Source organism: Amphiprion ocellaris, chromosome 12, assembly GCF_022539595.1.
Source record: "Amphiprion ocellaris isolate individual 3 ecotype Okinawa chromosome 12, ASM2253959v1, whole genome shotgun sequence".
NCBI lineage: Eukaryota > Metazoa > Chordata > Actinopteri > Pomacentridae > Amphiprion > Amphiprion ocellaris.
In genome coordinates, this window is record NC_072777.1 from 21,055,114 (window position 1) to 21,199,292 (window position 144,179).

The 144,179-nt window shown below is 38.5% G+C and overlaps 7 protein-coding genes and 2 long non-coding RNA genes across 15 annotated transcripts in view; 4 read left to right on the plus strand and 5 right to left on the minus strand.

Moving 5' to 3' along the window:
* The first annotated feature begins 5,385 nt into the window (after window positions 1–5,385).
* LOC129350223 (uncharacterized) lies at window positions 5,386–6,826 on the plus strand. Its single transcript, XR_008603572.1, has 2 exons — window positions 5,386–5,779; window positions 6,432–6,826. It is a non-coding gene; the product is annotated as an uncharacterized LOC129350223 (long non-coding RNA).
* A 2,049-nt stretch (window positions 6,827–8,875) lies between these two features.
* On the plus strand, window positions 8,876–22,841 carry LOC111589014 (poly(A) polymerase beta-like). The gene is made up of 19 exons (XM_055015751.1): window positions 8,876–9,367; window positions 11,198–11,380; window positions 11,519–11,585; window positions 11,679–11,760; window positions 12,430–12,539; window positions 12,628–12,681; window positions 12,779–12,890; window positions 13,000–13,089; window positions 14,716–14,854; window positions 15,611–15,680; window positions 15,795–15,915; window positions 16,161–16,245; window positions 18,532–18,585; window positions 18,711–18,830; window positions 18,948–19,054; window positions 20,384–20,604; window positions 21,761–21,985; window positions 22,096–22,187; window positions 22,735–22,841. Exons 1-19 carry the CDS (start codon window positions 9,174–9,176, stop codon window positions 22,745–22,747), a joined length of 2,139 nt encoding a protein of 712 aa, XP_054871726.1. The 5' UTR covers window positions 8,876–9,173; the 3' UTR covers window positions 22,748–22,841.
* A 2,065-nt stretch (window positions 22,842–24,906) lies between these two features.
* On the plus strand, window positions 24,907–45,881 carry LOC111574111 (synaptotagmin-like 3). The gene is made up of 16 exons (XM_055015929.1): window positions 24,907–25,030; window positions 25,111–25,189; window positions 25,275–27,550; window positions 28,158–28,316; window positions 29,235–30,139; window positions 34,465–38,685; window positions 39,231–39,440; window positions 41,846–41,913; window positions 42,321–42,372; window positions 42,461–42,527; window positions 42,622–42,694; window positions 43,180–43,307; window positions 43,659–43,781; window positions 44,371–44,540; window positions 44,647–44,743; window positions 44,828–45,881. The coding sequence occupies exons 6-16, from the start codon at window positions 38,588–38,590 to the stop codon at window positions 45,128–45,130; spliced, it is 1,389 nt and encodes a 462-aa protein (XP_054871904.1). The 5' UTR covers window positions 24,907–25,030; window positions 25,111–25,189; window positions 25,275–27,550; window positions 28,158–28,316; window positions 29,235–30,139; window positions 34,465–38,587; the 3' UTR covers window positions 45,131–45,881.
* A 1,533-nt stretch (window positions 45,882–47,414) lies between these two features.
* ezrb (ezrin b) lies at window positions 47,415–89,676 on the minus strand. Of its 2 annotated transcripts, XM_023278535.3 has the most exons (14): window positions 89,546–89,676; window positions 85,384–85,448; window positions 79,869–79,952; window positions 74,562–74,657; window positions 72,344–72,618; window positions 70,996–71,079; window positions 70,738–70,884; window positions 65,420–65,516; window positions 64,841–65,004; window positions 62,302–62,432; window positions 58,211–58,371; window positions 57,072–57,164; window positions 56,558–56,797; window positions 47,415–48,926 (listed from the first exon to the last, which is right to left on the minus strand). In XM_023278535.3, the coding sequence occupies exons 2-14, from the start codon at window positions 85,393–85,395 to the stop codon at window positions 48,762–48,764; spliced, it is 1,749 nt and encodes a 582-aa protein (XP_023134303.2). In that variant the 5' UTR covers window positions 85,396–85,448; window positions 89,546–89,676; the 3' UTR covers window positions 47,415–48,761. The 2 variants fall into 2 exon arrangements, with proteins under 2 accessions (XP_023134303.2, XP_035807945.2); XM_035952052.2 differs by lacking the exon at window positions 89,546–89,676 and having other exon boundaries at window positions 85,384–85,541.
* Window positions 89,677–91,779: 2,103 nt separating this feature from the next.
* On the minus strand, window positions 91,780–96,720 carry rsph3 (radial spoke head 3). 2 transcript variants are annotated; one of them, XM_023278559.3, is made up of 8 exons: window positions 96,556–96,720; window positions 96,301–96,382; window positions 96,068–96,206; window positions 95,835–95,980; window positions 94,883–95,086; window positions 92,727–92,889; window positions 92,471–92,557; window positions 91,780–91,910 (listed from the first exon to the last, which is right to left on the minus strand). In XM_023278559.3, exons 1-8 carry the CDS (start codon window positions 96,663–96,665, stop codon window positions 91,828–91,830), a joined length of 1,014 nt encoding a protein of 337 aa, XP_023134327.2. In that variant the 5' UTR covers window positions 96,666–96,720; the 3' UTR covers window positions 91,780–91,827. The 2 variants fall into 2 exon arrangements, with proteins under 2 accessions (XP_023134327.2, XP_023134328.2); XM_023278560.3 differs by lacking the exon at window positions 91,780–91,910 and adding an exon at window positions 91,918–92,047.
* A 4,679-nt stretch (window positions 96,721–101,399) lies between these two features.
* On the minus strand, window positions 101,400–102,945 carry LOC129350219 (radial spoke head protein 3 homolog B-like). Its single transcript, XM_055016092.1, has 5 exons — window positions 102,756–102,945; window positions 102,510–102,591; window positions 102,277–102,415; window positions 102,044–102,189; window positions 101,400–101,687 (listed from the first exon to the last, which is right to left on the minus strand). Exons 1-5 carry the CDS (start codon window positions 102,863–102,865, stop codon window positions 101,415–101,417), a joined length of 750 nt encoding a protein of 249 aa, XP_054872067.1. The 5' UTR covers window positions 102,866–102,945; the 3' UTR covers window positions 101,400–101,414.
* A 1,318-nt stretch (window positions 102,946–104,263) lies between these two features.
* On the minus strand, window positions 104,264–124,583 carry tagapb (T cell activation RhoGTPase activating protein b). 2 transcript variants are annotated; one of them, XM_035952064.2, is made up of 14 exons: window positions 124,328–124,583; window positions 123,598–123,683; window positions 112,912–113,082; window positions 111,115–111,279; window positions 109,720–109,761; window positions 109,338–109,422; window positions 109,167–109,220; window positions 108,675–108,744; window positions 108,386–108,537; window positions 107,984–108,145; window positions 107,525–107,634; window positions 107,015–107,201; window positions 106,637–106,718; window positions 104,264–106,236 (listed from the first exon to the last, which is right to left on the minus strand). In XM_035952064.2, the coding sequence occupies exons 1-14, from the start codon at window positions 124,436–124,438 to the stop codon at window positions 105,059–105,061; spliced, it is 2,655 nt and encodes an 884-aa protein (XP_035807957.2). In that variant the 5' UTR covers window positions 124,439–124,583; the 3' UTR covers window positions 104,264–105,058. The 2 variants fall into 2 exon arrangements, with proteins under 2 accessions (XP_035807957.2, XP_035807959.2); XM_035952066.2 differs by lacking the exon at window positions 123,598–123,683 and having other exon boundaries at window positions 124,328–124,582.
* A 3,704-nt stretch (window positions 124,584–128,287) lies between these two features.
* On the minus strand, window positions 128,288–133,627 carry LOC111574130 (uncharacterized). 3 transcript variants are annotated; one of them, XR_008603443.1, is made up of 8 exons: window positions 133,503–133,627; window positions 131,842–132,117; window positions 131,432–131,583; window positions 129,263–129,385; window positions 128,975–129,143; window positions 128,742–128,859; window positions 128,547–128,622; window positions 128,288–128,468 (listed from the first exon to the last, which is right to left on the minus strand). It is a non-coding gene; the product is annotated as an uncharacterized LOC111574130 (long non-coding RNA). The 3 variants fall into 3 exon arrangements; XR_008603442.1 differs by lacking the exon at window positions 128,975–129,143; XR_008603444.1 differs by lacking the exon at window positions 128,975–129,143 and having other exon boundaries at window positions 129,235–129,385.
* Window positions 133,628–137,863: 4,236 nt separating this feature from the next.
* The window catches only part of si:ch211-278j3.3 (E3 ubiquitin-protein ligase RNF19B), a 20,441-nt gene continuing 14,125 nt past the window's right edge, over window positions 137,864–144,179 (plus strand). For both annotated transcript variants that reach the window (XM_023278552.3, XM_055015924.1), the window contains exon 1: window positions 137,864–138,093. The gene's annotated coding sequence lies outside the window, so the exon portion shown is untranslated. The remainder of the gene's footprint in view (window positions 138,094–144,179) is intronic.

The window sequence follows — 144,179 nt, forward strand, 5'->3', positions numbered from 1 at the left end:
CCACCTTTATTTTTGATGGCAGACTTAACCCTTCAGAACACAAGGTATACCAATGTCATCAAATTTCTGGAGAGATTCTGTGCTCTCAGATGTGTTCTATTGGCTTCAAGTCAGGTGACAACCTTTGCCAGGTTATAGTTTTCACTTTTTCTTGTATATTTTGGAGCATTATATCAATCAATCAGTCAAAGTTTATTTATATAGCCCGTTACAACAAAGGGTTGACCAAAGTGTTTCACAGTGAAAGACAAGAGAATAACTTAAAAACACAGTAACAAAACAACAGCACAGTAACTTAAAACAGAGACAGCAATAAAATATATAATAAAACAATAAAAATAAACTGCAAAAAACAGCACTAAAATATACATCTAAAAAGAAATACAAGTAATAAATGTCACCATACCGCTAGGTATGTGAAGTCATTTTAAACAGGAAGGTTTTGAGCTTTGATTTTAAAAGACCTAGGGAGAGCTTGTTCCCGAGCCTGGGTTCAGCTACAGAGAACGCCCAGTCACCCCAGTGTAGATTTAGATACATCAAGCAGTCGCTGATCAGCTGTTTTTTGGTCCTGTAAAATTAAAAGCTCAGATAAATAAGGTGGAGCAAGACGGTTTAGACCTTTAAAAACAAGCAATAAAAATTTAAAAATTCTCGACTGGTCTGGAACAGAGGTGCATGGGTTAACAACAGAGTTAATTGTGTTGAACAGAATTTTAGGGCAGTGACTTGTTGGAGATGATGTTGGATAAATATTGACATTTTGCCTCTCTCATAGCCCTGTGATAGTCAGCAAGACTGTCTTTTAGTATTTCCCAAGATACATGAAGTTTGTCCTTCTATTTTCGTTCAGCCAGACTTGCCTAAGGTAGAATCATTTACCCAGGGATCTAGACATCTAGGCAGTTTGCAGGAAAAAGGGGCAATAGAGTCCAGAATTCCGGTGCAAGAGGACAAAAAATGAGAAATGACAGAATGTTATCTGGGCATAAAGAATGCAAATGACCACGAGGATTAAAAAATTGTGTGTTCAAAAAGCTCCAGCTGTTGAGGAGGTGAAGATATGGGGTCGGCGAGATAAGGCCAGAGGCTTACAGGACACTGGAGGGCTGCAAATTCAAAAATAATGGCAAGGTGATCTGAAATGACAGTTTCAGATATTTCCCTGGTAAAGACAGTCTGTAGGAGATAAGGTCCAGGGTATGACCAAGATGGTGTGTAGGTCCATCAACTAATTGGATTAAATCAAAGTAATACAAAAGTCTTTTAAATTCAGTAGCAAACTCATTAGACGGACAGCAAACGTGAATATTATAATCTCCACAAATCAAACACTGATCATATGAGTAAATTTAGATAAAAACTCAGAAAACTCTTGGATAAAATCCATATGCAGTGGGTGGGACACAACAGCACATAAGACTAATCATGTATGCTCAATCACAAATAACTGGATCAAAGGAGGAGTTGTTATTTGTAAAAAGAAGTCTGCATCTAAATGTGTCCCTGAACACAGATGCAAGACCTCCTCCTCTACCAGATGCTCAAGGAGAGCTCAGGAAAGAGCAGCTGGGGGAAGAGCTCCCAAAACGTGCTATTGTCACCTGATTTACTCCACGTTTCCATCAACAGTAGAAAATCCAGGAAGTGGGAGGTGAAGGAAATCATTCAGGATAGAAGTTTTACTTGTGAGCAATCTGACATTGATCAGGGTCAAGCAGATTAAGTAGCGGTCAGACTGCTGAGAGACACGACTGACCGAATGAAGATGCTCCTGTACGCAGCCCCGAGTGAAGATCCTCATGGGTCGGCAGCATGGAAGTGGGTACTTGGCTTCAGGGATATGTTGAAGGAAACACCCGTTGACACTGTTGCTTTTACATAATATAATTTATTATATAATGAAGACAGCGTCTGTTCATTCGGCATGGAGACTTGAGAGCCTATGTGAAAATCCCATTTGAACAAAGGGCAGGTGGTCATTTTATACCCTCTGGTAAAGGATAGAATTACAACATCTGGTCTCTGTTAGAAGTCAAAGTACAGGGTACCTCCTCCAATCAAGGCCCTAGGCTGTGTGGGTCTCAAAGACCCCCACTAGTCGAGCTCCTAGGCTCTGTTCCATACCATATAAAGAAGCAGGGAGCATCTTCAACCAACCCCCCTTAACTCTACGGCTCCTAAAGAGCTGCATCTATCAAGCTCCTGGAGTGGGAGCCCCTATCTAAACACTGCATTGGGTTTCTGGAACAGAATAACACATTCCATTGTGATGACCCGCACATCCCAAGTTTCATATGATAAGCAACTCATATCAGATGAGATACTTCACTAGGCAATGAGTTTTGCCATTGGAGCTCTCAGTGCAGTGTCAGAGGTCTGCCAGCAGACGTCTGATGTTGGGATGCAGATGGCGTGTTAGTAGGCAGCCGGTGTTCAGTGCACGGTCTTCAGGCTTGATGAAAAATAAATTGTTTAAAGGTGGCTCTTGTCATGTTTTCTAATGATGTTAGCCAGGTAATACAAAAGGACTGTGAAAACTGAGAGCGGAGGCGTGGTGGAATTTAGAAAAAGGAAAAAAATTTATATTATTTCTATGAGCTCAGGTTTATAATGAAAGTGTGTGTAAAAAATCCCCCAAATCTGGCAAGAAAATTCTTGTAAAATTTTTTTAAAAATTAGCAAAAATCTTCCCAAAAAATCCTAAAAATATCTGAATTGATTATATACTCAGTAAAATTTCTAATATTTTCTGAACATTCAGAAAAAAATTTACCAAATTCCAGCAAAATTCACTGGACAACGGTGCAATTTTCACCCGGATGACACGAGGGTTACGTATGAGGCTTGGCTTAGCAGAAAAACACAAAACAGGAGGAACATTTAACATGTGAAAAATGTTATTTCTGGGTATTGCAGACTTGATGTGCCAAACTATTTCTTGGCTGGCCACAGTTATGTTCTGGAATCCTGCAATAAACACAACATGTAATTTCTACACTTTGTTTTTGTAGGAATTACATACACCAGGTGATTCTATACTGTAGAATAAGTGATGCTAAGTGGCTACTGTCAGATTTACCAAACAGCTGTGAGAATTGTATCAGTCTTCTCTTCTGAATCTAAACAAAATAAGAATATAAAGCAAAGACATTTTCACACGCTGTAATCATTGGTTTACAAACCTTGTCAGCTTTCAGCTTCTTGGCTGGCGTCTGAGGTTGAGGCTCTGCTTGTCTTTTTGTGCCCTGTTTGCCTGCGGTGACAGTCGGCGTGTAAAAAGGTGGCGCCGTTGCTGGGTCTGAACCACACTTCGGATTGTAAAGAAGTTCTTCACTTGTGAAATATGTGGCTGTTACGGACACCCCCTCCACCTGGATCCTAGCCTTCTCTGCCATGTTGTGGACTGGAACAGGACAAAACAAAAAACACCATTTAGAGGGTCAATATATAACTGTGGGACTTTATGTAACATAGTTGATATTTTTGCTGTTTTCAGGCCTGAAATCAACACTGTGACCTATAACCAAACATCACATGGCATTTTTACAGAAAGATTCTTCTAAATATTATACATACAATTGAGCAAAATTTTAATTGCAAGTTATTTCTAAAGATATTGTAGTAAACCTGTTGACACTTGACTCACACACTACTTTATATTAACCCTCGTGTCGTCCTGCAGGTCAAAATTGACCCGTTTTAAAGTTTGAAAATGTGGGGAAAAAAATATTTTCACAGTGAAACTTCTGACGTACACATTTTCAACATTTTTGGGAAATCTTTGAACATTTTTTGGTGAAAAAAAGAAATGTTATGTTTCTTAAGAACATTCACAAAAAAATCAACCAAAATCCAACCAATTTTGCTGGATTTTGGTTGATTTTTTGTCAAGAAAATATTAGAAGTTTTACTGATATATATGTAACCGCTTTAGATATTTTTAGGATTTTTTGGAAGATTTTTACTCATTTTTAAAAAATATTTACAAACATTTTCTTGGCAATTTTGGGGGATTTTTTTTAAATAAAACTTTAAAGGCAAACTTTTAAGGAATTATTGGAATTTTCGTCCTGAAAGTTTTGCAAATTTTCAGAAATTTGGGGAATTTTTTTTGCTGAATTTTGGGATTTTTTTCAGACAAGGAAACTATAGTTTTTGGTGCCTGTAAATGAGGACAACAGGAGGGTTAAAATCAAACACTGGAAATATTGTACCTGATTCCATAAATGCTGTCTTTTTTTTTAAACATTTCATAACATGTTTAATGCAAACAAAATTGCATATTGCATATTTATTGTTAACAATTATTCAAATCAAATTACAAACACAGTACTGACACTAACTACAGGCATACTTTGTGTATTCTACAACATGTAGGACACTGTTTCTATGTTGGAGGCTATTTTGGAAGAACGTTTTGCTGCTGCTTGAACCTTGTATCCTGATCTTACAATGTCTCTTTTACTGTTGTAATTTAGTGACAGACCACGTCATTGCGATACAGAAAGGAAAACAGTGTTGCATAGTTTTTGTTTTTTTTCTGTTTTACTGATGGGCAGTTAGTAGTTGGGAATAACACACCACCTCACAATCTTTAATTGCAATAGCACCACCTGTTATTTCCTATCCCTGTTCATCCTGTTCGTCCTGTTCGTCCTGTCCAGTCTTTGTTTCCCCCACACATCACTGAGGTGTAGCACTGCCCTCTCTGGCTCATAATAGGGAATTCTAATAAAGAATGTCTGCTTAGCTTTCAGGGAGGGCCGGTGATGGTCACACACATGCACTAAATATTAAAATATTTGGCTGCAAGACTAAAATATGCATCAGTCTCATATAATGTTGACACCTCTTTTGTGGAGTTAAACAATGAGAATAAATGCAGACAAAAAAAAAAACAAACAAAAAAAAAAACAAACCAAAAGTAGAAATGTGAACATAGGACAGTCTCCTTAGGGAAAACTGTACATGCAGTGCTGTAGAAATTACAGTGCAGACTTCCTACACCTCCTGATGTTCCTGTCTGTTGGGCCACAAATTCTCATCCACATCATGAATATCTTCTCTTGTGTCATCTAGTGATTTCAGAAAACTCTAAGCCGTCACACATTTCCCTTCGTTAGAGAAAGTCAAGATTCACCTGGGAGCAATTTACCAATTCAGGACAGATTTAGAAAAAAACTTTAATGGAAATGTATAGAAATATCCATGACATATTATGACAACTTGTTCAACCATTTTGCATGCAAAGACTTATGCAATGAACTAATGCCTAAATGTTGTGGAGGGTGAGACTATTCAACACAGACCCATGATAATACATTTTGATCAGCATAACATAAGCAATTGATAATGTAGGAAACAGCAGAGAATTGTACATAATCATTTGCATGGATGTACCAAATCATTTGCAACTTGTTCAAAGAAATGAGAAACTGCTTTTTTGATGTGCACAAGTGACACAATGATGTGAAAACTGAACAAGTACTTTTGAGAATTTCAATTCTGATCTGAGACGTACCAAAGCGACTGAGACAAACTTTAGTGGTGTGTTTTTACCAGGCTTACCACAAAGTGACACTAGGGGGAGCCAGTTGGCTGGACTACGCTAATCAGATACTCCCAGCATCCCTTGCTGTCTGGTTCGAGATCGTCTTGCTGCTCGTGCTTCGGACACGTTTCCTGCTATGCCAGCTTCTGTTCAAACTGAATATTTAAGAGTAGTTAACTTCGACCTTACTGTCCATGACTGAGGGTACAGTTGTCGGATTCATCAGTGAGTAAAGAAAAGTCCGCTGTCTGTTGTTAGTGTTTAGGAAATTTCCGAGTGAAAAATTGTCTCGCGCTAGCCGCGATGCTAACGGATAGAATGGGAAATCCCCTAGGCCTATGCTAATAGCATTAGCATTTAGACCGCGGAAAATGTGCTTTGCAATCCATGTGTTTAGCATGTGGAAGTGTGAATATTAGTACCACGAAGTTGAAAGTGATTCTGTTAAGGTCATAATGTGTGACTGAGCTTCTGTAAATAAGTTAGGTTTGTTTGATAGATGTTAACTGTATTTAGTCAGTTATACTGTCTTGCAATAGAATTTAACTTTCTCACACTGAGCTTCAGCAGTTTACAGTGTAAGTGCAATAAAATGCCATAATGTGCCTTATAGAAGGAAATGAATTATCTCTAACCTTAAACCAGGGTAATTCATGTTGTTACTATTGTTAAAACTGTTACAATGATGATTTATGATGCAATTGAGTTTGAAAAATTGATATTTGTTGTACAACAGATCTAATTGAAACTTGCAAATTCAAGCAATGGTTATACTGCTACTTGGTAGTGTTTCATGCCAAGTGTTGAAGTAAGGTGTAGCCTAGTTTGATGATGATATGTGGGTAACACGTTATATGGATGTATGACCTGTCTGTAGGTCAGGTTTTGGTAAAGGGTGGATTTCTGGACCTGTCCAGCATCCAGCAGAGCATCCGTTAAAGGATTCATCCGTCAGAGAACCGAGATTCCAGTTAACTGGATGGCGAGCCAACCTACAAGAACTTGAGAGACGGAGAGAAGGAAGATTGTTCCTTCAAAGGATTTACTGTCTTCACGGTGCGGTATGACAGATAAAAGATACACACACATCTGGACTGGGCCCCAACCATCGGTCCAACGACTTAACACTAAAAGACTGGACTCAGACACATTTGTTTGTTTATGTCATTGTGCGCACTTTATTATTTTGTCCTTAATTGTACTGTCATATTTTTGTTGTTGTGCAGTTAACCTGCAGTAAATGTGTTTATTATACACCTTTTGGCAAATTTATTTCTGTTTTGTGTCTCTTTATTAATGGTCAGACCTCAGGCTCCGAGCGTCCTATCCTTCTGATACTGGTCTGTCTTTAATATATTTATAGTTTTAACGTAAAAAGTGTTACATTAGCCAAAGCGCCGTTGCCCCAGGAATTTCCTTACGTGTTTGTGTGTGTTGTTATTGCCAACCAGGAAAGCAATATTCAAATAAACACGCTGTTAGTCTAATTCTATATTTTGTGTCATTTACAATAATAATATATAGTTATATTCCTAAACATTCTATACTAGCCCAACGTGTTTGTCAATGCCAACTGAGCAAAAAATGTTATCATGTAACACGCTGTCAAATAAATTCTATGTTTTGTGTGAATTTTTCAAACTTAAAAGGCAAAAATAATTTTAAAATGTATAGTTACATTTATAAACATTCCATATAAGCCAAAACAACGTTCTCCGGAAACCTCCGCAGTGCGTGCTGCTCCTGTACCTGCCTACTTGTGCACCATGAAGTGCATGTAGTGCTACCCTCCACTTACAAAACAAACAAAATTAAAAAAACAACTAATCAGACAAATCAGTGAAACAAACATAAATGAAACAAAATAAACAACAAATAAAAATATCCTAGTCAAATAAACATCTAAAGTAACCAAACAAACGGAGCATAATTATTCAACAAAAACTAATACTGATCTCCTACAGTTAGATTATTTTGTATGAGATCGTTAGTGAAGCACTGGTGTGAAATTAAATGTGGGGTAAACTGGAGTAAGACAGGTAGAAGGTTATTCAGTCATAGCAGACTACATCTTTGATTTCATGAAACAAAATGTGAAAACTTGCAAAGTGCCCAAGAACCCAAAGAAAATGCCCCCTCTGCTTGGGGGAATCCGACTCCATGCTTTACTTTTAGCAAAAGTAACTTCTTAGTTATGCATATGCCTAACTTTATTATTAAAATCAGATTCTTCACCTCCAGCATAAATGTTACATAACACAAGACAAACACATCTATTTCATGAGACAGGTACGTAGATGAGGCACAAGTGTAACGTTCCAAACAGCCTCCTGCACACTGTCTAACTTGCCAGAATATATTTATTAATGACATTTTAGTGCTAAACCTTCATCAGGCAAATGGTTTGAGAGGAAGAGAAGAGAAGCCAGCCATGGGTAAAATCCTCAAATATGAACACTTAAGTCCTGACGAGGGCCAAAACCACATTCTCAATAACCGGGTTACATAGCAGTGAAGCGCTGCAGACATTCCCAAACAAACACAATTTAAGCAGATGTTCATTTATGGCAGAGTCACAGCCACTCCCAGTTTGTACCATTTACCTGATGAAGGTCTAGCACTGAAACGTTGCTAATGAATATATTCTTGTAAGTTAGACCGTGTGTGGAAGTCTGTTTGAAACTCTTGGATATATTTGTCTCTTTCCTACATATGTGTCTCATGAAATAAATGTGTCAAGAGTTCCTGTGTCTCGTGTTATCTGACATAACTTAGTAAAGCTCAAAGTCAGTTGTGAAGTGAGATTCCCCCAGTAGAGGGGGCATCTTCCCTATGTCATTGTTATTATATTGAGAACCAACATCTATCCATCCATCCATCAGAAAAGAAATAGTCATTGTTCTTAAAGGGGTGTCTTACTCCTGTTTACTCCACATTTGTTATATACAAAGATATTGTTTTATGTTTATTGTTTATGTGTATATATATGCAATATATTGCAAAAGTTATTATACAGACTGTATATATTAGTAAGGACTATGTTTATAGACTATATAATTATTATTTGCATATATTGTATTGATTGGATATAATTTATAAATTTATCTTATGAAAGTTAACTGTATACAAAATAATATACCCATATTTACCATAGACTGTATATAAATTTATATCCAGTTTATATTTACAGTGTAGTAGTGTGCAGAATGGTTTTTAAACTTTTACAGAAATTACTATATTTTTTCTTTAAATGATTTGATTATGGCCGAAGTTATACTCTTTGTCACACCTTAATCCACAGTGATAAATAATTTCCTGACATTAAAATAGTGTTTGGTGAATTGACTTTATACGGCTAGCTAGCTAGCTTGCTAGCTTTAGCGCCGCAAGCTAGCTGGCGAGCTAATATAGCATAGAGCTATTAGCTTAAGATAACTGAAGGATCGATTACAATAAATCTGGCTAATGGACAGTTAATAATATATCTGGCTGGTGGACAGGTAATCATGCGTTTTTACTGCTGGTTAGCTCATATTCCACTGTATTAAGACCCTTATTAATCACAAGGCTAGCATTAGCAAGGTTAGCCTATTACGAGTCAGCATTTGTTTTGATTTAAATGTTTTCGTTAAAAGTCTGGCCTCATTGCTTTCTGCCTGTAGCTCCGTTCTATCTGGATTCACTCTTTAGTTCGACGGCTGCTCTCAGTCTGTGTGGACACTTTATGGATTTCGCTGTTTTATTCAGAGAAAAATACACTTTTACCTCTCCACATCGACGAACAAGTGCTTTTTATATCACTGCAATGTCTCGGTAAGTACTTGACTTATTTTCTTTGTTTGTTTTTCAAAAAAATGTTTTCAATTTTTTTTTAAGTGATTGTTTTTGGTGATTTGGTGCAAGGTAGCTTGTACTTTTTAAAATTTTGGATTAATATTCATGTCTGTTTTGAGATTTAAATAATAAGTAGCTTGACTCCGGTACAAAACTTTCATGCTATTTGGTTTTTTGCTAATACTGACTACACTGTAGAGGGAAATGCTCTAGTTTTTTCTTTACTACTTGTATCTGAGAAATGTAATTTCTATTTGCCACAGTCTTTTGAACAGAAAACGTACCTAAAACTTGAAAAATGTAACTTCTTACCTTCTGCTTTTGGTTGTACCTAATTCTATCCTTTTCTTAGACAAGTGTCCATTTTGAAAATAAACAACAATGTCAGGTCAGGATAGCAGGGTCAAGTAGCAGCAAAATAACCTTTTTACAGCAGCTAAAAAACACCTACACCAGCATTGTAGTCTGTAGTTTGTGCCAGTGCTGTTTGTAAGGATAATTTAATTTATTAGTTGTAAATGAGGAATATGCAAAATACCATTTGTTTGCACTGAAAATAGTTTGAGATGTTTGGGGGGAAAAAAACATTTTGGAAAAAGGTGCAATATCTTCAGTGTTTGACTTTAAAAGAATCCAAAAGTAATCACAATATATTTCAGACTGTAATTCAATAAATTATGTTACTAATTATGTTATTTATTAACTAACTACATATCAAAATCTTCTAACTGATTTTCACACATCAATACAAATATTGCTGCTTTTTCTTGGTCTTCATTCAAAGCAGGATTACATGTTCTTGACTACATCCCCCATGATTTCATATTTGTCAAATTTTCGTGTATTTTTTGCTTTCTGAAAGTTGTAGAATATACATGTAGGATGCTTGTAGTTTGTTTGAGTACTGTGTTTGTGAGGGTAATTTCATTTGATAAGCTGTGAAGGATGAAAATGCATTTTGTTTGCATTGAAAATGTGAGATATTTGAAAAAAACATTTTGGAATAAGGTGTAATATCTTCAGTGTTTGACTTTAAACGAATCCACATGTAATCCAAAAGTAATCAAAATAGATTGCATACTGTAATTCAATAAATTATGCTACTAATCACAGAATGTGTTATTGATTAACTGACTACATGTCAAAATCGTCTGACACTGATTATCACACATTAGTACAAACATTGCTGCTCCTTGTTGGTCTTCATTCAAAGCAGGATTACATGTTCTTGACTGCATCCCAAATGACTTCATATTTGTCTTATTTTTGTGCTTTTTTGACTTGTAATAAGGTGTAATATCTTCAGTGTTTGGATTTAAAATAATCCACATGTAATCCAAAAGTAATATAGAAAATAGATTGAAGTCTGTGATTCAGTGAATTATGTTACTAATTACAGAAATTGTTATTTATTGACTGTGTTTGTGGCATTACTGTGTTTGTAATTTGATTTGATGAATTATAAATGATGAATATAAAATACAAGATGCATTTTTGTTTGCACTGAAAATATTTTGAGATGTTTTCAAAAACAAGAGTGACATATTTTTACTTATGTAACATTTGACTTTTACATATACTTCTGTAGCACTTTATTAGTGCTTTGTCTTGACTTAATAAAAATACCTGTGATTAGTTTTCAAAAGTAAACAAGTATTTAATACGTGTGAATAGTTCCTTTACTGATGCATACAGTTTATTTCAGATGTGTTAACGCAATGGGAGTATTACGTTTTTTACATCTAACCATGCTCTCCCTGCTATCAAGGTTTCTAAATAGTGTGTTGACATGTAAATATCTCGTTTCAGCAAAAAACAGAACGTATCTACAACCTCCCCAGTACCAGTTGAGCCCCCACCCAAGTGGTTCGGGCCCACCGGTCCTATCAGCGAGGATTTCCCTGAAGAGGAGGACTTGATCCTGACCAGAAAACTGACTGAAACATTGCAATCGTATGACGTATATGAGAGCAAACAGGAGCTTCAGCACAGGTTTGATACAGATTTTTCCCGGGTCACTGTTTTCATGTTGTAACATCTTTAGTAATGAAAGAATACAAGTGAAAGTGATTGTTCTTCACTTTACTTCACTTCACATTAATTGAAAAATGTCTTCTTTTTCATTTGCAGAGAAACGGTTTTGAAAAAACTGGAGACACTCTATAAGGAATGGCTCCAAGAAATGTGCGATCAGATGGTAAGAAGTTGTTGGTGAAGAGTTTTTTTATGTGTTATTTTTTTTTTTTTAAAGAAGACAGTACATTTAGATGATTGTGCTTTTTGATTTTAGAATGTACCTGAAGTGGTTAAAGCCAAAGTTGGAGGCAAGGTCTTACCATTTGGCTCTTATCATCTGGGAGTCCACTCCAAAGGTAATTATCTTAATCCTCGTGTCATCCTGTGGGTCAAAACTGACCCATTTTAAAGTTTGAAAATGTGGGGAAAAAAATACATTTTCACAGTGAAACTTCTGATGTCCACATTTTCAACATTTTTGGGAAATTTTTGAACATGTTTTTGCGGATAAAATGAAATGTTAAAAATGTTTCTTAAGAACATTCACCCAAAAAATCAACCAAAATCCAGCGAAATCTGCTGGATTTTGGCTGTTTTTTTGTGAATGTTTTTAAAGAAAATATTAGAAGTTTTACTGATATATATGTAATCACTTTAGATATTTTTAGGATTTTTTTTGGCAAAATTTTTACTCATTTGTTTGAAAATATTTACAAGAATTTTCTTCCCAAATTTTGGGGATTTTATTAAAAAAAATCAAACTTTAAGGAAAATTTTTAAGGAATTATTGGAATTTTCTTCCTGAAGGTTTTGTAAATTTTCGGAATTTTGGGGAATTTTTTTCAGACAAGGAAACAATATTTTTGGTGCGCATAAATGAAGACAACAAGAGGGTTAACTACTAAGATTTTTTTTTTCTGAATGTGTTTTCTCTGGATCTGAAATGATTTAAGCAGTGCAGTGCAACAGTTTCTTTGCCCATTTTCCTGACTTTCCTCTCATATGAGTTTGTTTTGTGTTGCCAGGTGCTGATATTGATGCTCTCTGTGTTGGACCCGGATTTCTTGATAGAAAAGACTTTTTCACTTCCTTCTTTGAGAAGCTTAAAGCCCAGAAGGAGGTCAAGGACATACGGGTTAGTTATACAATTAGATTCCTTGTATACGAGTTAAATGACGTTTTTTTTCAGTAGTGTAAGAGACTGACAATGTTGTCGTCCACAGGCCATTGAAGAGACGTATGTTCCTGTCATCAAACTCACCTATGAAGGCATTGAGGTGACTGGATTTGAGAAAAGCTTTAAAACTTCAGTCTCTAGCAGGTTCTGTTTGCATTCCTCTCACTTGTTGTTTTTGTGTTTCATTTACTTTTTAGATCGACTTAGTCTTCGGCCGGCTGGCACAGAAGAGCGTTCCTGAAAAACTCAACCTTCTCGATGACAAATATGTGTTGGGCCTTGACAAGCGCTGCATCAGGAGTCTCAACGGTAAGCCTCAGATTAAAGGTCACTCATTGAAAATCCTAGATCTACCCAGTGTGCCCTGTTTACTGCCATTATTTGAATAGTAATCTTTATTTATTCTATTTATTTGTAGGTTACAGAGTTACAGAAGAGATCCTGCAGCATGTGCCCAATGTACATAACTTCAGAATCGCTTTGAGAGTCATCAAGCTTTGGGCCAAACGTGAGTTCAATGCTTTTTTTCATTACAGTCAATATAATTTGCTCAGGAAAACTGCACTCCACATACAAGGTTTCTTAGACAAGCATTTAGAATAAAAATAACATTGTAAGGTCAGGATACAAGGTTCAAGCAGCAGCAAAACGTTCTTCCAAAATAGCCTCCAACATAGAAACAGTGTCCTACATGTTGTAGAATACACAAAGTATGCCTGTAGTTAGTGTCAGTACTGTGTTTGTAATTTGATTTGAATAATTGTTAACAATAAATATGCAATATGCAATTTTGTTTGCATTAAACATGTTTTGAAATGTTTAAAAAGAAGACAGCATTTATGGAATCAGGTAGAATATTTTGAGTGTGTGATTTTAACCTTTCTGTTGTCCTCATTTATGGGCCACCAAATAATATTGTTTCCTTGTCTGAAAAATATCCAAAAATGCAGCAACAAAATTCCCCAAATTTCTGAAACTTTGCAAAACCTTTAGGAAGAAAATTCAAAGAATTCCTTAAAAGTTTGCCTTAGAAGTTTCATTGAAAAAAAAAATCCCCCAAATTTGGCAAGAAAATTTTTGTAAATATTTTCAAAAAATGAGTAAAAATCTACCAAAAAAAAGCCTAAAAATATCTAAAGTGATTACATATGTATCAGTAAAACTTCTAATCTTTTCTTTAAGAACATTCACACACAAAAAATCAATCAAAATCCAGCGAATTGCTCTCATTGTATGTCTAGTATTAAATTGAAATTTGTTATCATGCGAGCACTTTCCATAAACATAAGCAGAAATAAACACAGTGTAGGTTCACTTGTCTGTATACTGAGTGCCGGTCTCACAAAAATGTCTTTGCGGAGTCATCTCATCCAGTCACAAAGCAAAACTGAATTTAACCCAACCGCTCAATCAGAGAGAACAATGTTTCTTGGATGTTTTTTAGATCTCCTGTATGAAAGATAATTATTTTTGTGAATATTTGTAATATATAATAATCACTTTTCTCACTTTTTGTGGTGAAAAATGACAGAAACACTTCAAACCACTATTTTCTTAGCTTTTATTTGTCATTTTCCAATCAATAACAATGTGAATAATAAAAATTACAAGCAGGACAGAGGGTTAGGTTTAGTCTTCTGTTTTGTTTCACAGTGGCTGGCATCAAGGAAGTTTGTTTTTTTTATCGATTTTTGAGTTAAAATGAGCGAACACTTTGATGGCGATGACAAGAACAGCATGCGGAATTAATCACCCTCATCCATCAATAACAGCCTAATTGATCCATGAAGATACAAATACTGATATAGAGAAATGCAGGACAAAAAGAGCACAATGTCAATATTTTAGACACCACAAAACTTGACAAATCATGTTTTCAGAGAAGTTTGTGTCATATTAAGAGAAGCTGGCTGGCTCCTTTGTAGTTTGAGCGCTAACTGACTTCCCTCAATTTAACATCAATTTTGTGCAAAAGTTACAACTGTTGTAATTGTATTTGGAAGAAGTAGCAACGTGAAATAAAACATGTGCACCCAATAGTTTACACTACTTTGAAATCTCTTGATTGTCAGTGGGTTATAGCAAGAGCTAGAGCCGTTTTAATCTTTTTTTGTCTTCTTTTTCTCACCTTCAGAGCGCAACATTTACTCCAACTCGCTGGGCTTCTTGGGTGGTGTCTCATGGGCTATTATGGTGGCCAGAATTTGCCAGGTGTACCCGAACGCCACACCGGCCACTCTGGTGATCAAGTTCTTCAAGGTCTACTCCACGTGGTGAGTTGTCGAAGCATTTCTGGTTTCCTGAGTAAATGAAATTTAAAAAAAAAAAAAAAAAAAAAAAACATGTCAGGCACGACACAAAATGCATGTATATGTGAAGTATATGTGAAGCTCCTTGTGCCTTTTAGAATTGATTTTAAAATTATTTCATTGGTTTATAAAGCTCTTAATGGTCTTGCTCCTCTGTATTTATATAACTTGCTTTTACCGTATAAACCCAGTAGAGCCCTCAGGTCCTCCAGAAGTGGCCTTTTAACAGAACCCAAAGTCAGAATCAAAACATACGGTGAAGCATCTTTTTATTACTGTGCCCCTCGATTATGGAATAGCCTGCCTGAAAATCTGAGGGTGACTTGTAATGTTAATACTTTTAAAAGCAAACTTAAGACCTACCGTTTTAGTCTGGCTTTTAACTAAATTTTAATTTCATTTTAGTTATTTTTGTTTCATTTTATTCATCTTATTGTTTTTAGTTTGTTCAATTTAATTTGTTTTTGTTTTAAATGTAAGTAATGATTGTGAGTTTGGGTGGTGTGTTTTTATCTTTGAGTGTAAAGCACTTTGTGCTACATTTTCTTGTATGAAAAGTGCTATAGAAATAAAGCTATTATTATTATTATTATTATTATTGTTATTATTATTATTATTATTATTATTATTATTATTATTATTATTATTATTATAAGTTAGGTTGCTTCTACTATGAAAGTGTAGCTGCATGTCAAATTGAAAAATCTCGTTCTTTTCCAGGATTTGGCCTGTCCCAATTCAATTGCATCGAGTCAAGAACTGCTTGGACCGCAATATTTGGAATCCCAATGTAAGGCCTCAGCAGGATTTTTCATTTTCAGCAGAATCAGACCAGTTAGTTAACTGTCAAGTTTGTTCAGAAGCACGAGTGGGCTAAAAATGCCGTGTTCTTGCACATTTCCAGGTGAATCCAAGCGACCGCTGCCACCAAATGGCCATCATCACCCCTGCTTACCCTCAGCAGAACACCTCGGTCAACGTGTCTCGCTCCAGCTTAGCTGTTCTAACCGAGGAGATAGAAAGAGGTACGCTGTGTCTTAGCCGATAACCAGCAGATGTTCTCAGTTCACTACCGGCACAGTTACCTGTTACTGTAATGCTCTGATGCTAAATCAGCTGCACAGTTGAAGGTGTTCAACCGTTACTTACTGCACTCTTACCCCAGATTAAGTTCACATCATTTAATATCATTTTATTCTGTGAACAAAATGCTGGAATGTTGTTTTACTTTGATTTTTAACAAGCTTTCCCTTTCCTTTTTCCTTTCCAGGCCATATTGTTGCTCAAGAAATACAGCAGAAGGAAGCGAACTGGTCCAAATTCTTTGAAAAACAGGACTTTTTTGACAAGTACCAGTATGTATAAGCTAGATAAACATAAAAATCAAGTTTGCCACGTACAGAATTCACAGGAACACTCGTTAATTTCTAAGATTTTAATTGTATACATCTGTTGCATTGGTAACACTGTATGATTTTCTTATTGTGCCTTAGCATCAGTGCCTTAAACCTCAACTGTGCCTCCAAATAAGAATATATTTGATGTTGCTTTTTACTTTTTTAACCCTCCTGTTGTCTTCATTTACCGGTGCCAAAAAATATTGTTTCCTTGTCTGAAAGAAATTCAGAAATTCAGCAAAAACATTCCCCAAATTTTTGAAAATTTGCAAAACCTTCAGGAAGACAATTCCAATAATTCCCTAAAAGTTTTTTTTTTAAATCCCCCAAATTTTGCAAGAAAATTCTTGTAAATGTTTTTTAAAAATTAGCATAAATCTTCCAAAAAAATCCTAAAAATATCTGGTGATTACATACTCAGTAAAACTTGTAATATATTTTTTAAGAACATTCACAAAAAATGGTTGATTTTTCTGTGAATGTTCCTAAAGAATCATTTTTTTTAACATTTCTTTTTTTCCCACCAAAAAATGTTCAAAATTTCCCAAAAATGTTGAAAATGTGGACATAAAAATATATTTTTTTCCACATTTTCAAACTTTAAAACGGGTCAGTTTGACCTGCAGGACGACACGAGGGTTAATGAAGATATATATGTACTTGGTTGCACAAATGGCTTTTATTGTGTATCTAGGTCAAAATCAGATTATTTGTTCCACGTTTTACACTTTTTACCGTGCGTGCTGGTTTGGATGTTTGTTCTATTCTGGCTTCATTCCTTTCCCTTTACTGTTTTCATGCATTGTTCTGTATGATGACAATTTCTTGAATGACACTCAAATAATGAATGTGGGAAACATTTTCGGCTGTGATTAATTTAACGTACACAAAGCCTGATGGAGTAAATTAAATCTGCTGTTTGAAGTATTTACATTTGCACCTAACTTTGCTGAGCTCCACTTGTGTAATGAACGGTAGAGAAGCTGTTTGCTGTCGTTAATTGAAAATATTCTGTGATGTCTGAGTAGTGAAAGTTGGGTTTTGTGTGGATTTATGGCTCCTTTATGTAATTTCTAAACTGTTAATATGCTGTTTGAGACTAAAATTTGCATCTACCTTTATTGTTTTATACTGGATGTTTCTATGGTGAACATGTTCTTGTATTCAAAGATTATTAATATTAATATTCTCTGTCTTATTTATTTATTGTATTTGCTGACCTCTTGTTAAGTTTCTGTCATTTCTGCTGCACTTACTACTGTATTTTGTAGGTTTTGAATAAATGTGCCACGTGTTCTGATCTAAGTCTTTTACTGCATTATATGATTTTTTTTTTTTTTTGGTTTACAGTTAAATAACAAGTCAGAGGTCAGACCAGGTAGCATGTTAGATACAGCTAATGGTGTAGCTTTGTTGCAACACTGCTGGGTTAAAACTGACTTTAAAAGTCCTTCAGTTTATTAATTTTGAGTGTTCTAACCAATGCAATGAAGGAATGAGATATTAATGGAGAGTAATAATGTGTTTTTTAACCCTCGTGTCGTCCTGCAGGTCAAAACTGACCGGTTTAAAAGTCTGAAAATGTGGAAAAAATATATATTTTCACAGTGAAACTTCTGATGTCCACATTTTCAACATTTTTGGGAAATCTTTGAACATTTTTTGGTGGAAAAAATGAAATGTTAAAAATGTTTCTTAAGAACATTCAGAAAAAAATCAAACAATATCCAGCAAATTTCGCTGGATTTTGGTTGATTTTTTGTGAATGTTCTTAAAGAAAATATTAGAAGTTTTACTGATATATATGTAATCACTTTAGATATATTTTAGGATTTTTTTGGAAGATTTTTACTCATTTTTTGAAATTATTTACAAGAATTTTCTTGCCAAATTTGGGGGATTTTTTAAAAAACAAAACTTTTAAGGAATTATTGGAATTTTCTTCCTGAAGGTTTTGCAAATTTTCAGAAATTTGGGGAATTTTTTTTTGCTGAATTTTTTGATTTTTTTCAGACAAGGAAACAATATTTTTTGGTGCCCGTAAATGAGGACAACAGGAGGGTTAAATTGTATGTCTGACTTAAACTAGCTGTGCCATTCCTGTACTGTAGCTGTTTTAAATATTGATCAGAAAGTCACTCAACTATAACTAACTAAATGTGATTAACGTTGTAAGATTCCCCCATATGTACAAAGTCTCAATGCAGGGACACAAATGACCATGATTCTATCTCACATTTTAAGGCATTACATTGTGCTGGAAGCATCTTATATGACAGAGAAGCAGCGTCTTGAATGGTGAGTACGAAGCAAACCTGGAACAGATGTAGATCATGCTTCTTTTGAAGTTGTTTGAATATTTTACGTCCAGCTACCGCGATGCTTTCCTCTTTCTGAAAATCCCGTTTGCTTCTCTCTGGCAGGGTCGGCCTGGTGGAGTCGAAAGTCCGGATCCTGGTGGGACTTCTGGAGAGAAACAGGCAGATCTCCAAGGCACATGTTTATGTAAAGTCCTTGGCTGGACCCAGGAAGGCCAACAAAAAGTAAGAACTAGTGATGTTTTTGTCACCTTTTGACTTTGGATGCTTGAATGTTGTTTTTGTACTTGTCTTTGCTGTGCTGTATTGTCTCCTCACTGGCATGTTTTTATTCTGATTCAGAGACGGAAAGAGCAGAATGTGGCTGGTGGGACTGGACTTGAAAGAGGAGGTTTCTGCATACCTTAAAGACCAGTTGTTCTGCGTCCTCTGCACCTTCACTGCTATTAGTAAGTTTATTTTAATTTCATTTAAAAATCTGTAGAAGCACAGCAACATTGCTATGAGGAACTTTTGAAGTCCATGGGTTATATCTTGCATACATTTTTATTAAAAGTTAAAAAAAAAAAAAAAAAATGTTTTTTATGTTCATTGTGCTTTACAAATTCCATAATTATTTGTTATGGAAACAATCATTTATTAATAAAAAATGACTGGATATCACTAGAATGTCAACTAAATAACCATCCCAATTTAAGAACAACCACCTTCTAATTAGCTAAACAATAATAAAATGAGCTTATTTAGAAATAGTTTTGATTGTGAGTCTTTTCATTAAGTTGAGATAATCATGGCAGATATTTCTTTTTTGGCAATATATCAAATTTTATATGGAAATCTATGTCCGAGAAATCACTTCCAACTAAGTTACCCATTACAAAAACACCTCTCAAGGAAGTGTTAATTCCAGATCACATGACCTGCTCCACATGATGTCATTTCCTCCTGAAGAAAGGACTGGCCAGACTCCAAGGCTTTCTGAGTTGTTTAACCCTCCTGTTGTCCTCATTTACAGGCACCAAAAACTATAGTTTCCTTATCTGAAAACAATCCCAAAATTCAGCAAAAAAATTCCCCAAATTTCTGAAAATTTGCAAAACCTTCAGGATGAAAATTCCAATAATTCCTTAAAAGTTTCCAATAAAAGTTTTATTTAAAAAAAAAAATCCCCCAAAATTGGCAAGAAAATGTTTGTAAATATTTTAAAAAAAATGAGTAAAAATCTTCCAAAAAAATCCTAAAAATATCTAAAGTGGTTACATATATATCAGTAAAACTTCTAATATTTTCTTGACAAAAAATCAACCAAAATCCAGCAAAATTGGTTGGATTTTGGTTGATTTTTTTGTGAATGTTCTTAAGAAACATAACATTTCTTTTTTTCACCAAAAAATGTTCAAAGATTTCCCAAAAATGTTGAAAATGTGTACGTCAGACATTTCACTGTGAAAATATTTCTTTCCCCACATTTTCAAACTTTAAAACGGGTCAATTTTGACCTGCAAGATGACACGAGGGTTAATATAAAGTAGTGTGTGAGTCAAGTGTCAACAGGTTTACTACAATATCTTTAGAAATAACTTGCAATTAAAATTTTGCTCAATTGTATGTATAATATTTAGAAGAATCTTTCTGTAAAAATGCCATGTGATGTTTGGTTATAGGTCACAGTGTTGATTTCAGGCCTGAAAACAGCAAAAATATCACCTATGTTACATAAAGTCCCACAGTTATATATTGACCCTCTAAATGGTGTTTTTTGTTTTGTCCTGTTCCAGTCCACAACATGGCAGAGAAGGCTAGGATCCAGGTGGAGGGGGTGTCCATAACAGCCACATACTTCACAAGTGAAGAACTTCTTTACAATCCAAAGTGTGGTTCAGACCCAGCAACGGCGCCACCTTTTTACACGCCGACTGTCACCGCAGGCAAACAGGGCACAAAAAGACAAGCAGAGCCTCAACCTCAGACGCCAGCCAAGAAGCTGAAAGCTGACAAGGTTTGTAAACCAATGATTACAGCGTGTGAAAATGTCTTTGCTTTATATTCTTATTTTGTTTAGATTCAGAAGAGAAGACTGATACAATTCTCACAGCTGTTTGGTAAATCTGACAGTAGCCACTTAGCATCACTTATTCTACAGTATAGAATCACCTGGTGTATGTAATTCCTACAAAAACAAAGTGTAGAAATTACATGTTGTGTTTATTGCAGGATTCCAGAACATAACTGTGGCCAGCCAAGAAATAGTTTGGCACATCAAGTCTGCAATACCCAGAAATAACATTTTTCACATGTTAAATGTTCCTCCTGTTTTGTGTTTTTCTGCTAAGCCAAGCCTCATACGTAACCCTCGTGTCATCCGGGTGAAAATTGTACCGTTGTCCAGTGAATTTTGCTGGATTTTGGTGGATTTTTTTCCTGAATGTTCAGAAAATATTAGAAATTTTACTGAGTATATAATCAATTCAGATATTTTTAGGATTTTTTGGGAAGATTTTTGCTAATTTTTAAAAACATTTTACAAGAATTTTCTTGCCAGATTTGGGGGATTTTTTTTTTTTTTAAATAAAACTTTTAGGGAATTATTGGAATTTTCTTCCTAAAGGTTTTGCAAATTTTTAGAAATTTGGGGATTTTTTCAGAAAAGGAAACAATATTTTTTGGTGCCGGTAAATGTAGACAACAGGAGGGTTAAAAAAGTAAAAAGCAACATCAAATATATTCTTTGGTTGATTTTTTTGTGAATGTTCTTAAAGAAAATATGAGATGTTTTACTGATATATATGCAATCACTTTAGATATTTTTAGGACTTTTTTGGAAGATTTTTACTTGTTTTTTGAAATTATTTACACGAATTTTCTTGCCAATTTTTTTTTTTTTTTTTAATAAAACTTTTAAGGGAAACTTTTAAAGAATTACTTGAATTTTCTTCCTGAAGGTTTTGCAAATTTTCAGAAATTTGGGGAATTTTTTTTGCTGAATTTTGGGATTTTGTTTCAGACAAGGAAACAGTATTTTTTGGTGCCCGTAAATGAAGACAGCAGGAGGGTTAACATACAGGCATCTCATCTAACTCTCAGCATGATAAAGAATGGCTATTTCACCCAAATTTCTAACTAACATACAGAATATTTTTTCCTCTTTCCTACAGCCACCGGTGTCTAGGCCCTCAATTTTCCACCCGTCCACTCCCACCACGTCTGCGTCACAAGTCCTGACGCCAAAGGCCAGAAAGAGACCTGCTTCTCCCCATCTAACACCCACCGCAAGTGTCTCGCCCAGTATGAGTCCGTCTCCAAGCGTCGACCCAAAAGTCCCGCGGAGACCCGGCACTCCTGCGCTTGAGACACAGACAAAAAAACCCAAATATGACTCGGTATGTTCAACTATATGTTCCACTCTCCTCATATACCTTCCCAGCGTATAGACTGCAGAACAACACGAATAGTTCTTGACTTACTTCACTGTCTGTCCTTTGCTTTTCAGAATTTACCAGCCAAAGAGTTGCTCGACCTGCCTCACTGCCTCACTGCCTCTGTTCCAAATGTGAGGCGTGTCGTCAAACTGCAACTCCTCAGGTAAGAAACTGACTCCTGCAGCTCCACAAACTTCGGCTTCCACCTTCCTCACATACAGCTTCATGCCAGGCCTGCTGCCAAGAGCCTCCAGAGCTGTTGTTAACCCTCCTGTTGTCCTCATTTACGGCCACCAAAAAAATTGTTTCCTTGTCTGAAAAAAATCCCAAAATTCAGCAAGAAAATTCCCCAAATTTCTGAAAATTTGCAAAACCTTCACAAAAAAAATCCAATAATTCCTTAAAAGTTTCCCTTAAAAGTTTTATTTAAAAGAAAATACCCCAAATTTGGCAAGAAAAGTCCTGTAAATATTTTCAAAAAATGAGTAAAAATCTTTCCAAAAAATCATATAAAGTGATTACATATATATCAGTAAAACTTCTGATATATATATCTTATATAAGAGCCTAAAATACAGTGAATTATTTGTTTGTTAATCCAGTATATCGTAATGACAGTGTGGTGTCTGATGGCTTCTATAAACTGTATTTTTTAGCTCCTGTGTAGACGTTTTGAACTCACCATTGACTGAACCTTGTTTCTCTTCCAGCAGGCGCAGCTGATTGACTGCCGCTGACTGAATGGCTGAAGACAAAACTTCAAATTCAATCACCTTTTCATTACTAAGAGGGAATAAAAAGTCATATTTCATCTTTTTAAGGCTTTGTAATTGTAATTGTATTTGTAATATGTATTGCCTTTGTTGTAATTCAGATAGATAGATAGATAGATAGATAGATAGATAGATAGATAGATAGATAGATAGATAGATAGATAGATAGATAGATAGATAGATAGATAGATAGATAGATAGATACTTCATTAATCACAAAGGAAATTAGAAATAGATAGCAAAAAGACAAGACAATCAGGATAGTAACATTAACATTAAAGGTTAGTATATAGCAGGGCTGTCAAACTCATTTTAGTTCAGGTTCCACATTCAGCCCAATTTGATCTGAAGTGGGCCAAACCAGTAAAATCACAGAACTCATTACTCATTTTTTTGGAAAATATTTACAAAAATTTCTTGCCAAATTTGGGGATTTTTTTTTCTTACATAAAATTTTTAAGGGAAAGTGTTAAGGGAAACTTTTAAGGAATTATGGGATTGTTCTTCCTGAAGGTTTTGCAAATTTTCAGAAATCTGGGGAATTTTTTTGCTGAATTTTTGGATTTTTCTCAGACACGGAAATGATATTTTTTGGTGCCCATAAATGAAGACAACAGGAGGGTTGAAATCTATACAAATATTAAACGTATAAATGGTCAATATACAGTATTTACACATTTCGAGGCACCGTAATTTAAAGTGACTTTGACAGGTAGTAAGACAACAGTTGTGTAAAACTACATGAGGTGCATGACATTTTACACTGGTCCTAATGTGATGGATGTTTCTGGAGGAAATAATAAAAAGCATAGTTGAAAAAACAGCATGTTGTTAGTAATAATGAAAACACAAATTTAATATTAATATAATACACATTATATTCAGATAGATAGATAGATAGATGGATAGATCTGTCCCAAACGGTGACAGAAATCCTTCTTTGACAGGCTCCAACAATAAAAATACAACACAAAAACACACTGAAAACACAAAGTCGATGTCTAAATGAAATGTTGAAGAGAAACAGCAGTCAATAAAAACAAACAAATAAATATATATATGTAGTGCTCAGTGTCTTTTTTTATTTTGTTCAGGGTGGTTATTGCAATGGGAATAAAGGATTTGTTGTCAATGTTTGAATCTGATAGCATCTAATCTAACTTTTCTACCATGGTAAAACCAAATCTCACCAACTTAGCCGCAGCGCAAGTGAACCATAACCTGGAGTCAAAGTCAAGCACTCGAATGTGTAAGCAGAAAAAAGTTAAGCTCAGAGCAGAGCACCCAAGCGCCTGAAATGCTCCCAATTTCAAAGCAACCTAAAGGATGTAACTGAGGCCTACAGACAGCATAAGCACAACATGGAGGAGCACCTGATGGTGGATGGCACCTTGCCACTGCTCTCTGTCTGCCTGCTGTGGAGGCTAGCTACCCACTGATGATGAATTACAAAGTCATTAAGGAACACAAATAGCAGGATGACAGTCGCAACCAACTCCACACTAAATTTGTGTCTTCATTTATAGGCTCACGGGTAGGGAAAAAAAATGGTTTTTTTTGGTCCGCTATTGATTATATTTACATTTCAAATTCAGATTTTCTCAAATAGCAAAATACCATGGATTGCCTGCAGAAGCCAGTCTCTTGCTCAACATCCTTAGTTCATCTCTCAAAAGTAAATATCTGTGTCAGTGAACATGTCAGTGGCATCAGAATGACAAGTCCTGGTGTCATTGTGTGTGAATAAGACAGTCAAATTGCTTAGTCATGTTGTCATTATAACAGTGTACTCTGGAGGAATGTTCTGATGTAAACTATGGCTAAAGTTTTGATGAAAGTTATTGTAAATTGTGTAGCAGGATAGTCCTGCCCAAGGTCTGTGTCTGTGTTCTTCTAGGCTGCACGGGCCGTAAGCCAATCGGGGCACGCCCACCAGCTATAAAAGCTGGGGAGCGGCCCCCTATACGTTCTCTCTCTCTCCCTCTCTCTCTCTCTCTCTCTCTCTCTCTCTCTCTCTCTCTCTCTCTCTCTCTCTCTCTCTCTCTCTCTCTCTCTCTCTCTCTCTCTCTCTCTCTCTCTCTCTCTCTCTCTCTCTCTCTCTCTCTCTCTCGCTGAGGCTGAAGCTGAAGCCACACCCCCTTCCGGTTGCTCGCCCTGGGTTGTTGCCGGTGTTTAGAACCTTCGGCATGTTATCTTGATTGGCGTCGGGTAGCTACGTTTAGTGTTACCAACGGTAGGTTGTATTGCTCCTTTTGTCTGGTTTATTCCAGCTAGCAACCTGCCTGTTTGGTAAAATGTTCACTGTAATTGTAGGAAGCTACAGCGGCTGGAGCGGCTCCTGACGTGCTCTCCCTTGTGTGTATGTGTGTGCGCGCCACGCAGCTGCTCAGAGGTATGCTCGTTTTCTTGATGTTGAACATAATGAATTGCCACATTCTTCTAACACAGCCTTTCTGTTGTGTCCCCATGCTGTTTAGTGGCAGCGCCAAGGACCCGCTGCTGTTTTGCCTTGCTGTTGTTTTGCTTCACTTTGGCCATGTATCTGTGATGGGCTTGCTATACGGCTAACTGCAGCTAGCCTCCGCTACTTCTCTGCCTCATCGGCCTGGTCCGCTTCCCCTCGGCGTCAGCCGGGTTAGACCAGGCAGCTTGGGAGTTGGGTTTCTTTTACAATTGAATATTTATCTTCTTGTTTTTAACATTCGTACTCTTTGTGCTTTTATTTGTGTCCACGTGGGGACACAGCTTTATGGGTGGATATTGTTTGGGGTTTAGTTTCTTTTTGTTTGGCCTTATGGCCCATATTGTTTTGATTAATTAAGATCAATTTTCTATTTATTTGTTATTTGGTGAGCTGCGTCTAAAGGATTGGTTTAGTTTCTTTTTTTTACTTTTGAACTTTAAATGTCCGTGATTCTTGTTTTTTTTGGTATTTTGTATTCTGGGTTTAAATGTTTCTTTCGTGATGTTTAGTTTATAGGATTTTTCTTCTTGTTTATAGTTTAATTTCTTATTTTGTTTATTGTTTATTTTGTGTTCCCACTAATCCCCCTTTTGTTTGGTTTCAGAGGCTGAGCACCTGTGGCAGGGAACGTGGTGTCGTCGGTGGTGGTATCCCTCCCCGTGTGATGTGTGAACCCTGGGTATTTTTCATTTAATCCATCACGTGTGTGTGTGTGTGTGAGATTTTATTCACCTGGTGACCTCTCCCTGGGCCCTGTTCCTCCCCTCCGGTGATACATCCTGCCACATGGTAAGCAACAGCCTCTGCCCCTTTGCACCTCCCTCCCCTTGTTTTATCTAGTTGTTTTAATTGATTTTAACTTGATTGTCAAATAAAATTTGATTATTTAATTGAACAACCACGTCTCTCGCCTGGTGGTATATGGACCTGTGTGCCTCAGACAAATTATTAAGTGGCAGAACTGTCCTTGGGGGTGTCCCGCCCCCCGGGGTGGCGTTGTCGAGCTTAGCTTAAGAGCTACTGGGCAATTTGACCCTGGCCCTAGCTCTAAGCTCTCCCCGTATTCTGCAGCCCTCCTAGCTTGCTGCTACTACACTCGCCACAATCTTAAGTTAGACCTTAGTGTATGTGGGAGATTGATTGCAAGAGACTGGACAAGATTCACATTTAGTCTTTTACTGTTTGTATTGTAATTTATTGACAGATCACGTCATTATGATACAGAAAGGAATACAGCGCTGCATAGCACAAAGAAAAAAAACAAAAACAAAAGTAGAAATGTGAACATAGGACAGTCTCCTTAGGGAAAACTGTACATGTAGTGCTATAGGAATTACAGTGCAGTCTTCCAACACCTCCTGACGTTCCTGTCTGTTGGGCCACAAATTCTCATCCACATCATGAATATCTTCTCTTGTGTCTTTTAGCGATTTCAGAAAACTCTAACCCAGGGATGTCAAACTCAAATTCACAGTGGGCCAAAATTAAGCAGTGAAGTAAAGTCACGGGCCAAACTCAATATTTATTGAAAAATTAACTGCAACTGATACGTAATGTTTAACCTTTTCATATGGAAACAAACTTTAGTTTTGCTTAAACACAGAATCTGGAACAACCAAAGCTTGATATTACAAACACATGAGAAATTAAATTTGAGATAAAAGACACATCAGTGGTATTCATTTCTTATTTAAATAAATAAAGTATGTCTCTCCCCGTATCCTTTCAAGTTCCTTTTTAAAGTAAATCTTTTTCAAAACCAACAACAAAAGAACCAAAAATAATGTCATTCAATAAAAATCCAACATTTCAACTATTAACAAACCATGCCTTGCAGTAGAAAAAGTGCATAAGAAACGGATATATTCAAGCTCGGTTTGCTACACTCTGATTTACTCTGCACATTGGTCTAAGCCAGATACCTGGCATCTTTTCTTAGATGCAAGTTCATCAATGTCTGGGGTCAGGCTCTGAGCTGAGGAAAACCTCAGGACAGAGTGAAGGTGTTCATCAGTGAGTCGACTTCTGTGAGGTGTTTTGTTCACCTTCATCATAGAGAACAGTTGTTGCTTGGGTGCGTAATTGAGGCATTGTGTCGGGGAGGAAACATGGAAACCGCGCAGCACCAACAGAGTCATATTTTGATTTGAGCATGTCATTACATTGGAGTTCAATTAGCTCCATTTGGAGGCTGGTTGGTGCGCTTTCCACGTCGATCGCAAACGGGTTACTGAGCAGTTCAAATCTCCCTTTCTGAGCCTCAAAGTCGGCTGGAATGACTTTTCATAGGTAAGAATAGTTTTTGGCTCTTTTTTCATTATGAAATCTTGTTGAGAGCTTCCAGTCTATGAGAGCTAACTAGTTAGCCACTAGCAAAACGCTAAGGCGAGCCAGCAGCTTGACAACCAAATACCAGACGATTAATAGTAGCTGTAGTATAGTTGTACAAGCAGTAGTAGTAATACTAAAAGTACAAGCAGCAGTAGTAGTATAAACAGCTGTTAGTGTCATAGAAGTAGTATCAGCATTTGTAATAGTATGACAAGTTGTAGTAGCAGTGCCAGTATCTGCAACAGTAGTTGGTAGTCACGTTGCTATTACTACCACCAATACTACCAATAGTAGTTATAAAGCCTAACTCATGTATATCCAGATTACCATCTATGTTCTTCCTCCAAACCCATTTTATGATTGGGATTACAGGCAGTTCTTTAGGACTGCTCTCAAATAATTGAAATGTTACTAAACAAGGTTATACTTATCAAATTAAATAGCTCTGTGCTCCAGTATATTGGCGAATTCGGTTCTTTGTACTTAATTTATTAGCATGATTTCTTTTTAATATGTTGTGTACAGACTTAATTACTTCTCTGTCTACTTTTCTTACTCCATGTAGGTTTCCCAGAGACTATGGGTTGAGGAGGAATTGGAAGTTTGTCGGCTTAGACCTGGTGTCATTCCATCAGTGTTTAACTTCTCGGCTCATCTTGAAAGAGTACGTGCCAGAAAGACCACGACCAAGCAGCCTTGAGATCTTAGGCAGCATCTCCCTGAGGTGGGTGTCGACTGTGTTCACGGTCAGGTCTGTGGTAATCCCATCAAAAAACAAAACAGAAAAAAATCTAGATTATAAATCAACATGTAACCAAAGCACTCTGTGTATAACGCCATAGTATAGGATGTAGTTCAGAAAATGTCAAAGTATAGTATGCTTTATTCAAGAATAACATAGTATGGCCTGTAGTTCATAGTACAGCATGTTGGCAAGAAAAAAAAACAAAACAGATTATTATGTGGTTCAAAAAGTGCAAAATGATAGGATGTTGCCTAAAATTGTCATGTATGGTATGTGGTTCAAAAAATGTCAGTGCAGTATATTGTCAAAATAGTATGTAATTCAAGAAAACATCAGAGTATAATATGTCATCTAAAAAATGCCATAGAATAATAATTTCATTGCACAAGTAAAAGTATAGTAACTTTTAAAACTGTTCAAATTCTTATATGTTGCTAAAAAAAAACAAAAAAAACATCACAGTAATATGTCAATTAAAAAAGCCTATAGTATAGCGTGTTGCCCAACAAATATCATAGTATAGCATGTGGCTCTAAAAACGTCACAGTATAGCCTTTAGTCCACAGCTGTCTGAAGTAGGTGAGGAGCAACACAAAAACAGTCCAAACGCTGGTTTCCAGAGGGTTAGACAAGAATTTATTTGAAAGCGTAAGTTTACAACAACACAACATGTGAAGGGGTTAAAAACAAATGGGTGTTAGTAAAATAAAAATAAATCAACAGAACTAAAAGTGAACTTCATGTTGACATTGATGGGCATTCCAACCAGGAACAAAGTAAAAGATAATCAATACGACTCTTCCTGTTCACCTCTTAAAACCCAAAAACACACCGCAGTAGCACCCTAAACTAAAACTACCCATGGGTTTCCTGTTTTCCTTTGTGAACAAATCAAAGGTCCCTCTCTATCTCCCCACACATCCACCAACCACTGGAACACATCTCCAAAGTTCTGCCGGGCCAGCTCAGCTTCCCCTCAGAAGTGCCGCCACCTGACAGATGAAGGAGCCTTTTGAGAAGCAGCTGGCATCGCGATTGGACTGTACTTTGGTCTGTTCCAATCCAGCTTCAGCTCCAGAGACGGCAGGCGGGACGAGTCAACAGAGGCCGGGTGGACGAAGGCATGCAGCTGAGTACAATCCAGAAAACAACAGAGGAGGAGTGCAGCGGCTCAGGGCCAGAACAACCAGAGTAGCATCGTATGTCTCTTATTAAACATCATAGTATAGCCTCCGGTATGAAAAAACGCCATCATATACATCGTATATTGTACAAATAACAAGTTAAAGGAAAGAGACATACATTGTAGAATTGTAGTAATTGTGGGCTGACTGATTTACTGATTATCAGCATTTTGTTTTTTAGAAGAATAGAATAGAATATTCTTTATTGTCATTATACAATGTATAACGAGATTGCAGAGCTTCTCCTTCACAGTGCAAGGAAATCTTAAAGTAGTGCAAAAACAGTCTATTTACATATATACAGTATAAATAACGGAGTGAATATAAATAGCAGTGAATGAGACAGTGGTGTATATTGCACAGATGCACTATGTTGTTGGCTTTGTGTGAGACCTGTGAGAGTTCAGGGTGGTGATGGCTCTCGGAAAGAAAGTGTTTTTAAGTCTGTTTGTCCTCGCTTTAATGCTTCTGTAGTGCCTTCCAGAGGGCAACAGATCAAAAAGCTGAGAACCGGGATGTGAACTGTCCTTGATGATGTTCTGAGCTCTGCTGAGGCACCAGGTGGAGTAGATGTCCATGAGGGAGGGGAGAGGACAGACAACAATTTACTGATTTACGGTAATAAATACATTTAAAAATGGTGCTGCTTTGGCTCTGAACCTTTATCTACCTGTGGTCACTCTGTCTTCTGGAGTGATTTGATTGGTTATACGTAACGAATAAAACTCCTTTAACGTAACATCTGTAAACAAAACAAAAACGTATCAACAAAGTTTTCTATTAGAGTTTGTGTTCTTCTAAGTTTAACTCAAGATTTTAAATACTTTCATTTACTGCAAATGAATATCTACTCCAAATGTCTCACTAATAATCATTATCAGCCTTAAAAACCCACAAAACACCCCTCTATACTTGACCACACTTAGTACAGTCTGGTTCCCCCTTCTATAAATCTGCTTGGAATCTTCCACTTCCTGTTTGTCAAAGTGGCCTTCTACCTGGACAGGTTTTGTTGGAGCTCATGCAACAAACATTTTGGGTAACTGCACTTTAATATGGATGGATGACGCTGAATTAGAGTCTGTTTTAATGAGACTGAGTTCAGATATGTAGCTCTGTCATTAAATAGGAAATTATTTCTCAGAATTCACAGAGAAAAGTCTGAAATGTTTGCTAGGTTAGCGTCCCACATGTTCTTTGGCTCAGCTAAAGCTAACTCTCTCCAACTTCTGGATCTCTTGAGTTGCTTGTTGTTAAAATATCATGCTAGAGGTGCTGAAGCTCAGAAAGTCTGAGATGTTTGTTCAAAATAAGCTCATTCTCAAGTCTTCTCTGAACTGTCCTCTTTTGTTTGAACTTTCCCTAAACTTAGGAGTTAATGACAGAGCAGCACATCCAGACTCAGTCTCATTTATGTAGAGATTAAACTTCAGTGTCATTCATTGATGTTAAAGTGCAGTTTTTCAAATGTTTGTTGCACATGCTCCCGACCAAACCAGTCCAGGTGGAAGACGATGTGAAGAGAAAGCTCCAGAGGATGAATATCACACATTTATGTTGGAAATAAATGTCCTTTAATTAGACATTGTCATGCAAAAGTTGGATTTCCCTTTGCTGAGTGTTTTGTTTGACATTGGTTTCTAAATGTTTTTTGACACTTGGCCCCAAAGATTAAAACCTTCTACGGCTCACAAGCTGCAACAATTCACACATTATCAACTATCTTTCTGACTAAACTAAGATAAAAAGTGAAAAACTGCCTGATTCCTGCATCATGAATGTAAATCTTTTTGGTTTTTATTACCGTAAACTGAATATATTTGGGCTTGACATTTTATAAACCAAAACAAGAAATGAATTACTGGAGAAAACGACAGATTAATGGACAAAGAAAATGTGTTTTCTAACATATATGGCTGAATTACTCCATTACAAGATACATACAATTTTAATTCAATTTTATTTCTATAACACCAATTACAGGTCAAATTGTCTCAAGATGCTTTATTTTTATATATTTTTGTCATATTTAAAATATGACAAAGTAAGAAATTTAAACCTCTTGACTAATCCAATTTATTATTTAGATTTTAAGAGACTAATTGACAATTCAAAGTTTCCCCACTAAAACTAATAAACATGAGGTCAAATAGAAGGAAGAGTTTTAAATACTGCAGTCCCACGACGACAAGAATAAAGTTTCTCAACAAAAACTAAATCTGCTGGTGGATTCCATTAAAGTCCTAATAAAGGATCATAAAGTGTGATACTAAAGGTTTGTGGTGCTAAAAATCTCCAAGTAAAGATATCAAGTTGAACATCTGGATGGAGGTTGATAAAAGTTGACCTTTCATTTCTCTGGAGTCAACTCCATGGATTTTATGGATGGTGGTTAAAGACCTGCTCTTCTAGTTGTCTTCCTTCTCGTCGTTGTAAAAAGTCAGTCCATCCTGGCCGACTTCAACGCCTCTTCATGACAACTTGTTCTGCCTCTGACCTCGTGGAAACTCAAGAAACTCGGGAAAACCTGTCGAGACTCGAGGAACTCGTCGAGACTCGAAGAACTCGTCGGGCGGGGGAAGGTGTGGTGGGCAGTGGGGGGAGGTGGGGGAGTAGAGGGGGGAGGCCGCCACCCACCTCCCCGCCTACTCTCCGCCCTGACTCCACCCAGACTCCACCCAGACTCCGCCTTGGCCCTGCCCGTGTGGTCACTTGGAAACTACGATGACAAAGGGACGACGAAATTATGTTTTTTTATCTGATCTGTAGCTCAGTGAGTTAAGGATTTGCCTATGGAGCTGCAGGTCGCTGGTTCAAGACCAGACACTTCTTAAATTTTCTCAAAATTCTGACAAAGACAAAGAAAGAAAAAGGCCGGTGGCGGGTCTTGAACCTGCGACCTTCCAGTTGGTAGTCTGTCTTCTTATCCCCTGAGCTACCCGCTCAGATACCAATTCTTCTTTTTTTTGCGCATTTATCATCTATTTTTTGTCGTTTTCGAGTTTTTTTTTAACTCGAGTCTCGTCTCGACCGTTTTTCTCAGGAGGTTGGGCTTCAGCCTTTGTGCTGGAGGGTTGAACCCTCAGTTCCAAGACTTTTCAAAGCCTCCGGACCTCCCGAGTCCTCAGGACCTGAGCTTTCACACAGTCTGAGGGCTGAAATTTTCTAAGTCCCACAGTAGTTCTCTGTTAGATTTAACTTTCAGACAGCCCAAGGACTGATATCTTCTAAGTTCCTGAGTAGTTCTCTGTTAGTTTGAGCTTTTCGACAGTCTGAGGACTGAAATCTTGAAAGTTCTTGAGTAGTTCTATGTTAGTTTGAACCTTTCGACAGTCTGAGGACTGGAATCCTAAAAGTTCTTGAGTAGTTCTCTGTTAGTTTGAACCTTTAGACAGTCTGAGGACTGAAGTTTTAAAAGTTTCTCAGTACTTCTCTGTTAGTTTGAACTTTCTGGTTAACAGAAGCCTTAAAACTTGTGACCATGAGTCTTGATTTCACATTTAGATCATCCGTCTGAGTTCTTCTCAGACCTTCACCTGTGGGTTTTTAGAAATCCTCAACAAACTTTGATTCTCTTCACTGAACAGTAAAGTTTGTGGAGATCAGAAGGTAACATTAGTTTGATCAATGCCTTCAACTACTAGTAGACTTTATCTGGAAAGCAGTTTTCTGAAATGAGTTCTTAGTAAATCTGTCCACATTCAAACCAAGAACATAGAAACAGGAAATGTCTGAAGAAACAACTTGATGTTTTCATTTCAGAGTAGAAAACACTTTAATACCTTTATCTGTTTTTGCTCTTTTGAACATTTTATTGTTTCTTCTGTTTAATTTGATCTTCTAAAGTTTAACTGGTGTCTTTTCAAAGGTTTTATCTTTAGTTAGATTCTTCTTAAATGTTTAGTTTTGCTCTTTTCTCACCTTTTATTCTGTTCTAATGTCTGATCTGATTTCGAAATGTTTTGTATTTTTAATGTTTAATTGTTCTTTTTTCAAATGTTTTATCGGCTTGTTTGAAAAATTTCCTTTTCTTTCCCAATGTTTAATTTTTCGATTAAATCTTTGTTAAGGTTTTTCTTTTTAAATGTTTTACCACCTTTTAATGTTTAATTTTGTTTTTTAATGCTTCATTGTATTTTCTGTTTAATTCCTATTTAGTTTTATTGTTTTTAAGATTTAATTTTCTAATTAAACATTTAATTTTTTAATTAAATATTTCGACTTTTAAAGGTTTAATAATCTAATTAGATGTTTTATTTTTTCTAAATGTGTAATGTTCTTGTTTAATTGTATTTTTTAAATGTTTAATTATCTAAAATATTTCATCTTTAATGTTTAATATTTTTGTTTAAAAATTTTTGTTTAATTTCATAATTACATGCTTTGTATCTTCCGTTTAATTATCTAATTAAATATTTTATCTAATATTTAATTGTATTTAATGTTTAATTTTCTTTTTAAAAGTTTTATTATATTAAATGTTTTTTCCTTTGATTTAATTGCTTTTTTACTGTAGTTTATTTCTTTAATCTTTATTTTCTGTCAAGATTTTAACCCGAACCTTAAAAATGAAACAAACCCTTAAATCACAATGAAAATACTTCTGTTGTCACAATCACGAGTTAGTCAATTATTCAGTTTATCAATTCAGCTTTATTTGTTTAGCACCTTTCACACAGATTACAAAACTAAACAAGCAAAGAGAAAAAAACTATGCTGAAACTATGATTAAAACTCAAAAACAAACAAAAGAATTAACATGGTAATAAAATATGTTGTGTCCAGGGGATGGAGGGAGTTTATTGAAGTGTTCTTGGGCTCACATGGGAAATCATTTAAAATATAAACTTGATATTCAATCTAAGGAAACTGCAGAGCGACAGAAGAACCAACAATATCTCCTGTTTTCTCCTTTAATGAGTCGACTCTTCTTGTGCTTTCAGACCAAAGAACTACAGACTCTTCACAACCTGCTCAAACTCTTGGTACAGGACCTCACCACACGGGTCAAGAAGGTTTCTGTCTCATTTCTACTCTGAAGCTCACCTTCTCCTGCTCAAACTGCTGACAAATGTTTCTGCTGCTCTAAAGTCTGGTCTCCAGAACTTCCTAAAAACTCTCAAAGTCTCTTCTGCTGCAGGTTGCTTAGAACTGTTCCAGAAAACCTCACTAAACCACATGGAGGGGCCTCAAGATAGTTGTCCAAATGAATCTGTACAAAAACCAAACTAGTACAACCCAAACGCTAAAGTCTCCTGCAGCCTACCAGAGAACCTCTGAGAACAGAGAATCAGGACAGGAACTCTTACCTTCTGGAGAAGAAGAATATAGAATGTATCTGACCAAAAACCTCTAAAGACTCACTACAGCCAAGATAAAGACACAACTCAGCTGCACCAAATCCACTAATCACTGCACACATTAGCACCATGTGCCAACTGTGGCTAAAGAACCACATTTACCAAGACAACTATCCAGCACAAAGCCCTAAAACACACCAAGAAACACATTAAAGACAATTTTACTGCTGGAAGCTGCAAGCCAACGCCTAAAGAACAAACTAAAGCAAAGAAGCCAAACCTCAGTTGTGAAGAGAAGCAGACGAAATGTTTGTCTGCAACTAAAAAAAGCAGGAAGACACTGAGCTGCTCAGGTGTTCCTGATAACACCAAGCTGCTCAGGTGTTCCTGATAACACCAAGCAGCCACCTGGACAGCCAATGGGAACACAGCTTACTGGAAGTCCAGAGGGCTGGGTTAGTGAAGGAAATTTAATTTAAAGTTGAAGCAGAAAGTTAACAAAGAAAGTTGAAAACCACCTTCTGATACCTGAAATCTCTGAGTTTTCACACAAAGAACGCCTGAACATGTCAAACTGGCTTCATAGTAGAACCATCATTGTAAAAACATCATAGTATGGTGTGTTGCTCAAAAAACATTAGGACCCGGCTGTCAGGGGACAAACATGTAAGAAACATGAGAACAGAGAGAACCCAACCAGTAGGTCACAGTTTATCATCCCCCAGTCATCTCCTGAAGTCCATATGATGAGAGACATCAGTATCTGGTTGTTAATTTACCAGAGGATGCTTATAATCATGCTGATGTGGTCTGTACTCTACAGTATTTTAGTGACTCAATAAATGCCTGTTGTTTTTTTTTAAATGTTTTTTAGTTTTCAATAAACATTTAACAGCCTATATGTAATCAATAAATGGCCTTTGCCTATCTTAAGAAAAATTCACTCAGAACTCTGATATGTTAACAGTACTAAATAAATCAATAAATGCATTCATACACACAAAAATAAGTTAATACATTAACTGTGTTAAGATAAGATTTAGATTTTTTAAAAAGTTGTTTATGTTTTTGCAGAATCCAGTATTGCTCACTGGTTGGTCATTACATTTTATTAGTTTGATTTCACTGTTTAAAATGATGCCACCTCTTTTCAGACAGAACCTGTGATAATAAAACAATACAAAATGTTTAGTTCCGTGTTAATAAAGCACTTAAAGCTTTAAGTATGGCTAAATGCTTTTTTCAAAATTAAATATATCACTCCTTAGGTGGTAGTGGCCCCAAGTTCAGTAAAGTTGGAAAGATATTCACAGATTCGGACTTCCAGCATCAATAACTCATTAGATATAGGTTGTCAAAACATAAACGATGCCTCTTTCCCATTGTTGCAAGGCAGACAATGTGCTACAAGCCCAGTTTTATCAAAAGTAGCTGTCTTTCAAGCTACAGGAATAACATTGGTGTCTATGGAGTGAACAGGGTCCGTCTGCAATTTGCAAAACCGCTGCAACAGTAAAGAGAGACAAATATTCAATAACTTCACTCTTATACATTGTAGTGTCACTAAAATCACTGCAGCCTTCAACTGGCTCCTGTTGACAAAGTGTTTTAACAGAAATGTAAATGCTGTAATTTGATTCTTTTAATGAACCATGTAACTTGAATGGATGTGATGCTGGTGTGACCACAGTGCACACGTCTGATGTTGCTCACAGTGGTCCAAGGGACGCTCAGGGAGTTTGTGTGTTTGCTCAGACTCATGAAAAATTACAGGGAACATTGGTTACAGCTTCTTTATAATATTTTCATAAATAGCAATTTCAGGATAAATACACAATTTAATGTAAAAACTCTTCTACGCTAAATTTGTGACTTCTTGTATTTGTTCACAACCTACCAATAGCACAAATTACCGCTGCAAAAACATTTTATGTGCACAGGATTTCACCAACCAAACGGAATCTTTTAAATGAGATCAAAATATGACATAAAGCTCAGTGGCAATCGCTCTGTACACTTCCTGCAGATAGCAACAACACGTATGAACTGAAAAAGGAAGGAAGCCGAGCTTTGTAAAACTCACTGTGTGCATATAATCTGCCACATCCTCAGGCTGACCCCTCCAGCAATGCAGTAAGCCAGGAGGTAAGGTCTTGCAACTTTCTGCACCTCTTAACTCTGCGGTGACCTAGTTCTTGAGTCATAAACCTAAAGTTGCCTTCCTTTGGATGCTGTGGTAAGATTGGGGACATTTGTCACTGTAGTGCTCTGATTTGTCAGTTTAAACTTAGCAATACAACAGGGTTGCATAAATATTTTGCAATCACATCTCGTTCTGCAATTGTCAAGAGAAAAATTTCAAGTGATTTTTGTTGCTGAGTGCACTGTATAAGAGGGCATTTCCTGTTCTCTGTGCAGTTTACTATTGTGTACTCCTGTCTCATGGTGATGAATGCATCTTGAAAGAGTTAGTTTTAATGAAGCGTTTTATTCCTTCTGTTTTGATCCATGTGTTTTGTAGTGTAATATGCTTGAATCACTATTTTCCCCGTTTTACTGTTAAATTAATCTTAGCAAAATAGGTGTAAATGGAGTGCTGCATGTGTCTCTCACATATTTTCAACAGTACAGTGACAATAAAAAGCAGATGGTTTTCAATTTTTGCCTTCTTGTGAGTCCTGCTTTGTTGAGCTCTTTCTAGCTCACATGTAATTGACATGTAAAGATGAGCTGTTAAACTACTTGGAAAATCTCGGCATGGTTTCAAAAAGCCAGTAGGTTTTAATTTGGAATTTACTCGTGATCAGCCTGTCTATAGAGGTACAGACATACCCCTAGGGCTGACTTTAGGTATGTGGCTGCTAACTTGGGTCTTCCAGGAAACTCAGCTCTGAGTGTGAAATGTGTCAGAGATCTTGTGACTGGTTTGATCTTTCTCACAGCAGTTAGATGACATATTTGGATTCAAATTTAATCAGTCAGGTGTCTTTTACCATCACTGCTGTGGTGGCCCGATGTCATCCTCCACCCTCTCTTCTCGGATATCGGCTCATTCACCACTAAACCACAGACGAACTGAATCATTTCGGACCCTTTACATTGATGAGGCATGTGTGAAATGAGTATACTTTAAAACTGATATGAACATGAATAAACTGAGGGTGAAAAGTCTTTATAGGAGGATATTTTGCATCTTGCATCAATGATATTTTCACCCTATGAGACATGGTACATATCAAAGGAGAACAGACAACAACTTTGTCTCTCCAAGCCATGACTAACAACTCATGCTGTGTGTTTTCTCCTGGCAGCTCTGGCCAGTAACACAGACAGGCTCTTATCTACTAGCACACCTTGGCATACGGCTATTCAAAAAGCAACTTCCTTCTTGCTCTCCATGCTTCCTTTTGCTACTGAAGAGAAAAATGTTTTTAATTTAAATTCAAAGAACTTTAATTGTCCCTGGGGCAATTTATATGTCATCACATCCTGCCCTGCATAGGTTCTGGGGCTACTGACTATCTGTGCCATCTGTTAACAAACTTCATTCTTCACACCTTCAGAGGCACAACTATAAGAAGAAGACATTGCCACAATTGCTGGGAACCTTTACCCTCAGCCCCCAAAGACTAAAGCCTAGGTCTGGGGGTGGGTCTAGTAAGAGGGAGGGTTAAAGAGAAGAAGGGAGGAGATAGGAATAAAAAGACAGTGAAACAAATTGAAGGGCAGAGAAAAGAGGAGCAGTGACAGAGCCTGTTGTTTAAAGATGGACTTAAGCTTGCTGAAAGTCCTGGAGAAAGAGAGAGTCATGGAGGTTCTACGGAGAGACAAGCAGTTGCGTACAGTTGAAGAGGACAGGATCAGGTGAGTTTTTCCAGACAACTGTTGTGTGTTCTGTGACAAAACTGTTTCTTTATGGTTCTGGAAAAAGACAGAATGAACAGCTTTTATGGTGATCATCAGGATGACCGCTATAAGATGGTGACAAAATGATGAGGAAAGCAATCGTAGAAACAAAAATATGATGTGTTCCTGAGCTTAAACCTATTTCATTATAAGATTAAATAATTGTGTTCAAGAGCTTTAAATGTGTCAGAGGTAGATTTTGTTTTTGACAGAGCCAAGCTGCTTTCCTCCAATTCCACTCTGTTTTCAAATCTGTCTGTAGTTTTTTTATTTAACACAGCCATCAGAGTCATATCAGTATTTTCCTATAAGCCTCAGCAAAAAGCAGATGCATGTATACATGATCTTTGTTCCTTTATTTGTTCCAGAATGATGCTTTTTAAAATTGATATTCAGATGTTTGAAGGATGCAGGACACGTTTAAAATGTACTGAAAACAGATTTAACTCTGTAGTTGTTACAGAAGAAAAACTGTCTGAGAAGTTTGGTGTTGATCACTTCAGAAGGATGAAACACGACCTGCAGGAGCTTCGGATGAAAGGTCCCAAAACTTTTGGCCGGCAGTATGGGGAGCGGAAGTGTGCTTGCTGTCAGAGTCCGCTGGGGAAGTTGTGGAACTCGGGCGCAGTGTGCTGTGGCTGCAGCCACCGCATCTGCAGCATGTGCCGCGTGGGAGCAATGAAGTGGAAGTGCAAGGTCTGCCACGCCTACAGGTAGAGAGACGAGCACTGGCCTGGTGCACTAAGAAATAACGTCTGTGACTGAGTGGCACTCAAATGGCACCACTAAATGACCATACATTTGTCAGCCTCAACATTAAAACGCCAACATTAAAGGTGACGTGAATGACACGGATTATCAGTGTTCTGCTGGGAAACCTTGTGCGCTGGTATTCATACAGATGTTATAATTGGAAGAATTAGAATTAGAATGGCTTTGTCATCATCATACATGGCATGACGAAAATATAAATAGCTTCCGCTGGACGATGCACAACAACAAGCAATAAGAAATAAAATATCAACATTAAATAATAGAATCAAATGCACATATATAACAAAACAATATTAAAAATGACTACATGTGCAAAGGAGGCCAGATATATACAATATGGGAGGTAAATGAAATGTAATGAGAACCAGTAGAATATGAATATGTTAGGAAAAAGTGACATTGTGCATTCAGGTAAACAGGTATTTGGAGTTCAGGAGTCTGATGGACCTGCATTTGTCCTGCATTTTAGGAACAGGTTCTATCCTTGTACCTTGACACGTAATAGTCTCCTCAGCATGGTGGCAGACCAAGCATACTTTCTGCATGGCAATGGTGCTCCTGGACTAAAAGGCTGCCTAGAGTTGCCACACCACCATAGACTAAAGTGTGGCTTATTAAACTGTTTGAATCCTCATGTGCTTCTGCTCCTACATGGCAGTCTTACCTATATATGCAAATAATAGTGACCATAAAAATGACTATTTTGCCTACAGCAATAAGTCAACCACAGTCCTCAACACGAGCGTCTACCCTTAGCAGGATATTGCACCCTGCCACAATGCAAAAACCACTCAAGAACAGTTCAAGGAACATGACCAAGAGCTCAAAGCAGTGATTTACTTTCCAAACTCCTCAGATTCCAAACTGAATGAGTATTCACAGGATTCACTGTAACAAGCCCAATCCATGGAGGATCCAACTCTGTGGGTGACCCAAAACAGGAGAAAAATGATCCACTGTCAGTGTCCCGGCCCCAGATACCACAGAAATACCCTAGAGGTTTCAGTGGCAGAGGGGAAACCTACACAATATTAGGCAATTTATTATTATTAGGTGGTTTAATGCTGAAGTTGATCATTGTATGCGTAAAGAGCAGTTAATCACTGTCCATAGATTACTGTAATTGACAGTTAAAACTCATTTTTACTCTGTTTAAATGTGCTTTAAGACATGACTTAATTTAAAGTTGCTGGAAATTGCCTGTTTTTTAAACAATGTATCAAGTCAAGGGAAATAGGAGTAGTACCATAAAGGCTCTTCCCTCTCCAGTATCCAAAACACAGTCTGAACACTGATTTGTAGTTACGGTAAAATAATGAATTATGACATAAATAAGTAAATAAAGTAAACAATAAATTGAAACTATATCACTCAGAGTAAACCGAGGCGACAACATGAATGGTGACTGATGCAAACAAAAACATTTACTAAAGATAACTTTCTAGAGTACGGAAAAACAAGAGAACACAACATTTAATCACAACAAATGTGGATTAAATGTTGATGTGGTTTCTCATACTGATCATCACCTGAATCGCAGCTCTATGTTGTTCGGGTCATTCTCACCCAGAGCTGCAGCAAACAGCTTATTAGTCACTTAATCATACTTGTTTTGACATATTTTTAAAATTAGAAAAAAGAACTTTAATGGTACTGAATAGGAATTTGAAGATGTCACTTTGGTCACATGTAAGTTGATGTCTTTGCATCTGCCAAGTGAACTGAGAACTGCACGTTTCATAAATTGATCACGTCTCTTCAAGGTAAAAGCGGATGTGTCTCACATTAAAATATACTCAAGCTATAGCAAAAAGATGCATGAAGAATGATAGTGTGACCACAGAATCATTACACGGTTAGAGCTGGGTAAAGTAGCTATAATAGCTAAAACCGTTTGCTACTTCTTCATTTTCAGCATGGGTACAGGTTGCTAATGATATTCAGTTTGTCTGTGAAGAACAACAAGATTGTTAATACTAGTGACTTTTTGTATAGTAGATGATATTTGGGAAGTTGCTGAACTTCAGATTTTTTTCACTCCTTCTGTGTTTTGCTTTGTCTGGAAAAAGGAAGATAATTTTCATCAATTGGGTTGGTCAAGAAAGACAAAAAATACTTCTTTTTGTCTTTAACAATACATAATTGGTAAATAATAATGGTAATAAATATGTAATACTCAAGCTTAAGTCAAGAGGCATCAAAAAGGCACGGCCTAAAATAATGACGTTAGTTCAAAAGGAAATTTGTATTTCCTGCCTTCTTTTTAGCATTAGTATAGCTTTTTATATTATAATTGTGTAATAATTTCAACCTACTTATTGCAGTCTTTATTTCCTATTTACAGGGAGGTGAAGATCAGATCAGGAGACTGGTTTTTAGAGGAAAAGGCAAAGAAATTTCCCATCACCACAGGTTTGTTTATAAAAATCTGACTGCATACAAGATAGTTTCCTTTTTTGTTTTAATTCATTATTCCTTTTTTATAAATGCTCTTTTGCTAATATTCAGTTTAACTGCAGTGAATACTAAATATGGGTAATCCCAGTTGTTTGTTTAAACATTTTATGTTATTTGGTTTTAAGTCTTGAATTCTAATTATTATTAGTTTACAGTGTGGTGAGGCATTGTGGTAAGAGACTGAGCAGTAATATTAGAATTTATAATTTTAAGGTCTTGGACCAGTAAGGGTATTTAATGCATTTTGTGTGTTTTTGTGTTTGTTACAAATTTTCCAAATGTGTTAGTATTGTGAGCATAAAGTTACTCCATCCACCTCTTCACAGTAGTGCAATCTTTCATATTATTTATATTCTTTACAGACAAATATGAGACGGTTGGGGAGGAATTATTAAAGACCTACAATGTGCTAAGGTACAATTATACTTCACATTTTGATTCTGCGTGTTCCAGCTTTGTTTCATTAAATTCATCGTATGTTTGTTGTCTGTGACTTTCACAGTCATATATCAGTCGTTCCTCCCACTCCTCCACCCCACTTGGATTATCAGATTCTGGGCAGATCTGGGGTAAAATACAGATAAAATATTCAGCATTATGTTATACTAAATTTTTGAAACGTATGAACCAAGTACCAATGATTTTTTGTGTTTCGATTTGCAGGATTTAAAAAACCTGAAGCCTTTTACCAAATCTATGGAAGATCTAATGGTTTCTTTTGCGAGTCAAATTAAAAGTAAGCTGCTACAAAACACCTTCTCGCCCCACCTAAACATTTACAGAATAAGGAATTTTCTATTTTGTAACTACACAAAGTGTAAGACATGATGTACTGTCTGTGCATTTTGTTGAGAAACTGACTCTTTAGAATGAGAAACGACATTTCCTGTGGATCTTATTGCAACATACCCTGATCTCTGCCTTGATTAGCAGAATGTACACAGTAACCACAAAGGGAAATTTGCCTGAAATAATAAGATGCAAAAAAACCCTCTGATTACATCATTGAACCTACTGCATCGACAGAAGTTGCACAAGATAATGATAGCAACAACCTGCTTGTGATCACTGAAATAGAAAAAAAACCCATCTTTCTCAGCAGTCTGAAAAAAATTCCGTGGTGAACAAATATTCTTATTTTTCGCTGTATGTGTTTTGTTTTCTCGAAGCAAACATTTACATGCTTTTGGTTTTCTGAGTGCCTGACTTTTGCCATTGCAGAGATTTCCACTTCTCACAGTGATGTGCATGGACACCTGCTGAGAGTTGACAAGAGTCAGAGAAGACCTCATTTCCACTACAGCACCCAGAAGAGCCTTTCTGACACTGACATCAGCAAATCTAGCAACGTAAGTTAGTCTCACTCAGTCTTACAGCAAAAGTACAAGTGATACTTGTTGGTTATTGTGTTATCACAAATGCCATTGTTTGACTAAGTGATGATGCAATTGGTATTCTATCCCAAACCTATCAAAAGTTTTCTGGTAAGGTTAATGATATCAGTGAGTACATACACACATGCCATGTATTTATAATGTATTCTTAATAGTATGTGTTCTGTTTTACTGTGTTGCAGTGCAGCTCGATTTCTTGCCTTGTCTAAGACAAATTTCTCCCAAGTGAGACAATAAAGTAAACTTGAACCTGAACTTGAGTAAATGTGCAGGAAAGAAACACTTGTTTTTGGGTTTTTTTTGCAGCTTTTTAAAGTCCCAAGTCTTCCAAATATGTTCAAGAAAAGCAAAGACAGCGACCAAGATAGCTCCGCTACTGGTACAGAAGAAGAAACTTCCTTCAGCTCTGAGTACTCTGGAGAAAGGAGAGTGAGTCAAAGCTAAAGATAAAAAAGAAAATCAAAGCAACATCTTGTGGTTGAAATATCATATTATTCATTAGGATCATGGGTAGCACAGTGATACAGTGGTTAGCACTGTCACCTCACAACTCAAAGGTCCTGGGTTCACTTTCTGGCTTGGGGTCTTTCTGCATGGAGTGTGCATGTTCTCCCTGTGCATGTGTGGACTTTCTCCCGCAGTTCAAAGTCATGCTGAGGTTAATTGGTGATTCTAAATTGTCCGTAGGTGTGAATGTGAGTGTGCCTGGTTGTTTGTTTCTATGTAGTGCTGTGATAGACCTGTCCAGGGTGTCCTCTGTCTAAGTCAGCAGGAATAGACTCCACACGCCCCACAACCCTACAGAGGATAAATCGGTGTATAGATAAGGGATGGATGGATGGATGATAAGGATCATTTCAGTCTCATAACTCACTGAATCCTCCGGGATGAATAAAGTAGATCTTATCTTATCTTATCCCTTTTATGTGTTTACTTCCTTAAATTACCTTAAAATGTGTCTGTCTGTCCTTTAAAAAAATGGAAATGGAAGGATGCAGTCTGTATTTTGCTCCCTCAGGCCAGTAACGGAAGCATCAGCACAGACTGTGGCCTCATCGAGAACACCGCTGTAGCAGGAGAACTGGAGCTGGCTCTGGCCTACAATACCAACACGTCCAATCTGGAGATCACAGTTGGAACCTGCAGAAATCTCATTCATGGAGACAGCAAGAGGAGGAAGTGTCATCCGTGAGGACATCTTACTATTACATTGCGCATCACATATACTGTGACCCCATTTTCTCGTGTGTTGCTCAATTGAAACTTCAGCATCCTCCATTTATTTTGTATGTAGATATGTCAAACTCTGTGTGCTGCCAGACAAGAGTTACAAGCTGAAGACAACAGTTAAGAGAAACACAACTGATCCAGTTTACAATGAAGTTTTAAAGGTAAAAAGACAGAATATCATCAACCTCAGCTTCTGTATCATAACAGAGTTGGTTACCTGAAGTTCCTTATCTAATTTTTGACAGTATGACATAGAACACGATCTGCTGTTTGGAAAGAGACTGCAGGCTTCTGTGTGGCATTCAGGAACTCTGAGAAGAAAAGTGTTTCTGGGCGAGGTACTCATCCCACTGGATGGCTTGATGTTGGAGGACAAGACCTCGCAGTGCTTCAACTGGTATCCGCTTTGTCCGAAGCTAAAACAGGTAAACAGCTGTGGGTTTTACAGATCAGAAGAGAAACGTGCTACCTTAAATGTTCAATCTTTAAGCGGTAATTCTCAAATGGGGGTCTGTGAAAAAAAATCACATTTATTAAAATTTTCATGACACATAAAAAACATACCTTTTAAAAAATACTTATCAGGGTGTCTCTGTATGTAACCAACCAGGGTGAGCTCCTGCACTTCAACGTCCTTCATTGTCTGCAAGAAAAACATAATTTCTGTCAGATACTTTAATGATAATGTCTGTGTTTTCATTCAGTGAAGCTTCCTTAAATTTGAACCAAATCTTGTAAATGTTGGCATGCACAAGTGCAAACTGTCACCATGGACAGTCTGCATTGTGTCGTTGTGTGTAGCTTACACACTAGGGTTTTGATCCTCATTGTGTCAAATGTATTTTTTTTGCTACAGAATACTTTGCATCATCTTGGGTTGGTTTGTGGCTGACTTTTTTAACACTGACTTGAGTTTAATCTTACAATATATTTTTTTAATAATAATTCTACAACAGTTAATATTGCATTATTGAGATAAAACACAATGAAAGCTCACATCTTAAATCCTACAAGACACTAACTGAAAATGTTTTGTCTAAAATGTAATGAACATTTTTGGCTGACTCGTGGTTCTTTAAGCACTAGAGGTCAGCACAGCTTCTATTTTGTTCCCTCCATGACAATCATTTTGACTTGACTTTCTTACAGAGACATGAACACCAGGCCACATTGTAATTATCAACTAACTGTCCTTATCAAAGGTGCCAAATACCTTCCCATTAATGCAAACACTATTCAGATCACCTGTGTCAAAGTGTAAATAAACCTCCCTCCTCTGCATGTCTCTTTGTGTGTCCACTTTTGTGTCTGCGGGTGTGTTATGTATGTTTTGGTGTGTGTTTATGAATGCATTAAAGAATGTAGGTGTTTAATAGACATGAAGATGTGTTTATATAGCTATTTCTCTCTCTGTGTGTGTTTAGGCGTCTGACTCAGGGAGCAGGCAGATAGATTGTCCAGACAACGACCATTTCGCAGTGTGAGTCCATGCTCTTTAGCTGCTGTTTGACCAGGGCATCTCTCTGAACCTGGACAAGGGGGACAACTCCTTTTCCTTCTCTAAGAGACCCCGAGGGGCTGAAATGGACCCTGATAACAACACAGATTAGCTTTTAACATCCTTAGTGACAAATTATATGGCAGCATTATATTTTTTTACCTCATCTATGACACATTTACAAGCACTATATAAACAATAAATTATCAATTTATAATATAATGTATACAGCTCATTCTGTAAATTATTCTAATAGTTAATACATTATTGACACTGATTACACATACATATGTGTACATATTTTATATACATATGAGATGCCATATGTTTGTTTGTTCGTTATCACTACTGCCATAATCCTAATCAAAACAATGGCTACAGCCATGCGGACGTGTTTCAGGTGGTAGAGTAGGTTGTTCACTGTTCACAGGGTTAATGGTTCGACCCCTATCACATGCCAAACCGGCCTTGGGGTGACAGCTGTCATGGTGTCTATAGCCACTTTTACGTTTGTTGTTGTGACACATTTGTTTTTAATGTTTCAAACACTTACAACATATCGTGCGTATAGTGATCATTTTGCTGGCTGAGTGTTGTATTCAGACTGCTGTATTCCTGAACTCCTAAATGAACAAACACATCTGTCGTAGAAGCACTGCAGGCACAAACAGTAACAGCTGGACATATCCATAGCAGACCTGTGGGGGCCTCCATTTTTTCCAGCATTGATAAGGAGAAAAAAGACGGTTGCAATGAAAGGAGTGGTGATATCACTGACCTGGAATTCTGTCAACCTTGCATTCTCCTGGATCACCATGGCAACTGGAAATGAGCTCTGTGGTCTCACCTATGTCAGGAGGAGATCATGGCAGCGCTCACTGTCACTGCCCTCTGACATGCTCAGTTTATTTATATTTTTGGTTATTTACATTCTGAAAAATGTAGAACATTGTGTTAGAACAGTATATTGCAGTAGGTATGAGCTACTATGAATAATGCATAGCTTCTACATGCTTTGTTTTTATGAAGTATAACATGTATATGTCAGACTGAATAACTTCAGGATTAATAGACTGAAGCATAAACATGGCTCCTCTCAAATTCCGTCCACAGTAAATACATTTGTGGGATTATAGCCATGCTAGCTCTATGCAGCTGGATCAGTGGTTTGGGATGGTTTCACTTGATGGTTACATTTGAATAAAGCTGTACTTGTCCTTTAACTAAAAATGAGAGACCTAATGCAAACCCATAAAAAAACTTCCAGAGATCTCAAAAAGTATGATGACAGAAGTCCATACTGTTCATCTGATATTATACAAAGTAAACGGTAATCAGTTTTGTTTTTTTTTATTGCTGATATGTTGAACACCTCAATATAAAATCTTTTTTATGTATAATGGCCAGCATAGATGTGTGCTTCCATGACAGTGTTAGTAAAAGCCCCTCTAATCCCTGTCCAGAGAGAGAATGTGAGGTTGGTTTTATACTGTCTGGGTCAGTCCATTGTGTCCAAGCCACAAAACAAAAACTCAGCCCTCATTTTAACCTTAGTGGAGGTCAAACACAAATAAACTATATATTTTCAAAGTTATATAAATATTTTTGTAACAATGCACCTTGGCTGAGAAGTGTAGAACCATACATCTGAGACTAACCCCGTAGAGAAGCAGACAGAAACAAATGCCACTTAGGACGATAAAACCACATGCTCATCTCTCACTCCACAGTAACATGACACAGAACAAACAGAAATATAATATATTAAACTAGCGTCCCAGTCAACATAGTGCTCTGAAGAGAAAAAACAAAACAAATCAAAAGTACCCACATTTTTATCAGTCTCCTCAGTTGATTTTAATCGCAAACCCCTGAATATTTCCTACAGTACAAAATAATAATTTATGATTAAATCTCTAATTTGACGATCTAAAGAAAAACATAAAGAACATACAACTGTCATTATGTTGGTCAATTTATAAAAGTTGGAACATGTTTTTGTTATCATTAGAAAATAGCAAAAATATACAAACCAAGATAAAATACCCTTTTAAATGTCCCATATACAATATAAATATTAAACTTGGCATGATTTTAACCTACTCTATAGCATTAATAAACATAAGTGGAAGTGTCCAAATACAATGGGAAAGAAAAACACACATTTTCCCTCTTTTACAGCATTTCCGTTTCTGACTGGTTGCTATAAAAGACAAACCATCCTTCTTCCTACATAACAAATAACAAAAAGAAGCGAGTCCTGGATTACATATTCTAAGTGTGCATCATGAATTACGTATAAAATTTGGCTAATCCCACTACTTCATCACACCTGTGGTTGAAAACAAAAATGATTTTGGTCTGAATTGATCAAATTACATACAATCAAATACACAAATCAGATTTAAAAGACAAAGAACTGAAAAAAAGAGAGAAGGTTTTGGCACTAAGTTTTCTTCAGAGGTTTTGCAAAGCCCTGCATCATGCCAACCAAACTCCAGACAGGAGTTGATGTTTCTGTAGGTGATGCCTCTGCTGTGCGTATACTGGTCCAGTTTAGTCTGCAACTGATGTGTGTTGAGTTTGACTGTTTGTGTTATGTTTGTGTGATGATGCGTCAGCGAAGGAGACAGATGTAGTGAACATTCAGAAAGGGCATGAGGCCCAAGCACCAGAGCTTCTTATAAGGCTTCAAACTCGTCAATCCTCTGCTTGGTGTTGCCCTGCCTGATCTGTCTCAAGGTCTTGTATTTGTCTCGGCCGGCCAGGACATTCTCACTGTGAAGGATATCATTTCGGGTATTCTTGGATTCATCACGGGCCTGAGCCAGCTCTGATGTCAGCGCCTGAGGAGAAAGAAGAAGCCACATGAGATCAAAAGACAAACAACAATGCTGACACCAGTGCAAGTCTAACATAACGGCAGACCTTTTTAATGTCACCATGAAACTGTAACCTCCTCTTGGTGTCTACAGGGCTGTCCCAACCTCTGTCCAAAATCAGTACCTTGCACTCCTAGTCATTATACTGTACACTCTAAACTGAGCAACTCTTCTATAATTTTCCCACCTAGAAAATTACATTTTTGACTGGACATTAAATTTTTCAATCCAATGTGGGAATTTCTGAAGGCACTAAAATCATAGATTTCACACTCGGGTAGTGAATATTGTACACTATATAGTACATCAGGAGTGATTCTGAACACAGCTTTGGTTGACAGCACAGTCATCAGAAGTTGTACAACCTGGCCCCTGAACTTACTCTCTCTTCCAGCAATTGGCATCTGCCCATATTATTATTATTATTATTATTATTATTATTATTATTATTATTATTATTATTATTATTATTATTATTATTATTATTATTATTATTATTATTATTATTATTATTATATAATAATAATACATTTTATTTGTAATGCACTTTTCATTTAGGCAAAAGCTCAAAAGTGCTACATTGAAGATATAAAAAGGATAAAAACAAAACAATTGTGATAAAAACAAAATGATCAGTTAAAATAACGATTAAAAACTTTGTTAAAAAGAAAGGTCTTTAGGCCTTTTTAAATAACGTCCACTGTCTGTGGAGCTGTCAGGTGGTCAGGGAGGGAGTTCCATATGTGAGGGGTGGCTGAGGTGAAGGCTCTGTGTCCCATAGCCCGGAGCTTTGTTCTGGGCAGGCGGAGGAGGTGACAATTATTGGTGCGGAGGTTCCTTTTCGATGACTGGTGATTGGTGACATATGAGTTCTTTGAGGTATTCCCCAGCATTGCCATGAGTGCACTGATGAGTCAGAAGAGCGATTTTGTAATGAATTTTGAAGGCTATGGGGAGCCAGTGGAGTGAACGGAGGATGGGTGTGATATGGTGTTGCTTCCGCACTCTCATCAGGATCCTAGCAGCGCTGCTCTGAATATATTAGAGCTTTTGCAGGCTCTTGCTAGGGATCCCAATGAGGAGTACGTTGCAACAGTCCAGCCTGGAGGAGACAAAGGCGTGGATGAGTTTCTCTGCATCAGAAAGGGTGAGGGTGGGACGGAGTTTGGTGATAGTTTTGTGGTGGAAAAATGAAGACTCGCACAGATGTTTGATGTGGTTGTTGAATGTCAAGCGAGGGTACAGTCTCACACCAAGGTTGGTAACTGCTGATGAGATGGGAATGTCTTGTCCGGAAAAGGTGATAGTGGTTATGGAAGATGACTGGACCTGATTAAGGGTGGAGGAGGGACAGATTGGAGACTGACCCCCACATGAAGCGCCACATGAGAGGCATGACTACTGGAGAGTAGCTTGAACTTTTGTTCATAAAAACATTGAGGCGAGGTTATGAGAGGGAATGAGGATGGATTTTTACTTGACCATTTGTGGCTCTATAAGAGGGCAGAGATAACGATGGGGTAGACTTTGAATACTGCTGAAGAAAGCTGGAGAGGTTTTTGAACAAATGTGAGAACTCAGGGGGCAAAGGCGTGGAGACCACTGTTGACCAAGAAATCCCCAAAACTGGAAGAAGGAGCATGTCTGTGAAGAACTGACTGCTGCTTGGGATTTTGTTCATGAGTAACGGAAGAATGGAGCATGAGATGGACAGGTGGCTTGGTACAGCATTTGCAAGACTGGTGGTATTGTACTGGACCACTGTGATAAAGAGTGAGCTGAGCTGAAAAGGTAGCTTTCGGTTTACTTTCAGTTTACTTTCAGTTTTACATTCCAACACTAACCTATGATCATGAGCTCTAGAAGGTGACGGAAGAATGAGGCTGCGGGTACAAGCGGTTGAAATGAACTTCCTCCGTAGGTTGGTCGGGTAGGGCCTTTGAGATAGGGTGAGGAGCTCACCATCCAGAGGCAGCTTGCAGTAGAGTTGTTGCTCTTTTGCCTCAGAAGGAGTGAGTTGACCTGGTTTTGATGCCTGATTTGGATGCCTCTTCAGCAACTTGTTGGCATGGCCAATGGAGGTACACTACCAGTCAAACGTTTAGACACAACTTCTCATTCAATGGTTTTTATCAAATTATTTTATACATTGTGGATTAATACTGAAGACATCAAAACTGTACAAGAATACATATGGAATTATGTTGTAAACAGAAAACTGTTAATCTTCAGTATTAATCTACAATGTAGAAAAATAATACAAATAAATAAAAAGCATTAAATGTGAAGGTGTGTCCAAACTTTTGACTGGTAGTATATGTGCTACTGGCATCTTTTGCAGGAAATTTGAACAGACAGTTGACAGAGGATATAATGGTGGAAGAAAGCTAGTGTCCCAGTGCCAGAAGTGTAACAAGCAGACTGTTGTTGACGTATGAGAGGCTCATGAAACTGGCATCTCGGTGATAGAATGAGAGCCAAATTTGTTGAATGGGAGGGTAGGGATGAGCCAAACTGGCATCCCGGCGCGAGACTGAACTGAAATTGTTTACGCTGGGGATAGAGATAAGTAAAAGTGGTATTTTTTGTGCCAGAATCAGAGCTGAATTTGTTGAATGGGAGCAGAGAGATGAGTAAAACTCATTCAGTACCAGAAGGAGCAGAAATTGTTCAGCTTTTGAGATGAGTCAAACAAGCTTCTGGATGTAACATTGCAGACTAAAAATCTAGCACTTGCTCTGCGAAGTGACATGACTTGTGGGTGGAAACTGTTAGAAGGTGCTTGATGTGGTTAACAGGTCTGAGGCTGGATCTGGTTGTAAATGCATGTTATGGCACCTGGATGTTGATGGGAGTTGTAGCAGACATGATGCAGCGTTAGTGACTTGGTTGTGTTTTGTGAGGCTGTGAGGACAAACAGCTCGACAGTGGCCGTCGTAGCAGAAGGAGCAAACCTGCTGGTATCTGCACTGAAACTGACTGAGAATCTAGCATCCTGGTGTGTAAAAGTGGAGGGCTGTTGCCATGGGGGTAGTAGTTGGTGCTGGTGGGATCCCGGTGCTAAGAGTCTAGGCTTGATGTCGTACAAAATGGTTGTGAGAGCAGGTCGGTCAAGATTGACCGCTGTCGCAGAAGAAGCAAGTGTGCGGATATCTGCACTGAGGTCTGTCGCAGCCACCTAGGTTAAAACTGTTGTGGTTTTCCTTTAGGTCAGCGCCTTGTGGCCTTGGAAATAGAAGCTAGCGTTGATGCTGTAAAGTGAAGATGACTGAGGGAGAAAGAGCTGCTTCAAATTGTAAACAACACATGTGGTGGCTGGGTAACTCGATTATCTTTGTTTGTGACATGTTAAAGATGAACATGCTGAAAAGGTGCAACAGTACAGCTCCCAGTAGCAGCGTCCCCAGTAGGTGTCTTCAGAAAAAAGTAACACACTGCATGGCATCTGATAGCTACAATGAACGCTCCCAATGTGATGTATAGGATACATTTTCTAACAGTTACTGTGCTGCTACTTGCAGTAATTCTCTAATGGCTCACTTTCTTTGATTCACCCGAAATCCATTTATTACCGTACTTGCATCTTGCAAGTGACTGACTGTGTGAGGTGTTAATTTTCCCTGGTCCAGGTTACATTGTCCTCACCTTCAGCTGTTTCTGGACACGTTCGTTCTTCTCAGCCTCGGTCAGGCGATCCTCCTCATTGCGGTGGTCATTGATGCCCTCAGTCTGTAGGTCGGCACTATGTGTACTGGTGTTCTCCTCACTGTCACTGTTGTCATCCAGCTGGTCATACATGGGAGGAGGTGGAGGTAGTGGTGGTGCTGTCATCACCATATGCAGCTCCTCCTTGGTCTTAACCAGATCGTTCTGGGCCTCCCGGGCCTGATGACAAAAGAGAAGGTCAGTCAGTTTACTCTTTTGCCTCCAAACTGAGGTAGAAAATAAGATTTGTTACACAACTCTATATTTCCTATCCATCCTAGCCACATTTATTTCCTTTTTGGTACATTTAATTTGTCTTAGGGTTTAAAATTGTAATTGCCCAGAATTCTTTAAAGAAAACAAATGTAATACTTTGTTTATAGGGCATCTCTGGCATGTTATAGAATTTCTTTCAGCAAATAAAGACACTAAACCAATGTAATTCCATCCCTGTAATGAACTGTACTTGTCTGCAGTAAATTTCCCAACCACACAGAGAGTCTTCTGTAATTTTCCCACCTATAAAATTACATTTTTGACTGGACACTAAATTTTTCAATCCAATGTGGGAATTTCTGAAGGCACTAAAATCATAGATTTCACACTCAGGTAGTGAATATTGTGCACTATATAGTACATCAGGAGTGATTCTGAACACAGCTTTGGTCGACAGCACAGTCATCAGAAGTTGTACAACCTGGCCCCTGAACTTACTCTCTCTTCCAGCAATTGTCATCTGCCCATATTAATAATATTAATAATAACAATGATAATAAATTTTATTTGTAATGCACTTTTCATTTAGGCAAAAGCTCAAAAGTGCTACATTGAAGATATAAAAAGGATAAAAACAAAACAATTGTGATAAAAACAAAATGATCAGGTAAAATAACGATTAAAAACTTTGTTAAAAAGAAAGGTCTTTAGGCCTTTTTAAATAACGTCCACTGTCTGTGGAGCTGTCAGGTGGTCAGGGAGGGAGTTCCATATGTGAGGGGTGGCTGAGGTGAAGGCTCTGTGTCCCATAGCCCAGAGTTTGGTTCTGGGCAGGCGGAGGAGGTGACAATTATTGGTGCGGAGGTTCCTTTTCGATGACTGGTGATTGGTGACATATGAGTTCTTTGAGGTATTCCCCAGCATTGCCATGAGTGCATTGATGAGTCAGAAGAGCGATTTTGTAATGAATTTTGAAGGATATGAGGAGCAAGTGGAGTGAACGGAGGATGGGTGTGATATGGTATTGTTTCCGCACTCTCATCAGGATCCTAGCAGCGCTGCTCTGAATATATTAGAGCTTTTGCAGGTTCTTGCTAGGGATCCCAATGAGGAGTACGTTGCAACAGTCCAGCCTGGAGGAGACAAAGGCGTGGATGAGTTTCTCTGCATCAGAAAGGGTGAGGGTGGGACGGAGTTTGGTGATAGTTTTGTGGTGGAAAAATGAAGACTCGCAAAGATGTTTGATGTGGTTGTTGAATGTCAAGCGAGGGTACAGTCTCACACCAAGGTTGGTAACTGCTGATGAGATGGGAATGTCTTGTCCAGAAAAGGTGATAGTGGTTATGGAAGATGACTGGACCTGATTAAGGGTGGAGGAGGGACAGACTGGAGACTGACCCCCACATGAAGCGCCACATGAGAGGCATGACTGCTGGAGAGTAGCTTGAACTTTTGTTCATAAAAACATTGAGGCAAGGTTATGAGAGGGAATGAGGATGGATTTTTACTTGACCATTTGTGGCTCTATAAGAGGGCAGAGATAACGATGGGGTAGACTTTGAATACTGCTGAAGAAAGCTGGAGAGGTTTTTGAACAAATGTGAGAACTCAGGGGGCAAAAACGTGGAGACCACTGTTGACCAAGAAATCCCCAAAACTGGAAGAAGGAGCATGTCTGTGAAGAACTGACTGCTGCTTGGGATTTTGTTCATGAGTAACGGAAGAACGGAGCATGAGATGGACAGGTGGCTTGGTACAGCATTTGCAAGACTGGTGGTATTGTACTGGACCATTGTGATAAAGAGTGAGCTGAGCTGAAAAGGTAGCTTTCGGTTTACTTTCAGTTTACTTTCAGTTTTACATTCCAACAATAACCTATGATCATGAGCTCTAGATGGTGACGGAAGAATGAGGCTGCGGGTACGAGCGGTTGAAATGAACTTCCTCCGTAGGTTGGTCGGGCAGGGCCTTTGAGATAGGGTGAGGAGCTCACCATCCAGAGGCAGCTTGCAGTAGAGTTGTTGCTCTTTTGCCTCAGAAGGAGTGAGTTGACCTGGTTTTGATGCCTGATTTGGATGTCTCTTCAGCAACTTGTTGACATGGCCAATGGAGGTACACTACCAGTCAAACGTTTAGACACAACTTCTCATTCAATGGTTTTTATCAAATTATTTTATACATTGTGGATTAATACTGAAGACATCAAAACTGTACAAGAATACATATGGAATTATGTTGTAAACAGAAAACTGTTAATCTTCAGTATTAATCTACAATGTAGAAAAATAATACAAATAAATAAAAAGCATTAAATGTGAAGGTGTGTCCAAACTTTTGACTGGTAGTATATGTGCTACTGGCATCTTTTGCAGGAAATTTGAACAGACAGTTGACAGAGGGTATAATGGTGGAAGAAAGCTAGTGTCCCAGTGCCAGAAGTGTAACAAGCAGACTGTTGTTGACGTATGAGAGGCTCATGAAACTGGCATCTCGGTGCTAGAATGAGAGCCAAATTTGTTGAATGGGAGGGTAGGGATGAGCCAAACTGGCATCCCGGCGCGAGACTGAACTGAAATTGTTTACGCTGGGGATAGAGATAAGTAAAAGTGGTATTTTTTGTGCCAGAATCAGAGCTGAATTTGTTGAATGGGAGCAGAGAGATGAGTAAAACTCATTCAGTACCAGAAGGAGCAGAAATTGTTCAGCTTTTGAGATGAGTCAAACAAGCTTCTGGATGTAACATTGCAGACTAAAAATCTAGCACTTGCTCTGCGAAGTGACATGACTTGTGGGTGGAAACTGTTAGAAGGTGCTTGATGTGGTTAACAGGTCTGAGGTTGGATCTGGTTGTAAATGCATGTTATGGCACCTGGATGTTGATGGGAGTTGTAGCAGACATGATGCAGCGTTAGTGATTTGGTTGTGTTTTGTGAGGCCGTGAGGACAAACAGCTCGACAGTGGCCGTCGTAGCAGAAGGAGCAAACCTGCTGGTATCTGCACTGAAACTGACTGAGAATCTAGCATCCTGGTGTGTAAAAGTGGAGGGCTGTTGCCATGGGGGTAGTAGTTGGTGCTGGTGGGATCCCGGTGCTAAGAGTCTAGGCTTGATGTCGTACAAAATGGTTGAGAGCAGGCCGGTCAAGATTGACCGCTGTCGCAGAAGAAGCAAGTGTGCGGATATCTGCACTGAGGTCTGTCGCAGCCACCTAGGTTAAAACTGTTGTGGTTTTCCTTTAGGTCAGCGCCTTGTGGCCTTGGAAATAGAAGCTAGCGTTGATGCTGTAAAGTGAAGATGACTGAGGGAGAAAGAGCTGCTTCAAATTGTAAACAACACATGTGGTGGCTGGGTAACTTGATTATCTTTGTTTGTGACACGTTAAAGATGAACATGCTGAAAAGGTGCAACAGCACAGCTCCCAGTAGCAGCGTCCCCAGTAGGTGGCTTCAGAAAAAAGTAACACACTGCATGGCATCTGATAGCTACAATGAACGCTCCCAATGTGATGTATAGGATACATTTTCTAACAATTACTGTGCTGCTACTTGCAGTAATTCTCTAATGGCTCACTTTCTTTGATTCACCCGAAATCCATTTATTACCGTACTTGCATCTTGCAAGTGACTGACTGTGTGAGGTGTTAATTTTCCCTGGTCCAGGTTACATTGTCCTCACCTTCAGCTGTTTCTGGACACGCTCGTTCTTCTCAGCCTCGGTCAGGCGATCCTCCTCATTGCGGTGGTCATTGATGCCCTCAGTCTGTAGGTCGGCACTATGTGTACTGGTGTTCTCCTCACTGTCACTGTTGTCATCCAGCTGGTCATACATGGGAGGAGGTGGAGGTAGTGGTGGTGCTGTCATCACCATATGCAGCTCCTCCTTGGTCTTAACCAGATCGTTCTGGGCCTCCCGGGCCTGATGACAAAAGAGAAGGTCAGTCAGTTTACTCTTTTGCCTCCAAACTGAGGTAGAAAATAAGATTTGTTACACAACTCTATATTTCCTATCCATCCTATCCACATTTATTTCCTTTTTGGTACATTTAATTTGTCTTAGGGTTTAAAATTGTAATTGCCCAGAATTCTTCAAAGAAAACAAATGTACTACTTTTTTTTATAGGGCATCTCTGGCAGATAAATGAGACGCAGTAAAATGTACACATCAGTCAGTCATCAATTAAAGCTCTTACTCTGAGTTGCCATGAGTCGGCCTCCTCCTCCTTCAGTCTCCTGGCCTCCTCCAGCTTGAGGATCTTGTCTGTGTGCTCTGCCAGCTCTGCAGCCTGACACATAACAACGGGACAAACTCGTCACATAATATTCATGGCAAATAAAGATGATAAAAGAAGACAAAAATGTGATTCATGACCTTGCTCTCATAAATTACAAATAAAATATTGTTACAAATAAAACACTATTTTACTGCAGCAGACAAGAACAAAATATACAAATGCCATGACATGAGCTTGATTTATTTTTGCCTCTATGTTACTACCACCATGTTTAATTCAGGCAACGTCAAAGTACCAGTTTCAACATATCAGTGTAGAGCCCTACAATCGGTAATCAATGCTGTGGAAAGACAGATGTGTCTAAGTTGATTTTCGCCCACAGTGGAGCACCAAGCTGTGAAACTTATGTGAAAGGTGTTGAGCTGGAAAATTCTGTCACTAAGAGAAAACCAAGGGACATAAGGCACTATCATTCATAGGTTACATGATTTCAAACAGTAAAAAGAAGTTGATATGATAACACAACTCCAGCATGTTTTCTGTTACAATGAGAGAAAATGCACAAAAACCTGATCCATTGCACAAGGTTTTCAATACCGTTTAAGTAACATTGCAGCAGGCGTAAATGGTAAAGTGTGCCTTTCTACCTTAGTGGTACTCTAAGCTATACTGGGTGCCTGCCCAGTAAAACTGTGCTCATGTTCAACTGTCACTGGCTGCATATGGAGTAGGAACATCAGCTTTACTGTCAGGACTGTTAAAGTGAAGTCTAGTAGGTGGTCAACATCCCAGCAGCTCTGGTTGAGGGAGCAGTTAGTCCGAAGTAAAGGGGTGTAGTCAAGCTGGATGCTACAAACTGTATTTGTCTGGAGTTACAGACCACCACTGAATACACCACCCTGCATGTGCCTGGTACAGACCTCGACAAAATAACAGCTGAGAACTTATCTTTTTTGCAAACAAGCTCTGCACTTATCAGATTTTGTTGGCAGATCTGCCAGGATTTTCTTTACCTTTATATCTTGCCATTTCAGTTAATAAGTATTGTTCTAATAGTTGGTTAATTTGAGAAAAGATGGTGCGAGAAAATTACTAACCAGCTGCTCCTGACTCTTCTTCTGGAGTTCAGCTTGACGGGCCAGCTCCTCTTTAGCCGCTAAGGCATTCTGACGCTCTGTCTCCAGACGAGCTGCTTCCTCTTCAGCTCTCCTCCGCTCCGTCTCCAGGATCATGGCTCTTTGGAGCTGGTCCTGCAAATCTTAAATATACAAAAGAGGAGAGAAAGAGGCATGAGACCAATGCTAAGCTTCAGATATTCATGTTCACAGCAAGTAAAGGACAGAGATTTTCCCATGTTTCAGTTACAGCTGCCCACATTTTAAACCAAAATGATTTACTCCTGTGGCTTTTTACATTTTTTACGATAAGTCAATGTCACAGTTATTTGTAAAGCACATTTAAAAACGACAGGAGCAAAACAAAAGTGCTATACAATTAAGAAAAAAATAGGAAAACACAGGGGCTAAAAGACAAAGCTAAATAAAATTAAGAAAATGAAAGAAGAAAAAAAATTCAGCATAGTAATGGATGTGGTCAGGGTGTCGGGCTCTACTTGAATCTAACACCAAAGAAAAGAGGTGGGTCTAATCTAAAGTGTCAGCAGTTCTTACATGAAACGTTAACCTGTTCCAGAGAACAAGACATGGAGCCTGGGGAGGGAGGTCAGTGCTAGAGCTACGCGAGCAGCTGCATTTTGTACCAACTGCAAATGCTGAAGAGACGACTGCTCTACAACCACATATTAACCATTGAGAGGAAGACAGAGCTTCACCTATGCTAGAAGTCTCAGCTAAAAAAAACTGGTTTTGACCACTGAGCGTCCAAGAAGTTTGGTCAATCAAACATAATCTCAGTCTTGTTTCCGTTAAAGTTAAGGAAGTTGCAAGCCATCTATGTTTTAATGTCTTCTAAGCAGTCTATCAAAGGCTTCCATTTTCATAGGCAGATACATCTGTATATCATCTGCAAAACAATTGAAAGTGTTTCTTAAAAATAAACTCCAAGGGGAGCATGTACAATGAGAAAAGGACAGATCTAAAAAGGAGCTCTGAGGGGCTGCAGTAGACCAATATTCACCTTAGGGAACCGAGAAACGCTAATCTGTAAGATAGTAGCTTCACAAGCAAAAAATCTAATCTGTGGGAGGTGAAGGAGTGGTTTAGCAGAAAACTATTATTCGCCAGTGATCTAGGATGTACCCGGGCTATACGAAGAATGAGCTTTTTTCCTGGTTGCCTGGTAAAAAGACACTCTTCAAAATGGTGGAGGGCACAAATAAAATGTGTTGTAATTCCTACACCATTCACCTGAATTGGATGGAAATATCCTCATATTAAGGTGAAAGTCTGCACTTAAAGCACATCTATACTGTTTCATTTCAAATCCATTGTGGTGGTGCACAGAGCTGAAATGCTCAAAATTGTGTCAACGTCCAAATATTCATGGACCTGACTGTATGCTGGCACACTCAACAAAAACAGAGGAAGGCTGTTAGTCTTACCTCCCATGTCTGAACTGCATCTGGTTAAAATTTCAGCAAAGGCTCTGATGCTACAAAGTGTTTGGCAATTCCAAACAAGCAGAACAGAGACAAAATACAGTACACCAAGCTCATGTGATTGACAATTCGCTCTGCACACTGGAACGATCTTGCCCCAATCACAGCATTTACCAGAATTAATAGATCAACTAAATGTTCCACAGTGTACTGACTAAATCCACCTGCAGTCTTACTAGCCTAAACAAATTAAAAATGAACACTGAAAGCTAGTATTTGCGATATATGGATGCAGAAAGGAGGTCGAGTGGCTGGCTGGCTGGTGCAGTCTGGCTGCTGTGGAGTCCTTCAGGTTGCCATGACGATCTCTGAGGGCCTGAAGTGGAGACCCACATAGACTCTGTGGTGAAGAAGGCCCAACAGAGACTGCCACAGGAGCTGCTGATCTGGTTCTACTCAGCAGTCATTGAGTCGGTCGTGCGCTCCTCCATCACTGTCTGGTTCGGTTCTGCGACCAAGTTGGACATGAGGAAACTGCGACGGACAGACTGCACTGCCGAGAGGATTATCGGTGAGAGGCCATCTCCCTCACGAACACTACACCAGTCACCACAAATAGACTCTTTAAAATACCGGATTTGCTTGCAATATTTAAACCCAGCCAATTCACGTGCAATACGTTCATCAATGTGCAATTATTTAATACCCATGTGCAATATTGTAATTTATTTATTATGTAAATATAATGCCACTGTTTTTGTAGTACATCATATATTCACTTAAAGTGTAAATTCCACTTTTATTTATTCACCTGATCTACTCACCTGTAACGTTTCATCCTGTTCATAGATCACCTGTAATAGGTGCAATATGGCCGAAGCTATATTTGTCTTCATATAGTACTTCTTTTTTAGCATTTCTAGATTTTTTGTTTTAGATTGTTGCATTTACTAGGTCTTTAGATTTTATATTTATTACTTACTAACTCTGTTGCTACTTTGCTGTCTAACTTTTTGTGAGTACCGTAAGTTTCAGTTACAAAGACAAATTCCTTGTTTGTGTAAGCTCACCTGGCAATAAAGCCTTTTCTGATTCTGATCTGACTCTGATTATATCAAATCATCTGAACCTGGTTATTTCGTGCTGAAATGACAGATTCCGAGCAAACCGGCCTGCACCTGCCCATATTCATAGGATTTCTGACAACAGAAATACGTTAATCGGTGATCCCAGCACAAGAACCACTGAGAAAACACAAGTCAGCCTACAGTTTTTAGTTGATGCGCCATGTTAGCTGTTAAGCTGTAATGTCTAAACTGCTGTTTGCAAAGTTTACACTCTACTTTTTGTCCATCCATTCGAACAAAATGCAACCACATGACAACTTCTTTGATATGGTGTCAGTTAGTTGTGAGTTGACTTCAAAACATTAAGTAAATGTTAAATAGGTTAGACTAAACAAACATGGGAACGTTCACAGGTCGTCTGCTTCTAGCTGCCCATTTCCACCAATCTGTTCTACATCACCCTGATTATACTTGATATGTTCATCTACACACTGTTTGCATCTTACTAGAAGCTACATATGTAGTAAATTTAATGCCAGGGCCTTACACCATAACAGTAAACTTAGGAATCAGTTTCAATGTTAGCTTGTACTTTGTATGTATCATCTACGTTGCTCTTATCATGCATGTATCCCAATGTGTGTTCTATGTTTCTTTGTGGCTCTCCCCCACCTCCTCTACCTCTTCTGTCCCTCTCAACCCGCCGGCCAGCGGCAGATGGATCTCCTTATGAGCTGGGTTCTGCTCAAGGTTTCTTCCTGTTAAAAGAGAGTTTTTCTTGCCACTGTCGCCTTACGGCTTTCTCTGGGGGTTCAAGCATGTGGGTTCTGTAAAGCGTCTTGAGACAATCTGAATCCTTTCTTTTCTTTCTCACATCAAATACTGCTTCACAACCTGGTTCTTTGCTAGTGTCACTGCTCTAAAACCCATTGAACAGCTTTATAAGTTTACAGTATAAGGCATGGCTCATTAACAATCAAACTTGTGAACATCGAGAAACTCAGGCACTTCAATATCAGGCACTTTTACTATAAGCACTTTATGACACGCTCTGCCTAGAAAGCACCTTACCAAAATAATAGCACTTCAGGGTATGTTTAACCCAGCCAGAATTAATTTATCATCATTGTCTTTGTTTTACTATATTGTTTTTTTTTTTTTTAAATTTTTGTACGTCTGTAACCCTGTATGTTTTTCTTTTACGTGTGGGACAACAGATGGAAACTAGCCTTGTGCTAAATACGGCTTATTTACTGCAACCTTATTTAAACTATTACGAGATTGTATGTTCATTAACATGCACTGAATGAAATTGTAATTGTCGCTATATAAATAAAATTGAATTGAACCGAACTGAATAGTCTGTTCAACGCATTGCAAAAAATAATGGTTTAATCCTAGAAGGCCCTTGATAAGGCGCTTTTTTTTTCTTTCTTCAAGAAATTAACAATGGTAGTGGTTTGACCAATGAGAATTTGATTGGATGAGACTGCAGACTAAAGTCCTAGTATTGTCAGGATTCAGTGATGGATGAGCTGCAGAAACATGTTCCCCAACCCCTCACCTTTCTCTGCCTTCCTGGTCTTCTCCTCAAACTGGTAAAGCCTCATCCTTAGATCCTCTTTCTCTCGCTCCATCTGCTCCTTCTCTTTCTCAATGGCCTCTCTCTTCTTCTTCTCATTTTCCAGCTGGGCCCTGCAGATAAGACAGAGCCACGATGAGCCAATAAAAAGAGCTGATCTAGTTGATACATAGTTATGGCTGCACACACGCACACACACATTTGTACACACACAACCAAGATTGACCACATGTTTATCCAATCATCATTACTACATCTAATCAAAAACAAAAAGCATATGCAATGATCACACACCATAAAATATAACTTGAATGGAAATATAATTTATTGTACTTAGTTGGCCTGGGTGGTCTTGTGATTTGAAATTGAACCACATATACAATGGTCTGGCAACAGATTTATCCTCAAGTACCTCAGAGTTTATCCATAAAACACACCATAAAAATGGCCACCGTCAAAAAGCTGCAAGATGAAAGTAGTGGCATCAGCAATAAGGATTAATTTGGCAAAATTGGCATTTTGCAAAAAAAAAAAAAAAACACACACACAAAAAGCAAAAGATTGAGAAACTACACAATCAACAGTTGACTGATTGAATCAATTCAGCCCTACCATCAGAATAAAGGCTGTCTTTGTAAATATTGAATTTTTATTTATATAAAACACATTAAAGCAGCATATTATCATATTTGACAAAGCCTGGACCAAAAAATATGTGATGCTTACACCTCAATTCATGTTTTTTCTTTATTTTTAATACTTTTTACATTGTAGATACATACTGAAGACATCAAGACCATGAAACAAGATATATAGAATTATGTAGTAAAAAAAGTGTGAAATAACTCTAAATATGTTTTATATTTTAGATTTTTCAAAGCAGCCATCACTTGCTTTGACAACAGCTTTGCAAACCCTTGGCCTTCTCTCCATGAGCTTCATGAGGTAATCACCTGAAATGGTTTTCACTTCACAGGTTTGCCTTGTCAAGGTTAGGCTGCGGAATTTCTTGCCTTCTTAATGAGGTTGGAACCATCAATTGTGTTGTGCAGAAGTCAGGTTGGCACACAGTTGACAGCCCTATTTGACACTTGTTAGAATCCATATTATGGCAAGAACCAATCAGCTGAGTAAAAAGAAACGACAGTCCATCATTTTTTTAAGAACTGAAGGTCAGTCAGTCCAGAAAATTTCAAGAACTTTGAATGTATCCCCAAGTGCACTTGAAAAAACCATCAAGCACTATGGCAAAACTGGTTCACATGAGGTCTGGCCCAGGAAAGGAAGACCAAGAGTCACCACTGCTGCTGAGGATAAGTTCATCCTAGTCACCAGACTCAGAAATCGCAAATTAACAGCACCTCAGATTAGAGCCCAGATAAATTTCACACAGAGTTCTAGCAGCAGATGCATCTCTATATCAGCTGTTCAGAGGAGACTGAACCAATCAGGTCTTTATGGTCAAATAGTTGCTAAGAAACCACTACTAAGGAAAAACAACAAGCAGAAGACACTTGTTTGGGCCAAGAAACACAAGGAATGAACATTAGACCAGTGGAAATCTGTGCTTTGGTCTGATGAGTCCAAATTTCAGATCTTTGGTTCCATCTGTCCTGTCTTTGTGTGTTGCAGAAAAGGTGAATGTATGGTTCCCACTGTGAAGCATGGAGGAGGAGGTATGATGGTGTGGGAGTGCTTTGCTGGTGACACTGTTGGATTTATTCAAAATTGAAGGTACACTGAACCAGCATGGCTACCACAGCATCCTGCAGTGCCATGCCATCCCATCCGGTTTGCGTTTAGTTGGACCATCATATATTTTTCAACAGGACAATGACCCCAAACACACCTTCAAGCTGTGTAAGGACTATTTGACCAAGAAGGAGAGTGATGGAGTGCTGCGTCAGATGATCTGGCCTTCACAGCCACCTGACCTAAACCCAATCCACATGGTTTGGGATGAGATGGACCACAGAGTGAAGGCAAAAGGGCCAACAAGTGCTCAGAATCTCTGGGAGCTCCTTCAAGATTATTGGAAAACAATTTCAGGTCACTACCTCATGAAGCTAATGGACAGAAGTCCAAGAGTGTGCAAAGCCGTACTCAAAGCAAAGGGTGGCTATTTTAGAGAATCTAAAATATAAAACATATTTTGACCTATTTTTAGTTAATTACATAATTCCATATGTGTTCATTCACAGTTTTGATGCCTTCAGTGAATGTACAATTTAAATAGTCATGAAAATAAAGAAAAACCATTCAATGAGTAGGTGTGTCCAAACGTTTGAGATTAAATTTGACAAACAATATTAATATCCAGTCCTTTATCAAAAGCCCAGAACCTTTTTCAATAGCATGCTGCTCAAATCATAATTGTAAACATGCTTTCTGGCCATATTGGAGATAATTTTGCACAGTGTTTTATTATCAATGTAAAACTGACTTAGGAAAGAAACTAAAATAAAATTCATATTAAATCAGTAGTCTGCACATCTTTCCTACATTTAAACTGTTTGCGTACCTCTCCTTCTGTTTCTGTTGTTTCTCGTCTCTGGCCTGGGCCTTCATCTGTTGCACCTCAATTGTGTCTGGCTTGCGGCGGCGCATGTACAGCTCGTGATTGCCCATGCACAGCTGAAGGATGCGCTTGTTAATGCGCAGTCTTGGAGCATAAAACACAAAGTCCTGAAATTTGGAAAAGAATCAAGTAGAATAAGAAAGAGAAGACATAACACACACCAGGCTGAAAAACTTTGTTACTTTTCATTGTGCTAGTTCAGGGAATGTATGTATGACACAGACTGCCCCACTTCTGGGGAAAGGTAGCTGATCAATAATGGCAGTGCATAGAGTGCAGCCGCACCTATTCTGTATGCTACATCACACTGAAGATACGTCGAATGGCTTTTCTCTTCACAACAGAGAAACGCGCTACAGGTAAAACGCAATGTAATTCAATAGGGTCTGGGGAGCTAAATTTTACTTTAAGAAGTACAAGAACTCTTGAATAGCAGAAGACCATGAAGGAAAAAGGAGATTTTTCAATGAAGGTAGAGCATTTTTAGGTTTAGAAATATCATCTTGATGATATTATACTCACTGGAGATTTCTTGTCAATAGGCTTGATGATGAACTTCTTATCATTGAAGGAAATGTTCCTGATCTCACTCCAAGGGAAGCCAATCTTTGGGGTCAATCTGAAGGAGTGACCACATGAACATTACACAGTGAAACAATACACGCCAAGTTCCAAAGTATAATTTAAATGTCAAATGGCATAGTCCATATTATCATCTTCTAATATATTTTGATAACCAAAAAAAATATACAAATATATTATTGCAAAACCCGCACAATCAACTACATATATCCTTCCACTGAAATGATGTCACAGCACAAAACAAATCATCATTACTTATGCAGATGATGACTATGTATCCCTAATGCTCAATGACCTCAGCAGTTTAAAACACTTAACAGAATGCCTGGATGTGAAACAGCAATATGAAAAAAATTAAAAGGAAAACAAACAAAAATGTTTTGGGTTTTTTTTGGCCTGAGTATAAGAGGCAGAATTCTAAAAGGATTTTGGCAGACAATGTTTTGTGCTTAGAAATGAGAGAGCATAAAACAGATGCAACATAACGGAGCTGATGACTGAAGTCTGGACTATACTCACTCACATTGACAGCTGAGGACACCCACAGATGCCTTGTTGTTGGTAGATCATATCTACATATTCTGTGCATAAACACTACTGCCGAGAATAGCACTATTTTCTATATAGTGTGGCTGTAGTGTATAGATTGTCATAGCATGGGCTACTGTGTATAAAGGGCTCTTCTCAGAAAGTATAACACCATTTGTAGTTGTCACATTTCTTGAAAAAACAATTATGAGATTAATCAATAAAAAAACATTGTTAGGTGCAGCTCTAGGCAGTTATACTCAGAGCTATGTAGAGAGAAGATTAAATGTGCTGTTTTAGTGGTGCAGTGACCTGTACTTCGAAGCAGGTTCAACATATCCAGGATATTCTTTAATTTTCTAGCTTGACGTAACCTAACGACTGGAAACAGGATAAGTAACCTTATGAAGCTGGTTATCAACTCAGTCAGTTAACTCAGAGTTTGTGAACCTGAATGCGAGCGTTTTCACATGAAATAGGTAGAGGTGGAAAGAGATGACCAATGTCAGATATGGACAGGTCTACTGGCACCAGAGTGGCATATTTTATAAATGAAGAACTATAATATTAAAAAAATACAAAGATTTTAAACATAATACAGACTAAAAGTAACAGAGCTGCAGAAGCTAAAGTATGAGGGAAAACTGCAACAAGCTGTGCGAACGCATACAGGATTATCAATATCACTACCAAAATATCAGGACACGAGTAGATCTGACTATAATTACAACTGTTTGTTCTATGAAATGTTTTGCTTAGATGTATTCTTCTGGTGTCTACCACAGTTGCATTGCTTTATTTGCAATCCTACAGTATTAAACGGTCTGAAAGTGAGTAAAATTAACAGTAGGCTGACTCTCATACTGTATAGAAGGTTACATGTAAGTGTGTTCAACTTTATATATTTCTCACAGGAAGAAGAAAAAATATTTTCCTAAAGCAACATGCTTTTCAGTATCACTGTCCTTTTGTGTATACGTTGCTTAGACGCAGGTGTGTTATTGAAGATTTAGTTTTTAAGGATCGTGATTTCTGTTCATCATTCATTCATTTTACATAAATTCTCCTGTAAATCAGCAACAGATAAGTTTGGCATTGTACATTAATCAGGAGACCAAAGTGGCCCCTCTCAAACAACGTAAATAAAGAGAAAACGCTGACAAAAAAAATCTATTCAATCAACGTCTGTACAGATGGTATTTCAACAATCCTCACATCGCTTAGCAGAAATGTTGGTGTTGCTGTTACTTAATTAAATCAACACAGTTTTAATACTAGAACTACATACTGTCTTCTGTTAATGATGTGTAACATGAATGTATTCAGTCTCTCTGGCTGATAAACACTAATCACACATGCAGAGTACACTTCAAAACCGATGTATATTAAATTGAAATATGTAAATCCACTGAAAAGACAAGTTTCTATCAAACATTGCATTGATGAGTCAACATCTAAACCAATCAGCTGTTAGATCAGGTGAGTGAGACATTTCCCATCATGTCCTTAGCCACTGCAGTCCTTGGAGAACAACTGCAGTGTCTGGCTCAAAAACTTCAGCCATCTTGATCTTGAAATTACATTTGAATTTACAATAATGGACTACGGAACATCTACCAAGAAGTTCCATTACACCAGATGTTTCTCTGATAATGAAATAACAACATTAAAGGTAAACAATTCCATTATTATTTGTTTCAATGCCACATGCCAACACGATAGAGAGCAACCCCTCTATCATTAGTTCCACATAGGTGAATAATCTCTTTGATAGGACTGCAGATTTACTGCGTACAATTGACACTGTTGCCCCTTTGAAAAAAAGGCAATAAATTATAAGAAAATGGCTCCATGGTATGATGAACAACTGTGCATCTTTAAGCAGATAACAAGACGCCTGGAAAAGCAGTGGCGTTCCACAAATTCAGAAGTGTTGGGCCCAGCATTATTTACATTGTACATGCTCCCCTTAGGCAATATTATTAGGAAACACTACATAAATGCCCACTGTTATGCAGATGACACCCAGTTATATTGATCATAAAGTCAGATGAAACCTGTCAGTTAGTCAAACTATAGGCATGTCTAAAGGACATAAATGCCTGGGTGACTTGTAATTTTCTGAATTTAAATTCTGACAAAACCCTTAACACCTCAGAAACACATTATCTAACCAGATATTCTGACTGGCATTGCCTTAGCCTCCAGTTCTACTGCAAATAACTATGGAACCTCCTTCTTTTACCTACATAATATTTTCAAAATGTCTCAGAGTGATGTCAAAAAACTAGTTCACACTATTCCTTTTTATTGAGATGTCCCAATAATTCTCTTAAAAATCTCCAGCTGATACAAAATGCTGCAGCCTGAGTTCTGACAGTAACCAGTAACAGAGATCGCATTTCTCCTATATAAGCTTCTCTTCACTGCTTCCCAGTAAAATCCAGGATAGAATTTAAAATCCTGCTTCTCACATATAAAACTCTGAATTACCAAGATCTGTCTTATCTTAAAGACCTTATTGCATCATATCATCCTCACAGAGCCCTTCACTCTCAGACTGCAGGTTTACTTGTGGTTCCCAGAGTTTCCAGGAGTAGAATCAGCTCCAAGTTTGGGTTCAGGAGGCAGACATCCTCTCTACTTTTAAGATTAGGCTTAAAGCCTTCCTATTTGATAAAGCTTATAGCTAAGGGCTGCCCAGGATCACCTGAGCTGTCCCTTAGTTAAGCTGCCTATTGGATGTACTTGATTGGATGACGCTTTACTTGGAGGCTACCTGCTCCTGCATTTCAAACCCGGGTCAATATGGCAGCTCATGTCAAAATTTTCAAAACCATTCAATATCCATACTTCCATACTAAACTGTATGTGTATGTATGTGCATGGGTCTGTGTGTGTGTGTGTGTGTGTGTGTGTGTGTGTGTGTGCGTGCGTGCGTGCGTGCGTGTGTATGTGTGTATGTGGTAGGATTCTAATTCATGACTACTGGACTACTAGGCTACTTCATTAATAAGGATGGCTTTCACTGAATACATGCATAGGCTATATATATATTAAAGATTATATATTAACAGCATATAATAGTAGGGAACCTGTCATTGATAACTAAGTTTCTTGATCAATAATCATTATATGTACAATATATACAATAGAAAAAGGAATGATGACGTGAACATCCTGTGACACTACGATGCTCTACTGTTTAAAGTGAGATGAGTCGATTGAGATCCATAACGGTTTATCTGAGACATTTCTGTCTGCTCTTCCTCTCTGTTTTGTTAATTTTTTTCTTTTATTCCCCACTAAGGTCCAGATTTATTTAAGGTCCAGTATTACTTCTGATTGTTTTCCAGACTTTTCCAGGGTAATCTGTGACTACCTCCTAACATGGTCAAGGGTGGATGATGAAATATATGTCATGGGTTACCGTGATAAAGCAGTAAGCAGCAGAACTCGTAGCAAAGCTATCAGGCCTTTCTGCACAGGCACATTTTGCACAGGCATTGTTTCATTTACGGACATTCATTAGCTAGTTACTAGAATTCTGTGACAAATATGACTAATTTATAAGAATAATTATGTCTGGAACATTTCACAGCAATGGCTGTTTGAAAAGTCAAACAAAAATATAAAAAGCCAGAAAATATTAACTGCTGATACATTTTCTGTGTCAATTAATGTGCATACAGTACAAAATGTAACACTTTCCTAAAATTCAAGGTGACATTCTCTAATTGCTTGTTTTGTCCAATTAACAGTCATAAAGCTGAAGATATTTAATTTACAAAAACAGATAAAATATTCTAAAATTTAACATAACAATTCCTAAAGCATTTAATTTTACATTTTTAAAATGGATTTACAATCATTCTTTTTAATGTAACCACTATTAAAAGAAGTGAATATGTTAAAATATGCTTGCTAAGAGAAAGACTTGGCTGAAGAAACTAGTCTGTCGAGTAGCACTGTGTGGAGCAGCACTGTGTTTAGTGGAGCAGCTGGAACATAAAGAGTTAATCTGGCTCCAGTGAGGCCTTGGCTGCACTGCTACATTGTGGGCCCGCTGACCTCATTTGAGAGACAGTGTTGTAGGTTAGCTTCACATTCTTGGTGCCGCACAGCTTGAAAAACCAGTTGGTGTAGCCATGGCTACAGCAGAGGGCACCGTGGAGGAGAGGCTTTCTATGTTGATCCCAGTGACAGACTTACACTAGGACACAGTATGTTTCTGAACAATGTGTTTCTCAGTTTGTTGGAGTTTTCACACCCCTGTTAAGTTACATTAAGGCTAAATGAAAGACTGGATGAACTTCAACACAATGACGGTTATAGTAATTCAATCATGTAGATTTGAAGAGACAACGAATCAGCCAGTACAGGTTTGATTAGTCGCAAGGCAGCTGACTTGCTAAACTGTGGCACTACCCTCCCACCAGAGTGAAGTGGAAACTTCAAATAAATCAGATTTTAGATAGCAAATAGTCATAAAAATCTAAAGTAAGCTGCTGGTTTTGAATATCTAAGTCTGTCTGTATCCATTTGACCTGTACGGTTGTTCCTGCGATGCTGACTGCTGACAAACAAGTATAGTGATTAATTACAGATATAGACCTGGTGCAGCCAGTTTTGCTTTGTGTTACAGGGTTGCAGGTAGCAGCATGCTAAAAATAAGAGCCACCAAGAGCAAGGCTCTTTACCAGAAGGACCTGTGAAAATACAGTGCTTACTTGTCGTCCTTCTCATAAATGTTGAGTCCCAGAGCGTCCACTCCCAGCCACAGCTCTGTTCCCTTCTTATTCTTGATGTCAAAGTAGTTGACTCCATACATTTCCAGGTCTTGGGCAATTTTCAGGTACTCCAGCATAGCATCCTCCCTGCAAAAAGAGAAACAGATGAGGAAATGAACGGTATGATCAGTCTTTGCAATTCCTACTAGCACTGCACTATACTGTACACTGCACAAAGTTGTTGTTAGCATTGCTCACTTCAGCATCCCACGGTGTTCCTCATGCCACACTTGAATCCTTTCCTCCCACTGTTCTCTAGACAACTTGTGCTGCTCCAGGACTCTACAGACAGAGAGAAGTACAACAGTCAGCTACATCACCATATACTAACAAACCACATAATATGTTATGTAACATTGTGAACATTTTCATTCAAGTGTATGCAAAGTAAAACAGTTTTTTTTTGTTTGTTTGTTTTTGTTTTTCTATTATGACGTGTGGTCTGCCATACATCCCAGAAGGGGTAAAAGCACAATAAGGGGAGCGCCACTGGCAACAGCTGAATGCACTGGAATTTTCAGAAATTTTATACACTCTTAAATGCACAAGCAAAAAAAAAAATCTCTTCTATTGTTACTAAGACCAGCCAGACATAGAAAATATACCATCTGTCACCTTAAGTACATCAGATGTTGTTCTGGTTACTTAATCCTAAACTGTGCTGTTGTTGGGCAACCATCTCTAGACACATGAGGCAGACATAGAGAAACCTTCAGACTTTCAATTTGCCTTGAAATGCGAATTTAAAAGCGTCATCATGTGCTAGCTAGCTTACTTAAGCTGCAAATCTGAAACACTACATTTTCTTGATGGGTACAGTATTGTCCTATGAGGAGAAAACACGTCCAGAGTCTTTACTTCTATTTGTCATTGTATAACGGTGGTCAAGCACGCCTCCTACAGGGGCCAAGAGACACTGTTATGATTAAACATGATTGTCATCATTGCCTGTCACACCCACCTACAATGTTTAAATTCTTCCAAGCTGTACCTGGTTATTAAGTACGCCAAAACTGCAACACCAGGTATCAAATAGGATCTTTTGGCACACTTGACTGTGCTCAGTAGCATGTGTCATGATCACTGGTGGAATAAAGCTTTAATCTTCTTGCTGATTGCTCATGCATTACCTATGTTTTTAATATTCACACTATTTAAGAATCGCTTCAATGCTGAGTTGGTAATTTCATATGCTGGCAGTGATGATGGTGTTAAAGAGAGCTAATCTGCTGAGAGGGTCCTCACATATACAATACTTGAATTTGTATTTGACATTAATATTTAGAAATATTAATTGTTGTGTCCATGGGTGTGGAGACAGTGATTTTCTTTGCTGCACGTTCATCTAGTGCTACTGATGGGCTGTGTAATAAACAGGTACTCTTGTCCAATAATTACTTTAAGCAACTAAAATATTGTCTGTCATTGTCAAGTGCAGTGCCTTTAGACTAATAAAAGAGTGTATTACTACATAACATCCTGTCTTTTTTAAATGAAGATTGTAATACGCTCGATTCATTGTTCTAAGCACACTAATACATCTAACCTGCGCGGCAGCAGCTGTTCAGACAGCAGGTATCCAGGCTGGTGGACTTCTTTGTTGTAGTCTCCAAACTTGGCCTGAACAGAGTAGGAGGCCAATAGCACGGCTGTCTCTGGAGGACAGTAAACCTCATCACTCAGGATGCTCTCCTTCACCTGCAGGAAGAAGAGCTTCTGGGTGATGTCCTGGATCAGTTCCTCAGCAACATCCTCAGGGAAGAACTTGGCCCGAAACTTGAACTGCAGCGGGTTCTCCTTCTTCACATCCTGAGACGACACCTGAAGCAAAATGAAAAGCATAATTCAATCACACATAGGATTATGTCAGCAATATAGGAACACAATGTTATAAATATGCTTGTTCATTTTCTTGTTGAGAGTTAGATGAAAGGCTGAAAAGCTTAGCTGACTGACTGCTAGCTCTAGCTACTAGATGTGGCTAGAGCTAGCAAACCCTTGGGATCACTCTTCTCTTGGAGGGACAGCATATGAGCTTATTTTATAGAACTACTGCTTAAGTATTTCTTTAATGTTAAATGTAAAAGCTACTGTAATGCTGAAGTTCAGTACCGTCAGTTCATTTAGTGTACAACTCAGGCAAATTCCTGCTGAAAATCATCTGCCATATAAAGTATATAAAAGCATAAATAATATGAAAGGAGACAAGTTCTGCAGTTACATGCATTAGCCTTACAAAGTTGGGATTTATAATGGGGCTTGTGAAGTGTGTCGCACTGGAAGTGGGAGGTTTGCATTGTGCTGATGAGCTGCAACGCTGTCAGCACACAGTTTACTCTTGCTAACTGAGGCAAACATATTGGTGCTTTATCATTCATAAGACCTTGTAGAATTAGGCCTAACTTCTACAATAGTCCAGTAATTTAGCACTGGACTCACACACCTATAACACTGTTAGATTCACAATTGACTGTTCAAAAGAAAAAAATTATAAAGTTGATACAGCTGAACTGTGATTTTTTTTGTATTTAATTCACATATATTTCTTTTTTTTGTCAAAATTTAAATAATACCCATAATGCAATCTGGAATTCTACAGTTTGAGTTTTAGATGAAAGATCATATAGAAACTGTGAAATCAACACAATCTTGACCATTTGGAATTCTGTTCTTTGCAGGCATGGCATCATCATCTGACTCATTTACTTTGCTAAGTCACATTGTGCAGAACTCAGGAACAACAGTTAGTGAAGTCCAAGTAACTTTGGTATGGTATGGTAGCTACTGATTGACTGAATACCAAACTCATTATGTGATTATGTGAAATGTGTAAATATTAGATATTGACTTTTAATATATTAAGTATTTCTATAGATTTTAAATTAGAAGTGTTTTGTTTATAGTATTGTCGAGCAAGTTTTTTTAGAGTACAACATTTATTGCTAATGTTAATCTGGTTACTAACCTGCCTGTTTTTTCTTTGTTGCTGTTGTTGATGTTGTTGTTGTTGTATGTAAACTGCTGAATATTTGAATTTCCCCCGGGATTAAAAAAGTGTCTGTCTGTCTGAGAATCGGTATCTTCAGGTGTTTCCTGCATTAGGTTCCTTGTTTTAGCCATTTTTGTCTCTGAAGAACTTTCAGATGTGGTGGCTTTATATAGACACGAAGCACAGCAACAAAAATTGTGTCTTTTAATGAAAAGCACGACCTTCATTTGTGGATTAGTGGATAAGTTTTTAATGGCTTTTTTTTAGGATTTGTTTAGTATTTTGGCTGTGACTGCACTGAAAGAAATTACACTTTAAGACCTAAGAGTGTATCTTAATGCAATATTTCACAAATGTATGGGGTGTCCAAAAACTTTTTTTCCAAAACTCTGTCTGTCCATCCATCCATCCATCCATCTATCTATCTATCTATTCCCCTCAAAACAATACATTCTTTCTCCATCATTCCATAATACTCCACAGAGAACTGTGCTGCAATACCTAAGCATACATGTATGCAGGTAGTGGGTATATGGCATTTCACTTTATTAAAAGGATAAAAATTCCAGTAACTTACAAAACTGACCAACAGTGTTGAGTAACTGTTCAGTCTATAAGTTGCATCCAAGTGTAAATAGTGCTGTCTGGTCTAGTATATTTATCATTCATGACTGATAATGTCATTATTTTTGCCTTAAAAATGTGAGCATTTTTAAAACTCAATATTATGACATTAAATTGAAAAAAAAAAACATATTCTTATGTTAAATCTTACCTTTTTGTCCAGTTTTAGCCAAGTGTGATAACCTTTGCCATCCGCATATTGAAGTCCAAAGTACCAGACCTCGCGTAAGCCAATGGTTTTCACCACCTGCACAGAACAAAGCAAGTTTTCAAACAAAACTGCTGCAACAAATATTGACTTTCAGTGCTACGTACTCTGGTGATTATTTTTGATTGATCTAATAATTGTTTGGTCTGTCAAATGGAGAAAACATTTTGAAACAAGAAAAGCACTCAGAGAGCACAGTACTCCGCCAAGGCTGCTCAGTTGTATGATTTAGGATAAGTATTGATAAGTCCACAGTGGTGGATTTGTAGTAGGATCGTAATCGTGATCGTCTGCAGGCAGTCAACATAGCGTTCACTTGTTGTCATAGTTACAGTGACGCTGTGCCACTATCAGTTTCAATGATACTTTAACAAATGCGAGGATCCAGACTATACGCCACATCGCTGCCAAAATCTAATCAGGTTGTCCTTGTGTCATTTCTAACCTTCCCTGAAAATTTCATCCAAATCCATTATTCTGTTTTTGAGTAATGTCACGTCAATCGTCCCATAACTCCGCTGCGTTCTTTGGAGGAGTAAAAATGATGGTCAAAATTTTCTAGAAGGCAAAGTGTTTTGCTAATCTGGCCAAATGAAAGAACCCAAACCTATTCAGTAGAATTCAGTAAAATAGGTTTGGGAAGAATCTAATCTGCAATGATACACTCAAGTACTAGACTAATGTGGAGGACTACCCTCATACTATTACACAGCATGGAGTTGGTTATGGTAATGCAGTTAACTACTGCCAGGACAAACAAAAGTGCCCTCTTAAGTACTGCATGCTTGATGTTTTCAGTTAAATGATTTTGGACAGAGAGATGGTTCCCTGGTAACTCCAGTCAAACTACTGTTTTTCTCTACTTGCAATGAGGTATCACTTCGCTAACAGCTCTGCTGGCTGCAATATGCTGCAACAGATGAAAGAGCAATCACGGCTAGTCTTCAACAAAGTGGTCCCATTGTTTGGTCGAGGGGGAGGAGTGAAACTGTATAAAGTGGGTGTGCTGCATAACCAGCATCCTGTCTGACTTCAGTAACAGACTGCAAAGACTGAAGTGAAGTCGAGGGAGTCTACTGTATACCACTTCCAAGGCTGTTTCAAAACTCCTACCTATTAAAAACATCTAACATGCAGATTATGAAGACAGTTTTGAATTATCTTGCCTCACAAGAATATTTTCAGTTTAGCAATTGAAGGATTTTTTCCAACTAATTTTTGACTTCTGCTATAGGAAGAGCTACCATTTTCCACTGGCTTTGGAGGGAAACCTCAAAAATCAGAGGCTCTTTATGGTCTACACACCAGTCAAGATTCAAGACCTTTATTTATCACAAACACAATTATACATGGTATAATGTGCAGTGAAATGCATTGTGCACCTGTTCCAAACCGAAACAAAAAGAATAAAAAATAAAAACACACTCTATATATATATATATATATATATATATATATATATATATATATATATATATATATATATATATATATATACAGAGAAAACGATTTCCATACAGATACCTAAATGAACAACTGAAGTAACCATTTTCCAGTGCAAGCTCCGACAACATGGAATGTCACATGATGGACAAACTACCATCAATGACAGCCTGTGCATATTATGAACACCTGCCAGCAAAGGATACCAAAAATAATCCTGTTCATTAGAGAAGGATTAAATCTGAACCTGGGACACAGGTTTAGTAAACTGACCTCACAGCAGGTTGGTTTGGCAGGTTGAATTGACTTAAATGAGTTGCTAGCTTGTTCCAATGTACGTCAAGAACTCCAAAGACTTGCTGTAAGAAACCAGAACACTCCAATGCCAAATTTGGTTTCTACGTGTCTGGAAATTTACCAAGTTACGTTTAAAGAATTCCAGTTTTAGTGAATAGTTTAGTGTCTTCTCACAGCCTGTAACCACATTAAAAAAAAAAAAAAATGTTACTCTCTTTGGTGGTCTAGAGCAAATACTTCAGACTAATACATTAAACTGAGGACTTTTTAATCCCTTTTGAGGTCATTTTGAGAATCCTGTTTTTCAAAAGATGTTACTTGAAAAACATCTGTGATTTTATTAATCTATGAAACAATATAAATATATACTTGTGTAAAGAATAAAAATTTGCATGAACTGTTAGAAGCAGCTTCATGCTGACAATGATAAAACAGTTAAATATATGAAACATATGTAGTCAGGTTGAAGGAGCTAAACTGTTGCTGATTCTTTGTGACCAGCCAGTTGAGACTCATTTTAGGTTGAGCAGCAAAGGTTGCAGTGCCACAAAGGAAAAATTAGCATAACTTAAGTCTGCAGCCTTGTCTTACAATCATGTCACAGAGTGAAAGTTTCTCCTACAGGTTAATGGGAGCTTAGGCTCTGTGGTGAAAGCGAGGAATGCCACTGGGTTGAAACGGCATTACTCACTGTGTGCTCTGGGCTGAATAACCCAGAGTCCTCCAGTTACTGAGGAGGGCAAGGGAGAGGTTTAACCAGTCAGGCCCCAAACAGGGACCTATCAGCACAAAGATGAAAGAGTTTGTTTTTTGATATGGGAGCGGTGGTGGGGGCCATGGGTACTCACCTAGGGAAATGAATCTGTTACTTTCAGAACATTTAAAAAGGTTGGCTGGTGTGTTCTGAACAGATACAACACACTGAGAATAGATACAACTTAACAGCATATCTAACTTGTAATGTAATCTGCAAAAAAAACAGTGATTTTTCTCCCTGTGGCGTAAGGCAATAGTGAAAGGAGCAGCAGTGCACATTCATATGAAACTTAAACTGTATGAGGGTGTGTAAGGGAGTGGCAGGCGTTTCTCTTTAAGAACGACATGACAAGGACTAAGGCTATGATCAGCTTTGACCACATGGGCCACACCAGGCCTCACACTCACCCTGTGAATGAGCTCACTGCTGTTACTCAACATTTCCACAGAACCTGTTGAAACACTCTGAGTGCACTTCTGTTTCTGCAACTGATTACTGCCAAGTCACCCGTTTTAAACTAAATCAGAGTGCTGACAGACATAATTCAACATGGCAACTCAGGTTAAACGTCCGCCAAATTCGTCTCTAAGTGTTGGCCTCAATCAAGGAGTGTAGCTAGTCTTCCATGCTGAAATAAGTAAATTATGCAGGACAGTCTGTGCCACTATCACAGGGAATGAGAGATAATCTGTGACACACACCACTGAGAGCAATTCTAACAAGTATTCACAGGAATTCACCAGCACCTTGGCATAGTGATAGGTACAGAGCAAATATCGGGTCTTTAGCTTTCCTACACACAGAGAACTTTAGAGTATAGACAGAGGAAATACAACAATTTCTGAATATGGTTGTTGTTGGGTTTTTGGAGGCATTATGCTTAACATGACTGTGTTCAAATGTCTGTTGACTAGTATCTTTTCAATACTGTAGTTGAGATGAAAGGTGAATCCCTGACATGCAGTCACAATACACACATTCAGCTACGCTTGCTTTTGAAAAACTAGTTATGCAGGAAATGGCTAAAACAATATCTTTCCCAACCCGGTGCTGTCATAAAGACACAGAGAAGCTCGCACTGTTGACATGTCATCTACATACAACGGCAACTGCAAATTAAAATATAATTCTTCTCCAGTAAGAGAGCAACCTGTACATCTGTAACAGGGAAAAATAAGATACAAGCTTAAGTCAAAATTAATTTCATCAGGTGTGACCTGAACAAGCTATAATCAAAGTGAGGTCAAATGTTAGCTGTATCAATTTATAAATAAATAAAACAACAGTTTTACAACAAGACATGGTGCATTTCCTAAATAATCATGCATATAAAAAAACTGTGTGTAATGTCAACAACTGATAACAAGTAGAGACTAAGTACAAGGTGAAACACAATGTCCTATACTAGAGAGCTACAGTCATTTTTATTATTGGGACTACACCTTTCATGCTGACATTTAACACACAGATTTCATTCACTACTGTCAACTTTCCATATACCATTGACTATTAGTTTGATAAATGCCTGAAGTTTTATTTGTTCACGTCAGCTATGTGAAACTGTTATTTTTCATCATTGAAACCATTAATAATAGAGACTGTAAAGGACTGTTGATGCCAAAAACCGAGGGCACGCACTTTATCCTGACACAAATGATGTCAGTGACACCACATGATAATATAGGGTGCAGCAGTTTGTGAACGTTCATGGCAATAACTAGTTAGTGGCTAAGGGGTAAATTACACTGAAACAGTTTGGAAATAATAATTAATAATCATTTCAGGCATTAACCTTAGTGGGCAACAAAAATTCTAGAACAAAGAAAGATTAAGAAAATAAAGCCGTAACTGCAGGAGACAAACTGATCAATCTCAGTCGATCCAACATAAACAGAGGAGATCATCCTAATTTAATTGCTCCTGTTTCGATTTTACATATTCAGTTATAGTCACCGTTGTTAATGAAGAAGACCAGTTATGAATAACAGGTTCTCTGCTTTCATATGCTGTTGAAACATTACATTTAATGTGCGTCAGTTTGGCCTTTCTTGATAGCCAATAATTGTCATCGGTATCAGCCCTGAGAAATAATTTCAGCCAATCCCTATTTCTTATTTTATTTCTAAAATTCTTCACTGTAGCAAGTGTTTTTGTTCTGTATCACAATGTAATTGCTGTGTGATGATGTTAGTTGTTTCTGGCTTCTGTCATTGGTCAGGTGCACTCAGCATTACAGTTTTAGAAAATGGCAGCTGCAGCAGTGTTAAACTCAGTTGTATGTAGATGTCTCCAAACACCCCAGGCTTAGAAAGTCTGGGAGTACTTCAAATAATGTAAAACAAAAAACTGGTTTGTACACTGTCCACAGTTTGGATGGCAGGTCACAACAGCGGAAGAAAATGCAAAAGCATCTAATAAGAAAACAAAACTCAACAAAAAATGAAACTAAATAAAATGATCAATTAGATTTTTTTTAATGAAAAATAATGATTTAGATTTATTGACTACACTGTAAAATAGTCGCTAGTCTCCTCTGCTTGCCTGGCTACTGCTTGTAGCCAAGAAAAAGGAAACATGTTTATTAGCGAGCTTCAGAGGTGCTGGTAAGTCCTTTTTTCTAATGAAATCTAATGCCAATTTGTTAAATATTTCCATATAATTTTGTCTCTGACATCTTTAAAAGTCAAACTCATAAGATATTTAGAGGATTACACTATGTTAACAAGTCAGTACAGGCATTACACATACTCTACCTGGTCAAAGAGCTGCTTGCCAGTCGTGCTGGGCTGGATGGCAAATTCCAGCTCAGCGTCCATGGTGGTGACGCGAACATTGACCTGCAGAAAAACATGAAAAAACGGAATATGATCCTTACCCAGAGTAACAGAATGGTTTTCATAGGCATGAACCAATACAAAGTATGTCAAACTAACTGATGGCAGAACAGAGCATTTGTGTGTGTGTGTGTGTGTGTGTGTGTGTGTGTGTGTGTGTGGGTTTCTGTCTGTTTGGTAAGGGGGTGTATTTGCAGAGTAAACACACAGGACTCTGCTTTCTCAGAGACTGATGGGCCGACTGAAGTGAAGCCTGTTGCAAAACCTGAGGTGTTACTTTTCAACATTTTCAATGATAGCTCCAATATTTCATCTCGTAAAACGTGTGAAAGTGAAGAAATAATAAGTTAGTGGTCAGTAATTCTTGTGAAGCCACACAGATTGAGCAACTAACTGTTAATTTCTGCAGAGAAAGCAAACAATCACAGGACTGAATGGAAAGCACCTCACAATGCGCTGTCCAGGATATTGTCAAAATATAGTCCAGACAGAAGATATTCAAGATGATCCATTTATTCAGTCAATTCAACGTGTCTGCTAATGTCGAGTAAGGTTAGCTAGTATTTCACTTGGGAGCAAAACGCAAAAGCTGTAGCAAGACGAACTTTGCTTTACCAGCAAAATCTAAACAATAAAGCACTAAGAGCCCAGAATGTTTCTACCCCTATCCTGCAATGGTACATGAGCGTACAATATGAAAGTGGGAATCAGCCTCCAAATAAGCAACTTTTACCAGTTTCAAATCAGAGCTAAAAAATACCTTACTTAGCAAAACAAAGCTCCCTTTACTGCTACAATTGCTCCAGCTGTCCGTCGCTATCACCATCTACATACTAATGGAGCCAGATTAGTAAAACTTACCACAAAAAAAAAACACTGATTAGAAAGTGTTTTAATACATGTTGTTTTTTAGACTTCCCTTGTTGAAAAGATGGTTCTGCAGCTCTGAAAGTGTTTGATGTTTCTTTCAACATCACGCTCTAAATTTACAACAGTTACAGATGGAGCACCGAGAAGGGACTGTATGAATGTGTGGAGCAGACAAGCCAACAGAAACCACTGAGTGATATCTGATCTCTAACTGAGCGCTACAACCATAACTCACAATAAACTGAACCCATTCACAGCAGTAAAGAAAACATGACACACGTGCTAAAAATATACCCGGCAAGAACTTAGAGTTACACAGTGAGCAACTTTACTTCGAGAGGCACTGGTTCCTAAATCTAACCTGCTACAATGACATCCAGCAGATGCAAATCTTCACAGTCTTGGTGGAAAGTACAACACTCTGGTAATGAGTAACACAAGCACTATGGTAACACAAGAGAAGAACGAGATTAAAATAGTGAGCACCAAAATGCTGTAATGATGGGAGCACATGACCAACAGTGTACTGATTCTGTTTCAAGGTCAAACATTTACTTCGCAAAACTATTGCATTAAAGAAATATTTACAGGATCTGATCAGAATTTTAGGAAGTGCATTTATTTGCTTTCTGTCTGACAATTAGATGAGAAGATTAGAACCAATCCCACATCTGTATGGTGCAGACAGTTAGCTTAGCTTGTCTTAGCATAAAGCCTGGAAGTAAAAGAAAACGACTAGTCTGGCCCTGTCCTAAAGCTCAAAAATTCAACCTTTGGAATATATTTTTATTGAAATAAAGTGCAAAGGCAGTTTCTGTTCTGTCTCATTTTTTCCACTCAAGGTTTGGAAAAAATGAAACTGACACATATTCATATTGATGTGACTTCCATATAGGATGTCTGTCCTGATCTAAACATCATCAAGGGACTGAATAAAAATAAATTAATGTGAAAAAGAAAAAAGAGACAATACCATAAGAACAAGAAAAAAAGAAACAACCAAAGCAAAGGTTGTTAAGATTGGAGACCTGCCATAATTGCTCTGTAATAGATCTCAGAAGATAATTCACATCACAACTGAGAGCAAGTACTACTCTGCCCGTTAATCAATGAAGCCATTCTAGCCCCAGTCTCTAAAATGTGTCAACACAACACCCTTTCCTGTTCTGAACAGTCGTGATCTGAACAGCATTCCTTCAGATTTTTCAATGGTGAGGCTGAGAAACTGCTGCAGTTAGGAAACTGAAGTAGTCACCACCTTTGTACTTAAACTGTGGATCGACTGCACTGCATTCTTCAGTGAAGACTTTTCAATATTTAACCTTGTGCATAGCATGCATGGCTTTAACAAAAGTCTGTTAGAATGGGAGTTGCCATGGAGACTTCACTGAAATGGTCTGAGAGTAAAATGACCATAAACAACTGCTACCATGTGGAGCAGCAGTACAGGACAGAGACAAGCCTATAGGCTCTGCCAGCTTTAAACACATAGAACTGAAAAATGAATATTGAAGGAGGCACAACGACTTCTGAATTAGTGAATCACACCAGAAGGGTGTTCCAGGTATGATTAAGTTATTTATTATTTAAAGGAACAAATACTAACAAAAGGACTGTGCATAAATGGAAACGCCCATGCATGTTGATGGCGGTCACACCTTGTGTGGTTTGTGTCACGAGCTGTTATGGCAAGGAAACAGGTTATCATTTACTTCTGACAATGTGTCCTTCAGATAAGTGAAACATGAGTCAAAGAAGCATCAACACAGGAGCCTTTACTACTTCTCAAATCTGGTCCAACCTCCTGCCCCTAAAACCCTAACCCAGTAGGAACACACACACACACACACACACACACACACACACACACACACACACACACACACACACACACACACACACACAAAAAAGCTTCTCTTTTCCAAACATGCAGTTTTGGAATATTTGATATCCTGCAAAGTATCTGAACTTTAACAATTTAGGCTGCCTGTAGGTTTCTGTGCCAGTTAGAATCAAACTTAAAGTGAGTTGGCACACACACAATGTGATTTCTTTACATTTAAATTTTATGTCCACATTATTTTATGGTAAAATAATACAAGGTAACACAACATTTAAAGGTGCTATGATACTGTACTGACAAATGAAAAAAAAATTGTATTAGATGAGAGTTGCCATTTCATGACATGATATTTATGAAAGGTATCTCTCATCCAAACAAGTTTCATATTACTTTGCAGGTATATTTTTTGTATTTTTTATTTTTAGGTAAATACAACAATCTGAAAACTGGTATTGTTTGTTAATAGAGTTAACAATACTCCTGTGAAATTAAAATGTATGTTTAAATAACAAAAAGGTGCCAGCTGCAATCAAACAGAGATATTTAGGAGACTCATGGGTATTTTCTGAATGAAAGGTGAACATAGCTCATTTTCTATGGTAACACTTTCATTTATGTGTTGCATATTTAATCCACACACATTGCACCTAAAGATACACAAACAAATGTGTTGAAAATTAAACTACAGCTGCAGCGTGTATTGGATTAACCGAGTAGCCTGTCAACCAGAAACTATTTTGATAACTGAGTAACTGTTTCAGTTATGTTTAAAACAGACATGCCCATTAAAGTCTCTGATTTCAGTTTACTATCTGTGAGAATCTACTGCCTTTCTTTCATGCTGGTCGACAAAAAAGATTTTTAACATGCCACAGAACTGTACTGAGAGCTAACCAGTTAAATGATGAACTGACTGATAGATGGTGTAAATAAATAGGTCATATGTAAAACAAAGCTCATCTGACTGTTGCTATGACTGTTGTTTCCTGGCATCTAACCATCCTTTGCTTCCCCCACCGATAGAATGATTGTGGTTACGGTCTCAGTTCACTCACAGCTGTCAAAGTGGTGTTCTAATTTCACAGTTTTTACAAAAATCTACATATAAACTCCTATTTACGTATCTCCCCATGCTAGAACTGAAAGTCAAGAGTAACAGTTTTGAAATGTGAAGCTTTCTGGTGCAAACACTGACAAAGGAAAACAAACTTTAGGGTCCTACTGATATTTTTCATTCGATGTGGCAAAGACTGCTCGAGTCATTGGGTCACACAATAAACAGTCAGTAGATTAAATGTTAAACAAGGATCTGTGAGTATCATAGAAAACACAAAAGTCTGACATTATTGTCCAAAAAGGCAGTTTTGTGGCAACTGGGCAGTAGTGCTGCTGCACTCAGACAGCAATGATGTCATTTCCACGGCAACACTCCTGACAACCCCGAGGCTTTTCTAAACAAACCGACAACACGTTTTGTGACGCTGATTCAGGCTTTAAGTCATTGTCATTACAATACCGTTCTGTTCAATAGCAGCCTGGCTCCATAACGATCTGAACAGCATTACAGCAGCTTTTTCGGACTCTGTTTCTGCCTGTTTTGCTTTAAAGAAAGAAAAGAAAACTTTGCAATGTCGATCCCGTTGTACATGTTAATTATTAAATTCACTGTGTGTTTTGGGCTTTAGACATGTCCATGTCTAACACATTTCCATCACATTTTCCTTCATACAATAAAATAAATACCTCCTGCTATGTGCCTCCCAGACATTTCTAAACAGTGAACTGAGGGAGGGATATGTGCCATGTGCAACTGTACAGTATGTAACAGCTGGGGTGGGGCAAAGACAGCCAGGAAAAATTCAAAGCGAAACCTGGCTCATATATACAGAGCAGCCTCACAAAATATATGTCACATTTTTACCAAGTATCCAACAAGACTATGAGAACCCAACATTAAACTGGGAGCAAACTCCAATATCTGCCCAGGATATAAATGAAGGTATTTTCCACCCTGCTTGTTCATGGTGTTGTACAGCAGCACAAAGAGTGAATCCAAAGATACACTGTAACAACTTTACAAACAACTGTGGTTATCTGAATACTTCAAGGAGTAAACTATCAACAACTAGTGTTCAACTTACAAGGCATCCCCACTATGTAGGGGAAGTGATTGCAGCATACCTATTTAACCCAGGCACCACTTTTACATTCCAATACCATAACCACATATTCAGTCTAGTGAGAAAATAAAAGGTTATTTCCTGTTTGGCATCAAGTGCCATATTTTGTTTCTGTCTCATTCACTGAAGTTCTGTGTGAACTGACACTGAATACATGTAAGTAGTGAACGAAATGTTTTACCAAAAAAGGTACAGCCAAACATGATGAATTACCCCTTAGATATATACAAATCTGCTTTGAAACACACAGTTTCATTTTTATACTTGTATAATCAACTATCATTTTCCTATTAAGTTCTGGCATCAGTATGATGAGAATATTCAAAAGTTTCCATTCGGTACATATTTAGAAGATTTTTTTATTGGATGAATGTGACCAAAGACAAAAAGATCCTGTCTCAAACAGATGATTTAGCTAATTTTAGGAAGCTATAATCGCTGTAGACGTTTCACGTCATGTTTCAATTAGGCTTGCCTTCCTATAAAACAATGACACAGTCAGCAGTGGGTGAAAATATCAATAGACCAAGAAGCTGCTTACCGCTTTGGGCATTTTTCGGTCCTTTTCTGTCCTGGCTCTGGGGCTTCAGATCTCGAGGCGTCTTCCTGGAAACGGAGAAAGAAGAGAAACAAGTTTCAGCCACTTCTGCGTTACTTAAAGGCGGCTAAGGGGATCTGGACACTCCTGCAGGCGACAATCATCAGGATGAATCACCGCAAAACCGACAAGTTAACACTACTCGGCACGACACCTCCCACTTTCAAATTAAGAGCACAGCTGTCGGGACGAATAGCAACAATATTGAACAACAGACAAGAGACCTTAAGTAAACACAACCATAAATACTTCCACCAGTCATAGGTTAAAAAAACATAAGGATAACATTTTTCCTCAAATGTACTAGAGAGAAGCAGAAACATACACATCTGACAAATCAGATTTGGTTTCTGAATAAAATGAAAACTTCCAGTGATTATTCTAGAGCCCAAAATATGGACTATTCAAATTGATTTACGTATGTGTGCGTGTGTGTGTGTGTGTGTGTGTGTGTGTGTGTGTGTGTAAACAAGAAACAGTACACATTCAGAAATTATTATTTACAGTGATTGAAATGATTCAGTGTCACACAACACTATGATGTATATGACATAGCTGTACAAAGGATTGTGAGTCACGTTGGTCACAAAAGCATGCTGGCTTGCATACTACTAAATCTGACCAGATGTAGTGAGATATTTGGGTATTTTTGGTATATTGCATTTCACACACTGTTTATTGTAATATACAGAATTGTTTTCTGGCATACTATACGGTATGGTAATATGTACATTTGAATGCACCTTAAATGTGGAAGGAAAGCAGGTAATAGCATGCCATTGAAGTCCAGGTGTGTCCAGACCTATCCCTACAGTGCTGTGTCAGTGCTGCAGAATGGTCTGGCTGAACTCACTATCAGTCTGTTCTAGGAAGAAAAAAAGTTCTGGATTGTTTGTATTTTTTCTTTTTAAATCAATCACAATTGTCTTGGGCAGCGCTAAGCCCAAGATGCAGTCCTGCGAAATAGTGATGGGCAAATTGTTGTGGTGGTACATTGTCAGCCTGACCAACTAATGGGGCCAATATTCGACATTTTTACCTGTTATTACCTGTATAAATATTTCTATTACGGTTTTCCTCAATTGATAAGACACTAAATTCCATTCACTGCACACAGCCACCAACTGACTGCACACATTTCTCAAAAACAGGACTCTGCTGTGAAAACCTTGAACACTATTCATGGTTTGCACAGTTTCCAAAAGTCTTGCACTCTTTTTGCAAAAGACTGAACACGTTTTTTGCTCATTTGAACACACTTTTTCACTCATAGCACACATTTTTCAAAAAGTGAACACTAGGAAGCAGAACTGGGACACTGTTCCAACACTGCTGTCACAATTCAGACACAACAGGTCAAAACTGAAAACACTTTTGCCAATGAACTGCACACTATAAAACCTGCCTGGAAATAACATTAGCTACTCAGAATGGATGTCAGAGGAGCAAGAGGTCGTGTTGGAAGAAGAGGACGTGGACGACCCAAACCATGGCCAGAACCAGAACCAGAACCTGAACCTGCCCCTGCACCTGGTCCTGGACCATTTTACATGGTATGTAAATGTTGTTTGTCATTTCAGTGACTTATCTGTACTGGAACAATACAAGCAGTCAGAAATGTTCTGAGAATACTGTAAAAAATCTAATGCATAATTCTGGTTCACAAGTGCTGGTAAAATTACAGAAAGTCTACATGACTGACTTTTTCTCTGTTTGGTGTGTGTTTGTTCCAGAGAGTTTTTCAGTTGGATTCTGATGATACACATGAATACATCTATGTGGATGAGGCTGGTTTCAACCTGGCCAAGAGGAGGAGAAGAGGGAGGAACATCATTGGACAACAGGCTATAATCAACGTTCCAGGTCAGTGTGGAGCAACGTAAGCATCTGTGCTGCAATAAGAAATCTTGGAGTAATTCACTGTAATGCAGTTCTGGACCCATAGAACACCCAGCATTTGTTGACTTTCCTAGATGGACTTAGAGGATCTACTGACACGGTGCAGCAGGGTGTTTGACAAGAAGACACAGTTTTTGTTGTTGTCTGGGACAATGTTAGTTTTCATAGAGGACTATTGATTCAGGAATGGATCAATATGAACCTCAAGTTATTGTGGTTTTTCTGCCACCATATTCTCCCTTTCTGAAACCTATAGAAGAATTATTTTTATTTTGTAATGTACACTGTGATGTTACACACTGCACATGTAACCTGAATTTACTGTGTATTAGATCCATGCTAAACTACACAATCTTGTCCTTCACTGTATTACAGAGAGTTTTACAGATGGATGCTGAAGAAATCCCACACAAGTTTATCTACACTGATGAGGCAGGGTTTAACCTCACAAAATCAAGAAGGAGAGGCAGAAACATCATTGGCCACAGGGCTATAATCAATGTCCCAGGGCAGCGTGGGGTAACATCACCCTCTGCACTGCCATTACACAGAATGGGGTCCTGCTCCATCATGCCAATATGGGCCCTTATAACACACCTCACAGTCTGACATTTCTGGACCGATTACACAACATCCTCACATCCATACTGTTACCGAATGTAAACACAGGTCGCATATGTGACGTAAGAACATATTTTGTCGCAGGCGGTGACGTTTCGAAACGCAAAACCCCGGTTACTGATGTCCACATGCAGACGCATAAAAAGGAGAATTCTCAAATCTTCACTTTGGTCGGAGTTTTTAAAAAGAATCGTTTTTGATGACATAAATCTGTGTTTTCGTGTGGATGATAGGCTGAATCGTAGAAAAATATCTTCGTTTTGTGAGATACCCGGCTACGTGTGGACAAGGCCTTAAATTCAGAGTCACTCTAGTTGGACCTTAGTTAGATTGGGGCCCCTTTATTCCAATCAAAAGTTATTCTCATTGTTCTTACAGTAAAATTATCCTTGTGGATTGGTGAGATTCAAATCAAATCAAATCAAACTTTATTGTCACTTAGCTGTACACACAACAATAGTGCAGGCAAGACTAGAGATCGTTTCTCCAGGATCCAATTTAAAGCAATTAAGTTAAGAACACCCACACTTAAGCAATCAGGCTTCCAACCCACTTTCCCACCAACACACATACACACATCCCTAAGGCGTAGTTTTATGAAATTGGCAAAACTGACAAAATTGGCAGTTGAATTATTAAATGTCCATAGCAGCAGCCTGTGATGTAAAGTGCACAACAGTTTAAGTGACTTTGTGAAATGATAAATAATTTAGATACTGAAACTAAAAATACTAAACTTAGATTAAGTCCTAATTCCTAGTTTAGAGTAACTGAAAACCTGCTGTGTATCTTCCAGCAACACATATAAGCATAATTTTCCATGGCCTTTGATAGTTGACGTTTGGAATAATACCACTCACTAAGGCTTTTATTGTGAAATTGCACACCAGAACTCTTACATTCTTGTTTAACCTTGACACGATTGAATCATCCAGTCAAGCATCATGCAGGTTAAAATTGGAACTCGACGTGCCTGCCTTACCCATTTCTACGACTAAACTTATGGACCCCACCCGTCTCTTTTAATGTCACACCGTCAGTCGCTTACAAACCCACACCCAAGTTCAGATAAACAGAAGCCTTTCGTGTCAGTATTTGTCTGTATCGCTCATCAAAGTGTCTTGAAAGAAAAGAAACTATTTTGCGTCACACAACATACATCACAAATAATCTTCAGACGTATAGTTCAAGGACATGGTGACAAAGTGGTGATCAACAGGAGATATTTCCACGGGCAGGTTCTGTTTGCGTTAGGCAAACATCCACCGCAACGGGGAAACGATTCAAGCTCTGCCGGCTAGAAATTCCGCGTTTTCCAACAAAGGCTTTATAATAAAACAGAGCGCAAAAACTATCGAAACACTAAAGCCCAGCCTCTTCAGCTCAGGCTGTAATAAAGTATTCCCTTGTGCTGTAACCAGTAGCTACATTCTCACTGTAATCCGCCAGACACCTGTTGTGAGATTTGTCTTCTTTGTGCAGAGCGGCAGAAAGCGTGCGGATAAAGTGCCAAAAGTGGCCTCGAGATTGTTGCGCAGCTTCCAGGAGGCTACGACACAGCTGTAGCACCTTAGTCGGGTCTTACCGGAGCCGATGTGCTGTGGAGGTGATAATTGTAGAACGGTTAGCGACAGGCAGCCGCAGGTTTCCCCTCCCTCTGCTCAGCCAGCCGCAATATGGCGCTCCTCCATCCCAAGTGCCACTCGGCCAGGGCCTGCTGCCTCACCGGGCCCAGCACAGGTTCAGAGCCGGGGTCCAGACAGCTGGAGAGGACAGTAACATTCTGATGAACACATACTGTAAGAGAAAGAGAGCTTTTGCCAAATACAGCAGCGGGATTTTAGTTTCTTTTAGTTATTTGGAGTTTTATTTATTCATTTATTGGTGTGTTGAAAATTGAGAAATTGAAAACTAGCCATTATTTAAAGCCAATAAACCTCTTTGATCCACTCAGTAATCTGCCATGTCTTCCACTGATTAATCCCTCTCTCATTGTAATAATAGCCTAATTAAACCAGCCTCAAACCTGCCCCCCCCTTCTCCCATCCCTCTCCTTCCCCCTCCCTCACCCCCTCTACCTCTTCTGTCCAGATGGGTCCCCCCATAAGAGCCTGGTTCTGCTCAAGGTTTCTTCCTTTTATGAGGGAGTTTTTTCTTGCCACTGTTGCCTTAAGGCTTGCTCTGGGAGTTCAGGCATATGGGTTCTGTAAAGCGTCTTGGGACAATTTAAATTGTAATTGGCGCTATATAAACAAAATTGAACTGAAAATTGAAAGGCTTACCAAATAAAATGGTAGGAAAAGCTGTTGTGTCATTTAAAGTGTATTATTGCTCGAAATGAAAAGGCATTGTTACAATAGCAAATCAAGTTTATTTGTGCGATTATTTATTAGGCTACTTCAATTTGAAAGTGTTCTTTGCTATTTTGCAGTATAATTGTTATTATAGTTATTTATTTATTCTATTTTCAATTCTACAAACAATAGCCCTTATAAAACACGACTTAACATTCAGTAACAAGTGGAAAAAACCCGACATCTGCGTAATCTATTAATATCTTCAGCCTCAAACTAAAACGTGGTTTTATTAGTGTTAGAAAACTAATTGAATGAGACAAGAGTGGGTTCACCACTGGCTATTATTACAAGCTATGGCACTGAACAAATACATCTGAACCTCATCAAACTGCTGTACAAAGACTAAGGTGTTCCAACTTCTGAGCACAGCTTCACAGTTTATCTCCGTGGAAACTTTGTGCGTTTTTGACAACGCAGTGCAGCGCCAACGAGGGGCGGTGACAAAGGTGAGTTGACCAATGAGATGACAGGATTAAAATAGAACCGTATATATCGGAAGTTGGGCCTGCTTCTAACCATTATGCAAAAGCAAAGAGTGATGTGACAGGCTTGCCGAGCACTGCGTCACCATCCACAGCTATCGGCTTCATCGTCATTTCTATTGTTCTAATTCCTCTTATCAGTTGCAATTTTAAAAGAATGAGAGGGAGGTAGCAATCTAATTAAATTCCTTTTTGGAAAGTGGCATTATCGAGCAGAATAGTCTGAGCAATCTCTCTTTGAGTAATGCAAAACATTCCTGTGAACTGGCCTGTCACTGCACCTAAGTGAACTGTTTGTAGACTGATCCCAGATGCAAATAGATAAAGTCACAAGAAGGCATTTCCTGGAGGGTACTCTGTACAGGTGGAGTTCATTAAAGGATGTTTTTCACCTGCTCTACAACCGATCAGAGTCCATATCAGAACCATTCATTTAGGGTAACACCTCTTAACAAAAGCAAATATTCTGCATAGCTAAAAGAAAAAGACGGTTTTGACAGACAAAAGTCTGAAAAATGACTGAGGCAAAGTTTTTGCAAGCTACAGTAGGAAGTGTTGAGGAATTTTAGATCTTTCAGTGGCAGTGAGATATGGATTATTTTTTGTTTCTAGATTGAACCTTCAGTGAAACGTCTGACAATACTTGATTCATTAAGTGTAGCAAAAGTCACAAGATAGTATAGTTATAAAACAAAATCAATTCTTGAGTCAGTTTTACTTATTTTTGCATCTTACCATAAAATATAGTTTGGAAAAATGAAAACTATTTGCTTCAAGCACTGACGACACAGTGGAGGTCAGCTTTTTTCAAGAATTTGCAGGATTTCTTTATAATGTACAGAAGCCCGTGATACAGAATGCATTACAATGAGTACAAAAATATATAATGCCTCATTCTCTGTTAATCATCTGAAACATAATATAGTAATGTCACTGCAGAAATTAAAAAAAAAAAAAGACACAGGAGTACACATGCCATGGTAGTTTAGTCAATAAAAAAACTTTATTTCACGAAATACATGGATGCACTAAACCTGCCAGTCTCTGGCTGACTGCGTGTCCAACTCTTTGAACTCCTCTAGTCTTTTCTCCGTGACATCACAGATGATGGCTGAAAGGACAGACAGAGAGACAGACAAGATCAACACCTTTCAGCCACAGTCTGCTCTGAGTGCAGTACTGTTCTGGATGTGTGGCTTTAGAAACCACTACAGTTTAGCAGGCACCACTGGATGGCATGCAAATGACCTGATGACCAAGAAAGACAGGAAGGTTAACTTAGAAGATGGTAATTTTTGTAAGTGCAATATTGGTTTGTTTGGTTTTGTGTTTGTTTTGTTTTTAATGGAATGGATCAAAAATGGACCAGATCAAATAGTTCTACTGCATAACTAAATTCTTTCAGTTTTTATCAACAACTGCTATGGACGCAGATACTGTGGTTTATAGTTAATGGACAATTTGCGTAGCAGACACTGAGGAAACAAAAAAAAAAAATACTGGTGCTGAAAGATTGTGTGTTTCTGGCTAGTCTAGAATTGAATCCTCAGAATATCCAAGTTCACAAATGAATAATACTAATCATCAGAAAATTCAAGTTAGCAAATAAACAAAACTGTTCATCTTCAGAAGAATGTCGTCACAACAACTGAAATGATTATAATCTCTTACCATCCAGCATCTCCCTTGCTATGTATCTCTTCTCCAGAGTGTTGTTAACCTCAGCCATTAGCCATGGGAAGAAATTCATCTCAATATCTGTGAATCGAAGCCACAAATATCATAAAAGGTTAAGCACTTAGATCAAAACTGATGCACAGTGTAGGAGGGAGCTCATCTGCTACTATCACAGATCGCATCATTTTATGTGCAGTGAAGTGCAATGACGCCCTCATGTGTCAGAAAGATGAAAGCTGAGGATGCTCACCTTTCTCCACAGGGTCGTAAAAGTAGCCATGGTTTCTCAGTGAGGTAAAGACTGCAGGTATGAGATCAGCCAAGTACTGCTGTGTGTATGCCCGGGCAGCAATCTTCTCTGCAGTCTCTCTTTCTTTCTTCAACACCTCTTTCTGCTGTGCAACTCTACGTTCCTGAGGGCAGAGAAAACTTATTTCTAATCAAGCACACAATCTATGGCTTGTAATGTCTGTCACTTTGACAGAATATGGATTTTCACTGCATAGTTGTTAATAAAGAAGCTTTATCTGCTGTCCTAAATATTTGGCGTATGGTAATTCTTTCTTTGGAAAAATAGTCTAGTGTGCAGAACTAGATTCTTTGTCTCGGAGAAATGTAGTGTAAAACACCACAACAATAAACACTTGACAGCACAGATCGAGAAAGTATTGAAATTCTTATAATTTCTTTAAGTTCAGTACCATGTTTTGCCTAAAAAGGTCAGTAATTTCATACTGATGTGTCCCAAAAGTTCATTCTCCCCCAAAAAACAGCTCAAAGACTGAATAAGCAATATAATACAGTTATTCAAGAACCAGTATTTGCCCCTTTCACTCTGATGACGGCTTCCAGTCTTTCAAGCATGGAATGTAAAAGGTTCTTGAATGTGAATGGTTCTATCTTCCCCCACTCCCATACAGCCCTAAAGTTGAGCTGTTTCATGGTGGTCGGTGGTGGACTGGTAAAGATGCAACTGTTCAGGATTCCCCAACAGTTCTCATTGGGTTGAAGTCAGGGAGTTTGGTGGCCATTCCTCCTTACGCAGAAAGCCAGGTAGAACACCATTTCTGAGTCATACAGACAGTGTGAGCAGGGGCACCATCGTGCATAGATACCAATTCCAAATGTCTGTTAAACATTTTCCATTCAGTCACAGGCCCCGATATTTTCCTCCTGGCCAAAACAGGAAGCAATACCTTTTGTAGAGTGTTGTTGGTATAATATTGTGCGTTAACAGTGGTACCTTGAGGCACAATGTGCAGCTCTGAGAGACCTGAAGCAGACATAGCAACCAAACCATACTATGGACACTGAATTTCACATGCTCCGAAGATGGCATTTTTTCACCATCACCTGTATAGATGTGGCCGTTTTGGCTGTTGGGTGTCGGAAATATGTAGAGAGGGTATTCATCAGAGAAAATCCAGTTCTCCCAGTCTTTTGGAGTCAGAGTTATGTACTTCTTTGTGACAGCAAGTCTCTTCTTTTGCAGTTTGGTGAGTTGCGAGATAAGTTGCCTCTTGTAAGCTTTCAGCCCCAATGTTTCTGTTAAATAACGATGCACAGTGCTCTTAGAAACATCTTCTTCAAGATTTTTCAGCCTCTGACTGAGTCGCCAGCATGATTGGAGTCTTTTGCCCTTGGCCTTACTCATCAGATGTTTAGCTCTTGCAGTTAAGCCAGATGGACGTCCTGAGCAAGGCAAACCTTTGAAGGATCCTCCTTTGTTGTACCTTTGCCACCACTTCTGCATCCAGCGGATACTTCTGCCAAGGGCTTGAGTTTCCTGCTGACGAGTTTTTCCTGTATTTCCAAGAGCAATGGCCTGTGCACGAATCTTAGACTCTGAAAGAGTAGCTTTTCCACCCTTACTCTTCGCCATGGTAACAATCCTTCCAAAATTTGGTTGCCAGTGTAATGCATTTTGGTCATGTAAGAAATCTATATACTTGGACCTGACAGTTTGACCAGACCAACAACCAAACAGTAACTGATTGGCTACTTTGGTGGCAAACAATCAAACTTATTGTCCAGTGGGGAGAACGAACTATTGGGACACTGTGTAGTTTAATTTAGTTAAACTACCAGGTTTTCAGTGATGCGAATTGTTTCAGAGTAAATATGTAAAACAGTGATTTAAAGTTACAAAATACAGCATGTAAACATAGTTACAAATTAAGAAAAGTATTAACACAAAAACACTTACCTAATCTTTTTCATTAGGATTGTGAGTTTTTTTTTCCCAGAATTTAAATAGAATAGATAACAAAATGGCAATTCAGTTTAATTGCCACGGTAGGTATTAAAATTCTGAATATTGAACATTTATCATCATGTTCAGTAGTGACAGAAACCGGGTAGACATAATCTAGTGGATTTAAATGGGAATTTCAAGAAATTGCATACCTTCTCCTCACTGTGGCGTCTCTCCTGCTCCTGAAGCCGCTCCACCTCCGCCAGCTCATTATGTCTGAGCTCTTCAAAGGCCCTCTGCTGGGCCTTCAGACAGGCCAGCTCCTCCTCTTCCATCACCTCCAGCAGAGCCTGTTCAACTGTCCTACCCACTAAGACCTCCAGCACTGGCTGCACTTCCCTGTCAAAGTCAAACAACTGCAGGGGATACTTACAGTAAGTGGTGTTTTGTACATTTTGAACATTAGGTTTCATTTCTTCAAACCCACATCCATCCATCCATCCATTATCTATACACCGCTTAATCCTCACTAGGGTCACGGGGGGGGCTGGAGTCTATCCCAGCTGACTCGGGCGAAGGCAGGGGACACCCTAGACAGGTCGCCAGTCTGTCGCAGGGCCACATACAAAGACAAACAAGCACTCTCACATTCACACCTATGGGCAATTTAGAAAAATCAATTAACCTCAGCATATTTTTGGACTGTGGGAGGAAGCCGGAGTACCCGGAGAAAACCCACGCATGCACAGGGAGAACATGCAAACTCCATGCAGAAAGATCCCGGGAAAGCCGGGACGCGAACCAGGGATCTTCTTGCTGCAAGGCGAAAGTGCTAACCACTACTCCACTGTGCAGCCCCACTTCAAACCCACATATATTTTAGAATTTATTTGTTATTAACATCAGAAATGACAATGATAATTTTAAATGGGTATTGTATTCGTTATATATATTTATATTTTTTCTTTTTGTACACTGTGGGACTCTGAGAAATTGCATTTCAGTTTCTTTGAATGTACTGCACATGTAGAGATATTGGCAGTTAAGTTCACTTTGACTTGTAAGATAAGACTATGTAAGATTAATGGAGTTTTCCTTTAAAAAAAAAAAGAAAAAAAGGCTAATGCCAGGTTAAAAGAAAACTGTAGCAGACTTGCCAGTTACCTCTCCTTCCTCTATCTGTGTGCCAACGTCCTTGCCAGATTTGGCAGGTATGAAGAGCGGAGTTGATGGTTTGTCCAGGAAAGCATCAGTCTGACACTCAGCATGAGTTGATACAATATGATCACTCAGTTCTTCAAGGTAAAGCTCTGAAAATAGGCCAGAATTTTAAAAGCACTCCTGGTTCCAAAATCATCGCATTAAATGTTCTGAAGTTCTCAAGAAAAACGTTTTACCTGTTTGTACATCAATGTGTTTTCTGCCCTGCAGGGCTTCAGGAGTTCTAAGTCTCCACTGCTTCCAGGCCTGTTTTCGAGCAGCGGCTCTCTTTTTGATCATCTGTTTTTGTGTCTCAGCAGGGTCTGGTTGAGCTGTCTGGCAATGGTGGAAGATAACACACATTGAAAGACACAGCAGTTGAAAGAAGGCCAAACCTACCTGGTTAAAAATGATGATTTTTCATACTCACAGTTGGTAGAACATGTTGGGCATGCGTGTTTCCTCTGACAACACGACGATCATACATAATGTTTCCGTAATTGTACTGTGTCCTGAGTTGTCAAGAGGAAAGAGAAACTCAGAGAAAACTCAAAGACGAAATAGTGATTCATGTTTTCAGGTTTGCATTTTATTTTAATTCTATACAGGGTACATTACACTGGTTTACAGGGATCGTTAGCTACTTCAAACGTTGCATTTTCAAAGATTAACGATTGTAACGTACCGCTCGGACGAAGGCTCTCTGCATTTGGAGCTGCTCTCAACAGGTCTGGGGCGACTTGAGAAAGTGTATAATCCGTTTGAATGCTTGTGACCGTGTGAGGAAGAAGCCATTCTTCAGAAACTGTCAGATACTGCTGCAGTTAGTTGGTAAACATAAGTGAAAAGGACGTTTCCGTTGTGGCAACGGTCTCCAGGAAGTGTTACGCAATGGCCGTGACGTCACTTCCACAGCAGACAGTCCCTCTGGTATATGTAGTCCCTGCTACACATTTGACCGCTGTTGCACCGCAGCAAATATTCAGCATCCCTTTCTTGCTACATTGGGGAAGGCGTTGGTTTAACCGATATGCAACACAGCACTATATCATGCAACTGTCCTTTACAGGAGAAAAACGCTCTTTAAGTACATAAAAACAGCAACACAGTAATTTGTAAAACTAAGTATCAAAAACTAAGTTTTTGATTCAGAATATGTTCAGATTTCATAAATATGAAGGCAACAGCTGTTTGAAGTCACAGGACATACTATATCACATATCAAGATTTATCAGGCTGTGAGGTTTGAGTTTGTTTTGGATCAGGATGTAGAACACTGAGAGTTCGTTGTAAGAGGTGAACTTAAGGGTACATTGGCGTAACAGCCTTTTCCATTGTTATTTAAAACATAAATCCTTGCATTTTGCCAGGTGAAATACATAAGCACCACCCTAGTCAACACACACACACACGTATATATATATATATATATATATATATATATATATATGCGGGAGCCGCACACCTGTATGCCTTTATGTGTTTTGACCTTTCATCCAACCACAGAAAAGTTTCAGTCAGCCCAGGGAAAAGCCCTAGCAGGAACTGTTGGTAGTGTTGCGTATTCAGAAGACAAAGTTTTTGGCTTGTGGTGTCAAAGTGTGTACTGTGTCGTTTTAATTGCGTGAGGCAATTTGTGCAAAGACAGTCATGACCCAAGACAGTGCTGGTACTAACTTTGCTAATTTTTTACAAACACATAAATGTACAGCTGCTCTTCCACCACATTTAGTGATAGAAGCATTGCACTCAGTTCACATTTATGATTCATCCCTTCCTTGATGCACTATTGTTGGTAACCTAATGGAGAGGTGCTATCACATGCTGCTTTGCTGGGGGGGGGGGAGACTGGAGGAAAATCTCTGTTCTGTTTTGTTTTTAAAACCTATGCATGTGTGGATGAGGCCTGAACATTCTCACAACTACAATGAACTGCAATTTTGTAAAAGAGATGCATCCATAGTCCCCTTAGGACAAAAGCTTCTAACTTTAGAGATCCCCTGACTTTTTATTTAACTTCTCCAATATATTCACAACCAAAAATCTGAAAAAACGAATGGCATTCACGTCAGCCTCAGCTGTACTTTAAGTGCGAGGTGGAACTGTTAGTGCACACCCTAAACTAAGATGGGGAACATATACATCAGTGTGTTAGAATTATCAAGTGAGCATGCTGGCATGCAGATGTTAGCACTGAGCTCAAATCAAAATAGTGCTAAAGTAGAGCCTCACTGTTTTTTTTTTTATATTTAATAGACCAAACCAATTGATAATCTTGGCGTTGTAAATTATGAGTACATACTGAAAGTAAATGTCATGAGGCCAAATCAGAGACAATATAGTTTGTCACAGTAAATAAAATGTTGCACTGAAAATAAGAGTTGGCATTCATAAAGAAAACATTGGAATTTAAATATTTTTAATTGACCAACTTTGATTGGCAATATAGAAACAGTCAGCTTTGAAAGAATTTCCACTGAAATTTCCTCAAAATTGTTTATTTATTTATTTGCATTTTGATGTGATTTTCAATGACAATTTTCAACATTTTTTCATGTCTGTTTTTGTCATTTAATTTTTACCATATTTTTTTGTTATGAGGTCGCTTTTTTGACAATTTCTTCACTGTTCTCTGTTTTTAGTTAAAACATTGTGCATTAGAGGGGAGGAATTTAAGGGACAAGACAAGGAACGCATAGTTTACATGTGCTTCAAGGAAGTTAGTAGCAAGTACTCCCAGAGCAGTAGAGTCGCAACATAGGAAAATATTTGTGATGTACTTTTACAAGGCATTTAAAGAATACAAATTATCACTGTCACTCCATCAGAATCTAATTAACATGTGTTTTATAGCACGTCAGTGAATAATCTCTGACTAAAGAAGTAGATTCAAGGATATCCTTCCGTGGCTGAATGCACAGTATTAACCAACAAGAACATGAACAATATTTATACAGCTTCACGTCACATCAGTAACTGATGACACTTGTCATACTTTCAGCAGAATCACAGCTACTGAAGTTGAACAACTTACTGTGGTGAAGACTGAATACAAGGACAATGTGGATCAAAAGTAAACAGACTGCTCTTAAGTTTTCATAATGTATTAAAGATTTAATAAATGACTTCATTGCAGTGACTAAATGCATCATAAATAGACAAAACATACATAGTGTGTGTGTTGTGTGTGTGTGTGTGTGTGTGTGTGTGTGTGTGTATACATCAATCAGCCATAGCATTATGACCACCTGCCTAATATTGTGTTGGTCCCCCCTTTGCTGCCAAAACAGCCCTGACTTTTCAAGGCATGGACTCCACTAGACCCCTGAAGGTGTGCTGTGGTATCTGGCACCAAGATGTTAACAGCAGTTACTTTAAATCCTCTAAGTTGCGAGGTGGGGCCTCCATGGATCGGACTTGTTTGTCCAGCACATCCGCCAGATGCTCGATTGGACTGAGATCTGGGGAATCTGGAAGCCAAGTCAACACCTCAACCTCATTGTTGTGCTCCTCAAACCATTCCTGAACCATTTTTGCTTTGTGGAACGGTGCATTATCCTGCTGAAAGAGGCCACAGCCATCAGGGAATACTGCTTCCCCAAAAGGGTGTACATGGTCTGCAACAATGTTTGGGTAGGTGGTACGTGTCAAAGTGACATCCATTGATGGTAGGACCCAAGGTTTCCCAGCAGAACATTGCCCAAAGCATCACACTGCATCCACTGGCTTGCTTTCTTCCCATAGTGCATCCTGGTGCCATGTGTTCTCTCTCTCAAAGCCTCAGCAATGGCTTTGCAAAGCTTTCCAGACTGATAAATGCCAATTACATCTGTTCTTGAATCTCTTTAGAAGGTGGCATCATGTGCTGCTGTTTGAGACCCTTTAGCTACTTCACTATGCCACACAAATTCAATTTAGTGTTGTTCATCAAGCCTGGCAGTAGTCTTATGTAGGTGTGGCTGGTGAAATTGAACCCAATTGCCAAATGAATTTGGTCCTGTGGTAGATTGGTAGCTAAGGGGGCAATTACTTTTTCACATAGGGCAAGTTGGGCTGGACAACATTTCTCCTTCAATAAATGAAATACCATTTAAAAATTGCATTTTGTGTTTTCTTGGGTTATCTTTGTCTTACATTAAAATTAGTTTGATGATCTGAAACATTTCTGTCTAATAAATATGCAAAAATAGAGTATTTCTGTAAGAGGCAAATACTTTTGCATGGGACTGTAGATATGAGTTGGTGACTCATGCTGCCTTTACATTTTATTTTTAAAAGTTTGGAAGATGAGGATAAGATGAAAATACCCCCACAATAAGTTATTGTAGTTAATGCTGATGATGTCTGTTAAACATTTTCCATTCAGTCACAGGCCCCGATATTTTCCTCCTGGCCAAAACAGGAAGCAGTACCTTTTCTAGAGTGTTGTTGGTATAATATTGTGCGTTAACAGTGGTACCTTGAGGCACAATGTGCAGCTCTGAGAGACCTGAAGAGGACATAGCAACCAAACCATACTATGGGCACTGAATTTCACTTGCTCCGAAGATGGTATTTTTTCACCATCACCTGTATAGATGTGGCCGTTTTGGCTGTTGGGTGTCGGAAATATGTAGAGAGGGCATTCATCAGAGAAAATCCAGTTCTCCCAGTCTTTTGGAGTCAGAGTTATGTACTTCTTTGTGACAGCAAGTCTCTTCTTTTGCAGTTTGGTGAGTTGCGAGATAAGTTGCCTCTTGTAAGCTTTCAGCCCCAATGTTTCTGTTAAATAACGATGCACAGAGCTCTTAGAAACATATTCTCCAAGATTTGTCAGCCTCTGACTGAGTCGCCAGCATGATTGGAGTCTTTTGCCCTTGGCCTTACTCATCAGATCTTTGGCTCTTAGGCCAGATGGATGTCCTGAGCAAGGCAAACCTTTGAAGGATCCTCCTCTGTTGCACATTTGCCACCACTTCTGCATGCAGCGGATACTTCTGCCAAGGGCTTGAGTTTCCTGCTGACGAGTTTTTCCTGTATTTCCAAGACCAATGGCCTGTGCATGAATCTTAGACTCTGAAAGAGTAGCTTTTCCACCTTACTCTTGGCCATGGTAACAATGCTTCCAAAATTTGGTTGCCAGTGTAATGCATTTTGGTCAAGTAAGAAATTTATATACTGGGACCTGACAGTTTGACCAGACCAACAACCAAACAGTACCTGATTGGCTACTTTGGTGGCAAACAATCAAACTTATTGTCCAGTGGGGAGAATGAACTATTGGGACACTGTGTAGTTTAATTTAGTTAAACTACCAGGTTTTCAGTAATGCGAATTGTTTCAGAGTAAATATGTAAAATGGTGATTTAAAGTTGCAAAATACAGCATGTAAACATAGTTACAAATTAAGAAAAGTATTAACACAAAAACACTTACCTAATCTTTTTCATTAGGATTGTGAGTTTTTTTTTCAGAATTTAAGTAGAATAGATAACAAAATGGCAATTCAGTTTAATTGCCACGGTAGGTATTAAAATTCTGAATATTGAACATTTATCATCATGTTCAGTAGTGACAGAAACCGGGTAGACATAATCTAGTGGATTTAAATGGGAATTTCAAGAAATTGCATACCTTCTCCTCACTGTGGCGTCTCTCCTGCTCCTGAAGCCGCTCCACCTCCGCCAGCTCATTATGTCTGAGCTCTTCAAAGGCCCTCTGCTGGGCCTTCAGACAGGCCAGCTCCTCCTCTTCCATCACCTCCAGCAGAGCCTGTTCAACTGTCTTACCCACTAAGACCTCCAGCACTGGCTGCACTTCCCTGTCAAAGTCAAACAACTGCAGGGGATACTTACAGTAAGTGGTGTTTTGTACATTTTGAACATTAGGTTTCATTTCTTCAAACCCACATATATTTTAGAATTTATTTGTTATTAACATCAGAAATGACAATGATAATTTTAAATGGGTATTGTATTTGTTTTATATATATTTATATTTTTTCTTTTTGTACACTGTGGGACTCTGCATTTCAGTTTCTTTGAATGTACTGCACATGTAGAGATATTGGCAATTAAGTTCACTTTGACTTGTAAGATAAGACTATGTAAGATTAATGGAGTTTTCCTTTAAAAAAAAAAGAAAAAAAGGCTAATGCCAGGTTAAAAGAAAACTGTGGCAGACTTGCCAGTTACCTCTCCTTCCTCTATCTGTGTGCCAACGTCCTTGCCAGATTTGGCAGGTATGAAGAGCGGAGTTGATGGTTTGTCCAGGAAAGCATCAGTCTGACACTCAGCATGAGTTGATACAATATGATCACTCAGTTCTTCAAGGTAAAGCTCTGAAAATACGCCAGAATTTTAAAAGCACTCCTGGTTCCAAAATCATCGCATTAAATGTTCTGAAGTTCTCAAGAAAAACGTTTTACCTGTTTGTACATCAATGTGTTTTCTGCCCTGCAGGGCTTCAGGAGTTCTAAGTCTCCACTGCTTCCAGGCCTGTTTTCGAGCAGCGGCTCTCTTTTTGATCATCTGTTTTTGTGTCTCAGCAGGGTCTGGTTGAGCTGTCTGGCAATGGTGGAAGATAACACACATTGAAAGACACAGCAGTTGAAAGAAGGCCAAACCTACCTGGTTAAAAATGATGATTTTTCATACTCACAGTTGGTAGAATATGTTGGGCATGCGTGTTTCCTCTGACAACACGACGATCATACATAATGTTTCCGTAATTGTACTGTGTCCTGAGTTGTCAAGAGGAAACAAAGAAACTCAAAGACGAAATAGTGATTCATGTTTTCAGGTTTGCATTTTATTTTAATTCTATACAAGGTACATTACACTGGTTTACAGGGATAGTTAGCTACTTCAAACGTTGCATTTTCAAAGATTAACGATTGTAACGTACCGCTCGGACGAAGGCTCTCTGCATTTGGAGCTGCTGTCAACAGGTCTGGGGCGACTTGAGAAAGTGTATAATCCGTTTGAATGTTTGTGACCGTGTGAGGAAGAAGCCATTCTTCAGAAACCGTCAGATACTGCTGCAGTTAGTTGGTAAACATAAGCGAAAAGGACGTTTCCGTTGTGGCAACGGTCTCCAGGAAGTGTTACGCAATGGCCGTGACGTCACTTCCACAGCAGACGGTCCCTCTGGTATATGTAGTCCCTGCTACACATTTGACCGCTGTTGCACCGCAGCAAATATTCAGCATCCCTTTCTTTCTACATTGGGGAAAGCGTTGGTTTAACCGATATGCAACACAGCACTATATCATGCAACTGTCCTTTACAGGAGAAAAACGCTCTTTAAGTACATAAAAACAGCAACACAGTAATTTGTAAAACTAAGTATCAAAAACTAAGTTTTTGATTCAGAATATGTTCAGATTTCATAAATATGAAGGCAACAGCTGTTTGAAGTCACAGGACATACTATATCACATATCAAGATTTGTCAGGCTGTGAGGTTTGAGTTTGTTTTGGATCAGGATGTAGAACACTGGGAGTTCATTGTAAGAGGTGAACTTAAGGGTACATTGGCGTAACAGCCTTTTCCATTGTTATTTAAAACATAAATCCTTGCATTTTGCCAGGTGAAATACATAAGCACCACCCTAGTCAACACACACACACACACACACACACACACACACACACACACACACACACACACACACACACACACACACACACACACACACACACACACACGTGTATATATATATATATATATATATATATATATATATATATATATATATATACCTTAACCTTGATGGCCAGGCCGTGTTCACCGGCCGCCACTTTATATCCCAGCTGGGCCACTTCAGCCTCATAGGCCGGCTCTGCCAGGTTGTGACCCAGAATGTTGACCAGCAGATCAAACAAGACCACATTAAAATCATGTTGGATCTCAGGTTTTTATTTAGAATTTGCAAGTGTGATTGAAGAGTGACATTGGATATAAAAGGCTGTTGTCTAACATAGCATAATTTACATTTCCTGATTCCAATAAATAGTAGCTTGCTTATTTGTGATGAATTAAATCAAACTTTTGAGGAATTAAACTGTGCTAAAACAGTTTAGAAAGGAAGGAAGAAGAGGTGGCATCAGCTCACTGTGCAGTTACAGAAAGAGGAAAAGCAATTCAGAGAAAAACCAAATCCGTCCATGTGACCACGTCTGGTTTCCTTCTGTTTTAGTATGCAGTAGTGTGCTAGAACATGCTGTTCTTTCACTATGGCCTGTTATCATCTGTTATTCAGTACATTTAGCAATGAGAAGCAGAGCCACAGAAGTCACTTTCCTTCATTTTCTTATTGTGTCACAAATGATTTTATTGGGTAGAATCGGGACCGGGTCCATTAATGTACATCCATCTGTAACAGGAGCTTTCTAAAAGAAAGAGGAAACATCTTTATTTTCTCTCTATTTTCTTTAATTTCTCATATGTTTATCTTAAACAGTTTATGGTTAAATTCCATTTCTATTAAAGACTCATTAACAAGGGCTTCACACATATAAGTATTGCTATATGATTTAATTTACATTTTAGCATCCAAGAAAGGTATAGTTCAGAAAAGTGCTTTAATGTAGTGGAAAAAGAAGACCATGCAAGCTCAACTTTGTACACAAGAAGCAAAAACAAAACAAAACCAAAAATACAAAGCAAAACAAAAAAATGTGCTTAACATGCTATACTGTACATATCATTATGTCAACAAAATTACAAACCATTGAAACTCAGCATATTTTATCCACAGCAAACTGTTTGTTCATAGCTTCACTGTGATAGATGAAACATCCATCATGATACCTTCATATAAATTAATATTTGCACTCTAACAGCACTACTGAGAATCTGCAACCATCGAGGTGGCATTTAACTGACAGTCATTTAAAGTTAAACAATAAAAAATTTAAAGACTGGGCTTTATAAAAGTCTACAAACATTCTTCTAAAACAGACACTTGCTGCTAAAAGAAATCATGCAATCAAGTCACATCAAAGACTGTGAGAAAGCAAGTCTGGCTGGCCTTCTGAATTTTGAATTTGAATGAAAGCATAAAACAGAAGCTTGCATGTTGTTAATATAGATTCTGACTTTTGGCCTTTTGAGCTTTGTCCACTGATATTTTAATGTGAACATTTCCTGTCTTTGTTAAGGTTTGTGTAACTAAAATCCATTCTGTAAAACTGCTAGAAAGTCAGTCAGACATAAGATTCCTTGGCATAATTAAATTCTTCAAACACAGGCTGGCTACATCTCCGTGACATGACTTCATGATGGCCTGCAGATACACACTCAGACATAGCTCTCTGGCGAAAAGGCTGCCGTTGCTTGACAACATCGGCTTTATCCTGTACGGATTGAGCAAAACAGTCCTCATTGTGCATGTACTGACTGACAGGGAAGGTAGATGGAAAGTCATAATTAACAGAGGATGGGCGGGACCTCCTCTCCAGGTTTAGGGCATCTTGTACTGTCATTGACTGATACTGTGGGAGATCACCCACATTCTGGACTGCCTGCTCATATGATGGAGGCCTGCAGGGCAGCCGACTGTCCATTTGCTTAAAAACTTCAATTGCAGAGAGAGGGCGTGATCTGTGAAGAAGGTCGGCGGATGCATCTTCTTCAATCCGTGAGTCCTCCTGGAGTGTTGCACAAGGGAAGGAGTTTTCCTTCTGAGAGTTTTTCTTCTGGCTGCTCCTGCTAAAGGCTCCTAAGCTTCTGGTCCTCATTAGGACTTTAGGGGCTACTCTCATAGACTGTGAGCGCTTCCTTTCATCTGAAATTGGTCTGGCAATGTCCTGCTGAGCCTTTGCAGCCACTGATATCTGGTTGGTGGCATTAGCTCTCCTGTGGCATCGTGGTGACTCCAGTGGGGAACTGGTGAAAACTGAGCCCTCTGATTGGTTAGAGGCAGCGCTCTCCAGTGAAGAGCTAGAGCAGTTCTTGCCCATGTACGGTAGTGGATCCATGTTGGAGCTGCTGCTCATTCTTGGAAAAGACAGAACTGACTTGGCTCCACCTCGACCTCTGAGCAAGAAGGAGTCATCAGAGATCTGCTTTTTCAGAGGCTGCTCATCAAAGTTCTTCCTCTCCACAGAGCAGTCATCATGGCTCCTTGCATGGCTGCACAGACTCTGACGATCAGCTGAGAGGAGGATTATGGGCTCAGAACAGCGGCGGTTGAATTCCGGTTTTGTGTTGAAGATGGCTTCAGATGGCCATGAGGAGGTGGCTGTGCTGGGACTAAATGAGAACGATGAGGAAGATGAGCCATGCTCTTCAAGTGTGGATCTGATTTTCTCTCCTGCCTCTCCATCTCCATCTGGATCAGTGCTATCATATGCAGAGTCATGATGCTGGGAGGACAAAGAGTCTGTAAAGTCAAAAAAAGAAGACATGGTAAGGATTTATTTACTTTTGTTTGCTCAGTTTGTGCGAATCTAGTTCATTTTATGTCCACTTGAATAGATAAAAGAAAAACATGCATTAGGTTGGCATCTTATCTCATAAAGGTAGATTATGTTTCTGTAACAGCCTCACTTTCTTTTACAATAAAACATATTTATCTTATTGAGCTGAGAAATCACAGGGAATTGTGTTGCGAAAGTCAAAGGGTTCAAACCAAATAACAGCAACACTAGAAAAGCTCTTGCCTATATAAAAAGTTGAAGATAAGGTTCAGACCATCTCGTCACCCCAACAGGGTTAGAGTTATGGTCCTTCAGTCCCCAAAGGAAGACAAGGATGAAGATTCAAGTGATTTCTTCATTTACCTTCATCAGTGTCCAGCAAACTTGGGATATTCCCTCCAAGAATCTCACAATTCTCAATCAGGTACTGAGTTAACTCTGTTGCCTGAATCAAATCAGAAAAGGAGCCATGGTAAGTACAATGAATAACAACATCACTGTTTAAAATTAGAATTAGACAGAATTTCAATAACAGATACACAGTGCAGTACCCTGCTTGGTCCAGACAGTGTGTTTTTATTATCTTTTGTTATGGCTCTGCAGTTAGCAAACCAAACAACCATCAAATTCTGTGAGCGTAATCTTGCACACGGAACCTTTTGAGGTTTTCTACATTGTGAACCACAAAGCTTCAAAGCACCAAAAGTGAGAAAGTATAGTCATAGCATGACTTTACAAGACCTTCTTCATCTTTTCTTTCTGCTCATCCAGTCGGGTGTCATCCAGCTGCAGAAGCGTGGGGCCGATACATACTGCCAGATTGTAAGCATCCATCTTGTTGATGTCTGCGTTTTCGAGGATGTGGTGGAGGACACACATTAGGTATCGCAGGAGGAGTTTGTTGGGCCCTGGGAGATGATCTAATACGCTGGTTTGCAGGTAGCAAAATGAGCAAAAAGATGAAAAACAAGAAGAGGATTAGATTAGCGTTCCTTTTTTGTTTCATGTTTCTTCCCTTTTTTTAAAACAGAAGACAGACTTTAAAAAAAGAAGTGGTTTGTGTTCATGCCACAGAGGGAGGACATTGAGAATGCTCTGTGAAACTCCAAACCTATGTTTGCTCTTAACCACACAACAATTCCTGAAAATTCCATCGGATTTTCTTTCACATTGAAATGCCACATATTCTGTAAATGCAGCATGCAGGTAAATGACGCGGACTAGACCTGCTAGCAGGTAATGATTGCTTACTTTATGATTTCCAGAGCTCTCTGCTGCGTGTCTTCATTGTCCAGAGCCATCATCCACTTGTCATAAAGTTCCGAAACCAGCAAGCTGCCAGGAAGTTCCTTCAGAAAACTCTATAAAAATGGGACGATGATGACACACAGTAATTATTAATACAAATGACAGCTTGACTTAACTTCTGATGCTAATATATATATATATATTTTTACTAACTTAACTTAATTATTGCTGATATTATTTAAGTAAAACATTTGAATATTGTAGCAACAGTTGCAACAATAGTAGTATTGCAATAGTATTTGCAGCTGTAGTCTAGTGGTAATGGCCAATATAGCCTTGTAAGAACAACAGTTGTAATAGTAGTTTAAGAAAACTATTGATACAGCAAGTGCTGTAGCACTAGTGGACAAATACAACAGTAATATTAAAAGCATTTTTTTTCCCACAGGTATAGAATCATACTTTGAGCAGTCCAACGAGGAGAACGACTGGCTGACTGTCCAGGTCCACCTCCATGCCACTGTTGAGCTGCTCTCTGATGTCTTTCATGTGCTTGCTGCTGCATGGCTTCCGAAACACCCCCTCTGTGGATGGACCTCTCCTCCTAAGCAACATCAGCAGGTCCTGGTGTGAGAAGAGGGGTTAATAAAAATCAAGAACAGACTGTGTTTGTGAATCTAATCAACATTCAGCTTGTGCTTGAACGGTTTCCTGCCCTTACTACCAAATTCTGAATGCCACTGTCAAAGGTCATATAAGTAGGAACTTGTCTGTAGTTCTTGCTCACAGAGGAGTTACATCTAGCTAACTTCTTAGACAGAAACAAATAACTGAAAATCTGAAATTTGTCAAAGTTTGACTTACTGTGACAGGTTTGGGAAGAGAGCAGTCACCTGGGCATATCTTGAAGAGGGGCTGTCCAAACAGCTGAGTTTTAGTGTTAGTTTCTGTTCGGCATGTTTTACTGATGAAACTAGAGCCCTTTCCAAGCCTCCTCACTAGGCTCCACTTGGTTTCTGATGGTAGTAGAAATGTTTGATTCATCAACATTACATACTTAAATAAATGCTTCTGAATTGGTGCAACACAGCAATAAAGACAGGAAAAGCTGTAGGTAAAAGACATCTGCACAACAAGAGACTTTCAAACTCACCAGTGGGCTGTGTCAGCCTGTCCTCTTGATTATTAAAATGTTTTGACACAGCAGAGATCTTTGCATCACCCTGGCAACAAAATAAAAAAAGTGTTGTGGTGACAAGCACGTAAGAGGAACAGGAGTATGCAAGCAAGAACAGAAAAAGGCGGAGCTGTGTTCTTTTTTCTCAACCAACCACTAACAGCTGAATGAGTTAGAGAGAAACATTCTGACTGGAAAAGACCAAATACAAAACAGCTATCAGCCAGATGTATATTTTTTTCATCATCTTCAAATATGTATATTTTCATTGTGCAATTTAACAGTGCTTTTTTTAAAAAAAATAATTTTTTTACAGCTATATGCATTTCAGAGGCTGTATATATCCTGCTTAATGCAGCCTTATATTAGCAGTAGCATAAAAGTACAGGACTTTTTGTTAACAGTTCTTTCAGTTGAACATTTTTTTTTTTTACCACTGGAAGACAGTAAAATTGGGATTTTACTTACATCAAGTGGAACCTGAATCATTTGTTCCATGCCACCTCTGGTTAGAGTTTTTGTCTAAAACAGTGAAAGAGAGAGAGAAATAGAGATGTCAACAGCTCTTTTCCTGTTTGTGATATTTTGATATCTATTGTTATCTATTGGGAGTGGTGGTGTGTACACTGAAAGACTTACTGCAACGCTGCCGCTCAACACCTTCATGAGTACGTCTGGAGATGAAGAGGCACAGCCAGCCCTCGCTTTTGCACCTTTAATCTTTCTGTGATAAGTACAAAACACATTTACTGAAAAATGCACCTTTTATCTTTAAACAGTATGCACTCTCTGACCGAGTAGTCATATTTATATGATTATAGTGCTACTACCTATTTTTATTTGGGACACAACAGAATTGTACATTGTTTAAAGATACCATCTTGATATAAGGTCCAGATTATCTAAAATAAATATACAGTTGATCTCAAACACCGCCCAACTCTAATCAGTTATGAAAACTGAAAGACTGTCCACAGCCTTTACTAGAATAAACGTTTACATAAATAACTGTTGTTCTTACCTCTGAAGAGTATCTAACCAGCGGTCTTTCACATCAGGCCAGCTGTCGGTAAAACAACAGCATGAGATGATTCATTAATTCACAGAGAAAATAAAAGAAAGCTGCAGATTAGAGTGGGAGGAATGAGATGAAGTGTGCACCCATCGTCTCTTTTAACAACTCTGGTGGAAACTGTAACTCAGTCATGGGAACAGGAAGCAACGTCACGGCGGCCCCCAACCAGACACCTTCCACTTCCTCCTACACAAGCTTAACTGTGACTTAATGTCCGTGAATGGAAAGAAGACAAAGAAAAAGAAATGTGCGCATACATATACACCTGAAAGGCATCATCTTTAATAACCTTAGTTAATGCCACACACTTTTACAGTACTGTATGACCAAGGACATGAGTGAGCATGTGGTTTCTCCTCTCTGATTACCTTCATGTGACTGAAACCCTCACACACTGAATTAACTAATAGAGTACATGGATCACTAAAAAAAAAGCCTCTTCATTTTTAAACAAATCAACTCAAAACTCACCAGGGTATGTCAGTAAAAAAAACACTAACATCACAAATGAAACAATTCTCAACTGATGCCATCTAATGCCTATAATTAAAAAAATTTCACAGTAGAGAAAAATGTGTTCTTTCATTCCTTTTAGTCACTGTTTAACACTGTTTAGACAAGAGGTAGGTGGCAGTTTGTGTCCTGTGCTTCATCATTTATTGTAAAGGCAATTATTTATAGAGTCAGCAGATATTAATCTCCTGACATGAAGACCGGTTTGGCGGCCAAGTCTACACTTATTTTGTGACCTTTTGTCATCTGATGCAGCAGGGAGGACTTTCTCTTTGCAACTTCCTTATTTTCATGAAGGCCACAGATCATATGACCATTTACTACATGAGCACATATTTCAGGAAACACAGTGGATTATGATAATCTAATGACTGACAAATGACTGTTGAATACCTTTAAAGAAATGCTTCCACATTTTAGAAAATAATGGTTTTCTTAGACTCATGTCCATCTCAGAAATGTTTCCTAGTTCCTCCAGGGATATTTCAAGATGTTCCCAGGCCAGATGTGACATGCAGTCCCTCCAGTGAGTTCTGTGTCTACCAGAGGGTCTTGTCTTGTTAGCTGGACATGCCTGGAAAACCTCCAGTGGAAGGCACCCTTGATGATATTATCCTTGCAGGTTGTGCAGGGATTTAATTCTTTCTCCTTAATAGTCTTACACATGAACAACAGAGTATGACGTTTCAATCATTGCATTCACACTAAATTCTTCAAGAAGTTAATTTAGAGTTTGAAGTTCTTAGCGTGTACACGGCATTCAAGGGTATGTGAATCAACACTTTATGTGCTACTATTTGCATGGGAGTCATTTGTCATGTGTCTTACCGAAAACACACCAGACAAAAAGTGACATCCCAGGCCAGGATAAGAGTCAGCCTGAGGTCAATATCCCCCATTGTTCCACCTTCTTGATGCAGCTCATCCTCAAAACTGTAAAGCCAGACATCCTCAAGGTTCACTCTGTGCTTCAGACGATAGCTGGTAGTTGACCTGTTAAAACAGAAGCAAAAAAAAAAAAAAAAACAAACAAAAACAAAACACAGGTCGTCTAAAAAAAATCTTTTCTGATTCATGTTTGTCAAGATTAAAATGCAGGTTTCATTTCCATATATTTCTGTCTCAGTGACTGATTTTTCTCCCCTTCTATGATTGTTCCTGGTTTTGGAATACAGGGATAAATAAAAATCAGTTAGTTTTTCTTCTCACTAACAACCAGTGTTTTCTTTTGCTGAAAAATTTGGAGCCAATTTATCATGCAAGAGCTTATTTTGAAACCCACACCTTTAAGGGCATGTTCTTTTTAAAAATATGTTTGTTGTTATTTACACAGCAGATTATGGAGAACTTTTTTTTATAGTATCCCAGATTTCAAACAGTTCTGTTTGCCCTATATCAATTTGTATATCTATAAAATTTAATAAACATTAAACATTTTCAGAATACCATCTAAACCATTTACCATTGTCATCAGCATAACTTCAGCGGCAACCAAATAATTGAACAGATCTTAAATCTCTACTTTGACACAGTCAATGCAATAATTTTACTTAATTATAATGGTTAAGAAATAGTTTAAGATTTCAGAAAATACACAGTTTTGAGTTGTGAATATTACCAACGCCTCTAAAATTGACAGGTTTCCACAAATTAGCTTTAGAGTTAACAAAAATTAAAACTACTCTAACGTCACTGTGCTAAGCAACAGCCTTTTTGCTGGCAGTTAGATACCCAGAGGTAGCTAGCCTAGCCTAGCTTATAAATTGAACTTTAAAAATGTTATGTTTACACTACTAACATTTGTCTATTTGCTGTAGCTTCATATTTATTATACAGACATCAGAGTGCTGTTGACTTTGACCTTTACTCAAAGTGGATTTCCCAAGTGGCTGTACTATTGTTTAAAGCTTTTATGAGTGGATTATGATTTGACGTCTGTAAATTAGTTTCGTACTGTTTCAGCTTAGTGTACCTACAGAGACAGTGGGCAGGTTGTGGTACAGAGATGAGTGACTGTCCTCCCACTCAAAAGCTTGAAAACTCCTGCATCTGTGACAAACAGATCTGTCTGACTAAAGTGCAACCAGTTCATTTTAGGTACAGATTTGAAAAAGCAAGACAATGTTGATTTATACAAAGACAATAAAAGAAGATTACTTTGTGCTTGTCAGTTCTAAGACTAATAAACCACCATACAAGTTGTTTGCTTTAAAAGGTGGCTTGAAATTACCTTGAGACATGAACACGTTTTTTCTGTAAATCCCATTGAGTGGCTCAATGGGAACCACCTGGCTTTCTTCTGTTAATTTCAGTCAGAGTGACTAAACACAAACAGCCTGTACTGCTGGGACATTCCCCAGTTGTGCAAACGTGCGGTCTAAAAATACACATTTTGTTTTTGGTTCCTCTTTTACTTTCCCATTCCAAAAGCATACATTTGTGAGCAGAAAGTTGCTTAAATATTTACAGCATTTTCTTACTTTCTTTTATATTTTCTGTTGGTTGAATGAATTTTTCCAAGCTGTATATTTTTTGTACCATGGAGGCTAAATTAATTTTCCACACATTCCTGAAAAATAAATTATCTCCAGCCTCTTTATATTGGAATATGTATTAATATCTTACTTGAGCTTAGTGAAGACAATAACATTGCTGAAGAGGAACAGGTGTCTCTTCCTGGTCTTTGTGCCTTCTGTGACCTGGACGCACTCATCTAGCAACAGTTCTCCATTCTCACTGGTGAGACCGAGTACAAATGGACTCTGTTCCACGGACACACAGCGGGGAACCTCCTCTCTGAGCCAGAGGACATATGCCAAAAACAAAACAGAAAACAAATGAGAGGGTGTTCAATCTAATATGGTGATTATATTTTTGACAGCTCTTCAATTTTTTTTTAGTCTATTTCCTCAACTCGAAGGACATTACAGTAAAACACAGTAACAACATTTATAGGTAAAGGGATTTTCTCTTTTCTTTTAATGGACAGATTTGTTGTGATGATGTTATGATGTTTTTTTTTTTGTGGAATGCAGTATGAGTTTTATGCCAGATGTAACAGGACCAATGTCTTCCTATTAAGTTCCACCTTTGACTCATCAGTCCACAGGATGCTACCCCAAAGCTCTTGGAGCTCAACTAGATTTTCAGTTTTGTTTTGTTTTTTTTGTAAATGCCAGATGAGCGTTTATATTCTTTTTGGTCAGTAGTGGTTTGATCCTTGCAACTCTCCCATGGATACCATTTTTTCCCAGTGTCTTCCTTATTGTGGAATCATGTAGATTGACCTTAACTGAGGCAGGTGAGGCCTGCAGTACTTTTGAGACCTCCTGGATGAGATGTCAACGTGCTCCTGGAGAAATGTTGGTAGTCCAGCCACTCTGGGAACGTTCACCACTGTTCCATGTTTCTCCATTTGTAGGTAATGTCTCTCACTCTGGTTCTCTGGAGTACCAGAGCCTTAGCATTGGCTTTGTAACTCTTTCCAGACTATTAAATGTCAATGACTTTGCTTCACAGCTTTTGTTGAACCTCTTTAGAATGTGGCATCGTTGCCTTCTTTTTGAGACCCTTCAGCTATTTCACAATGCCAGACAGGTTCTATTTAAGTGATGTTAAGATTCAACAAGCCTGGCAGTAATCATATGTAGGTGTGGCTAGTGCAGCTGAACCCAATCGCCAAATGAATTTGATCATTTTGTAGATTGGTAACTAATGGCAAAGTTATTTTTTCCACGTATGGCAAGATGGACAACATTTTTCCTTCAATAAATGAAATCACCATTGAAAAACTGAATTTTGTGTTTTCATGTGTTATCTTTGCCTGATATTACAATTAGTTTGATGATCTAAATCATTTAAAGCGAGACAAATATGCAAAAATTAAGAGATATCTGTAGGGGGGCAAACACCTTTTTTTCACAGCATTGTGTACTGTGTTGCATCTGAGTGTGGTTAATAAAACATTGCAATTTCATTGTTAACCACACAAGATCCTTTTTCACTTACATATGAATATTAACCATGGCTTGAGATATACGTTCCTTGAAATTTCAAATACATGTGTTGCACAATGCCTTTGTATTCACTGAACTGCCTAAGTGATCATCCCAGACAATGTGTTCCATTTTGTTTCTAATTGTTCCCCTTTAAAAGTTCACCATATGGGCCAGAGACATTTTCATCTTTCATTTCTTCAGACTTTTTTTTTTTTTTTTTTGCAAACAATCAATTGCTAGTCGCTCATCAACATACTGAGATCAATAATACACAGGCAATTGTTAGGTAATGAATTAAGTTTATTTTCATAATTAGAAATAGTGACAATTGAATTGTACACACCTATGGGCAATTTAGAATAATCAATTAGCTTCAGCATGTTTTTGGACTGTGGGAGGAAGCCGGAGTACCCGGGGAAAACCCACACATGCACAGGGAGAACATGCAAACTCCATGCAGAAAAATCCTGGGAAGATGGGGACATGAACCAGGGATCTTCTAGCTGCAAGGCGAAAGTGCTAACCAGCAAGTCACTGTGCAGCCCCTGAACTTAACTGATAAACATAAATTTAAGACAAAATTAACAGTTGGATTTTTTAGGCATTTATTTTGGTAAATTTACCTTAAATAATCACTTGCATATATGATCTTTAGCGATTTCATTGAGGCAGTGTAGCTTTTTATTACTGTGATATTTACAAAACTACTGAATTATTTTTTAGTGTAGATGACTGACTTAAGTTTGGTTATTAGATCAGCTGAAAAGTACAAGAAAAGTAGATTGTATGTATTTAGATTTGTTCCTTTTTATTTCTGTGGCATTTTTGACCTCCAGTAAATTTTCTTTTCAACAAGAAAAACTACAACTGACTTTGGTTGTTAACTAACACTAACTAACACTTGTGTCAGGTGACATTTTACATCACTCTTTACTGCCTGAACAAATAACTTAATCTAATATTACAATATTATGGATTTCTTTAAAATAAACAAATGTGGTTGTTCTGTTACAGATGAGGTAACATGTTACAAATTTCTATGCTTTTCTAATTGCATGTTTTTGTATTTCACTGAGGGCACTTTAGTGACAGGAAGTTGTCAGTATCAGGAAGTAGCAGGTTATCAGAAAGTAAGTCAGTATGTAATTGAAATCTGCTGTACTGGTTGTATCTGGGCAAATCCAGAGACTTCCACATACATCTTATGCCTTAGGTAGCATCATGGTAAGCAGTGATTTATATTGCCTTTAAACAGTTGGATTGTCTTAAGGACATAAAGACCTGGATGACTATTGCAATTCTTTACTATCAGGATGTCCCAATAGCTCTCTGAAACGCCTACAGTTGATCCAAAGCGCTGCAGCGAGAACACTGATGGGAGTTAGCAAGAGAGATCATATTTCTCCTATACTGGTTTCTCTTCATTGGCTTCCTGTGAAATCCAGAATAGAATTTAAAATCCTTCTCCTGACGTATAAAGCTCTTAATGACCAATCTCCATCGTATCTCTTAACGACCAATCTCCATCGTATCTTAAAGACCTTATAGTACCATATCATCAGAGCAGAACTCATTATTCTCAGATTGCAGGCTTACTTGTTGTTCCCAGAATTTCTAAAAGTAGAATGGGAGGCAGAGCCTTCAGTTATCAGGCGCCCCTCTTATGGAACCAGCTCCCAGTTTGGGTTCGGGAGGCGGACACCCTCTCTATTTTTAAGACCAGGCCTATAGCAGCAGTTCTGCTGCTATAGGCTGGTCCCAGAGCTGGATGCTTCTGATCTGTGGTTGCTGTCCCACCAACTGGCCTAATCCCAATCATGTCCACTGTGGGATGCTGCTGCTGACCTTCCTCCAGCCCACTGCTTTCAGCTATCCATTTCCACCAATCTACTCTGCATCGCCCTCACTATACTTGATATGCTTATCTACACACTGTTTGCATCTTACTAAAAGCTACATATGTAGTAAATTTAATGCCAGGGCCTTACACCATAACAGTAAACTTAGGAATCAGTTTCATTGTTGGCTTGTACTTGTCTGTATCATTTTTATTGCTCTGATCATGCATGTATCCCAATATGTGTTATATGTTTCCTTGTCCCCCACCCCTCTCTTCTCCCATCCCTCCCCCTCCCTCTCCCCCTCTACCTTTTCTGTCCCTCTCAACCCGCCGACCAGTGGCAGATGAATCCCCCCATATGAGTCAGGTTCTGCTCAAGGTTGCTTCCCGTTAAAAGGGAGTTTTTTTTTCTTGCCAGTGTCGCCTTAGGGCTGGCTGTGGGGGTTCAGGCATACGGGCTTTGTAAAGCATCTTGAGACAATTTGAACTGTAACTGGCGCTATATAAATAAAATTGAATTGAATTGAAAATGTACAATTGCAAAAGTTTGTTTTTGGGATGGTGTTACATTTGGGAAGTTTGTTGTTTGAAACTTTCTCCACCTACTATCGCTAATGGCTGTGTATTGATATTCCACAATTAGCTCGTATGAGAGCAGTTACAAATAAATAGACTTAAAGACAAGTAATTCATGTTAAAATACACTGTCATATATTTTATTTTCAGGTTGAGAAAAATACAATACATACAACTTGTAATGTTAAAAGGCAACATCTACAAAAGGATTTCTTTTATTTTAAATTGCGAGTTGAGCATATGTTAAAACGAAGCATGGCATTTATCATGCCTTTTTGTCTGTTTCAATTTCACGCTTCTTTTAATGTCAATAAACTTGCGGATCAAGAGTCAAATGTCCTCAGAGTCTTGATGTTTGGAAGGCGTTTGACTGTCAAGTTAAATTTAGCACATGCGCAGACAAAAAGCACAGTAGTTATGTTGTTGTTACTCTGCTGTGTCTAAAATGTCCACATTAAGGCGTAGAGCTGATAAGTAGGAGCTGTTGTTTGTTCTAAGTGATTGTGAAACCAGTTTGATGAATGCGCTTCCCACTGACTCTGCGTTCAGGGAAGAAATTCAAATTGTTTCAGTAAAGGTACTTTCCCTGACACCCCTCCTGCCCTTGTGGTCTACTGACGATGACACATAAAATGCCAGTAAATAAAGCAGTAGAAGAACTCACTAACAACATAAACCATAAAACTGACTTGGTTAAAAAGTTCATGTGAATCACAGCTTTTGTTATTAAAATGTCAACCAATAATGTTCAAAAAACATGACTGCTTAGAGTTAATTATTATATGTCATCAAAAGTGGAAGAAGTGTCATGTTGGGTAAATATATTCTGTTGCTTTCTCGCTGAGAGTGAGACAAGAATTGATTGTTAACACTCTAGCATCTATATATTTAAAACAAAGCTGCAGCCAGGAGGTGGCTAATGTTAGTTGTTGCTTTGCAACTAGCCTTTCATTGTTTAAAAGCAACAAATACCAGCATTGTGAAACCTGTCAAAGTTATGGTAAAGGATGCATGCATTGGGTAGACATCATGTCCTTTACCTTTGCTGCAGTTCTCCCTCCTTTCCCCTTCCCCCTGTGGTGTGTGTGTGGTGTGTGTGTGGTGTGTGTGTGTGTTCTTATTCCTGTGTAGGTGATTGGATAATCAGCTGAGTGAGGACAACTATGACGGGGAGTGGCTCACATCTCTCCTGCCATAAAAGAAGGACTCAGTTCACCATTCGACGCCAGACCATTGTACTACACACAGTCAAGCCTGTTTTATGCTTTCCGTGTCCGTGAGGTCTGTGCGACTCCGTGCAGAAAAATTGCATCATTTTAGCAGCCCATCGCACCCATCTCGATCCTGATCCTCCATCGCCCACTAATTAGTTTCGCTTTCATGCCTAGTGATCATTTTGCGATCATTGTTCACTAAACTATTATTTTGTGCTTGTGCTACTCGTGAGTCCAGTACCAAAATAGTGTCTGTTTAAGTATTACCCATTTGTTGCATTTTGTCTGTTGTGCTACTTGCACGTGTTCCTGCCCAGTAATTCATTTTTTCCTGTTTTGCATTGGTATCCTCATTCCGGTAAAACTCTTCTAGTCTGGTATTATCTGGTCCTGGTTAGTTTCCCCAACCTGCATATCTTAGAACCTTGTGATCAAGACTGGTTTGCAAATTGTTGTAAATTCGGTGAATAAATTGTTAAACATTTACCTTGTGTGTGTCATGTCTCTGCGCTTGGGTCTCTGCATTTACTGTGACAACACAACTATTTGTAGAAATACAGCTTGTTTTACACATTGATTACCTTTTGTCAAACAAGGCTAGCTGCATAACTAATGCTATGCCAAACCTGGACTACCAACTGGGCAAAGTGGGCAACTCAATGCACACCTCCCCAGGTTCCCTCCAGTATCTTTTAGACAATTTGATTAATATCAAGTTTGTCCAAAATTTGCAGCAATGAAGTTTGTCCTTGATGTATAGAATCAAGATTTAAAATTGTGTGTTATCAAATTGCTTTCATTTTTGAAAAATCACTCTGTAAATACAAAAACCCCCAAAAGAAAACAAGGTAGTTTCCATCCTAGAGTGACCAAAATATTTCCTTTCAATGTAGTTAAGTTTATTACTGAATACTCCATAGAACAGGACATAATACACCCGCTGAACACAGACCTCACCCCCCTCTCTTCTGGACATAGATACAGAACACTAAGACGCAGATGAGCACAACTAGGCAAAACCCCGATCCCATGTATTATAGCAACCCTTAGCAAAAGGCCAAGGTGAGCTGGCAAGGGTGAAAACTACACTTATATGTTAAATAGTATTTCTGTAGAATGTGATTTTTTTTTTTTGCTACCATCTTGCCAAGTGGAATGGTGCTGTGGAAAAGAATTGTCCCATGGAGACAATAAAGTGTAAGTCTAAGTCTAACCAGTGAATTTTTGTTATTCAGTATTTGTTGAATGTAGTTAGCTCTCATTCTAATTACAAGGATTTACAACAGGGGTGTCAAACTTATTTTGCTCCGGGGGCCGCATACATCCTAATTTGATGTCAAGGGGGCCGGACCAATAACCTTAGAACGTAATTACCAAGTTTTTCCAATGTTTTAGTGCAAAGGAGAACAAGTATATTATGAAAATCTTTATATGTAATAAACTGTCCTTTTAAAAAATATATTATGAACAACCTGAGATTTATTAAGTGCAAATTCAGCAACACTATGCCTCAGTTTACCATTTATTTGTGTGCATTACAGCTGATCACAGTGAATGTACAAGGGCACAACATATTTAGTCACAGGTATGTGGAACTTAAAAACATAGTCCTGGAATTTAAAAAAAATAATCAAACTCATCAAGATATAGAATTTTTTTGAAGTCCATTTTTCACATCTGGAAAGTAATTCTGAACACCTAAATTAACTCTGCACACCTTTAAATCTTAAGTAGCAGCTATTTTATACAGACAATTAAGAAAGTAAAGTTGTCACCTGCCTTGTTTATGTATAAAATGTATACATAAAATACACATTAAAAACTATATACATAATATGGATGGCATGTATTAGAAATAATATTCCACTCAAACTCTTTTGTAATGAATCTGTTGACTAACACTGAATTTCACAGTATTTACTACAGCAAATTTTCATTTAGCAACAGTTCTTTTTCACAGTGCAAACAATGTTTGAAGCAGCATTTTACAGGATTTATTCCTGCTTTGTATTTGCTCCTGAAACTTGACATCTTTTAGCCTGCACAAGTGCATCAATATCAGGCATCATGTCCTGAGTAGCAGCCAGTTTCAGAATGTCAGTTAAGTGCTTATGTGTGAGCTGCATGTGCAGCTTTGTTTTACTAATATTCATTACTGAGGAAACTTGCTCACAAAGAAGGTCGTCCCAGACATGCACAACACTTTTGCAGCCAGTGCTGTTAATTTAGCGTAGCCTGGAAGGAGATGCTGATAAAATGTTTCCAAGCCCAAAGAGGCAAATTTGTCTTTCAATTCTACATCACACTGCAAATCAATTATTTCAAGTTGCATGTCGGAGGGCACATCAGAAGCTTTTACTGTGAATGGTGAGCGAAAAACTGCGAACTCTATCTCGAGTTTGTGAAAGACCTGAAATCGTTTCAAACTCCCACAGCAATCCTGTAATCTTGTCTTTGTACTGTCTCATGTCAGCATTGATGCTGGCTGCACATACATCTCTAAGACAAGGGAAATGATCAGTGTCACCACTGGCAAGCTGCCTCTCCTACAATGTGAGCTTCAACTTGAATGCACGTATGCTGTCATAATACTGGGTGACAATTCAGATTACTCAAGTGCTCTGTAATATCAACCATAAATGCAAGGTCCTGCAGCCATTGTGGGTTTTGTAATTCCACAACAGGTTTACCCTTTTTCTCCATGAACTGTCCGATTTCCTCACGAAGATCGAAAAAGCGCTTTAGCACAGCACCTCGGCTTAGCCATCTTACTTCAGTGTGGTATGGCAGGCCATGGGTAATGTTACTGTCACTGAGAAAGCAGTCAAACTGACGATGATTCAGGCCTCTGGCTGTTCGGACAACCACCTCCAAGACGTGATCCATTTTTAACAACTTACAGCACAATGCCTCCTGATGCAAAATACAATGAAATGTCCAAAAAGAACCTCCTCCATTTGTGGCTAGTACTTTCTCTTTAAACTTTACCACAACACCCGCCTTTTTCCCGATCATTGATGGCGCACCATCTGTAGCCAGACTGACAGTACGGGACCAGTCCACTCCAACCCTGTCCAGCTCACCAACGACAGCGCAGAAAATGTCCTCGGCTGTTGTGGTGTCTAACATAGGCACCAACTCAAGAAACTCCTCTGTGACAGTCAAAGTCTCATCAACTCCACGAATAAATATGGCCAGTTGAGCGACATCCGTAATATCAGTGCTCTCATCAATTGCAACAGAAAATGGCGCAAATGACTCCACTTTGTGTTTTAATTGGTTGTCCAAATCCGTCATAGTTCTGAAATCCTGTCTGCCACAGTATTTCTTGTCAGGCTAATGATAACAAAAGTTTGTCGCTTCTCAGGACACACGATTTCTGCAGCCTTCAGCATGCAACTTTTCACGAACTCGCACTCAGAGTACGACTTTGATGCTAAAGCTATTTTGCTAGCAACTATGTAGCTGGCTTTCACTGCAGCATCAATGACCTCACGGCTCCGGGTGAAAACAGACTGCTGTTTCCTCAAACCCACCAACAATTCATTTATCTTCTGTTTTCTCAGTTCTCCGTGCAGGCTGTGGTATTTTTCGCCATGCCGAGTCTCATAGTGGCACCAAAGATTAAATTCCTTGAGCACCGAAACTTGCTGCATACACACCAGACACACAGGTTTCTCATTCACCTTAGTGAACAAATAGGAGTTGGTCCATTTTTCTTGGAAAATCCTACACTCAATGTCCACTTTTCTCTTTTTTGACAAAGACATCTGGCTGATGATGGTGTTAGAGCCAGCAGAAAAACAGGTAAAATTTCAATAACAATATGACAAAATGCCACCTACAGACCCAGATTCCGTATTGATGCCATCTGCTGTAAGTTCTGAGTCATAGTGTTGTGTCATGCTGTCTCCTCTGAATAAAACAGTGCACCCTTAGCAGACAATATAGGAACTGCAGTTTTATCAAAGAATGTAGTTCGTGATTTTTAGGTATTTTTTCATATTGTAGATTTATTCCACGGCCGGATTGGACCCCCTGGTGGGCCGGTACTGGCCCGTGGGCCGTGTGTTTGACGCCCCTGATTTACAACATTCACACTTTGTTGAATAACCATGTTTTCGGTCCCCTACATCCTTGATGTGAACTAAATTTGGGTTAATAATTACATTTGTCTAGATATGGCTAACTATCTCTTTTTACACACACACACGCACACGCACACGCACACGCACACGCACACGCACACGCACACGCACACGCACACACACACACACACACACACACACACACACACCACACACACACGCACACACACACCTCCAGGAAATGCATGATGAGTGGGATGTGTCTGACTTTCGTCTGTTTTGCTGTGAGCAACTTGCCCACAGAATAACAACTCTGAAAAGTTAAACGTCAGAAATAAAGGTGGTGCACAGCCCACACTTGTAACTTGGCCAGAAACTAAACACGCTGTAGGTGTAGTATGACAGGACTAAGTTTGTTGAGCCCGAGGAAAAAAGCAAAACTAAATTTTACTGTAGACGACAATCTGAAGATCAAATTTGTTTTATTGTTCATTCAGTTATTCTGTTTTCTGTAAATAATAGTTCAAATTGTCTTTTGGACATCAAAGTGGAAGTTAGCTTGGCCTGATATCAGGATAGAAAATGAGCTCTGTGTCAAACCAGAACTCATACAGCTAATAGTAATGGGTTTTGGAGTACAATAACTCTAAGCAGGTACTGCAGGGTTTTCTTGATAAGATCACTAAAGCAGTGGTCAGCATTTGTCTTCTCCACCCTCTATACTAACTGACAGCATACATAACAGTGGCTGCAAATAATCGTTTTCATTATATCTGTGCTTATTATGTCAACTTAACATGTGTCAACTGAAAGTAAACTTCTTTTGTTTGCTAAAACCTAGATGTCCTACAGGACATGGCCTCACCTGTTCTCAATAGCAGCTACAGCCCTAAATGAAATGATTAATTTCATTTTTAAGTTCAGAAGATTTCATTTAAACCTGTTCCATAACTTTTAGTAAACCCAGTGACATGAAACTGTACAGCTTCTAGTTCCTTTACTGAACTAGAATGTATCTTCTCAGAGGCCATTTTTGGTTCATGATAAACTTTTGCTCTATTTCAGACTGAATTTTGGGGAAATATGTTTTCAATAAAGCACAAGAAACTTAAAAAAACTAAACAAACAAAAAAAACCCACGAGAATAATGTGCCACAATATTTCATACAATCAATAAATAACAATTGTCAAATAATAAATTGGGAAGTAAATAATTTCCTAAATGTGTAGCTATGGATTATTTTCTTGGCAGGACTCTCTTGCATTCTTTGAAACAACTAAAAAATTTTGTCAACAACTTCAATGTCCATTAGATTTGTATGCTTAAATGACATAAATATTTAAGTATATTTAAATGTATAGCTGTTAAAATGACACTAGATGTGACCTAGATGGGCTAATAAACTTTATCATTTTAACCAGATTTAACTTGATTTTAGCCAAGCTTACTTTCCTCTCTCTGATGTCTGATACATTAATTTATTCTTCTCTTTCCTTAAGTAGCAAAAAAATGAATAAAAATGTCAAAGGTTTAAATACATATTCTTAACCATTAGCAAATGTTCAAAACATGTTTAAAACAATGATGTGCACACCTGATGGGAGACCACTGAATCCCCAAAGCTTTCTCAAAGACCAGTGATGGAGCAGACCGTCGTCGCTCAGCCAAGTGTCTCAGGTGCTGTAAGAAAACATGTAATATATAATATACCAATATTATATATATATATATACACACACACACACACACACACACACACACACACACACACACACACACACACACACACACACACACGGCATTTTTTTGAATGTACCAAACAGTTGATTTGGCCACACCTAATGTTTTTTCTATCTCTCTGGTGGGTTTGTTTTGATATTTCAGCCTAATGATGGCTTGCTTCACTGACAGTGACAGCTCTTTGGACTTCACATTGAGAGTTGATCTCACCAGATTCCAAATGCAAATACCACACTTGAAATGAACTTGACACCTTTTATCTGCTTCTTGTAAACAAAACAATGAGGGAATAACACACTCTTGGCCATAGAACAGCTGAGCAGCCAATTGTCCAATTACTTTTGGGCCCTTAAAAAGGTGAAGGGCACATATAAAATGTGCTGTAATTCCTTTACCGTTCAACTTATTTGAATGTAAATTAAAGCTGAAAGTCTGCACTTAAAGCAGATCTTTATGGTTCCATTTCAGATCCACTGTTGTGGTGCACAGAGCTGAAAAGCTGAAAATTGTGTCAATTTCCAAATATTTATGGACCTGGCTATAGATGTCTTCAGGCTGCCAGTAGATAGTAGATCAATACTCACAGGGTGCAGTGAAGCTGTAGCATCATCACAGCTTCCTCTCCTCATTGCTGCAATTCCATGATCTAAAGGGTCCATACTGGTACCTCTGAGCAACCCTCTGCTGTCCTGCATTGAAGTTTGTATAGTTGGCAATTTTCAATTTGTAACAAAGAAGAGAAGCACTTTGCGTCCCAGTTTGAATGTTCTGCTGTGAATGCTCTAGGGAGCCGCTGCAGAATGACGCCTCCTGTCCTGGACAACAGCCTCTTCTATCCAGTGCTAATGAGGGTTTGAACAATGCAGGCCTGACTGAAACACAAAAGAGGAGACAGGGTTTTGTGCCTGACCTGGACCTGCAGTGCTACCAACCAATCCCCAATCTCTAAAGCCCTCTTCATGCATCCCTCCCAACATCTCAGCCTGTCCTGTTCCACTCCATTGGGGCAGCTTCCACCCATAATGAGATCTCTGTGCGTTTCATCAGAGCCTGCCACCTTGTCCCCATTTCCAGGCCAGATTGAAATGACGTGGCATCAGAAAAATAGAGTCCCAGAGATTGGCCCCACATTCCTCATACAGAAAGAACTGATGCACACACACAAAGATGTACTCCTAGAGTTGATCTCTTATGGACCACTTAGAATTTGATTTGAAGGTCATTGACACAATTTTCAACATTTCAGCTCTGTACACCACAACAATGCATTTGAAATGAAACAATCAAGATGTACTTTAAGTGCAGACTTTCTTTTTTTAGTTTGAGGGGATTTACATCCAAATCAGGTGAACAGTGTAGGAATTACAATACATTTTATGAGTGCCCTCCACCAAGGGACCAAAAGTAATTGGACAAACTAACATAATCATAAATCAAATTGTCACTTTTATCATTTGGATGCAAATCCTTTGCAGTTAATGACAACCTGAAGTTTCTAAAGACTTTAGTTCCTGCTTGTTCTTGGGGGATTTTCCCTTCATTTTGTCTTTAGCAAGTGACAGGCATGCTCAATTGGTTTAGGTCAGGAGGTTGACTTGGCCATGGCAGAACAATCCACTTCTTTGCCTTAAAAACACTTCGGTTGCTTTCACAGTGTGCTTCAGATCATTCTTCATCTGCACTGTGAAACGTCGTCCAGTGAGTTCTGAAGCATTTGGCTGAATATGAGCAGAAAATGTTGTCTGAAACACTTCAGAGTTCATCCTGCTACATTTGTCAGCAGCCACATCATCAATAAATTTAAGAGTTTACCTTTAAGCATATGTTCCAATAAGCATGTGAATTTAAGAGATATAATGGTTGTTTTTACCGCAAATCTACCTGAAAATCTAACTCTGTGAGGGACATCTGGATATCAACCCTCCCTGATGGAGAATGTACCAAACCCCTACTGACATAATGATTTGCAAAAGTCCACTTTGAAAGACCACATCTCAAAGCACCATTTTGAGTCCTCCTATCTGATAGTCCTCTGATCTCAGAGCCCTCTTTTACCATCGAGTTCTCCCAACTCCGAGGCTCCACTCTGTCCACCGCTGTCTTGACCCACATCAACAGGCCGACCAGACCATCCACCGAGGCAGCAGCATCATTATGGCACCCAAGTAACTTTCAGTCATTGGAACTTGGTGCACTTTCCCAAATTGTCTTTTCAAAGATACAATTTACAGGTTAACAAATTAGCCTACCACCAAATTTACAGTTGCTTTCAGGTGTGGTCTCCTAATTCCTTCCTCCTGGAGCACCATATTACAACGTAATAATATTGTGCTCTCTTCTCTTCCTTCCCTGTCATTCACATTTCATCATCAACTTATCTGTTGTTGTTTGTCTTAATGTGTGTTGCTGTTGTGTCATGGTTAGTTGTTGTTATCGTGTAGTTTAATTAATGTGCATATATATAAGTTCAGTACCTCAATTGTTTTGCTGTTCACATTTTTGTAACTAACTTGTATAGATTCCAGCTGCCAAAATTTGATACAAAACCTGTTAAGCTAAATAATTCCCCTACAATTCTTGAAGCTCTTCTTGACAGGGCAACAATAGGTGCTTCATATGCTACATTATTATATTTGTCTAATCAAAATACATTGCTGGCTGAATATCAGGTAGACTATATAATAATTCTGCATAAAAGTAACATTAATCCCATTTGAGCAAACATTTACACTACATTTTAGAATTTGGTGGAGAAACATTATCTAATCATTGTACAGTTATAACTGCTGGAGAAATACTGTTATAACTGCTGGAGAAATATAAAAAATTAAACATACTTTAAAAATAATAAATCCTACACTGTTTTAGCTCCATACTTCTGGCCATAAGTACTGATAAGACTGACTGACGTACCTTTTTCTGGAGACTTATATCCTTAAACTAACTATATTTCTAGACTTAAAGCCACAATGATCGATATGTTTGAACTAATAACGGATTGTATGTGATTACATGTAATGTGAAATGTGTCTGTCAAACAAACCCACACAGAATAATTACCCAACTCGATCTTCAAAACACACCAGCATTTAAAAATATTTTAGAACATAAGATAAATAAAATTTGAAGTTTTGATGGTCCTTGGACAAGGTTAGGGAAAGATCATGATCAAGATCCTGGGTTATCAAACTATTAACCAAACATAAACCTATTCTAAATTTCTTTTATTGCTTGACTACACCACAGGATTGACGGCACTCTGATCTCTTGAGTCATCCACTTTGTGACATGAATTTGCCTCCATGTTTATCATTTAAGTTAACACTAACTTTTGTGGTAAATAGCTAATCAAACATGCAAACAGATTCAGTTGCTGTCGTCTTCAAGAAATAAAATATAAACAATAAGTTCAGGTGCTGGTTTGCTTCCAATTTTATTTCTCCTAGTACCAAAATGTTTCTATAACAGGTCATTGGTAGTCTTCTCACATTCCCCTCTTCATTTATAGAAGGTCGTGATTGCCGTCACAACTAAATGTATGTAGCATTTATTCAGTTATTTAACACTTATTGAAAGTTTCTAGCACTGATTGTCAAAACCCACAAAAGAGGAGGGAGCAGGAACCAGCACAGATCACATTAGAGATGCATCACTGAATGCCACTGAGTGACTGCCAAATAAATTAGAGCACAATTCATCATTCATATGTATGAATTGAACTTCAACTTAAATGAAGTTCAGGTTGAACCTTATTTAAGTTATTTATTGTTGCATTACAAGAAATAGATTGAATGGTAAGTGTGCTGTATATTATAACAATTCAGATGATAAAAGCAGCTATTAAGTCAAATTAGCCGTCCGACGATCGTTGCACAAATTCAGCTCTCAATGTGTGTGTTACACACACACATTGAGAGAAAAACTTTGGAAAATTAGCTTCACTGTTTTACATTATAGCCCAACATAAAAATACTTAACAGTTTTACATATTTTATCAGCTCCATTGTTTAAGCAAATTTTGGCAGTTTGATTTTGTTTGGATTAAACTTGTAAACTCCAGTGCTTACTTGTCAGTGGACGATGTTAAATAAAACCAGGACTAAACTAATCTGGTTTAAATTAATCCACACTGATCCAGCTGCTTTCTGAGATGTTATTTAACTTCAGATTCACTAGTTTCAGACTACAGTCTCAGACTAAGGTAATCAAGGACAACTCCGATCATGTTTTGGAAGCCGAATCACATTAACAATGTGCTCATGGTGCAAAGGTGAGGGTGCTCTGAAAACCTGGGGTGGAATTTTACAATATAAGTTTTAACAGTGTGTGTGTGTGTGTGTGTGTGTGTGTGTGTGTGTGTGTGTGTGTCTCTCTCTCTCTCTCTCTCTCTCTCTCTGAGAGAGAGAGAGAGAGAGAGAGAGAGAGAGAGAGAGAGAGAGAGAGAGAGAGAGAGAGAGAGAGAGAGAGAGAGAGAGAGAGAGAGAGAGAGAGAGAGAGAGAGAGAGAGAGAGAGAGAGAGAGAGAGAGACAGAGAGAGAGATTTGATATTATATTGGTTTGATAGTTTCAAGCCACCTTTTTATTTGGAGTAATAACTCAAGATATCAGGATGTCACACAGTTTGCCTGAACATAGATTTTTTTTTCACAGCTTTAACAGTGTCTCATCTTGGCATAATTCTTCCATTTCTGATCATCCTGGGGTTCCTCTCACTGTTTCTTCATCCTATAAGATTTTAAAATGTTTTATGAAAAAAAATGGACACAGATGCAGTGATTAGCACAGTCAGCTAACAGCACCAACCTGCTGGTTCTGTCTGTGTGGAGTTCATGTTCTCTCTGGACCTGGGTGGGTTCTCTGCAGATGCTCCAACTTCTTCCTGCAATCCAAACATGCATGGAAGGTAAATCTAGAATTCTAAATGTGTGAGTGTGAGCATGAATAGTTGTCTTTCTTTGTGTAGCTCTGTGATGGACTGGTGTCCTCCAGCTGTCTCACCATTTCTTTCCACATCTCATGTTCAGAAATGGGGATTCCTATCCTGTGGCTGTCCTTCATCTGGCTCCCTGTCCTGATCTGATCCTTGTGATTGTTGAGGGTCTTGGAGAAAGCAAACCTACACAGAAAACAAAAACACAGAGAAAACATTCATTAATTCAGAGATAATTGCATTTTAGCCGGATAAATGCATATGCTAATATTAACATGAAATATCTCATGATCCAGTTTACTTCATCAAGTTATCTGGTGTTAGTTGAGCTGCCAGACATGTAATATGCTGATCCTGGGTCAGTTTACATCATTTCTTCTCATATCTGGGTGATGTGTCTCATTTTCTATTTCATCTTTAAGGACTCTTCCCTACTTCCTATTTTAAAATGTTTGGGGTTTAGGAGGGGGCTGTGAAGGAAAAACACACACAGATACATTGTTGATTGAGTCTCACATAAATCATATTTCTACAGACAACTATATGCTGTAAACTAAGTACTTGTGTAAGCAGACAATAGCTCATTCACTTGGTAAACTCAGCCCCTCATCGTCATGTGACTTCTGGAGCTGTGTCTCATTTGTCTCTTCTGCCGGGGCCCTCTTTTCAGTCGTCTTTTTATTTTGTGTCCTCGAGTCATCCAACATCAGTGCTGCAAGAAAACAAAGAAAACAACACAGCAGAATCTGGTCTAGGTTAATATAAAAGGACACAATAGTATTTTTTAGGGAGCATGTTTGGCAGCTGACAGTATCTTTAAAGTATCAATCAGGCAGCCAACAGCATGAAAAGTATAAAATCAGCATATATGAAACTCATCTTTTTCCCTATATAATACTTACAAAGTGCTTTTCAAGACACTCAAAGATGTTTCACAAAGTAGAAAAAAAATTCCAAAAAAAATTTTTTTTAACGTCGAAGCAGCATCTGGAAAATGGATTATGACTTGTAGGCAGGGTTGCAAAGATGTGTCCTTATGGATTTCTTGAATAGGGAGTGTGAGAGGAGGACTCTCTGATGCTTCTGGTAAGTGGAGAAAGCTCCATGTCCCCAGGTCTGGTACTTGGTCCAGATGGAGGGTGACAGGAGGCCAGCATCAGCAGAGTGGAGGGTGTGGGTGAGAGTGTGTCAGTGCAGGAGTTCAGTGAGGTATGGAGGAGCCAGGTTGTGGAGAGGGATCCAGCAAGCTGGGACCCCACTCTGGTAGTGAGGAGACCATACCACAAATACTTACCTCTTCCCAGTTTTAGCTCCCAGAAATCTGGCCCTCGTCCCTGGTGCTCAGAGGGCAGCTAAAAGCACTCATGTGCAGGATGCATGGGTAGCTAGGACTCAGGGCAGTGTTCAGCTGCAAGCGTTCTTTTTATCTCTCTGTCAGAGCAGTCAGGTCAGATGACAAAGTTAACAACTATCAACTTTCTTCTAATATTCCCTTCATTTTCTGTGGATATGAAATCAACACAACTGAAGTGAATCGTGTGTATGTTTTGAAAGTTTGTTTTAGGAATCACAGGAACTGTCTCCTACAAAGTCTGCCTCACATTAATATTACAGCTGACAGTGATAGACATCATTACTGCTATCTTGAACACACCCCAAACTTTGATGTAACGCTGTCAGTGTATCAGTAAATTCTTAGACTTGTCAAAGTCTCAGCATTAAAACACACAATGAAACAAAGCAGATTTTAGGTCAATAAATTGTCCATCCTCCACCCTGAAAGAGCTTTGGTTGATGCCAGAGTCTATCTGTCATTTTGACTAATATTCACTGGGGAAAAATTTAAACTTGTAGTTTTCTGTTTCTATTGCTGAATAACTAAGAAAAGTCAGTAAAATTACACATATTATCTGTGAATTAACAACCCAACAGTCATTTTAATTATTCTGCCCATAATGTCAAACATTTTTTTTCTCATTTTTACAAACTACAGTAATCTGATATAACTTTTAGGTCTAGCAGATTATTGAAAGTGTTTGGTTTCAGCAATTCAGGACAAATGTGGTAAATAACAGATCTCCACAAACTGTATGATGCATTCTCATGCTCACTCCAATAAAACAGGGATAGTTAACCAGATGCAGCACACAAAACTGCACAAAAACTCTGCTTTTCATGAAAAGGGTATGTAACCATGTAACTGTGTTAGTCTAAAAAATGTCACTTTCTCATTGCTCATTGTAATTTTCGAAGATTTGCTCTGTAGTCATTTTCAGTCAAACGTTGCAAAAACCACAGTGTCAACTGTCAACATTCATTAATAGAGATGCATAATATTTAAACATGTAAACATAAGAGTACACCTCCCACTGGGGAGAGTGATTGAAACTTTTACACATGGTGAATAAATTCACCATCAACAAACAGTGTGACATACATGTAACATTACAGATCTTTGACACGAGGAGGTGTTAATTTTAAAAAAATGGCAGAAATGTATTTAAGTATTACTTCTGAAGTATGTTTTCTTCCAGGCTTCATCAAAATGTTCATCTGGGCCTACTGAAACGTGCTGTGCAGTGAGAAGTATCTGTAGTCATAAAGTCGGCTCCATGTATGCATTGTATGTGTGCAAATGACGTGAGTCATGATGACATACTTAGTAAATGTAGGAACTTCATTTTTTATACACATTAACCTTGGCTTCACTGTAATCAATAGCAAACACCACACTGTCATCAGTTTGACTGTGACTCACCCAATGCGATGTCTTTATAGGCTGGTCCACAACTGGCCTCCGCTTTCACCCCTTCAGCTCTCGGTGTGATGGCTGGATAGACGGTCTGTCATCTTCTGAGCCTGAAGTCTTTGCATCAATGTCCACACTGGCAACACAGATAGGGCTGAAGACTGCAATCAAAATGATCACACATGCGACCACTTGTTGCGAGTGAATGATGATCATTTAGCTGTATTGTTGTCGCTTTAACCAGCTCAGGCAGCCACTGCGTTAGCCATAGTGGCAAAAAACACAACTTTTATGACTTCATGGCTCTGCCAGTCTTTTCTTGCCTGATGAGTAAAATGAGTTATTAAGCTGTTGTGCGTTCCTCAACAACAACTGAGAAAGGAAAAGGGGAGAGAGGGAGAAGTCAGAGTCATACACACCTGATGATCAGACTGTAGATGCAGGCAGGACCACCTTTCCTGCGTCCTTGTCCTCTGCCTCACCCTCATCTTGACATTTCTGTCATTGCACGACACATGGTCAGCTGAGAACTTTCAATTTTTTTTTAGGGAGCAGTCTTCATGTTCTCATTTCATTCATGCAACTGGTTTTCTGCATTTTCAGTCTGCTGCAGGATGTCTGCCTCTTGGGCCTTAATTTAACTGCTACTGTGGTCTATTGCAAGGGAGGTGGGATGAGGGGGACCTGAGGGAGACCTATAAATAAACAAGAATAAAAGGAGTTAGTCCACTCTCACAAGGCACACCCTCAGATCTTTTCATCTACAGGCCCTGCAAGGCCGGGCAGGCTAACTACAGCAAATAACTCTGAACAGTCACTGTGAAAAGCACAAACAATAGATACAAAATTAACAATTAAATGAATGATTAAAAAATGTTCACCTGCAATACATTCCTGCATACCTGCTATACCGACATCTCACACACAACAAGAAATCAAACCCCCCATAAAAGTTGTGTGGCCACACTGCAATATCCACAGACATACAGCTGTTAAAAAGGCACACCTTAACTTTTGTGGAACGAGCTACCCCTTAAACATCCAACAAATGTCTTACCACAAATCATGACAACTGAGGCCTTGTGTCTTCTCTGTCCTCCCACATAAAATATTCAGCACCTCCCCACTCACCTAACTCAAGTTATTGCTTCCTCTCCCAATCAGAGGCCGATAGTGGAGCACCATCCTATGCCACTGGTTATATGAAGTTAGTGAAATTGGGTTCAGTAACAATAACAACTATGAGAAGATCTTAAATACAGCACAAGCCAAGAAGATGGGTACCAAAGATGATGGACATGCCACAAAACTTTTTGCAAAAATACCTGGGGTTTGATATGTTAACAACCCAATGAAACCCAGAGGATACATTCAGCAAAAAGACATAAATAGGTCTGTAAATGTCACTGTTCTCAACCACCTGGTTGATCTGTTAGCAGTTGGGCATGTGAAAATCCTGACCACAGAACTGTGTGAGCTTCAATTCCCTATGGGTTGAGGCTCACCATCTGATAAATACAAAGTTCTCAAATCTTCTAGGACTCTCTGGAAGGCCTGAAGAAAATTCCTGTGTTTCGAGATTTTCACAGTCAAACTACATTTAAGCTTCGAGCGAACCTGTCAACATTAATGACCACAGAATAAAGCTGAAAAGAAATTAGCATACTGGTCAGTTGTAATTCAGTTGTACAACTGCTTATGAGGAAAAGGGATTAAAACACAAACCATCCATTACAAACCAGCATCCAATCTATTAGTTTCACGGAGCTAATACAATGTGGTGCTGATCATATAAGGCACTAATATTATCTCTTGAGCAGCGTTTACCAACACAACATTCACATTACACTGAATATAAAACAGTCTTACAAATACACCAGTATACAGGACATGTATGTCTCGCATTTTTATCAACTCAGAACAGTCTGTTAGTCGGCTAACGCAATTAGCACGAGTAAACGTGGATTAGCCGTTCGGCTAACGCTGCTAGCTTGCTAATATACTCAGCACAAGTCAACTCGGTAAACAATACAACAGTTTAGCATAACCGCTAGCTGCCTCACGCTTGTACTGAACTCACCAAAGTGTCGGCGTAAAATGTCAACTACTAGCGGAGAAACGGCGTCAGATCTCTCTAGACTCAGGCAGAAATGGCAACAGCCGCCATGACAAGCACAACAACGTTTCACTGCCTGTGTGTCTGTGACCTTCAACGGGCGCACGGACCGAAACAGTCCGAGGAAGGACATACGACCCTACCGGTAAGCCACATGAAGCACTGGCCGCTTATCGAAGTCAATAAGCGAATAATTATTTTATTAAAATTATTCTACATTATACTGCAGACTTATTGGGTGTATTGCTGTAGACCAGAGGAAGTTCAGTGTTGAGTTTTGAAGCCCTTTATTTTCTATTAAACTTTTCAGCCGTTGGTGGAATGTGGGCGGAGCTTGTGTCTCCATTGGTTGCATACTAACCACATCAAAGGCAAGGCCGAACGTGAGGTCACAGTCAATCAGCCCGTGAAATATTATGACGTCATTGATGATGCCACCCTCAACAGTGTATAAATGAGAGAGAACTCAGACAATCTAGCCACACTGTGAGAGGACTTTGCAACCACAAGCAAGCTGAAAACAAGAGCATCTACCAGCGCAGAAAGAAAGATTCTTCAGTAAATTCACCCATCAACAATCCTTTGGAATACCATCCATCGACATGGCTAAAAACCTCAGTATTAGAAAAGGAAACACACTTGGCACTTGCCACCTGGTGGAAGAAATTCTTGGTGAAGGCAGCTTTGGTGTTGTGGCAAAATGCCGCAATACAGAGACCCAGAAGTCAGTTGCCGTCAAAGTCAACAAGGGCCAGGAAGGCGTTCTGCAACAGGCCATCAGTGAAATTGCCGTCCTGAAGCGGATGCGGTGTCTGGATCGTGACATCTGCAACGTCGTCCAATGGGACGGATTTTTCTTTGACAAAGAAAATATCTGCATCACCTTTGAGCTACTTGATATGAGCCTCCGCGATTACATGAAGGAGCAGGACAGGGGCTTTACCGTTGGAGAGCTGAAGCCGATATTATATCAGCTGGCCACAGCTCTCGCCAGCCTGCACTCCATTGGTATCACACACATGGACTTAAAACCTGATAACATCATGGTTGACCGCAGTCATCAACAATTGAAAGTCAAACTTATTGACTTTGGCCTGGCACGTCCAGTGTCAGCACTACACCAAGGTGACTGTATAGGGACACTCTTTTACTGTGCTCCAGAAATGTTACTGGGAGCACCCTTCGATGAGTCCATTGATATTTGGGCTCTGGGTCAAGTGATGGCAGAGCTGGCCATGGGGTGCTGGCTGTACCCGGGCGATACGCATTACGATATGCTCAGATATATCGTAGAAACCCAAGGCCAGCCACCAGATGACCTCCTGGACAATGGGTGGTACACTAGTGATTATTTCTATCCCCAAGACAACAGCGGCTCACGCTGGACATTCAAGACTCCAGAGGATGTTTATCATGAACATGGATTCTGTGCGTCCGAGACCAGGAGTGTCACACTCAAATCTCTGGATGAAATAGAGCAAAACATGAAGCAGGACGCTGACCACCACAGGGATCAGAAGATGTTCATTAGCTTGATCAAAAGCATGCTGACCCTTGATGTGTCCAACCGGATCAATGCTCAACAGGTTCTGGACCATGAATTTTTTGCTGCCAGCATCCCTCAGAGCCCATCAAGAGATGCTGGGACTCAATTAACACACATAGACAACCAACAACATGGAAGTTTCAACGTCCAACATTCAGTTCCCTCCCGGGCTGCTGTTTCATTGGAGGAACATGTCAACTTGAACTTCCAACATCCAGTTCTCACATCGTGGCAGGAACCTGAAGACTTCAGTGTCCATTTACCAACTACACCCGTGGCTGTTACATCACCCAAAAACTGTGTGGATACCGGCCTACCTAAAGTCTCTGGCATCGAAATGATACCCACAGGAGATGCTGACGTCAAAATAACCCACACAGATGAAGTCCTTCATCCAACTCTCTCCTCGACTGCGACATCATTGGAGCAGAGCTCAGAGGCCGACACTAAAACTGAGGTCAAGACAAAGAAGAAGAGCTTGTGGAAACGCATCAAGAGAAGAATTACAAAGGCTTTCCACAAATACATCTTGTGTGGATCAGTAAGCCCTTCTCCAACTTCTCCACCCTGATTCCTCTCTCTCTCTCTCTCTCTATCTATCTATCTATCTATCTATCTATCTATCTATCTATCTATCTATCTATCTATCTATCTATCTATCTATCTATCTATCATCTATCTATCTATCATCCATCTATCCATCTATCCATCTATCCATCTATCCATCTATCTATCTATCTATCTATCTATCTATCTATCTATCTATCCATCTATCCATTTATCTATCTGTCACCCCCATTCTTCACTTTTCTATCCTTCACCCCCTCTTTCTTTAAGGGCAGCACGGTGGGCTCAGTCATTAGCACTGCAGCCCCACAAAAAACACGTCCACCCCTCTGGTGGGCTGTTTTCTGTGGTGAGTTCTGTGTTCTCCCCGTGTTCGCGTGAGTTTTCCCCGGGATGCTCCGGTTTCCTCTCACATCACAAAAACACAAACTAATTGGACTCTCTAAATTGCCCCCAACAAAGAAAAGAAAAAAAAATATATAAAAGAAAACTGAAATTTCAGGGCAGCATGGTGGGCTCAGTGAAGAGCACGGCAGCCTCATAAAAACAGCTCCACTCCTCTGGTGGGCTGTTTTCTGTGGCCAGTTCTGTGTTCTCCCCGTGCAAATTGATTAATTGGACTCTCTAAATTGCCTCCCAAAAACAAAAAGAAAACAAAAAAATAAAACCAAATAAAAATAAAACAAAAAAAAATCTATTATCAGTCATTATCAGTAAATAAATATAATTTGCCCTTAATTCTACATTTGTTTGTTTCTCTCAGTAAATGCACCACTGCACCACATTCTGGTTGTTGTTGTTCAAACACTGGTGGTTCTGATTTAATCAGAACTAAAGCTCAGAAGGTAGTTTTTAGTACTGAACAGGGTTCATATGGTGGACAAGAGCTTGTTGTTCCAACAGTGTCATTGTTTTTTCATTTAATGTGCACATACTGTATGATACTTGCACACAGCTGATCTGCACCACAACTTTTAATTCATTGTATTGGACAGTAAATGCATTGTCTTGTATTTCTCTTTGTATAAAGTGGGATGTAAAGAAGAATCTTACTGTAATATTAAACCTGATTACTCAAAACTTTAGCGCACAGGGAAACTAGTCAAAGTAATGTTTCCAAGAATTTCTACGTGTGTGTGTCTGAAGCAAGAACTTGGGAATTTCACCATAATCTTCCTGATTGTGGTCTTTCATTCCATTTTCTTTCTCGGTCTGTCATCTTCTGAGCCTGAAGTCTTTGCATCAATGTCCACACTGGCAACACAGATAGGGCTGAAGACTGCAATCAAAATGATCACACATGCGACCACTTGTTGCGAGTGTGCGAGCTAAAATTTCATGTGAGTGAATGATGATCATTTACCTTTTAAAAAAAAAAAAAACCCTCTGGCAGTTCACCACTTCTCTTTGTACCATTTCAAGCTATTCATTGGACTTGAACTACTTGAATTTCAATTAAAAAAAAAACTGGAAAAACTGGAACGTTCAAAACTTTTGACTGGTAGCGTATATATATTTAAGGTTGCCATTTTTGACAGCGACATGCCTTCACCCAGAATCTGCTGCAATAGGCTCCAGCACCCCCGCAACCTGCTTAATCTTCATTAGGGAATGATGATTAAGCAGCGTATAGATAATGGATGGATGTATTTTGGCAGCTATTAATGACCATAAGTTTTATTTCATTGGTATAGCACCACACTGAAATAGTTTTACACTTTTTAAAGTTTAAATTCCTTAAAGAGTATTTTAAAGGCCTATGGCCTATTATGTTTACTGAGATTACTGAGACTGAGACTACCGATGTTTTGCATCTGAAGATGAATCTTGACCCACTGTATATTTCCAAAACAATAAGCTGATAGATGGATGGACAGACGAGTGGTTCTCTGTACTTAATATTATTGTACACTTAAATAAGAGAGCTTTGAGCTTTTGGAAAAGCGCTTTATAAATAAAATTTATTCTTATTATAAGAGAGGAAATCATTGTCATAGCTCCTTACTGTGAGCTTTTGACCTCAAATGACACAAATTACAACAACAAAAAAAGTGCCATAGCTTGGAGAGAAAGGCCTGTGTGCGTGAACTCCATTTGGCAATATATTTGAAAACGTGTGACAAGCACTGTGTTTTTATGGGACTGTGCATTTCTGAATAGGAGATGCTGGGATTCTGCGTCATCTCATTGGTCCATGTCACTGCAGTGTGCCTCCCCCTAGGCCGCTGCATCAGGAAAGACTCTCCATCGCGGAATTCCTGTCTCGGCTGGGCTCTGCCCCTCACCCGTTCTGGACCATAATACTAAGCTCCTGCACAGCTTTATTTTGTGTGCAGCAGGGAGATGGAGGAGAAAGGCGAACGTTCTGTTGCTGCGGTTTGGTCCTCAAGGGGAGGAGCCAGTTGTTGATTCTACGCTGCAAAAATAAGGCGCTGTACCGAGGTAAGATGCCGTTTACGTAATAGAAATTATCGTGTCCTTTTTCCGCTGCCTGGACGTACAGATGCGATTTCACACGGCCTTTTTTTTTTTATTCCCACCACTATTTTTAGTCGTGTCCATTAGGGATACAACGAGGTGGCGATAATATGCGAACATGTAGCCTATTAAACATGCCACTCCCTGTAATAGCATACTGATCCCATGAAACCCTCCCCTCCACCCCCCAGAATGACTAAAATAATGTATGAAAACGTGTACATAACTTGTGAATATGAACGGAGGTTGCACAAGACCTTCAGTTTAATAGGATACATATTATTATAACCTGTCTAATTTCCAGTTGCACTACCAATAGAGGCTACAGCCTGTAGGCCTGGGTTATACTGTAAGGTGTTGAGTTTCAACATATGGATAAGTGCGTTGTAGTTTACTAAAAAGACATACAATATTTTCAAGAAATTTTTAAACAGTAGGCTGCAGGCTTTCACACCCAGTCTCTTACACTGAGATTATTCAGTGTCATTAGGAAGACTATAGGCTTTCAGAGGGCGTTCTCATTCCACGCCGGGCACCACATGGTACAGAAATGGTATATTTTGGTCAGGGATGCCGCAGAGCAGGAATGTGTGTGGGCAGACTGAGGTCACTGTCATGCCTCTCAAAGCCGCATTGCTGTTTCCAGTATCTGTCTATCCCATCCACTGTCTATACACTGCTTAATCCTCATTAGACTTGTGGTGGGGCTGGAGTCTATCCCAGCTGACTTAGGGTGAAGGCAGGGGACACCCTGGACAGGAAGAGGTCACCAGTCTATCATAGGGTTACACACAAACAAGCACACTCACTTTCATGCCTACGGACATTTAGAATCGCCAATTAAGCTCAGCATGTAAAATAAAAATCAAAAAACGTTGATTGGATATTTTCAAGTTCAAAAGTATGGTATGCATTTTTTTTAGTAACCACATAAGTCATGGGAAAATGACAATTTGTCACATGTAGTTTTCTACAATATGGTTCTGCAATATGGTTTATGTAGAGGACAAAATCCAGCAAACGTTTACTCTGGTATTTCAGAGGAGGCAAACTGCTTCTGGGCAGAATCCAGATTGTAAAATAATCTCAACTGTCACTGACATTTTGTCACTGAGAGTGCCATAGGGGGATGTGCCATGGATGTCAAACTCATTGGAGGCCAGGGGCCACATAAAGTCCTATTTGATCTCAATTGGGCCGCACCAGTAAAATCACAGCACAATAACCTGTAAATAACCACAACTCCAACTTTGTCCCTTTGTTTTAGTTCAAAAAAGTACATTCTGAAAATGTTCACATTTAGTGAACTATCTTTTTTTTTTCATAAAACGTTATGAACACCCTGAAATTTCTTAAGAAAAACAAGTTAAATTTCAATATTATTATGCCTCAATTTATCATTCACACATTACAACTGCCAGATCACAGTTTATCTACTAAGGAACAAAACATTTAGTTACAGGTATCTAGTATTTTACTTTATGATTACAATAACTTGTCATGGTCTGGAAATTATTTAAATTTACAGTTTTACAAATATACAATTTGCAGTTAAGGTCTAATTTTTACACTTTGCAAAGTTGTCCCGCGGGCCTAAATCGACCATCTGGTGGGCTGGTTTTGGCCCACGGGCCACATGTTTGACACCCCTGCTCTAACCTATATGTAATTAATGGGAATTTCAGTCGAGAATAACTTGAATTGAAACATGCATTACATCACTTGCGTTACATTTTGCCAGAGACAAAGAATAGACATGAATATCTGTAGCTCCCATTTGAACTTTACTATAAAGACGTTACATTAGCAAGTTATCTATAACTTTTTGTTACAGTAATAATTCAGGACTACCTTCAAGTGTTTTGTAGTTCTAAAAAGAACTAAATGCACTTCCATGAAGTTGTGGGATTTACTTAAAACTATTTAAAAAGCAGATGCTGGTGTTCATTCTATAGTATGTGTCAACATTTTGTAAGATCTCTCTAAAACTACAGGAAACTGTCAGAATAAACTGACATATTTTATGTGTAAACTGTGGAATGCCCCTTTAAAACTGCTGCTTGCAAACTTTTTGCCTACATTTTCTGAGAAAACACTGAGTAAGCCCTGCATTTGTCATACTGAAATAGGTGTGAATCAGCATGATATTATTTTAACCCCTGTTGGACTCAACTCAACATGATTTATTTCTTCTTTCTGCAGTGGTGTGGCTCCTTAACTCTCAGAAGGATTAGCCTTGGTGTTTCCCAAACATTTACAATGGTGCTTGAAAGTTGGCAAACCATTTAGAAATTTCTGTATTTCCTCATAAAAATGACCTAAAACATCATCCGAAGTCCTACAAGTAAATCATTAGAACCAAATTAAACTAATGAGACAACAATACTATACTTACAATTATTTAATTAGTAGTAGTAATTATTTACTGCGGAAAAGAATCCAATATTAGATAACTGTGAGTGGTCAGTGTTTCAACCTCTAGAGTTAGAATTTAATATGGAGGCAAAATTATTGTCAGGAATTTTCAGTGGGTGATTTGTATTATTTGAAGAATGGGGATTTATCAGATGTAAGTTTAAACTCCATTACTGCTAAAGTTAATGTATTGGGATGACCAAATCAGAGTGTTGACCTTAATATAATAGAAATTTTGTGAAAGAGACTGAAGCAAGCAGTTCTCAGACATAAAACCCAACAACAGTTTAGAGTTGAAGGTGTTCTGTATGGAGGGGTGGGCTAAAATTCCTCAAACCTGATATGCAGAGCAACAGTTACTAGACACATTTAGCTCCAGTTATCCAACAAGAGGTCCTACATGAGGTCCAATGCCTCCTGCCAGGTAGCATCACCACCTGGATGGGAAGCTGCACCAAACAAAAAAACAAAAACTCAATTGAAGACTTCAATTTGAAATTGCCCTTACCACATTTACCATCATTTTTTTTAAATTGGTGTTGAAGTAAATTTCTTGTAGCAGGAAGTAGTGTAAGGCTTGTTTATTATTGCATTCATTCTTTGAAAATAAAAAGCTTAAAATGTGTTGACAATGAGCTCTCATCATTCCATTTCTATTCCTCTGGCTTTAGGACAAAGTTCAGGACCAGTTTGAATGTCTATCATTTGTCAGGAAATTCAGATTTCCTTCCTGACAAATTTGTATTAGTGCAACTAGAATCTTCCACCTTGTTCACTGTGTGAATTGTTTTGTCTGGCAACTTATTTAAACTTTGGCCAATACATTTTAGGAAGTTTCCAAGAACATCTTTCGTAAGAAATCCATTAACAGTTGACAAAAGCAATGGTTTGCAATGTGCCTTGTGATCTAGATCATTGTTTAATGATGTGTTGGTCATACTGTATAACACCAGCATTCACAGTACTTTTTCCAGCAAAACTGCAGTGGAAAAAAAAATCTTGCATCTTAAATAAAACACTATCCATTAGGTAATGGTACCTACTTCTTAGGGACAATTGTGTAATTACATACTGTAGATAGATGATTTTAAGCATATCAACTTTACCTCATATCTCATCTATCTAATTTGACACAGTGCCATAGAGACAGTTATTTTAATTAGTCTTGGATCATGTGAATCACCTCATTCTCTTTGCTCTGATATGAAAGCTCACTACAGCCTAATGGAGGCAGAATGAGTTGTCTGTGCCACTGATCACCTCCTCGTCTCTGCCTCCCCCTCAGTCCCCCAAACCTTTTGTCAAACCAGTCCTAACTCCTTCATCCATGTGCTCTTTGTGTTTCATATCTGTGACCTTTTGCTCATGTCTGTGGCAATATAGTGAGCAGGTCAGGGTGCACAGATCCAAACCCCTTCCCTGTGTTTTTATAATGAACTGAATGAAGAGAACTTTCTGGAGACTTTAACTAGAGATGCAGGAGTAAATTGTCAATGTTTATTTTTTCAAAATTACTGCTTTTGTGACACTATTGAAGGTCAGACTTTAAAACTAGTTCTTGTTATTGTGTGTGCTTCGGTCTCAAGGAAATTTGCCAACTAAGCAGTGTTGGAGGTGGAGGGTGTGACAGAGTGCACAATTTAATGCTTATTATATGTAGGGCTGTCCAAATACATTTTTTTGTATGGCAAATATTCAAATCTTTAAAGAGAGGAGGGGAGGAGGATTGTAACAATTTTATCTGTAAAGAAGCTCATGAAGTCGTTACTGCTCAGAGCTAAAGAAATACAAGGTTCAGCAGAGCTCTGACTCTTTGTAGGCCTTCCTACAGCGCTGAAGAGAAACCTGGGGTTGTTCTTGTTCTCCTCCGTTAATAATGAATAATGTACTGTCCTGGCACTACAAAGAGCTTTTTTTTAAAAATATAAATTAATAGAATATTTTTCCAAGCTATGTAAACTTCCTCTGAACTAGTGGAATGCCACTTCCTTTCCAGCTTCGCAATGCCTGCTTTGAAGTCCACAGCTGGGAATTATACCAAGGAGCAAGTCTTTTCTGAGACATAGCTTTCTTTTTCAAAGGTGCAACACTGTCGAGTGTCGTACGCAGTGAGGCTGCAGCATTATTAACAAGATAATCCACTTCTGTGGGGGTAAAATTATATCTGCTTTCCATTTTATCTGTAAATGGTGCTGAGGTAAATAGTGATGGTATCACTTCCTTAAATTTAGTTACAACATTGTCAGATAGACATTACTGTAATGATATTTTTTCCCAACTGCTGTACAATCCATTGTTGTTTATCTCATTGTCTTTTCTCCATTATTGGTTTTTGAAATTGTAGGATCTGCTATGTAGTTCTGGGTGTGGTTGAGGATGTTACAGGCTGCAGGGCCTGGGGATGCATTGATGTATTTTCCAGGAAAGTGCACATTTTCATCATCAGGAATGTTACTCTGTAGATGGTGGATAAAATTATGGCCAGTGGAAAACAGACATTAGCTGAGTTTGTAAGCGAGTATAGTCTTAGTTTTTGACGCTTACTAAACTGAATACTGAAATGCCTGAGATGAACCAATATCTGAATAGTTGAAAATTTGGGTTGCAGCCCCAATACATGCATTGTATTCAGGTGCAGTATTTTTGCTGTAATAAAATGTTGATGCATTGTCAATGATGATGAAGACTCGATATGTAAATTCTAACATAACAAAAAACAGTTTATATTAATAAACCTGGTTCCCCAGAAGTGTTCAGAAGTGAACCAAAATTCAAAAAGAAACATGATTTCAAATTATGAATTGAAGTCAGCTACAGATAATGCTCTAACTATGTGATGAGAGTCAGTATTAATATTCTGACTGTCTCCTTAATTGTAAATGGATGATATCAGAAAAAGGACGTGACTTTTGATTTTTATTTCAATTCAATTTTTTTATATATATATATATATATATATATATATATATATATATATATATATATATATATATATATATATATATATATATATATATATATATATATATATATATATATATATATATATATATATATAGTGCTCATTCACTCTTGTCTCACAGCTAGAATATCTCCGGTTTGCATTCCAGCCTGGGCCTGGGATCGTTCTGTGTGGCGTTTGCATGTTCTTCCTGTGCAGCTTGGGTTCTCACCAGGTTCTCCAGCTTCCTCTCACAGTCCAAAACATGCTGGGGTTAATTGGTGATTCTAAATTGTCTGTAGGTGTAAATGTGAGTGTGTTTGTTTGTCTCTATGTGTAGCACTGTGATAGGCTGGTTACCTGTCCAGGGTGAAACCTGTCTTCGCCTTAAGTCAGTTGGCATAGACTGCAGCAACCCTACAGAGGACTAAGCAGTATATAGATAATGGATGGCTGTACAGTGTTAATTCAGAACATGCCATCTCATAGCATTTCACATTGTAAGGTGAACACCTTACAAATTTTAAACAGAGGAACCCCGCAAATCCAAAATTTCCAAGCACTTGGTGACAGTAGAAAGGAACAAATGAACTCCCTTTAACGGGAAGGACAGACAGACAGACAGACAGACAGACAGACAGACAGACAGACAGACAGACAGACAGACAGACAGACAGAGTCATGGAGAGGTGCC

Bases quoted from the DNA above. Each gene is read 5' to 3' on its own strand.
- LOC129350219 (XM_055016092.1), bottom strand. From the start codon at position 102,865: ATGGCTTCTTCCTCACACGGTCACAAACATTCAAACGGATTATACACT. The intron at 102,190-102,276 runs GTAAAACGTTTT...GCGTATTTTCAG, and splicing joins ACACATTGATGTACAAACAG to AGCTTTACCTTGAAGAACTG. The intron at 101,688-102,043 runs GTAACTGGCAAG...TATCCCCTGCAG, and splicing joins CACAGATAGAGGAAGGAGAG to TTGTTTGACTTTGACAGGGA.
- rsph3 (XM_023278559.3), bottom strand. From the start codon at position 96,665: ATGGCTTCTTCCTCACACGGTCACAAGCATTCAAACGGATTATACACT. The intron at 95,981-96,067 runs GTAAAACGTTTT...GCCTATTTTCAG, and splicing joins ACACATTGATGTACAAACAG to AGCTTTACCTTGAAGAACTG. The intron at 92,890-94,882 runs GTATGCAATTTC...CTCTGCCCTCAG, and splicing joins GACGCCACAGTGAGGAGAAG to GAACGTAGAGTTGCACAGCA.
- LOC111574111 (XM_055015929.1), top strand. From the start codon at position 38,588: ATGGACTTAAGCTTGCTGAAAGTCCTGGAGAAAGAGAGAGTCATGGAG. The intron at 42,528-42,621 runs GTAAAATACAGA...TTCGATTTGCAG, and splicing joins AGATTCTGGGCAGATCTGGG to GATTTAAAAAACCTGAAGCC. The intron at 44,541-44,646 runs GTGAGGACATCT...TTTTGTATGTAG, and splicing joins AAGAGGAGGAAGTGTCATCC to ATATGTCAAACTCTGTGTGC.
- tagapb (XM_035952064.2), bottom strand. From the start codon at position 124,438: ATGCAGGACAGCAGAGGGTTGCTCAGAGGTACCAGTATGGACCCTTTA. The intron at 123,684-124,327 runs GTGAGTATTGAT...GTTTTCTTACAG, and splicing joins CTACAGCTTCACTGCACCCT to CACCTGAGACACTTGGCTGA. The intron at 107,202-107,524 runs GTAAGCAATCAT...CCTGCAAACCAG, and splicing joins AGAGCTCTGGAAATCATAAA to CGTATTAGATCATCTCCCAG.
- LOC111589014 (XM_055015751.1), top strand. From the start codon at position 9,174: ATGTTTTCGTTAAAAGTCTGGCCTCATTGCTTTCTGCCTGTAGCTCCG. The intron at 11,761-12,429 runs GTAATTATCTTA...TTGTGTTGCCAG, and splicing joins TCTGGGAGTCCACTCCAAAG to GTGCTGATATTGATGCTCTC. The intron at 13,090-14,715 runs GTGAGTTCAATG...TCTCACCTTCAG, and splicing joins CATCAAGCTTTGGGCCAAAC to AGCGCAACATTTACTCCAAC.
- ezrb (XM_023278535.3), bottom strand. The intron at 71,080-72,343 runs GTTAGATGTATT...CTCTGTCTGTAG, and splicing joins GAACAGCTGCTGCCGCGCAG to AGTCCTGGAGCAGCACAAGT. The intron at 48,927-56,557 runs GTGAGGACAATG...CTTTCTCCTCAG, and splicing joins GTGTCCAGAAACAGCTGAAG to GCGCTGACATCAGAGCTGGC.